This window comes from Vanessa tameamea, chromosome Z (assembly GCF_037043105.1).
Source record: "Vanessa tameamea isolate UH-Manoa-2023 chromosome Z, ilVanTame1 primary haplotype, whole genome shotgun sequence".
Classification (NCBI taxonomy): domain Eukaryota; kingdom Metazoa; phylum Arthropoda; class Insecta; order Lepidoptera; family Nymphalidae; genus Vanessa; species Vanessa tameamea.
The window spans coordinates 7,424,347-7,568,525 of record NC_087341.1 but is presented as its reverse complement, the minus strand read 5'-3'; the positions used below and the strand labels follow the sequence as shown (position 1 = coordinate 7,568,525).

General features: G+C 30.3%; 1 protein-coding gene across 2 annotated transcripts; it reads left to right on the top strand.

The window, feature by feature from the left end:
• The first annotated feature begins 39,363 nt into the window (after positions 1–39,363).
• On the top strand, positions 39,364–124,763 carry LOC113402200 (leucine-rich repeat transmembrane neuronal protein 2-like). Of its 2 annotated transcripts, none has more exons than XM_064220489.1 (2): positions 39,364–39,482; positions 122,500–124,763. In XM_064220489.1, exons 1-2 carry the CDS (start codon positions 39,457–39,459, stop codon positions 124,226–124,228), a joined length of 1,755 nt encoding a protein of 584 aa, XP_064076559.1. In that variant the 5' UTR covers positions 39,364–39,456; the 3' UTR covers positions 124,229–124,763. The 2 variants fall into 2 exon arrangements, with proteins under 2 accessions (XP_064076559.1, XP_026498175.1); XM_026642390.2 differs by lacking the exon at positions 39,364–39,482 and adding an exon at positions 102,574–102,663.
• The last annotated feature ends 19,416 nt before the right edge of the window (positions 124,764–144,179 follow it).

Below are 144,179 nucleotides of genomic sequence, written 5' to 3'. Positions count from 1 at the left end.
AGAGGTATTCCGTAAGAATAAATTAGAAACTCTTCGCAGAACACGAACGTGAAATGTCTGTATATGGTATGCGACATTGGCTATTATAATTATAAAATGTATAGGGTACACGTGTCAAAATGATATGTCACAAGTGGTTGTTAACATTTAACGAGTGAGATACGAACTTAATCCTACGGAATCGAACCGCTGAGCCAATAGTATGTGGGAATTTCAGCTCGATTGGTTGGTTGTAACTGATTTAAAATTCAGTTGCATGTCAGTGGTTTAGTTCACACACAAACGACATATGAACTAAAATAAAAGTTGGAGAAAAGGTTTTATTTAAACTATCGAAACATTTTCGAAGCTTGGTTTCCAGAATACTAAATATGTTAGTTTTGTTCGAAATATTTTCAACTTATTCAATGATTACAGTTTTCAATAAAAATGCGGTAATTCTTGCGTATCGTGATTTTCTGGTTAACTTATCTATTTTCCTGCTAAGTAAAGTCAGACGATAATATAGCTAATAATAAAACACAGATATGAAAAAAATTATTTGTTTTTAAAAATAAATCTCATATGAGACTTAGCTAACTAAGCTATTGATAAATAACAATAATATTAAAGAGGGTATTGAAAAAAAACTATAGAATTTAGCAGATACTTAAATATAGTAACACCCTAGGCTCGACACGCGACAGCGCGTCAAACGGTTGTCGAGATATTTACTTCTACAAATCGGTATGTTTATCTCTGACTAACTGACATGAAAATCAAAAATGTTACCCCTCTTGCCGCCTAGGTTCACATACAATTTACCTTATTTAGAAATTAACTAATCAACTTATCTTCTTTATGATAAAAGCAAGTTATCTACTGTTTTTATTTTGCAAGATCAACTTGATATCTTACCACAAATGTTGGTCTTGTCAAATCTTGAGCTTAAATTAATCCTTAAATTAGCCGTTTTATGTAAAGAATTCGATTGCTTAAATTCAAGAAAGTATATTTTTATAAAGCGGACAAGACGTAGCATGAGAATTAAATTTTTTTTTTATTTTATTTTATAATGTTGTATGTTCTTTTAAAAAAAATCAGGATTATCTACAGAACTTTGTACCCATTTAAATCTCAATTATTTTGTCGCCAAAGTTGACAACCACGAGTTTAATATTGAACTTGGCTCCCACTATCAAATTTATGTTTCCGATGAGATCATTATTAAATAGTTACTTAAACTTTACATTTTAATATATTAAAAAACTTTCGCACCTACCAGTTACAAATTGCCTACAAAGTTTATTAAAATAATCTGTCATATACCAAATCTATAATGGTGTTATCACATTATAGGAGACAAAAGAAGACACTATTTAAGGCCCGGTAAGCCTCGGTTCGAGTAAGCCTGTGTAATGAACCACAAGAGATATTAGCATCTAATTTCCCATGGTTTTTGGCGCATTAATAATAAGTGAAAATCAACGTTAAGGTTCCCTCAACATCGGTTGACGAACAATTGACGCTGGATTATTTCGTAAAAATATTCATAACCACGAAGAAATCAAACTATAATAATTGCGAAATATTATTAAAATTCGCTTTTCAAAAATGAATTATTTGTGGCATGAAATGAACAACGTATACATACCAACACATGTTCGAAAATATAATATAAAAAAAAATAGGAAAGGAATAGTTCGTTAATGTCCCACTACAAAGCAAAGAACCCTGCTCTTCTACGGAGAGGGCGTAGAGTTTATTCAATTTGTATGTGGTAGAATTTCATTCGAATCCATGCATGTGGTCTTTCCCAGTAGAGTCAACACCGGTCCCAGTTTAACATTAAATTGATTCTTGTCAAATCACTGAAATACAGTTAAAACTTTTTGTAGACGCCACCTTGATAACGTTTGCTTAAAGTGAAACAAATTAATAGGAATAAAACATTTTTAAAAACCAGTCTATTTAAATTTTCTAAAAAGTAAAACGTAAGCTTTAAAGTAAAAAAAGACAAATCGTTTTGTTACATTACACAATTATTTGATAAATACTTGTCAGTTCTACGCAAAGCAGAGCTAAATTTAGCTGATAATTGCAGAAATTAGACTAAAATCATAATATTAACTTTTAGTAATTTCAGACTTCGTATTTGTACGTATGTTTGTAGGTCAATACCTTTGAGCAGTTCTTACTTCAGAAGCTAACCCTGGGTGTTATGTGATGATGTAATACGTAAAAGGCAAAAATAATACTTAAAATGGGTTATAGCAATCGAATGCGTATTTCAAAACTCGTATCTGTGCTGTTAATTTTAAAGGAATTCGTTCATCAGGAGCCAAGCCTGAGTTTAGAGCAGTTCCTTTTTTAAGAGCCTTCCCTGAGAGCAGCAGCTTAGTCATTTCGAATTAAGAACAAGCTATCACAATTAAATGCGTATACAAATTTAATAAAAACAATTACCTTATGTTTTTATAAAGTTCAGCGAGAACTAAAATTATTATTATAAAATAAATAAGAAACACACGCATTTTTTATGCACACTTCATAGAGTATCTTGAGAAAGGAAACTTTAATTATACGTATATGTATTGTCTCTTCTGTATGTAAATTATTCCTTTGTCGGCAAAAGGGCGGGGCATCGATTCAGATGCAAATTGAGAATCGACCCCCGTTTCGTCATTCCTTCAGCGCCATACCCCTTAATTACCGACAACCGACGAGAGTCACTCACTGTCTAATTCACTCAATCTTTTTTACTGTTTCTTGCATCTTCACAAAGGAAAGGTTTTGTGCTTACTCTCGATGGATGAAAAATGTTCCGTGCTTTTTAATTGATGATTGAAAATGAGGTTTAAAAAATATAAATATACTTTATTCGAGTAGGCTTTTACAAACACTTTTGAGTAGTCATTTTATAAGATTTAATTAAAATGTAAAGCGCCACCTTTGCGGAATATACAATATTCGGCAAAAGAACTCAATAATTACTCTTTGTTTATGAAACATATACGAGTATATGTAATAAACATATATAAATTGAAGTGCATCCCGATAACAGAACCCTTTTACCATTGAAATAATTTTGAACAGATTATATGTTTTATGTTGGCTTTTTTTACTACTGTACTGGATAACTGTAATTTTAATGTTGTATATATTTAAAAGAAAATATATTTTTAAATCGTGAATTTAAAATAAAATAGTAACAAATATACTCCGTTCTTTTTCGTAGAACCTTATCAAGGATAACAAAATAAATTAAAAAAGAAACTAATTCAATAGACTAGTTATGCATATTTATTTTAAATCATCCAGTTTGTGATTCTAGTAAACATTCAATTTATAATTTAGAATTCCTTTAAAAAATCTTTTAAATTGTTATCTGTATTTTAAAAATGCAGATTGTTTGAAAACTGTTGAAAATATCAGAATGTGACAGATGGCCAGACGGACGAACATTAAGAATTTATAAGTCTTCTGAGCTCTACGGCACTTGACTATTCTGAATTAAGTATTCATAAATCTATGATACTTTTGAACTAAATTTGACTTGACTTGATTCTAAGTAGAGTGTTTTCAGATTATTGGCTCATTGCTCAATTGTCTGTCTGTAGCATACGATATATAAGCTCAGTTGCTATATTTAAATAATAAAATAATACAAATAATGGTATAGACTAAATGGTTAGACGGAATAGGATAAACAAATATAGATAGACTTATTGCAAATAAAAGATGAAACGCATTTTGTTATTATATGAGGTTGAAATAGGCTTAAACCTGGTTACTTTATTCAAAAACCGATTAATATGAATTTTCAAATTGACATTTACAGTTATTTCCTGAAATAGCATCCATTATCATCATACATTTTACTATTGATTATATGGTACATATAGTCTATATTATATTAAGTGGTGTTCTGATCCGTAAATAAAACCAGTGGTAACCCTTAAATTCAGCTCGTAGTTAATTTTACTTTCCGAACGCAAATCTAAATGTTTCTTAAAATAATTGCGCAATAAAGTGTTATATGAGGATCTTATGTGTACTTTAATAATAAATAATTACTAAGTATTATTCAGTACTTTAGTTTACAGGACTTTTTATTATTAGACATGTCATATTTTAAGTCTGTTTACCTGGTTGTTTTATTCAATTTAAGTAAGTTAGTTACAACATACAACACAGTAACATGTATAAGTATTTAGTACGTATTTTATATTGTTTTCACTTTTATTTTTAGTTCTACAATAAGTGAAATATATTTTAATAAGAATTATTAACATGAAGTCCTTAAATGTATATAAATATTAATTAAAAATATATTTGTGTGAATATTCATCCATTCTCTTCAATCGACCCTATATCTAAGATACCTATATTTTATCTTCATCTAATTATTAGTCCTCATCGTTCATTAACAAATCAAAACCCCGTATAAATGAATTCTGTTTGAAATTCATAACATCTTAGTTTGCGAGGATACGACCTTTACGATGTAATAATTTAATAATCGTGAAACCGTGACTAATGAAAGATAGATTCTTCTTAAAATTATTTTTAATATACTTTTTAAAATTCGAAAAAATATTAATTAAATCTTTGAAATTAAAACCTTTGGAATATTATATAAAAATAAAAACGCTTATTTCAGTAACTTAACAGTATGTAACACTGTATGCCTTTTTTTAAGAGTAGCAGGATTTCCCCTACATCAAAACAATCCTTCCACGCATATAACTCACTCGCCCTGGTTCCACAAGGTTGCAATTTATTAAAAATAAAACAATATATTATATAAATATGATTTATACCGTATAGCACCCAGAATTAATGTAGTTTTCTACCGGTATAATTTCCTTTAGATTTGAATCAATTGTTCCTTAGATTACTCTCTACACACAACCAAACAAATTTTATTTCTACTTAATATTAGTTTAAATTAAGCATGTAATGATCTGAATACATATAAAAAAAAACAACTTCTAAAAGACATACGATAAATAAATTAGTTTATACTTTGCGCAAGAGAAGATCATGTTTACACAACTTTTCTAGTCAGATACTCCTGTGTTTAGAAAACGTATTAAAAACCAAAACACAATTAGTCTTCGTTAGAGAGATTCTAAGCAGGACTAATTAAACTACTTTAGATCAGGTTAAATTATCATTCACTGAAGGCTCTAGAGCGCTATAATATATAATATTAAATCCGTAAGGCAAATTGAGTTTAAATTTATTTCAGGAAGTGTTGATATTTTTATCTTCTTATAATTAATATCTCATATATGGACGTATAACGTTTATAAGAAATTAAAACAAATATCTCATAATAATTGCGGCTTAAACGAACATTTACGTATCGAAATTATAAATATTTGACCCAAGTTAGGGCTTTGTGTAAGTGCAATACTGAGTCAGTTGCTTCATCACCAGTTTGGAGCACGGGCGCACTATAAATTTAAAATATCATGTTCCTTATATAATACCTTAAATTTATAGTGCGTAGGAGTGACATTGCGGGTTATCGAGCGGATGTTTCTTGCAGTGTCAGTGTCTATATCACCTTCTCATGTCCACTAAATATAAAGTTATTCATAATATTATTTATTAAGACCGATTCGAATGCCGTGACGTTCTACTATGCCTCTACGCCGCCGCTTTCAAGTCTGTTGTGTGCGTGTATGATTGTATAATTCGTTGCTATTAGAATAATAAGAATAATATATTTATTTTATAAAGGAACCTTTCTATTTATTTTGCTCAATTTTTATCCCTGTACCTTGATAATACGTTCATTCAATAAACACTCGATTTTCGTCCATCAATTTTAATTTCGTCAGCTATTTCGGTCTACCCCACACTTTTTTTTATGATATATGTAGACAGACGAGCAAATATGCCATCTGATATTAAGTGGTCACCACCGCCCATAAAAAAATGGCGATATAAGAAATATTAACCATTCCTTACATTGACAATGCGCCACCAACCTTGGACCTTACCTGACCTTACTAAGATATTATCTACCTTGTGCTGTAGTTACACTGGCACACTCACCCTTCTAACCGGAACACAATAATGGGCACTGCTGTTTAGCGGTAGAAAATCTGATGAGTCGGTGGTACCTGCCCAGACGGGCTAGTAAAATGCCCTACCACCAAGTAAATTGATTGCAAGAAAAATAAATAATCTATTATCTCATTACTCATATGAATATATTAGCTACTTTGTGTGGTCTCAACTGTATCAAGCGTTACTGTGCTACCTCTGTGATCCGTAGCGTATTGCTATAAATATGACCTTTCTCAATAAAATTGCTCCAATATCACGCACGAAGATAAACACCTAGATAGCCTAATTTATTGCTTAAATAAGAAAACAAACTTTTCCAACCAATCATTTATAATATTAGATTTGATTTAAATAACTTACAAAATGTATATTAAAAAGATAATGAAACTTGTACTATAAGATTTATTTCTTGTAAAAAACAATCTATTCCGTAATCAGAAAACGTGTACTACGTGAAATAAGGTTAATTAATTTATTTTTATAAGAACAGACGGAGCGTTTCTCTTTTCAGCAAAAATAATAAAAAAGAAACAATCGTTCCTTAATGGCGTAAGGAATGTCTTAGTGAGAGAACTCAAGGAGTACCGGCTCAAAATTATAAATGGCTTAAAGTCTGAGACTTCGGGTATTGTTTTAAGCGGCATTTGAATTTATAGAACTGCGCCAATAATCATCTTCGTGATTTTATAGATTTTCAGGGATTAAGGGAGATTCATATTTCATTTCAAATTGATATTTAAAATTGTCTTTGTATTCTATTTCGAAAAGTTCATGAACGTATTATATAATAAATAACAATAATGCGTTCATGAACTCTTATTAAAATTGTCATTGTATTGTGTTTTGAAAAGTACGTAATGGCGTATTGTGGTAAAGGTACGTTTTAACGCATTGGCGTTATTGCTCTCATAAATATTTCATAATATGTAATAGTTAAAGACCCGAGGTAGGTCGTCTCTGATCCAATCGTCAACCGCATTAAGAGTATGTTTTATGAAATATTATTTATAATTTAATAGTTTAAAAAAAAGTACATCACACCCATCATTTTGTTATATTATACAATTTAATATGATAAACAAATTAAATGGTAGATATTTTCAGTTATCAATGACTACAACATCCTAGTAATGCCAAATCTGAAAAAGTCTTGTCTGAGCTGTTGACCGTCGAGCAGTTCCTTGACAGACGCCATTCCATTTATGTTAGCTGTGTCAGTAGTTGTAGCACTTATGGGCTATCGTAAATGAATACGTATATATAATTTTGTGTATGTTTCTGTCGCCCGTTGAACAGATTCTCACCATTGGTATATTTCGTAATATTATTAAAGTTAATAAAAAACTTATGAGATCGTAAAATATATTTCATATTTGAATATTTGAATCTGTTGGTTCTGAATTCTGTCATCAATTTTCCACATCACCGAGCACAATATGAATTATAAACACATCAAATTAAGCACTCGGAAACTCAGTGGTGCTTATCCGGGCCTGGACCGGCAATCATCCGTTAAGATTCACGTGCTATCTTGGCTCCGACAACATCTTCTTATAGTTATAATCAATATTAAATGAAACGTATTTAAAAAGTTTCTTATATTGACAAATTTATAAATTAACTTTTCGGTAGTAAAAATGCTGTCGGAGAATAGATATAGTTTAGGTTTATATCTCCCACTGAATTTCTACTTTTTACTTTATTCTGTTTTTGTATGGAATAAATAAGTGAGCGTGCGCCCTTGCAATATTGTTATGCCGAGCAGTTAATGAACCTTGCTAATTAGAATAATACTTTGATGCTATCGTTTATAAAGTATTTACTTAGTTTGCAATTTTTCTTTAATTTTAAATGTTAGTTTTTGTTTTGAAACATTTATAATTTCGCTTTGGCCGGCTCGTAGACCGTGACGGCGAACGGCTTGACGGTTTTTTATGCCTACATGCCACCTCTACGCCAACGCTCTGAACTACCTCGTGTGTTCGTAGCCCATATATTATATACTTCGCTGTTATTATAATAACTTCTTATTATTATTTATATATTTTACTCCATATTATATTTATTGTTTATATAATTTCGGTGTTTCATACATCCACCACATGTTTTTACTTATCTATTTTAGTGCGAATTTTCGTAGACTGTATAATAAATATCTTAGTAGCAAGACATTTATGAGCTCTTACTAAAACGATTAGGTGACTGTGTAACTTTCGTCTTTAGGGTGCAAACATCACAGAAGGTCATAATCAAGTAAATTATTTGACATTAAGTTTATGACATCAAAATACCTTTGAAAAATATACTAATAAATAGGAAAATGTCCAAATGTTACCATAATGGTTGCGTTCGCCAAATGAAAGACTTCGTTTAATGATTAGAATACAACATTACAAATTTTTTATCTTGGCTTGATATTTTGTATCGAAGGTATCGCAGGTCAGACCAGTCGCGTAGTTCCAGACGATAGTGAGACTAATTAAATGAGTTAATTTGTTATTTCCCTGACATTTATGAACATTATTCCGTTATGAAATCAACGCACATTTATCTTGGCTTATAAATCTTTATGGGTTATTTTTAAATTTTTGGGCACTTCGTGTTATTTTTAATCAGTTTTTAATTTTAAGTGTAGAGTTTCGGTGTTGGTAACTGTCTACCGGTTACGTAATAGACACTATTATTTTTTCCTATATTATATATTGTTATTATTATTAAAATATCGAGTATTATAATTATAATATTAACTTAAATAATATTCAAGTTACATAGTACTTAAATTGAATAAACCTGACAAGAAGATCAAAACAATCATACATGAGAGGTCGAATAAGTATAAAAAAACATAAAATTAATATTAAATAAAAATCTAATTTTCTTTATTTTCTTCGAGTAGTATTTCTACAGGTTATGTGAATCATTTGGGGAAAATTTAGCGAAACCATCTAGGAATAGAAACCGATGAGACACTCGTGATAAATTCTACGGAGAATGTTCCTTAGCCCAATTGTTGCTTGGAAAGTAAACAAAAATTTCGTGGATCATATGATATGTCTACTAATCTTAGGCCGCAACAATTCTAATTTAAGTAAAAAACTAAACTCACTCACGTATTGAATAATTCGAAAACAAAATTGATGAAATCTGCTTAACATTTATAGTTATTTTATGTTTTTTTATAGATTTATTTTTTTACTGAACACAATTAGAACTTTGTAAATACATATTAATGAAGAAAATACATTAAAAAAGTTGGATTTTCTCGTCATGTTAACCATGATGGTATTGTCTGGCAGAATAGCTCAGAGTTCAGACGCAACAACGGGTTACACTAAAATAAAGTTTATTTGAATTATATCAAACTGATAGTAGCAAACAAAGTTTTAAATTGTGCTCTATTTTATACAGCCCTAGTCTTTAAATTTTATAAACATGTTATGGTCGTAAGGACACGTAATTATTTACAATAGTGTTAACCCTGTGGTCATAATTCTTCCAGTCCAATAATTCGAATATATTCATTTAAAAAATAATCCGCAATATGTTTGACTTAGAATGTTTCGGACATTTTTTTCTTGTTTTTTTTTTTTTTTGAAAACATTAAATTTATTCTAAAGCAACCAATATAGAAGGAAATAGTGCTAAACTATTCTGTCTTTGTTAATTTATACACACATTGAGATAAAAATACATTTACAGGGGATAATTTTGAATACGTTAATTGGGATATCATATAGGTAAATTTTTTAATTGAGCTACCTGGATTATTAAAAAGAAGAAAATTGTATATATTTAACAAGCCGGAATTTATTGGAGAATTCCGCTGTCGGTTATGAAATCCGATCATCAGATCTCTACTAAATTTAAATGAAACCTTTGAAAATAAAAATTTCGGAAAAAGACTTCAATCAAATAAAAATAAAAAAAGTTACGTTTAAATATTAAGGAGTTATGCCCGAAGATATATATGATGACGTTTATATGTATAAACATCTTTTTTGAAGTATTTGATGTGTGATGTGTGAATTTGTTTTTTATAGTAAAGATAGGCCAAGCCGACTTGCAAATTTGCTACCTGATGGTTGGCGGTCACCACCACATACCCCCATGGATATTGGCTATGTAAGAAATATTAACAATCATCAACCTTGGGGGCGAAGATACTCTCCCATGTGCCCGCAGTTACACTGGCTCACTCACTATTTACGCCGGAACACAAAAATACTAAGTATTGATGTTCGGGGGTAAAACCAGACGTGCACAGAGCCCACCAAAAACTACTAATTAAAAATTTAAAATGTTGTTCAAAATTATTAAGTAACAAGAAATTCCAGGATAAGATTCAAGCGAACGATATTGCGAGAAGAAGAAGCTTAAATGAAATATTTTTGATTCATAATATAGAAAATCAGGGATGCGGTATGCGGTCTAAAAACAATATTAGCATACGATATCAATATACAAAAACAGCGCTAATACCGATGGATAAAATATATTTTTTAGCTTCTTGGATTTTATTAATAGCGACCCTCGCGAAATCAGTTCCTTTTTTTTCTACGTCGGTTTTATAAAGGCTCAGACTGAATTGTCGATTTTTCATATTTTTTATCAGTTGTAATAAATGCGAAATTAAAGCTGTCTGTCTGTTTGTTACTTGATCACGACTGAGCCGCTGAAGCGAGCGTAATAAAATTTTGCATAGGGGAAAATTGGTACCTAGGGATATCGGCATGTATATTGAGATTAATGGGAAAATTTAATTTGACACTGATAGATCGGTGTAGTAATTGTAGTTTATAATTTGAAGAAAAACTGAATGTACATTACAAAAACTGTATTAAGACGTTTTAATCATGAAATGTCGAATTACCCGGCTTGAAAATTCATCTTAATGCTCCTTTGCGAGAAATTCGAAGCAGTAATTATGATTTCCTCGGTTTCTGCTTTAAAAATATACCTATCTATAAATATTTACAGCCTTACCTTAATATATTTTTGTCTGCGTTTTTCGAATATCAAATCGGTGTTGATAGAAAGAGACAAATCAGTATTTAACTAAACACCCGTCAAACAACTCTTATAAGTAAAGCAGTATCGCTTTTACAATATTAATAAATACTTGGTTGAATGAACCTGAAAATAGTTCTTTAATTATTTTTAGATATTTATTTATTTCAGTTGATATAAACTTGTAAATATATAATCCTGATGACCAAGAGCTTTATGAATTTATAATTATTATGAAATTTATTTAAAAGCTTTTTTAGTTTACCTATACAAATTAAAATGAATTTATTTTTCAACGTAAACATATTTATTATTCGACTTTAAACTAATAAATACGATATTTAATGATATTTCCAATAAATGTTTTATAACATTCGCATCGTATGAAATTATTGATATAATAATTTATTACTTGATATATAAAACTCTGACTTTGAAAATCAAAACAATTCAATTTTACAAAGGGCGTTATGATATGTTATTGAAGTATTGGTTTCCAATAACGAAGCTATAAGCGTGTATACGAAAATTGAAGTCACCCCGATCTAATATCTCAAGCGGCTCGTATTAAAGGGACTTTCAACTAGTCATCGAATTGAGTTGTTTGTGACCGTTGTTCGTGTATTGATTGTAGACCAATATCTTTGACTGATGAGTAATGTCCCCTTAACTTGCAATATAATCTGTGATTTGTACTCAGCCCGTGTTATGTTAAGCTAAGATCAAACAGCAAGCTGGAGTTTGATCTATCTAAAGGTTAAAATTAAAATAAAGTAACAAAACCGGTACATTTTTCACTGCTGGGCCTTTCTCCTTTTTTGAGAAGATCGGAGCTTACTCCACCATAAATATTCAGTGCAGGTTGGTGGATACACGTGGCAGATCTTCAACCGTTAAATGCAGGTTCCTTACGATATTTTTCTTCACCGTCAAGCACGAGATTTATATACATATATAAACATAAAATAATCACATGAAATCAGTGGTGCTTCGAATTTAGAATCATCGGTTAAGATATTTTAAACGCTGGATTCTTTAAAGAAATGTTAAACATGCCATTATTCAAAGTGATACGCAAACAATGACATGTCTTTTCCTTTCTGTTTGTATATCGGTGTTCGAATTCCACGTAAGCCATAATATTTGAATATGGAAGTAAATTATGTATTATATAAAACTCTATATTAATTTTTATATATTGATTTTATAAAATTATCGAAAATTCATACCATCTTTAATAGTAACTAAAGATATATAATAATATCATAGGGCTACCAAAACTGATACATAACAGATTGGTTCTAAACAATATTTAAAATACATATATACTCCCTCCACCAATATGCCTGCTTCGATAGAAATATTCGGAATAGTAACGTAGTAAATATGAAGTTGCCGGAGCAAGTTATTAAATATGATGTGCACGCACATAATAAATAATTGAATACAACTTTTATGGTGCATGGTTAAGTTTTCATAATGTTAATAACACCTCGGGATTATTAATAAATATTTTCTGTAAGCTACGGTCGTAATTACTAGAAGCCCGGTACGGTCCGCGTTGTTGGATAAATTTGGAGAATTTCGATCAAACTGTTTCGCATAGAGAGATCAGATACAATAAAATTATTACATTTTATATTTAAAAAATCAATAGTGGAAGGGGTAATCATACGTAGAATAGATGGCTACTGGTACTTTTTTACATCAGAACGAACTTATGCTAAAATTTTACACTTATCGTCCATAAAAATGTTTAATTTTAAAACTTTAACACTTAAATTATTGTATTAAATGTCTCACATAATAACAACGTCGATAAATATCTGTAAAGTACGATTATAGAAGCGGATGAATAACAAAAAGTATACCTACGCGAATCTTAGTGCTCAACGCGCGTCACATTGCACGCAATAGGCATATGTTTATGCGACAATGACAGAAAACTTATATTTTTAATACGCGACCGTTTTATATTCAAACATTTAAATGAATACGACAGACGGAGGTCGTTACTGATGACGTATTGGTCAGTGGTTCTTTCTGGAAAATTACCATAAATACTGCGCCTTTTAAAGTTACTAAGACACCTTATATCTTTCATATATGTTTAAGATTTTTCACTAAGATTTGTTGTGAATGCTTGCGTATGTCATTTCTTACGCAGGAATAAGTTTATATTATATATTACGTAATGGATCATAAGTACAAGTTAAGTTAAGGCTCAGCTAAACTCCGTCCGTAAGGCGAAGAATTTGTATATTAATCCCCAATACAACTACACTGCGGGCTTATGCATACACTGTATGTTGCTTGGAAATTTTCCATAGTATGGTATTTCATTTCAATTTTTGTCATATTCTAGGGTGCGCAATAATTTTCCAAAATAGTAAAATCTTGAACAGGGCTTTTTGTTTAAAAATACTTGAAGTCAACACAGTTCAACATTTATTTAAAACCAGCTGAACCAAATTAAATCAAACTTTACCTAAAGCACACAAACAGACATCCCCCATTTTACCCCCTCTAGGGGTGACTCAAAGTATCTTCATACCAAATTTCATTTAAATCAGTTCAGTCATTTAAACGTGAAGAGGTAAAAAATAGAGTTCCTTTCGCATATTCATATTGATTTTGAAATAAATATATGTCTTATTAAATTATAAAATCATAAAAATGAGTAAAAACATTAAAACGAATTAATATGTAAATACTGAAACGACAAATTTTTACAAATAACATTTTAAGTCAAAGCAGAAAAGTTTTTTTATTACAAGGGGGCTCAACAGTATTTTTTTAAATTTTTACCTTCAGGCGCTAAGGGGAGATTGCGCCCCCAAAACACCCTCTAGCGTTTGACACGAGTACTAGAGATTTACTTTTTTTACCGATGTCTGACTTTAAACCCTTTCTCGGGAGACTATTAAAAGAAGTCGTAAAACCCTAACTTAAAGGATCCACTCGAATAACCGTGTCTACTCGTATTTCTTCGTCTTCTTGAGAAAAATCAACAGGCACAGCGTAATAAAATTCAGGTATTTTTGTAGTAAATTAGTTTTTATTTTCATATTTTCAATGAAAGTAATATACGACGTCAATAGTGAATAATATTTTCAAAATGAAAGATATTTAAATGCAAAATTAAGATAAGAAGAAGGATTCGTTTTCATTGTTTATTACGTATTGATATTTTAAATCTACTCTAGCCTTCAGATTAAAAAAAAAAAACCATGAATTACTTGACGACCTCCGTGGTCGAGTCGTGTGTACACCGGTTTTCATGGGTACGTCACTCCGAGGTCCCGGGTTCGATTCCCGGCCGAGTCTATGTAGAAAAAAGTTCATTAGTATTCTATGTTGTCTTGGGTCTGGGTGTTTGTGGTATCGTCGTTACTTCTGATTTTCCATAACACAAGTGCTTTAGGTACTTACATTGGGATCAGAGTAATGTATGTGATGTTGTCCAATATTTATTTATTATTTATCAACTTTTATTATTTATTTATCAACTTTATATGTACAATATAAGGGGCCAAAAAAATATTGACAAATTATTTATTTTCATCGAACCTCTATTTTGCGACCAAAACGATGTATTTATTTTGGCCGAACTAGGAATGATGATTCAATCAGAAAGAATCTCCATTTAGTGAAGTATGACTCGTCTAAATTCAAATGTGATATATGTTAAATACGCAATATTTGATTTTTCGATTAAAACGGCATCTTAGTGCTTTATGGGTTTTCTTGTAATTTTATAACCGCTCTCGTTCGTATTACTATTTTTAGGAGAGTGTAAAAAACCTTTCGTTTTAATTAATACTAGTTACCGGTATCGACTTCGTGCTAGCGTCATGTTCGCGTAAGCGGCGGTACTGGCAGGGTTTTTAAAAAAAATATCTTGAAACTCCGAACACGATCGCATTGCCTAACCTACCAAGCCCAATTTAAACCATCCACATATTCACTGGAAGACAAAACAATTCATTCGATTTTGATGAATAGTTTTTCGGATATATTCAGGAGCATTTCAGTTATTTTGGTGAGTTCAGATATTATACAAGCATAGATGATAAAATATATAAAGAATATATGGATCGTAAATGGAAAAAAGAGTTAAGTATGTACTTACGTTACTTAAGTTACTCTTTACAAAAAACCATAAAATATTCTAAAATAAAAGTATCGTTATATAAATGATATAAATATACACAATTATTATTTTTATGTCAATTTCATGTGAAATAAATTATTCCTGTCCGTCCCATTTGAGTTCTTTTTACATCAAGGATAATTGATTAATGAAAAAGCATGTGTTTGTTTTTAAAAAGCATCCATTAAATTACTGTCAACATGATTTCAGTATAAGTTATAATGTTGTCATTTTTATATATTATTCTGTAATATAAAAAGAAAAGTTTGTTGATCTATCGTTTCTACCCAAAGGTGTCTTTCGGTTAATGAATATGATTCGAATTTTCATCTATCGAACTCCTTCGTTAAAAGTTCTCCGTCGAGGGAACGGTTTATACTCTCTCCGATGTTAGTTTCTTAATGATGTTTTTATTTATAACATAGCAAAAGTATATACGAAGTTCGAAAATTATCGTGTTTTTTTATTTATTTATTTTAAACGAAGTGGAATATTATTTATTATAATGTGCCATTGATGTATATCTAGTCTCGTACGATGTCAAAATAAAAGAAGAAATAAGACCCCAGGTGTTGCTACAAATGAATCCGTAAAATGAATTAAAACCAGTTACCTTGGATAATGATCACCACGTCCTTATTCAACGAACCGTTTCAGCTCTATTTAGTTCATAAATACATCACTAATTTCAATTACAAGTCAGGCATGCTTTTCTGTCGGAGGTTAATTAAAAATAGTCCCTTTATTAGGCTCATACAGATATTGCATTTTAACCCTCGCAGAAAATATATGAAATTCCGTACACCATTAGCGTGATCATGTTTGGCTCGGACATTGTCTGTTTAATCTTTTATGCTCTGAAGGTATAATAAGGTCTAGGTTTATACATCGCCGTAACCAAGGGGGATCAAATAATTCGGTCCACGTGTACAAATTTTAATCGTGATTGAATGTATAGTGGAAGGTATGTTTAAAAAGCCCTTTGACAAAGATTTAATTTAATATTACTTTACATATGTACAAAAATATTATGCTGAAGACGTAAAACGGCTGTCGAGGTAGGTTTGTTGGTTCTACTAAATTTACTAGTTGGTTATGCAGTTCCGTTTTTTCCTTTTTCTTTTGTGTTTCCGATAAAAAAGTGACAGTTGGAAAATTCGATATTTTAATTTATTCTTAAATAGTTGTTTATAAATTCTTAAAAATGGTTATTAAAGTTATTATATAGACTGTGGTCCGCTATTGTAAATTTACTACTGATGTTTGAATTAAGTTTTGCGAACGAAACCGAAACAAGTTTCGAACAAATTATTTCATGCATTCACTACTTATCTACATTCGGTCATTTATAACACAATTACATAAGTATCAATGAATGGCATACACCAGAGCATCAGTGAACAAGTTTAGCGAGTTCAATGCCGGTGTAGGGAATTATATGTTTATACACAAAAGTTTCATACCACAAAAGAGTTTTGCCATCTGTGTATCTTATAATGGATGCTTTTATAAAAAACCGGTTGTATTTAAAATCTTTATTGAGGTAGCCTTGTTTAAATTAAGCGTATGATATCTTTTCATAACCAGTAAAAATATATACGTAGATAGATGGAATATGTTTTTTTTTTAGCAAATTGCATACTATGAGCTTGACCAGCTGCTTACGTTTTGCAAATGAAGTTGAGACAATAATAAAATAAAAATTGGACCGTAGCGGCTGGACTTCACTTCCCCTCTACAATTTCGTAACGCAGTCGGGGGTTCTATAACGCAATTGTAACCTTTGATTGCTTTTGAAATTTCATTATTGGCGGCATGCTTCGCCGTACTCATTAATATTGAAAAATATAATTAAAACGTCATCGAACCTGTGTGGCAAGTAGTCTATAATGAATTATAAAACACATATTTGCTTACATATGTTAAAGTATCAACACAAACAGTTCTATTTTAATATTGTAAAAGAATTAAACACAGGATACAGATATGCAAGATATACAAGAGCTGGCCTTATCTGTGTGGTGGTGATTGGTGATCTCTTCTAGGCCAACCTTAAGATAGAGAATAGAAAATAAATTTTAGTAAAGTTAAAAAATAAAAACATGCGTTATTATTGTGACTAAATAATAATGTATTACGAAATATAATAATTTAACTTGAATAGCAGATAGTAATCATGTTATTTGTGGAATATATTTTATATGATAATATTGATTGAAATATTATAACAGAAAATAAATAAACCACCTGATTCCAACTGCGTTTGCGATAGTAAAATGCACAAGTTGGTAACAGCGGGTTCCTCACTGTTACAATCCGATGACGTTAATCAGGCACGACCGGGGAGAGGTTAGGCCGACTATCAACGCCGTTACGTGCATTTTACGTTTGTGCGAGGTACGGGTACAAGAGTGTTTAACTCTGCGAATTTAGTGACGCAAAATTCAATAAATATTATTGGCTCGACTCGATATTTGAATAGGGGCATGAATCCTTTTAAGCTTAAACCATCAACGTAAGCAAAAGTCGATAAATATTATTATATTACAAAAACGTCTAATAAATGAGACGTTTTTTATAATTACAATAATGACGTAACAAACTTGTAATTTATCTATTTATTTAATATATATAAATGTATTAAAAGTTATATCAATATTCGTAAATGATTTTATAACGTAGGTAGTTTTTAATACATACACAGTATTGTTATTTCCAATTCCACGCGCGTATCGTGGCTTTGCATCTGGTTCTACCTGTCACTCAATTGCAATGATGGCGCCGGAAACCTCGAACAGTTGTCGTGAAATATTAACTCCAGGGACATTATAATTATTGTTTTCGGAACGAAGATTTCGTAACCAACTATTCTGAATAGTATTCCAAAATAATTAATTATTATCTATACACTATTTTCATATTAGTTGCAACTATACATAAATTTTTATAAAAAAAATTTACTACTACTTAAAAAAAAAAACATGTCATGTCACCTTGTGACTACACTATTCACTACACGCGAACTAAATCTTACAATAACCCATAAATAAAAATAACTATATGCTTATTTTAGTCGCATTTTTACATCAAAATGTTTTTCTCCGTTATCCGCATTTACGACATCGTTTATCTAATCACATAAACAACAGTAATTGCTAATCGTTAGGCGAATCAACGAATGATTTATTTAAGGTAAACAAGTTCAACAGGACTTGTTTTATATAAATAATAAAAGGCGTGAGAGTGACATCTGTGAATGAACAACGCATTACGGTATTCAATAAAACCGAAGGGGTGAATTGCCTTTATAGATTTTAATCGAAGACAAAGCTTGCCATTTGTGGCAAGGCGTTCGTTAAATGTATCAATTGTAATTTGTATATAAAAGCAAACGTCTCGGCTGACTGATTCAATCAAGAAAGAAGTCATTTTGTAAAACATTGGTTTTGAGTCACTCGCCAGTCTTCAATAAAACGTTAGCGTAAATGCGATAATATTTTAGAAAAATAACATAAAATATTCGAATATACAAAAATGTGAACGAAACAAACTTAATCTGTGGCAACATTAACTGAAAGATTTTTAAATTATAGCCTCGCTTGTGTTATTAATCTTAATAGTTGTTTCAAAAAGTAACAACAGTTTTCTAAGCATTGCTTCAGATTAAAACAAGCATTACGTTTAAAGAATCATTTAAAATTTTAATGAATACTTGTTTTACTGTTTAATTTTTATTTCTTTTTTATTTATTAAACGCTTTTGTTCGTTTGTTTTTGTTTAAGAATGGTACAACAAAAACAGTTATTTGAAACCATTGTCTTGGCTGACTGAGTCCCCGAGAATTATTTTTTATCCTTCAACAGAGAAACGTAAAAGTTTCACAATGTTGATACATTGAATAGGAAATCTTTAAAAATAAAATGCTTTGTATCAATCTGTATCAAACCTCTTATTGTGAAACCGTGTTTTATTAAAAACAAACGTCCATTAGCCACTTTTGTTTACAAATGCTATTCTTTTGATATATTCTTTTACCACGAGATACAGAATTAGACATACATATATCCTCATCTGATATTTGATGATGACAAAGGTTATACCAATGTTAGATAAAACATTTTTTTTGTCGAATTTAGTAAAGCTCCATATTTGAGTGAAATACTAATATTCCTAATTACTCCTCCAATTAAGCTTAATGCTTGTGCTAGGAGTTAAATTATTTACATAATCTATTTTCATTTACAGTATTTAATATTATGTTCAATATTCGAATTTTAAATTATATATTATTGAAAAAGTAATTTGTAATAACTAAAAAAATATCATTTTTTCAGCTATGAGTAATTATGTATATAATTAATTAAAATAGTATAGTATTATATAATAATATATAACATTGATTAATGTATTCATTACAATTTTTGAAATATAATTTGGATAATTTCGAAAAGTTTATAAATACATCTTGATCTTGAAAAAATATAATTTATTATTAATTAGATATTTGCATTTATTTAAATTGTAATTTATGTCCGTAAGATCCATTTTTATAGATCTATACATACTGTTACTAACTATTACTAGTATTAAATCATTACCGAAGAAAAACATAACAACAAACAAACATAGATAAAACATTGAATTATACCTTTAAAGCAATCGATACTTATTTAACTCATTTATAACCGAGGGTACTGTTTTAATTATCTATTTTGTGTTTAAAGTACAAACGTTACCGACTACATATAATTAATGTATGAAAATACTATGTTTTTTTTTATCAAAATAAGTAATTTATATCGAACAATAGTGCCAATTAATATGTTGAAATATCGTATTATATTTCAGATAATTTATTTTAGGTTAATTATATTTGATGCAATTTCTTTGAATCTATGTATATATGTATAATTACATTATTGTGATTGAAATTGCACACGCGTAAAACTTGATTGAAATATTTTTAATAGCTGTCCCTAATTGAATCCGTTCGTACGCATCAGTAATACCTATTATGTAATGTAGGGTCCGGCAGAGTTCGCTCTAATCCTGCAATAATAACATCAAAGTATGTAGCGTTTCCCCCCAGGATACATAAGCTACATCACTATTATTAAGGTACAAAGCAGCGAAAACATGTCTGGACTGATTTGTCTGGATCACATAGGGTGCCTAGGGTGTTGCTAGGTTTCATACGAGGGAGATTCGAGAGGGTGCGGATATTAGGGTCGTAAATACGCAGTTTGGAAACGGTATAAAAGGCCGGACTGTTGTGGCATAACTCATTCCATCTTCAACACCCGTCGAGTTCATACCTTAGGGCCGTGGCGGCATTGAGGATGCAAAACAGTCTTTTTAATTCTGTTTTAAAATCCATACGAGCTGCCACGGCCCATTGCGTTGATCGTTAGGAAAGTTTTATTTCTGAACACAGCATTATAAAATAATTGACAATATGTCACAAAATTCAAATTCAGAATCTAACCCGACCATGAATACAAATAATAAACCGAAAAAGTCAGCACAAAAACCATCGGAGAAAAAAGCAGCGCTAAAACCATCGGATAAAAAACCACAAACTATCAACCTGCAAGTACTTCTGGCTGTAACGACATCCAAGGAATTAGAAGCAAAAACTGAAGCCCCGAAATGAAAAAAAAAAATGCTATAGAAGATGCACAGTTCGATGTTGAAAATATTCCAGGCAACCCGTTTCGTAAGGAAATTATACCCGTTTAATTGAAGGCAGAAGTAACATTGAAAATATCAGGTATATAATGTTTAATTTACTTTGATTTGTGAAACCTTACGATGAAATAGATTGAAATTCAGAGCCGCTCCGCGAATATTCTTATTCTGGATTATTTTTCTTATGAATTAATAAGTGTGTAAAATTAAATTTAGTAATAAGTTCATTGCGAACATCATTCGTATTTCTCGAAATTTTATTCATCCAATCATTTCCATAGAATTTATAAGGATACATATAATTTGATATATCATGTGTTTGTATTGCTTTAATTTCCTATCAAGTGTTTGAAATTGATATTTTTGTATGATTAATGAATGATTTATTGTTTGTTAAATTACCATTTAAATTCTGGCCAGTTTGTAAGATTTTCCGTGCTCTCTGCAGTGCTAAGCGTTTGTTTCATTTTTATAATTGTCTTCTGTTACATATACAAACTTTTCATTGTTCCACTTTATTATGGACGCATTCAGGGTATTTAATAGTTTAAGTTTAATTGGGCATGAACAATGATTTCAAAATCTTATTCAAAAATAAATTCTATAAATACTAAAAATAAAATTATCAGTATTACTTTTGAAATTTGAACTAAAATTGTGATTATCTTTCATCTTTCTTTATATTACAATAAGTTTCATATTAATCGCATTTAATCGCATATTATCATATTTAATCATTTAATTATAAGTAGAATATATACTTTAAACTGAAGATTTGTATTAAATGTTTGAATGTATCAATACTTTCACCACCATTCATAGACTTAAGAAATAATTATAAGACGGTATCCGTATAATATTGGACTTTAAGTATAATATGCCGGCATAATATACTTTCGAGGTCCCACGAGCCACACCGCACATACGCTACATAACCAATAGTTTTAATTATTTTAATATTAATGTGTGTTTAGTATTAAGGTTACATCCGTGGTTATTTGGCTTAGCACATAGTTACATGTATTTTTGGATTTGATATTTTTTCGACACAATTTATGTAACTCTTTTAATAAATGAAAAGAATGATATTAGGTTAAGGCCGAGTTTCTTGCCGGTTCTTCTCGGTGATATAAGCATTCCGAACCGGTGGTAGCGCTTGACATTTGCATAATTTTTATATGGAATAAATAAAATATAAGAACCACGGATTTTTGGCGTATTTAGATAATAAGAAAAATAAAAGTATATACTGAGTAATGAGTTTTTAATTTTTTCCTATTTTATAATTATATATATTTTTAAACACCAACAAAACACAGTTCACGCCTATGACTAGTTTAATACATGAAGATATTTATCAATACTTCATGAATAATTAGATAAAATAGGACAAATATATTAACACAAAAATTTCAGAGGGCCTTAAAGAAATTTGTGACAGAGCTATTTGTAAATATTTTTTATTGTTTAAAGATATCTGTGATTTTAACAATGATCACTGCATATCTTATTTCAAATAGGAAATCGTCCTAGAAAATTTTAAATAAATTATATGCTCTTATTTGGTGGCAATTATAATATTTACAATCACCAAAAAGTCTGGTGTAAAATTGGTAAGTTTGGTCCAGGACATCCTGTAATAAATAATTCAGGTGATAGTCAGTAGTGGTTCTACATAACCCTCCATCACCATCATCCGAGTTAGAAGATATTCAAGAGGATTTCCTAGCGATAAAAAATGTTATGATAAATAAAAGCTATTACATATGAGAAGTGTATGCAGTTAAGCTAATATTAACATTGTTAACAACAAGTAAAAAGTTGAAACGCGAGGTAAAATTAAGTATTTTTGAGAAAATTTGACATCTTAGTAAATGTTATCGATAAATGAATGAAAATACTAATAGATTAAATAAACCAATAACTTTGAACTTTGTTTCAAAAGATCCATGAAGGAGAAGGTGAATATTTTTTTTAACAATTGGACGATAGTTTATATAAATTTATACGATTGTGCGATTGCGGTACTCTATAGAATCAACTGTATAGAGTTTCGCCTTACTGGCGATTACTTTAACGATGCGTGAAAACATATAATTCCTACTAAAACAAATATTTATTTTCTTTAAAAATATCAATTTGTTTTTTATTAAGAAAAGATAAAACCGAGGATTAAGTTTTATTATATTAATTATATAGTTTGTGATGTTGAATTTTGTACCTCTAATTATCTCATCTCTTAGCCGGAGGACGTCCACTGCTGGAAATAGGCCTCCTCCAAAGATCGCCACAACGACCGGTCTTGTGCAACCCGCAACCAGCAGCTTCCCACTAATAATCAAATTTATTTAAATTATCCGATTACATAAGAGTTATTTAGCATTTAAATAAGTATATCAAATGAAAGTTTGAAAAAGCGTCTTAAAGACCGTGGAGAATGATTTCAATCGTAATAGAAATTTTATATTCGATTGTTTTACTTGATGACAACCGAAGTGCTAAAACATTGAAATAAAAAAAAAATTACGTTACACTATTTCGTATACAATCTTTCTAATCTGTTTCATTTAAAGAAAATCGTGTAAAAAAAATGCAAATAATTCTTTATTTAAAATTTAGAAAACCAAACTTTTTAATAGTGATTTTCATATGAACCCACGATTTTCTTTTAAGATCCACTACGTCTTGTTTAGGTCCATCTTATTTTAATGCCTAAATAAATAACTGACGATATTTTTGCACACCGCGACATATTCATCAGATTGTATGAAGGCATATGTTATTAAACGTGTACTTAAATTGATAACATTGAGCAAATTTATGAAAAATGTATTAAATCATTAAATTAATTTACAGGTTTGTATTATCATTATTGAGTACATACACCGATCGTTATATTTACGTAACCACTGTTAAATGTTTATATATTTGTGTCTTTAATTTAGATATTCGTTATTAAATCAATGTTTGAATGATTTTCATGGACGAAAAGAAAAATAAAAGGAATTTATTTCATTTTGATTCTTGTAATTTAACTTGTACTCTGTGTTAAATAAAAACATTGTTTAGAAAGTGTAAAAGCTATCAATCTTGTACGCGAAGGAAAAAGGCTAAAAACCTATATTACGTTCCTAATATCTTTCCTAGTGGCTTCCCCGGTCGTGGAATAATAGCGTTTTCATACTCAATTGGAAAATAATTTGAAAATAATCGTCAATACCTTTTGACATTTCCGCGTCTAGAGTAATTTAATATTCTCGAACTATACCTTAGCATGCTAGGTTACTCTATGATTTTTTAATAGGAATCGATCCAACTACATGGGGCGGAGTTTTAAATTTCTTATTAAGACCTTTTTACAAACTGGAAGTTTGGAAACTAAACATCGTCATTACTTGCATAAAAAATAAAGTATTTACACGTAAGATTACGTAAAATAGGCGTTTTAAATCATGGATCTGAGTTTTTATTCCTCATGAACTTTATTCCTTCTTTTTATCATATTAATTCAATATTGTGAAATTACTTCGAGACTTGATTACTTAATTTACTTAATTGACTTCCAGTAAATTAACGAGCTATCTAGAAAATGATGTTGAATGATACACAACTCTACATCAAAATTGTTTAGGTTTTCAATAACTTACAAAAAGACTACTTTGCGGTTAGTTTGCACATTAATTTAAATACACAAAAAACATCTACATTGATAACAACATTTGCTTCAAAACAGAAACGGGGATGATGGACATGGGACTAATAATTTAAAAGGGTCGGACGGCAGGGGGCCCTTATTAAACTTAGTGCATACATTTAGTCTTTATTGTAAGTCTATACAATGGTTATGCAGACTTATGCGAATTTAAATAAAAAGCTTTTATTATTAAATCGGGTCCCTCTGGGAATTGCAAATGACCATCTGCCAAATCTTCACATCGTATCAAATTTACGCACGTGTAACTTAAGCCAAATTATATTTATATATATACATACATACATTATATAAAATGAATACAAAGGGAGCCTGGCAGATGAAAGGTTTTCCCTCAAACAAGATTTCAATGTTCAATATGCTAGTACATAGCTCAAAATTGACCAGTGCCAAAGTACAAAAGCAGCCCTCTCAGTCGGTCGAATTACATTTTTGTTTGATTAGAAAATATATCGAATTATTCAATAACAATGGCGTGTATGTGAGTTTTATAAAATATATATATAATTTAGTTTGTTTGTATATAGCGGGAATCTCCGGAACTAATGATCCAATAATTATTATTTTTTTACAGGTATGTCATAATGTCATATCATTTTCTTTAGTAATAAATGCAATGCACTCGTGCGAAGCCGGGGAAGCTATTAATTAATATGTATATATAATTTTTAATTTCATAACCAATTAAGGATTGAATATTTAGAGACTGGCATAGTATATTAAGCCTAGACTAATAAAAATATTTATATTAAAGTAAATTTACAAATAAATTAAGAAAGTTATAATATACTATATATATATATATATATATATATATATATATATATATACATAAATATTCAATCCTTAATTGGCTATGAAATTAAAAATTTGCACAAGGATATGACTGAACGATATTTATCTGTTGTGATCGTTAATTATGAAAGGGGGAAATTCGTACTCGCTTTTTGCAAGTTCAAGGTTATTATCAACCCCTGTGTAGGGCTTATTGTACAAACATACAGTTACTAAATCCTTGAGTGCATTTCGAACCAGAATTAAGTTACACGAGAAAAATCAATTTAATTTTCAATGTGTGTGTTTTGTTTTGGTCAGTAAATGGTACTAGAGAGTTTGCAATAATTATAAATTTAGTTAACCTTAATTTTGTATTAAGATCAATTATAAGCAATAATATAATTGCTTTGTGGTAAATTGTGATGCATCTTAATTTAAAAATAAATACATTTTATCTAACAATAGAGAGAGAGGAAGAGCGATGTCTTGCAGATTTTTAAAATTCATTTATTAGTTGCCAGCAGTCCGCCCCGACTTTGTGCGGGAAAAACTCCTACAAACAACCTTAAAGATGAGATGTGACCATCTACGTCACGATAGGAGTAAATTTCAAGATAAAGATCTCGCAACGATTCAGTCGGGGGTATTTCGCTTTTATATTTATAAATTTATTGAATTAATAAATGAATTACGTTTATCGCAGATGATCTTGTGTGCAAAGTTCTTTTATTATATTCTATTCCAATGACATTTCGATATTTATTATTTTAAAACAATTTCTTGTTTCAAAACTAAAGCAGGATATTACTGTTTTTCTTAAACGATAAATCTGATATTAAAGTTTTCGATCCAAACCAGAATAATAGAAAAGTTGAAACTCTATAAATCTTTACACTCGCCTGAGAAATGAAAATGAAATTAGACTATAAGTATTTTTTTATACAAAGTATTGACTATCAACCATTTTCGTTATAATCATTTAATAACTCAATATTAGGATTTAATTAAACTACACAAGTATTGTGTATTCGGCATATCGGCATATCGGCATATCGGCATATCGGCATATCGGCATATCGGCATATTTTTAATTCACGCTAGGACAACTGGCTAATGGCAGTCGGTACCATACGATGTAGCAGATATCACCAATTCCTTACATCGCCAATAACAACCACTACAAGACTATGAAAGGTAAGTACCCTCGGTCTGTAATTGCACTGGGTCAATTATGCTTCAAACCGGAACACAATCATACTAAGTATTGCTGTTTAGTGATAAATAAATGATGAGTGGGTGGTATCTACCCAGACGACTTGTATACAGTAAAATCCTCCACTGATTAAAATAATATACTATAAAGCTGATATGACTAAATGTTTTCATAAACATGAATGAAAAAAAGAAGAACTAAACCAAATGAAATAAATATATTCTGCTGTTGTTGTTCTACTTTGTTTAATTTTCGAAAGCATTCGATATGATGAATTTTCGTTACATTAAACTATGCTGTTAAGTTTAAATAGCAATAGTATTTACCTATTCGCGTAGTTTAGACTATTTCGTATGGTGGCTATTTATTACAATAGCTCACGGAATAATCGCGAATACGAGTGTCTAATGAAAGTAAATCACGAACAGTATTTAACTAAGTGTCGTGAAACTCACAGTTCATTTAAATCTATAATATAACATGCGGAATAAATATAATGCGGTTTGAATACTAGAAAAAAAAACTTTATTTTGGTTGCGTTATCTTTTCTTATTAAAAAATAATGAACAGTATTACTTATTATGTTATAAACGAAAGCGTAACCTAAATGTACTTGTATCTTCTGTAATATTTAAGGGCACCATTACATTCTTATTATTGATTAAATATGTTATTATTATCGTGATAACTAATACAGGTTTGTGTCTTTGTAGTGCAAAACAACGATGTGTTCTTAGGTAAATGAATTAAAGCAGCAACCCTAGATTTTGTCAGATCCTCGAATATAGTTGCTCTTTTTATGACCATTTAACAGCAGCATTGATAAGAAAAGATAAAAAACTTTCATGTTAAAAAAACTAAGTCATGCAAGCATGCTATTTAAAGTAGGCAGATTGATTTTCGGTTCAAAGAACATTTTCCAGTTAGAGGGATAAAATAAAAAAAAGATATGTTTGAAAATGTTCCTTTAGGGGGCAGTTTCATAAGCATCGTGTAGTTCACGCTTGCACTAGCTGTGCAAACTTGCTCGGAGTATACAACTGAGTGCGCTTAGTTTATTGAAACACCGGCGGCATCGTTTTTTTTTAATGCAACAATATGTATTCGGTAGATATGGTTTTTAATATATTGTTAAGCTGTCACGTGTGATAGTAATCTCTAGCTAGTGAAGCAGATTTCATAGACGTGTTATATATTATTTTTACGCTTGAACTAACAGAGCTCGATCGCAACTCGTAACACAATTCAGTGGGCACTGTTTATTTAAGGTCTATGGACACATTGGTCTTTTTTCCACGATGAAAATCGGCTCGCGTGCAACATCCAATAAAATTCAACGGGTACCTGTCTATCTATCCGAAACATTGCTGTCAGCTAATTTCTTTTAAATTTCATCGCAGTAGTACGGAAGTTGGGTTTAAAAAACCGTTTCATTAGTAACACCGACGGAACGATAAGATTCGCCTTTGAGTATTATTATTTCTCTTTCTGCATTCGTTTTATTGAAGTGTATTTGCGCGTTAAATCGTTTTGTGAATTTGTATCTGCAAACATGTTCATTGTAACTGAAATGATAAAGTTAGTGTGCTTTGTTGGAACGAAAACGGTGGAAACGCAAAAACGATGAATACGTATGTTATCCATGTTTTTGCTACATCTAATATTTTTTATATTGTAACTAATATGTATCCTTAAAAGTCAAAATAAACATTAAACGCTATGTTTTATTAAAATAAGAAATAAATCACGCTGAAGTTACTATAAATTTAAATTTATTGCTTTATAAAGAATGATCTTTATAAAGTAATAAATTGTTACAGGTGACTGCCTCATTGGTTTAGTGGCTACATATATATCTATCTGAAGGTATCTAATGCGTAAATAATAAGACCATGGATGTCGCGGTCCACGGATCAAACCCCAGGTTGGATCTACAGAAGTTATTGGGTTTTGTATCGAAATTTTTGAATAAGAGCCACGGTGTCTGGAAGTCAGAAGTATGTATATTCCAGTGCCTCGACAATTACGCCATTGGTCTTGCGCCTGAACTATATATATAGAGAATAGATAATGAATCTGTGTTTATGCTAACTTGATCACTATGTGTTATTGTACTAATGTGTATATGTATTGTGTGGCTACTCTGCATTGAAATTTGCCGCTGTGGCCTTAATCAATCATCTATGATTCGTTATCAATAAGCCAGTCAGTGACAGGACATTAAGTCCTTGTAAAATTAATTACTATATATTTACAGTATTTAATATAAAGCCAAATATCACATTAACATAAAGTAACACTTTGTTAGGAGTGAAATAAGTGGTTTATTTGTCGAATGCAAAACATGATTAAAAAACAATAGCGACATCCCATTTTGCAGTAATTGATTTTGTCATCTATAGGACATAAAAAGTAAAAAAAAATAGAAGCTGTCCTGATATGAAACGTTCGTTTAAGTTGAATAAGTGGGTGATTAAAAGTCAGTTTTATGTTAGTTTGATGTTTTATTATTATTTCTGAAAGCGTGAATAATAAAAGTCAAAACTGCGAGTAATATCGAAAAATACTCGAAAGAAACTCGAGAGCGATTTAGACCAAAACTAAAATGGTATTATTAAGTTTGGAAAAATCTATTCAGTAGCTGGAAATAAAAACTGTTGCATTTAAGCAGATTTTAGTATTGTTCTAGGAGATAGTGTTGCTATTTGCTAACAACGATAAAATTTTAAGAAGAAATTACATACAAATGCGAAGATTTAACAAGCAGCTCATTTGTACAGAAACAAAAAATTAAAAAAAAAAAAAAATTAAAAAGGCTTAACATAAAATACAAAAAAGAGAAAATGTCAACTAATGGTGGAGTTCATATTTGTGTTCATTAATACAAAGACGTAAGTATATAGTTGCTTGCCGGTTTTCCTCGGTATAATCTGTCTTCTGAACTGGCTTTACTTACCATTTAATATAAAATGACAATGCTTATAAATGCTTACTTGTGTATAGAACATGTTGTTTTTGATAGTGTTGTCTATTCACTATTATAATACATTATAATACAACTTAAATATATACGAAATATTACTCTTAAAAAACCTAAAATTAGCTTCCATGATACGGAGTTTTAAACAAACCTTAACTAATTTAATTAACGAAACGCAATTTATGAAATATACTTAACTATCAAACGCTTAAAGTTGAAATCAAAATTTATAAAGATAAATACGAATGGAGACGTATACGGCTGACTTTAAATATAGAATATGCATATAAACTTATTTAAATATAAATTAAAATAAAGTAACGGAATAAAGGCTGGAAATTATTTTATAAGATTCCCCGATTGATTTTCGTGGGTAGATGGTTGCCCGGATTAACGGAATCGCATGTTCAAACCCGGTCGATCGCTACTTAATTTTTATGTGCTTAATTTTTTGGGGAAAGGAAAATATCGCGAGGAAACCTTCATGTTACCAAACCACATTTGAACATACTGGTGGAATAAACTTCAAACTTCTCCTCCTTCACTTCGCCCAGCACTGTGGGATCTATATGCAGATTAAACTTAAAAAATATAGATGTTTGCTATCACCTACTTTTTTTCTTAGGAGATATAAAATTAAGATTATTGTTTATTTACTTTGTTAAATATACTTTGATATTTGTTTATGATCATAAATTTATAATATTTCAAACGAAAGTAATACAATGAACGCTTCAAACAAAAACAAAAATCACACGAAAACAGTGTTACCGTTAACAAAAAAGTGTTAACTTCGAGTGTTCGTAAATAAATCACTACAATACAACTGGATATATTTCAACAATTTAATACGATGAGTGACCAATTTACCACAAACAAAAATAAAATTGATTTTATTAACAACTAACTCACATTGGCTTACTGATGCCACATTGAATTAATGCTTTCAAAAAGAACATATACAACTGTTTTTTTTTATATTATAGTGTGTGGACCGGCAAATGGGCCAACTAATGTCATGTGGTCACCACCGCCCATAGACATTAGCGCTGTTAGAAATATTAACCATCCACCAACTTTGGGAACTAGGATGTTATGTCCCTTGTGCCTCTAGTTACATTGGCTCACTCACCCTTCGAACCGGAACACAATAATACCAAGTATTGCCAAAAATATCTGATGAGTGGGTGGTACCTATCCAAACGGGCTTGCACAAAGTCCTACCACCAAGTTAAATTGTATAATTATAGTATTATAACACATTATAAGTTATTAAACAATAATTTTCGTGATCGATACGAAGCCTTAGAAACAAAACTAACAAGATCTTAAAGTAATAGTTCCAAGTAAACACGCGTTATTTATTTAAAATAACCATTATAGTGTAAGAAACTAAAGTAATAATCATTTAAAAGAATGACCGAGGAGTTTCATGTTTAGCCTTCAACGTTTATGCGACTTCCGAACTGCTATGGTGTCAATAAAATATTTTATGTTTGCGGATATCTTCCTCTATCCTTGCGAAGTTTATGGAATAAAAATATTATAGGAATTATTCAATATGGGAGTTGTACGCTCTACTTTCATTTTATGTGTTATTGTCAAATTATTGTTTGAAAATGCTAGTACGGTCATCTAGTTTATTATATAAAACGTATAAGTTGTCTAACGAGATATAGAGTATTCATTCGATTATAATGTTAAGTGTACAGTATTATCGTGTTTACTTTTGTGTTCATCTATGCATTCATCAGAATACATTTAAGCTATATGTAAACAATTGTTTATTACGAATAATTGCGAACATATTTTCCCTTCTTTGGTTATTCTATCTAAGGTAGATAATAATGTGAGCTTACAACGCGCAGATTTAAGTTATCGTAGGCGAGAATGCATGTTTTTCTTTATAGACTAAAGTAAAACCCGCTAAATGTTTCTAATGACTGAAATGTCTGGACTAATACTTATTTCTGTATAGGAAGAAGGTTTGTTTCTTATTATATAAAACGTGCGGATTAATAAATACAGAGGTATTACAACTGTGTCAGTCATATGCAGGTTTCGTCACCATGTTTTTCTTCGATGCCGACTACATAATATTTTAATATTTTTATCTTTTTTATCAATAGGTTATATGTTTTTGTATTATTTAGGTAACTGATAGATACGACTTGTAACCCAATCAATTAAGCTGTGATGAATTTAATGATGATCAAGTCTTTATCAATCATTTAAAAAAAAAACTATTGAAAACAAATCATTTATTTGAAACCAATATTTATGTTATGTAAATTGTAATCGGCAACGACTTCTATTAATTGTTATTATTTTTAAATTTGACATATTATTACAAATACTATTATATTTTTATTATTATTATTAGAACATACAGAAGTTTATTTCGTTTTCTTATTTTATAATATAGTAGGGTAGTAGTGAGCACTTCGGCATATTTTGTACCAAGAACAGATCATTTTGGAAGCGCTAAAAACTTGCTCGTCTCAACGTCGAGTAAATGTTTGCTTTTAAATCAGTATTTACTGATTTCAAAAGATTTCCTATAAATTATTTCACTCAACATATTTATAAATAGCTTCTAGTTATTGAGTTATATTCAATCATATAATTATAAAAATGTAATAGATACTTTTTGTTTTGACATCTTCATAGATAAATATAGAAAAAAAATTTTTTTTGTTTGAAATGGTAATTGTAGATCTTGGTGGAAAAACGAGAAAATAATTCGTTGTATTTTTGAAGCTGTGTCTTCACTTGTTAAACTTCGTGTAGAGTAACATCAGTCATCACACATTCATAATCATAAAGTTTACTGTCGTAAAAATATGTTCAGTCGTTTAAAACCTTTTGTTTATTTAAGTTTCATAGTAAATTATATTGACACAAATTATAATAATACTATTGAGCAATACGAAGACATGTATTAATAAAAAAAAGTCTAGTAATAAATCCCAGTGTTATTTAAAATATTCTCATAGGAACAAATAGAATACTTAATAGTCTGATAATGGACTTTTCTAGTAAGCGATTCGATTTCATGAGATACCTGTAACGGCTTTCAGATTTCTGACATTAATTATATCCCAGCGGTATTTCTTCTCATTATTTTTTCACGCTCCACTTGACTGTAACTAGGAGTGAGTATTGCTCTTTAAGTTTTCTTTAAATGGCGCTTTTAACGGGCTTTTAAATTACGTGTTTCTTTAAAAATAGAGCCGAGATGACTTGATGACCATGACTCGTTGCATAACACGCGAATCTTAAACTATGATTGCGGACTCAAAACCAGGTAAGCACTGCTGATTTTAATGTGATTTGTATTTATACATTGCGGAGGCAAAGGAAAGCATCGTGAAAACACCGTGTCGGATCTAAATCTTCGATGTGTGTATCCACTGACCAGCATTGAAGCAGCGTGGTGGAACAAGCTCCAAACCTTCTTGTCAAAAACAGTGGATGTCTTAGTTTAAATGTCTTAAGTAAGACTCACTTGAGTCAGCGTTTTATCAAGTATAATTTGTGAAAAATATGTACTGCCATTTCATTATGTGTGAGACATGTCAAAACAAAATCAATCATTGTAAGCTTTATAAGGAACCATTAGAGTAATAGTAGATTCCCTGCGCCAGTTAATAATATATCAGTGTTAACACTGAGATATTATTAACTTCTAAAAATATGCATATATAAGTAATTGGGATGAAAATAATTGAATGCTATCTGCGCTGATTCGATGACGGAGCAGGGATATCTACTGGATAAAAAAGCATAATAATATTCGTTCATTTACATTGATTCTCTACTGTGGTCAAATCTAAACGAGCTTAACATAGTTACGTGAATATATTACGCCAAATTATTAAAAAAATATCAAGGGAGATTAAGAAAGATTTACAGGAAGAGATAAATTTGCTACCAAGAATATGTTGTTGTGATGGTCATGTTACTATTGCTGACGTATAAATACGTTCGTTATAAACGATAACGCCACCATTATATAAGTATGGTTCAGGCTAACTCGAGTCTGTATCGGCATAAAGTTCATAAAACTATAGAAGATACGGTACATAAAAACTTACTTATTTACTTTCGGTACTTAATAAATTAAATTATATTCTAATTAATATCAAAATTTACTAAACAACATTTATTTTAGTGAAAAGTTAAATTTTTATGAGTTTTATTTGCTTTACTTAAGAAATAATTCATGATTTTAGTGATAAAAACTAACGTATACCTGTCCCCGGAACTCAAAGTATCCCCATACCAAATTTCGACTGAATCGGTTCAGCAATTTAAGCGTGACACCGAAATCGGAATCGAAATATATTTTATTCAAGTCAATCTTTACAAGCACGTTTTTTTTTTTTGCTTTGGTTGGCGGACGAGCATATGGGCCACCTGATGGTAAGTGGTCACCACCGCCCATAGACAAAGGCGCTGTAAGAAATATTAACCATTCCTTACATCACCTATGCGCCACCAACCTTGGGAACTAAGATGTTATGTCTCTTGTGCCTGTGATTACACTGGCTCACTCACCCTTCTAACCGGAACACAATAATACAGTGTACTGTTATTTGGCGGTAGAATATCTGATGAGTGGGTGGTACCTACCCAGGCGGGCTTGCACAAAGCCCTACCACCATGTTTGAATCGTAATATTACAGAACTATATTACAAGTAAAGTAATCATCGATTGAGAATGTACCGAGAAGAACTGACAAGAAACTCAGTAATCATTCTTTTCCAACAATTGATATATATATATATATATATATATTATTTCAGTTAAATACAATTATATATATTACATCCTGCCTGAAAGTTAACAAGTAATAGTTCCAAGCTTTTTATCATCTATATAATCTTGTATTTAATAATATGCTTTATTTATTAAAAATCTTTACTAAGATTCGTAAATTCTAATTATTGTGTAGTGATTAACCTATTCTAAGAAAAAATCGATATCTATGGAAAAAAGACTTTGAACTTAGATTCTGACGATTCGCCCGACAGCCAAGCCTCAGCAATTCCAATAGAAACAAGTATTCAGTTATTCAATAAACATGAAAATACATAGCAAACGAATACGTGAATATTTGATTATACTAGTAACTATGGTGTAAAAATACTATGCAATTCGGTGTTTATAAAGTTGTAGGACTTGTTTGTACAAAACTGCTTATTCGCTTATTTCAGTGCTCGGAAATTGGTAAATTCGAGTATTTCTCAAACGACGTATACAGCCTCCTTTTATTGAAGTATGTTCCTATTTCCTATACAGTTTTATGAGCTGAATTCAAGAAGCGAACCTTTAACATAAAAATAGTAAAACGAATAAACATGACGGAAATTTGTAAAATTTGTTTTAGATTCGTTTTATTTGTTGCTTCGTCGTGTTTAGCTGTCACAAGACATGTTCATACCTAAATTTCTTGTATAAGACATATAGAAGATTTAAAAGCGAAGAAAGATTAAAAATTCATTAAAATATTAAATATAAAACAAAAAAATACGTTTGTAATTTTGAGGATATGTATTAGAATAATAAATAAATCAATATGAATCAAAGTATATAAGAAAGTAAAACGTAAAATAGCACATATATGAAACAATCTACAAACCGAAAGTTTATAACGACCATTATCAAATGAATACTCTACTCAACTCTTGGCGATCGATTTGAAATTATTGTTTGGTATGTGGTCAGGTCATATCGATTGCCAAAGCCATTACAAAAGCCATCTATTAAGGCGCCATCACGACTTGTGCGACAAGCTACTTTATGTCGCGTTTTCTTGAAGGTGACGCTACAATTGACGCATCTATTCAACGAATCTTTAAATAATACAATTTATAATTATTCATCTAGTATTCACCAATCGAGCACAAATTATGGTGCAATGGTATGGTAAAGTTATTTCGCCACATGTCCACTAAACTGTTTAGAAGCTGAATGATGGAATATATATCCAATATATTTTCTATAAGAGGAGAGCTATATTTTACAAAGCAGTGGCAATTTACCTGGCTTTTACATGTAATCGAAAATGTATAAATTTAATCCAATACATGCACACGTATCTATAGATGAGGTATTCATGAACTATTATTACTATTACTAGTATTAAAATACGGTTTTAATTAGCATTATTATAATCTAGTTTTTATCGATTTTAATGTATTAAATGACTTATCTATTGCAAACGCAGGTAATAATAAGCTTTAGTATAAAATTACAATGTATATTTACGTTTTTGAGAAAGTTTGCAAAATGGTGTTTTATTAGAAATTATTTCTCTTAGCTGTCTGTACTAAAACGCTTGTTTCAGGTTACAGTACTCTGATTTCAGTCCAAATATTATTATAAGGAATATTAAAGCAACGAAAAAACCCATTTTTGTAAAATCTCTAGAAGAAAATGTTTATTGGCAGAAATATTGTTTAAATTTGTTCATTTCCAAAAACTTCCTTTCAATATACTATAAGATATGTATTGTATTAAAAGTTCAATATATTCAAAAACAAATGGACGGATTTAAAAGGAAAAAACTATTTTTTTCACATTCACACTTACATCCGAAAACATGTATGTATGTGAAACTCCGTAAATAATAACATTAATAATATAATAACAGCTATATTGTGTTCTGTATACTATTGACCTATGCAAGCTACATAGGTTTAAAGAAATACATTTTAGCAGCCTCTATTTAAGTAAGACGATGGGTTCCGTTCAGAACGGTTTCATTCAAAATGTCAAACATTTTAAGATAAGCTTATTTCTGTTTCGTCTGTTACTTTTGTGACTCTTATGGGCTGAAATTAGGTAGATTTGAAAAGCGGTGTAATAAAATAAAAACACTGTTTATAAAATCGAAAACATAAAACGTCTAGAATCTATTGTAATACTTACTGAATTCGGTCTTACTTACTGAGGTCCAGAAAAAACTTTATGAGAAGGTATTTACTCAATCCTTTCGCAAAGTTTCTCATTGGATCCGAATTCAAGTGATAGCTTTTCTGATTCCGGATTCTCTTAACTAATGAGATTTTCAATACCTTGCCACAAGGCGTTGACACGAAACGGATAAACGAGTTTTTGCGTTCAAGTTTTCTTGGAAAAAGACCAAGAACGCCCTGTTAGCACTCTCACAGGATTGTCAGGCTTTGAGGGATTTTTAAAGTAGTTTGTCTAAAGGTAATGAATGAGTTTAATATCTAGTGATTGCTACTACTTTTATGTTAATGGTCAAAATTTAAATATTCTTCCAAACTAATTTTGAATCTTTCTAGAATTCAAACTCTATAAAGACTTTTATATTTTTAAAAATATTTATAAAACCATTTGTTTATATAAATGTTTATACGTGTAAATTAAAAATCTCGATTTGATAAGTTATATCTCAACGTATACACTTCCTTTGAAGAAGTTTAGTCTTTATTTGTGTCTGATTAAGCTGTTAATTAACTGAAATTATATAATCATTAAATCATAATTTCTTTTAGTGTTTTTAATCCATTGTTAAAGTATAAAGTAGGAATAATTTTATGAAAATAAATTACATATTCATTATGTATTACTATTGAATGTTCCAAATTTATATGAGAAGTAAATAAAACTAATAGACTGTAAGACATTCATTTTCATGAACAATCCTCGTTTTTCAGATGCTGGTCATCTTGTAGCGCGCCACTGAGCCCGCCCGACGGTGTTTATTTTTACCTATATTTATCTCATATAATTTAATTTAACCATTTTAGTTTTAGTTTTAATATCAATTATAATATTCATTTGCAATTCGTAAGTTTCCTTAACCTTATTTCCACAAAACAGGCGGTTGCTCTAAAAATGTGTAGTAATAAAATAACCTTGACTATACCAGGCGAAGATATGAGGTTCTATGATTAAAGTTTTAATACCTCAACAATATAACTCCATCAGTCAGTTACAGGTTACAGGTACATTAATCGTCACCAAAACTTTATGATTTCGAATCGAAATTAAGACTATTTTAGTTACATACCATTTGAAAAGTCTGTATATATTTTAAAGATTCATACTTGACGTATTCGCTTATGAAATATTATTTAATAATAACTTTTATTTGTCATTGTTTATTCTAAGTTGCTTCTTCGTTTATCTCGGCACTTGAAACTTGGGTAATTGGAGTGCTTCTCAATTCTCGATCGACGTGATACAGCTTCTCTCTACCGACGGATAATTACATATATTTAGTATTCGAGTTGATTCATAGAAATAAATAATACGAGTATAAAATATTAAAGAATTTCTTGCATTGCTAATAGAAGTATTCTAAAATTAAACAAAAATATATCATTTACCTGTGCCTCTTATATACAAACGTAATAAATATTAAATATAACAACCTAGTCGATTAAATATTTAGTTCTATACATTTTAATTCGAAATCTAAATTATTTATTTAATTGTATTAATATAATGAAATTGTTATTTTACATAAATAGTTACAAGTTAAGCTACCATTGTTTTTAAATTTGGAATATCCTGAAGTACGGGAAAAGATATTAGTAATTCTATCACACTAATCAAAACACATTTCTTATTTACAATCATATTCATACTTGATTATAAAAATATAAACAAATATACTCTTATTATATCCTTAAAAAATAATGTTATTCGTAAGAGAATTAAGATTCCTTAATCTGAAAATTTATACCGAGATCGTAAATTATCGAAAGATTGTGAACGTGTGAACAATTAAACATATAAAACTTCAATTGCTTTGGGGTACTAGCAGTTTCTTTCCCGGCCTTTAAGAAAGGTGTACGCTCTTTTCTTGAAGGTGCCCAAGTCGTATCGGAAAATCCGCCGGCAAAGTGATTTCACAGAGGGGCGGTGCAAGGCAGAAATTTACTTAAAAACACGTTTTTTTGGATTTTCAGACATCTAAGTGGTGTGAATGAATCTTCGAATTTGAACGCGATGTCCGAAGGCAAAATTCATATCCGAATCTTTGATTCGTTATTATTTATAAAACTTATTTATTTCACTTCATAATATCTAGGTTTATTTTAAAGGTGTATTATATATAAACAATAATTCACAGAGTCGTAAGCCTCTTGAAAATATTTAAACGAGATGAGAGTGATTGATAAGAAAATAATTCAGCTGCATTATGAATCGAAGCGAGGTTATCGTATTATTTCACATAATAACTGAACTATAATTATATATAACTCTCACAAACATATTTTGGATGAAACGTAATATAAATATTAGTATGACGACATATACAATAAATTAAAAAAAAAAATCTTTAAGAGCTTAGGTAATATATTTTTTAAATTATTTTCCGTATTTGACGTACATATATATTATTTTAGGAAAAAATCTACTCAAAAATAGCCTTAAATATTTTTTATGTATAAGAAAATTAATAAAATGGGCATGAAGCGAATATTTAATATAACTAGGAAATGTATATCTTTGCATTAAAATCTATCAACACCAGCCTATAGATATAACAAGGCGAGTACGAAAGAGAACGATATTATTGCTAACATTTAAATATGAATTTAGTATCTATCGTTTAAGGTTCAAATTTATATTTGTTCAACATTCATTGCACACGCCGTTCATTTAGACCGCCCCTACTGCAAGCAGCCCTTTATGGCTGACTCGCCCTTACCTCCCCGAGGGAGAGGTGAGGGGATACAACCCTAGTTAAAGTGCGTCCGCTCACGGCTCGACTCGCAGTGTCGGTTGAGCCGTCCTCGAGCGAAGGTCCTACCGTGATTCGAGGGCAATGAGAACGGCAAAAGTTTATAGTGACTTTAATATTTAACAGCGCGAGATGTATACAGATTTTCATTGGATAAGGTAAGTTGTGTTATTACTTGGATTTTTTTTATTAATACAATTGTCAATTGCCGCAACGCGACTTCCAATTTTTGCGATATATTTTGTTTACAAAGCGATTGTTATTGCTGTGCTTTTTTATTTACATTACTCATTTAATGGGGCGGGCTAGTTTTTCTTGTAGAAAATTTTAACGATGAAAGCTGTTTGTAATTTCGCCATTTATTATTTGCGATATAATTAAATTGCTTAGTAAGTGACCGTATTGATAGTATATAAATTTGAAATATTAAATAGGATTTTACATATTTCACATATTTATAGCAATATGCCTATTTTCGTAATTAAAAATAAATAATAATTATGATGATATGAACAATGTGATTTAATTTTATTTTATAATATAACTATATTTATTTGCAAATAGTTTATACTAAATCATAACAAAAATCACTTTATTATTTTTCGATGATTTTGTTTTGAATACTAAAATATATAAATTATTGCGTACGGAATAATAATACGTGTTATATAAATACCATATAAAATTAAATTAAAATTTAGTGTAATAAATCGTACATTCTGAGTATCCTATGTTACATGTTCGTTAAAATTACACAGCACATTTCAGTCGTTAAACTTTAAAAAAAAAGTTCTCTTAATTCCTCGTCAAATTACCTTAATTACATAAAATAAGAACGAGGTCTATACAATTAAAAAAGAAAGACGACAAGAGATAGATTCAATTAATACTTTTTCGTTTGAATTTCGAACTTATAGTTCAAATGCTTTTAATCATATTTTTACTCATAATTATGCCAACGCTTGAATCAGAAGGATTATATTTTGTCGGTACACGTAATGCAAAAAATCGTTGGACTGTTATAAGCTACTCGGCATTACGATTATTATCAATCAAATAGGTTTATAACGTGGGTTACGTCTCATATTAAAATGTTGCGTTGCATAATTTAATAAGGAGGCTTATGGCAATTGTATATACAAAAAAAAATTCAATTTTTTTTTTTATTTCTATATTTCAATTTATAGGTAGAGGAGGGAATATTATAAACTTAAAAAAAACATAAAAATGAATACAATTCATAACTTACGTACACGGTTAAACCGTGTTTTATATAAGACAAGCTGAATCTGCGACAACACACAAAGCGTCACCACCGATTTACCCCCTTGAGGGGTTAATTAAAAAAGTAAACTATCTCCACACCAAATTTTATCTTAATCAGTTCAGCGGTATAATCGTGAAGAGGAAACAGACAGAGTTACAAACATACATGTATCTATTTTTATAGCATACTACTTGTCAACCGCGGCTTCGCTCGCGTTTTATGTGGTTGGTTGTTATGTGTTAGGCAAAAAGGTAACCTATAAAACTTAACTTGAAACTTGAACAGTTTGCTTCATACAAAAATTCAACAAATTCGGTTCATTAGTTTTCTAGTTAAAGAGCGACAGATAGACAGACAGACAGAGTTATTTTCACATTTATAATATTAGTAAGTAATTAGTATAGATTAACTCTATGGCAAATCACACCTCTTGTCGTATTGTTTATATAATAAAATAAATTTTTAATTATTTTTTATCTGAGGATTTATTTTCAATAAAATAACACATAAATTATAATGTGATAAAATAAATTCTATGCCTCTGACAATAGCATCTGCATTGTCTATGAAATTGTTCGAAAAAATACGGAGACTAACCTTTGTTTACTGTTAAAACAGGTATTTAATTGACAAGGGTTCAACCCTAACTCCGTTGTCGAAAGGGTCTCTTCGACCCTTCAGTCTAATGTTTTTTAGATCAGCTCTCTTAACTTGTATTCGAAATCACTGATTGAGACACATAAAAAAACAATAGATTTAAAATACTGAAAAATTTTAGGGTTCATCTATAGTGATTGTATTTTAACCGATAGTTATATGTCCCTTGAGACGTTTAGCTTAAAGCAATCGGTACCAGTAGCAGTAAGGATCAAAATTTATGATTTAATTTCAAACAACATAATGTAGAGGTCAAATTTGTTTGTTTTCATGTTCGGAACTAATGGTACAAGTCTATTTTTTACTGCTTGCAACATTAATCGTGATTAAATAATATTAATATCATGTAATTTTTTTTTTAATAAATATTTACCCCTGCAAAGCCGGGGCGGTCGCTAGTATCTGATGCGGTTGAGGAGGCAGCTTAGCCCAATACTGGGATTATTATTGGTTGTAGCATTTTAAAAAAAAAAATGTTCCAAAACGATGCAATAAATACTCTTATATATGTATATAACGTATATGTAGATATATATAAGAGTCTAAATGAATATATTTTCTAAGTTAATACTCAGGGTTTTACACCACGATAAATTGATTGAAGACAGAATACAATAGCGGATGAAAGTATACAATGGTCTCGAAGTTACTCGACATAAAAATAGGCTCTTTCTTTGAAATGAGACGTAAATTAACTATTAGTTTCGTTCTGGATGCTTTCATTCGAATTCGAAAATAAGGAAATAGAAATGATTTCATATTTCACTATGGATATTTAGACCAACTAAGACTATACTAGGGCTCCTTCAGCACCAAGCCCGGGGCCTTGAGCTTGAGCTCGTCTCGTTCTCACAGTATAGCTTATAACTGTGGACCACATTTAGGGAAGCGCACAGTAATTTTTACTCCCAATTAGTTAACAGAATTGTGTACATAAATGAATTGAAATACGTATTCTTAAAAGCATTAAAGCGGATTAAGGTGCAAAATGTACCAAGCAGAAAAGCATCTGCTCGAGCGTATGCTAATTACAGTAGCGGCGGCGTGTATAAACCAATGCCCATTGCCGTGTATTTGTGCGCTTTCATAAGCATCCACGTTCAGGTTCGATGCAAGCGAGCTTGCGTGAGCATACTTCGCACTGTGCTTCGCCAGACGTGCGCGGGCTTTTATATTTATATTAGATCGCTATAAATCCGTGTACTATATTGCGAATATCATTTAATTAAATGCTACGGGTGTCAAGGGCTTTTATTAATGATTATTAAAAATAAAATTCTATCAGTCGCAATCAGAGGTGTAAGAGCTAGTTAAATCAATACGTTTCCTCTCACATTCATTAAAGGTTTAGTCATTAGAATAGCTTAAGAGTAAGAGTAATGTAAATCCAATACTATTCAATGATTGAATTGCCTTTTACATTTGATAGCACATACGTGTTAGAGAAAAGAAGCTGAAAAAGCTGTTTCTTATTTAAATTGTTTTTCCTATTTTGGACTTAACAGTAAAGGAACTGATTCTCATTGAAATTACTCTAAACATTTTATTCTTTATAATATATCAACAGTTTTCATTTGTTGTTATACTCAACGCTATACCCTGGTCTACTTACATTTAAAAATACTTAAATTCTCTCCGAGATAATATGTTCATTAAAGGATTTACATTACGACCAATTTAATGAAGCTTTCATGCAGTACGTGGCGATTATATTATCAAAATTCACGATAGGCTACATAACTATCATAATTACAAATAATAAAGTAAAAAAAATCGAATCCTTTTTATTTTAAATTGTAGCCAAATTATTAGTTTTATTTTTTTATAATACGTATCATTTCTCTGTTGTATAATAACTTAAATTTTTTGCGATTTAGCCGTTCAATGTTTCTTGTAAATTTTAATTTAATTTTATATAAATAAATATACGTTATTTCGATTCAATACGTGTAAAATATGCAACAGCACGCTTAATATTTATTCTCTTAATTGAATTTGAAATGTGATTATGTCCCTATGTCAAAGTAGAGTTTCATTACGTTCGTTAAATATTGAACTTGGTTTAATTTAAATTTTGTTCGTGTAATATAATTTACCTTTGTTGTATGGAACAGATATATTCATTATGTTAGTATTTTTAAAATGTTTTACTAAAAATAAATCGTTCCCTAGTCTTTGTTAGTTGTTGTGATTTATTCTTTAAGTTAAAAAAGCTTTTAGTGTTACGACGATTTTCCTTAAGCGCTTGAAAAACTTAAGCTTTTCTCAAGACTGGTAGCATGCAATAGAATTTTTTTAGTTACCCGGAGGCTTATATTTACTGTTATATAATTACAACACACGTGTTTATATTTCGGTACTAGATTACGTAAGATAGTATGATATACGTATGTATATAATGGTTGGTTTCTCTCGGTTTACAGATACGGGAAATTCTATGAAAAGAAAATTAAATGAATATCGTTATTATTATCACCTTGTTGTTAAACAAGATTTTGCTACGTCTTATCGAAAACGGTATTTTTTCTACGCTACATTAAGCCCTTAGACAGAAATAAGTGTTTTTTTTTTACTTAAAGTTTCGATAGTCAAGCGAATTATTATTTTGATATCACAAGTATAATTATCGTAATATTTTTAAAAAGTTAAATTGTCCAAATTATTTAACTGTATAAAAATATTAAAAGTGAAACCACGCTGCTTATTATTTGCCCCTACATCCTGTACGTAATATTCAGTAAAGTTGAGTGTACGTGCCACCGTCCACTGTACACAAAGAGTAAAGCATATTGGAAGTGACACTCAGACGCTTCGCGACAGAATTTCACGTATACGAGTACATATATCAACCTCCGTTACTGAGTATCGCCACAGACTAAGATCGTAATGGTGACGTATTAGTTTAAACATATTATGTTATTCATTACATTTTTACGTCTCATAATAAATAATTTGAACTGTTTAACAAGTAATTGCGTATAAAATAATTTAATTTAACATTGCAAGTAGATAGCAGTTTTTTGCGGGCGTAAGCAATTAGATTTTCACAAAAAAATAAAAAAAACAACAATAAATTTTGGGGTCCCCTTGCTTAGAACTGAAACTCAAAAATTTTTTTTCAGCAAACCCTTATGTGTTGTATGTCTATGGATAGGTCTTCAAAAATGATATTGAGGTTTCTAACATAATTTTTTTCTAAACTGAATAGTTTGCTCTAGAGACACTTCCAATGTGGTAAAATGTGTCCCCCTGTAACTTCTAAAGTAAGAGATTGATAAAACAAAAAAAAAATGATATATATAACCATGCAAACTTCCAACCAAAATTGGTTTAAACGAGAGAGTTCTAGTAAGTAGTTTTGTTTTATACGTCAAAAATTGAAAACCGCAATTTACCTGCCATTCAATCAACTCAAATATAAAAACATATAATTTCATAAACATAAACCCTATGGCACCGTGAACCATTATTTTCTAATAATAAATCTGTAATAGGTGCCTAATTAAATAATTATAATTCGCGCGGGGCATGGCTTGATTGGTAGCGGGTGTGGAGCGCGGGGGGCAGCCTCAAATCAACTTCATTTAATAAAATTAAAAAAATATATTTATTGGTAATATTTCATAAAAAAAATATATTTCATTTATAAAAATTCTTGCTGCCACGGAACCCTTTATGGGCGAGTCCGACTCGAACGTGGCCGCCTTTTTTTTAAATGTTTTGATAAAATCCTTACAAGGAGAGTAACTTAAGTACTTTTTCGTAGTGAGTCTAGTTATATCCTTAGTTTATCGACGCGTTTTCTGCTTTGACAGTCTTTCAAGACATAAAAAATCTAAGAAAACACCCTTACTTACTTTACTTATGAAGTTGTCACACTCAACTTGTCAAGTTGTAATATGCTTATCACTTCTTGTCTTTAAAGTATCTTTGTAACTATTTTGTACGTTATTTGGATTTACGTAACTAGTTTTAATGTTGTCTTCGTAGTCTGTGGCGAGATACGCTTTTATACAAATTAAATAAACAAAGCTTTATCAGGGAATTCAATACTGAAAGAAGATGTTTTAAATTTAGGTCCAATATGAAAAAAATACAATTTGTGTAATAATAATACTAATCAAAATATCTTAAAATATTTTTAAAAATTTCTACAAGTTTTTATTTTTATAATATCATTTTTAAAAAACATAATATTTTATTAAATTAATTTTGGAAAGTCAAATAACACGTATTACTCCAATGTCACAAAACAAAATAATTAATAATAATAATAGATTTTTGACCACACCTGCTCTCCGGCCTGGCGATAATTTAAATGTATACGAAAGTTTCAATTCAAGAGCTCAGGATCTTCGACCGTTTAAAGAATGCCGCAACTAAACATAAAATTGCTGCTGCTCAGTACAGGATTGCAGCCAAAATGTACTTAAAATATAAATTAATGATCAAACCACTAACACAGGCGATTGGATCATTTCATTACCCCATAAATGCTATTACGTGATTCCTGAACTCTTGTGGTTAATCAAGCCCACTGTCCAATTAATATTAATTAAGTGCCATAAATTGTAATATCCTCTGATTTGTTTGATGTGCAACCACCACAAACTGGCTTAAAGCTTAGGTTTCTTGTTAATGACACGTTTTGCTATTACAATTGGCAATAGAATACTATACAAGTTAACATTTACAAAACAACGATGCAACGCATCTTATTACTTTAAAAAAAACGCAATTTCACAAGTCATTTCTATTTTAAAAACCACACTTTTTCTTTCGCAACCATTAAAAAAAAGAAAACTATGTTTTCTTTTTATAATCTTTTAAATTCGTATTAAGAACGAGGCAATTACGTGAATAGAAGACAAAAATCTCGACTAAAGTTCGTTCGTGGTGAGCTTTTACGTACTTAATATTATTTATTTAATAATTCAGAGCGTGCTCAGCCATTATATTATAAGGACCTTCGTTTTACGAAGGCACACTAAGGTTTTAATCTATTTGAAAATAGTATGTATTTCGGGCATAGCGTATTTTTTTAAATGAAAATATTCTTTTGACACCAGTCGAATATTGTTATAAAGGTTATGATGTTGAATGTTTGAACTTGATTGGGTCTGACTTTCATCTCTATGAAAGGATTATTTTTCGAGTCCGCATTCAAATTGCATCATACTTTGATATCGCATCGCAAATGCTCTTTTGGTCATTTTATTCTTATTGCAATTATTTTATTTATTCAATTTTTTATTTAAAGTATGAATATAAGCTATAATTGGTATCTATAGTACGAACTCTCGTAGAACCCGTAGTAGTGGGTTCAAACTCAGGTCGGTTCTTTCGAAAAAATCCTCAGTAGCATTTCGAAGTCTGGAAATTAGAAGTGTTAATAGTCTCGTGCCTCGAAAGCACGTAAAGCGTTGAATTTGCCATCCCCTTGGATTATGAGAGTATGGGAATAGAGGGTGGAATATATTATGGCCTGCGTAGTTGGCTAGTCTCCCTTGAGATTAGCCACCGGTGCCGAAAACGGACAGGATGACAACATCATCAGTACAAATTAGTGCTGAAATAGCCTACTATACACGCAGATTTTAATGGAAGATTGCGAATTAAAATTCGGGAAAAAATCCAATTTGTCGATCGGATAAGTCCTGATCGGATGAGAAACGAGATGGCCTAGAGGTTCGAACGCGTACATCTTAACCGATGATTGCGGGCAATAACCCAGGCAAGCACCACTGAATTTTCTTGTGCTTAATTTGTGTTTATGATTCACCACGTGCTCTGCGGTGAAAACATCGCGAGGAAAACTACATGTATCTAATTTCAACGAAATACTGCCACATGTGATTCCACCAACCCGCATTGGAGCAGAGAGTGGAATATGCTCCTAACTTTTTCTTAGTTTGTACAAGTAAGTCCTTAAGATAATTGGTGGAGAAGAGTTAAATAATTTAAGTATAGGTAGTATTATACTGTACCGGCCCTTCGAATTCATTTGGTGACAATTTATTGTTAAAAAAGTTGGAATGAGTTACCATTCAAAATTATTCAATTTATTAATATTACTTATGTACATAATTTATAAAAAAATGCGCCATCCAAAAGGTGGGCCTGTGGCATTCGACCCAAGATGCTGGCACCAGTACCACATTTTTAATCACAATATATGTATATTCCAATGTCAAAAACTAGTACTTTTATGTAATAAGGGATTGAGAGTGATTTAACTTAATCTATAAAAAAAACCGTTTTTTTTTGCATTAGGTACTAAATCAATGTTTATGTAAGTTTTATTATTCGTTTGATCAGTGTTCGCTGCGCTAGACGAGCTATTGAATATTAACTCGTTACAAATTCCTCGGATCTGAAGGGAGGCAGGCCTCATTTACAAATACGAGAATTGCGTTGTCCATTCACCGTAGCCGATATCCGGCGCCATAATACGACCTACGAGTCTAACATTGCTCTATAGAACAATCATTTCAGTTTAGTTATGTAACCTTAGGCAAAGTTAAGGTAGAGGAAAGAAACACAGATAGAAAGAGGTAGGAGATTACATAGGGTGTATATGTATATTAGATATAAATTATGTATAAAGTTAAATTAAACTCTCGCGAAATATACAGCATTAAAGTGCAAGATAGTATTGTTTAGTCAGTTCATCGCTCAAAGGCTGCTATACATGCAATTGTATACTTATTATTCTATTAAAGGGAATATATGGACGAGTGGCTAGAACACATGAATCTTTGCCAAATATTGCGGATTCATACCCGAGCGATAATGATTGAAAATGTTGTGTATATGTTTAATTTCTGTTAATAATTTATTTCATACTCGTAGGCGAAGGTGAACTTGCTTATGTATCGGATTATGGGGATATTTTTTTCAACCAGTCCGCATTGGAATAGCGCGCAACAAATTCCGAAACCACTTGTTAAGATGAGACCCAGCACTAGGTCACAAATAGCCTGTTACTTTTGTTAAATTTATTTTAGTCTATTTCGCTCCGTTTTGTCAATTAATAACGTAGTATTTTTATAAATCTATTATATAAAATATTTTATTTTATATAATAATTTTAAATTATAACGAAAAAGTAGTTTTAGTTGGTTTACTAAGTGGTATATTTTGTAGAAATACACTTTAGATAGAGCATATAAAAGGAACAAATACAAAATATGCACAGGAGATATGTGTCTAATATAGTATGCGTCCAGGTTCGTATGCATAATTCATAGCGCATGCATTTCATTGCTATGTTTATACTGTGGAAATAACTAAATGTATATTTATTTTATCAATTTCTAACAGTTTGTCTTTTGTTTTCGTATACAAACTAAAGCACATAATACAACTGTCTGTTAGTTTCTTATATTATAATCTAAACATACTGATGTTTTATTAAAGGAATGTAAGAATGTGTTTGGATTAAAAAAATACTAGCCTTACAGTAGTCGCATATGATGCATAAGATCTAACATCTTACATTGTTAATAAACAAAATTAACATTCTGCCCTCTCGAAAACTGAAGTACCATCTACTGGTCTACTCTAACATCGCGCGCGCTCATTGGTCAAATCAAATAACGCGCGCTCACTCGACTTCTTAGTACACACTTCCGTCCCTTTTCGCGATGTTACGATGTTGTACATCAATAAAATAACTCCTTTTGTCTTTTTTACAGAATGAGCGTTCGTTGCACACGCCTTTGGTGGTATCTTAACGCTTAACATAATTATCGCTACATATTTGATAGAGTAAAAAATAATAGTCTACTCACTAATTTACATGATGTCATCATCATCAGTCAATGGTCACTCTATGCTGGATTTATTGATCCCGAGTTGAGTCAAGGCTCCGGGAGCCTTTTTCATCTTTCGCGTTTAGTTAGGTCCTATTAATTTTATCAGGTTATGTCCCCGTGGAGTGCCGGGTTAGAATAGCACTCCCCCATCTTTTCCCGTGGGTGTCGTAAGAGGCGACTAAGGGACTAGTGTTATCGGGTTATGGGCAGCAGCATCTCCTCCGCCAAACAGCGTATTTCCCCATAAACTGCCCTCACCGATACTACTACAATTACGGAAATATGAATAATGAATATCCTACTTTTTTATAATACGCAGTGAAACTCTTCGAGAAGTAACCAATGCCTAAATGTTCCTCACTAAGAGGAGTAACTCGGCTCGATCCCAAACTGTATGTGTGTGCAGTGTATCTCGATCCCTTGAATGTATCATCATGCGAAGCCATTTCGGCTCTCACCCACTTCTAGACACGTTTACAGATGTGAATGTGGAAATTTCACAGCCAAGTGAATTCTGTTTATCAGAGAAGTATCAGACTTACCCCTACCAGGAACACCCGTACCAGAAGCATAGCAACACTGCTACGTCAGTCGCAGCTTCTATATTATAAAATCCCCTTTTATATAAATGTTTTACAAAATTGTCTTTTTCATACTAACTTATTGAAAGAATAATTGATTTTTCCCGATAAAAAATCTTAAGCATAATGCAAACTATTCTTGCAAATAACATAGTTTAATATCACTTAAAAAATAAACTGTAAAAGAAACAATGGCTCCGTCGTCAGTGTGATGGAAGATATTTTTCTTTTACAATAACAATGCGATTGGCTATTCACAGAAAAGACTCTTGTAATATTTTACATCGCATATTTGTGAGTAAAATATTTCAGGGCCTTCGCGTTTCAGTCAATCGATTGAATTTCAAATGCATGTTCAATGAATTTCAATAAATCTTTATTAGTGCTCTGGGCAGTCAATTGCTGTTTGAAATATGTATATAAAATAAAAACTAATTATGAAATAGACAAGCTATTTCAATGTTTTACTTATCTATAATTAACTATATTCTAATTTAGTATGATTTTCTCGAACATTATTTTCTATATAAAAGTTAGTTTTAATATAATTCGTAATAATTAATGTTATCTCATTGTTATTTCTATGATGTTTGCAAACAACCTGATGGTTCGGGTTCACCGCCGCCCATAGACAATGGTGTTGTAAGATATATTAACATTGCCAAAGTGTCATCGACCTTGGGAACTATGATGTTTTGTCTCTTGTTACACTGGCTCAACTACCTTCAAACCAGAACACAACAAAACTGAGTACTACTGTTTGGCGATAGAACAATTGATGAGTGAGTGGTACCCAGATGGGCTTGCACAAAACTCTATCAGCAAGTGAATATATGTATATTAAATATGTCGTATAATTAATTTTACTATTTACACGAAGAGTTAAATTACAATTAAATTATAATATGAAATCTTTATCAGTAAAATTTGAGAAATTTGTATAAAATGAGAGAAGGCAATAGTTAAGTATTAACGAATTGTGCTTCATGATTTCATTCGCTTTAAATTTCGATTGTATTCGTACATGCGTGTTACACACCGTTTTCAAGATTGGGTGACGTTTATGTCTATTGCTTCGCTCCTTGGGGTCACAGCCTGAAATTATTGCGGACTTTCTAAAGCAAACAGAATCATTCGAATATAATGATCGTTCCTGTGATTAACACGTTTAAATATATAAACTATCAATAAAATAGTTTTAGGTGTAGATTAGAATAAGTCAATCATGTACAAGATTTATGTTTTTTGGAATTACTAGTGGTTGGTGGTAGCCGCAGTTTTTCTTTTTGTTAATGCGATACTAAGTACTTATCTTTATGTTATAAAAACTAATACAATTATGAATGTCTTTATGTAATGTGATTATGATTACCTCATGGTTTAGCGCTATTACCGACTATATTTAAGTAGAGAACATATTATAAATACTACTAACTATATCCTTTGGGAGTCACATTTCGCATAGCGAGTAAAACTAAAATATATGCAATTCTCAGATTTTTTGGACTATATTTGCTCATACTGCTATCTAAATATAATTCTTTATAGAATTTGTGACGCCTAGTTGTGTACTTAACGTTTGTAATTATGTGCCCAGTATAAGTTGAAATAGATATTACAGTTTGAAAAAAAAAACTGTAATTAAATTCGTTTACACCAGGGAAAATAACGTTAGCGTTCTTCGTTGTACACTTAGCGTTTATTTTATTGATTCTGGCCAATTTTCCCGAAATAAAGGCAGATCAAACTATTTGTATTCAGACAATATAGATAAAACCAATTTTGTCACTGTGTCGCCAATCCCTGCTCTATTTTTGCTTATAATGCTTCGCTGGGGATATGAAGCGATCAGAATAAATAAACATACACTAAAAACATAATAATAAACGGGTAAACACTCGTGTCGATTCGATCACGCTCCGATTTTATTATTATCTGTACTTCGTTGCTATAATACACCATCGGATTAATTTTTAATTGATTTTAATAATAATGTTAAGGGTACCGCAAACATGTTTTTCAGTCATATCTGTTCTGAGTACGAGAGAAAAACTTCGTAATAAAATGAGAAAATATCGAAAATATCATTAAGATTATTTTCGGGTTCTGTATGTATTTTTGTAATAGACTAGTAAGACTGTGATTTTATAATAGCTTATATCAAGAGCGGCGAATTCAACGAAATATGAAAACCGTTTCACCATTGTCATTCTCGGATCAAAATATTGTCAATCAAAACATTTTGCAGTATTCAATAGACGTGCACTCCAGGAGTATTTACAGTTACTTAACTTGTCACTTACTCTCGAGTCTCTTGAACAAATTTTATGAATTAAATTCACGGGTCAAGGTAAGGCTTTTATTATAAACCATTAAACCGTTTGGATATCATCGTTTCAAGAGAATTAATAAGTTCAATACTTTCGAGACGAACGATAGAGTTATAATATAATCGAGTAGATTTCCAAATCGGGTCGTTGACTGTAAACCGATTAAATGTAAAAATGTTCAAGAATAATAAGCGTTCTTGCAAACGTAGTACCAACGCAAATAGAACAAATTACACAGTAACTTATATTCATTATAGACGATGTACGGACACGACAAGTTGCGAGCACGGAAACGTAAGGTAAGTTATGAATTAGTACTGAGTCGTCCGTGTCTTATAGCAATCGGTCCAGTCGCTTGCCAAGCGACGGGTGGTTACGTTCATACGAAGGGGGGTGTTCCATATATTTGCAATTCTCTCAGTTTTGACCGTCTGCTTAATATAGAGCAGGGTTGCCAGCTGCCCTATATCTTAAATCTTTAAATAAATCTCTGATTTTCAGATTGTGTCTGTTTAAATATTTATAATACATATATAATATTATACAGTCATAATTTTTTAGTAATTTATACCAAATTACTAACTTTTCAGTTTCATTTCAACTGGTATTGAATCTTATAAACATTGTGCAGTTATTTTATATAGTTATTAATATTAAGTGATCGAATTAGTTGATCTTCGAAAAGAGACAACCCTAGTTTGAAACAGTTGTGATATCATTTGAAATATTGAGCAATAAATAATTTACATTGGTTTTTGAGGTTAGAAAATCAGGTTACTTTGTATTCGTAAGATAAGTTGTGAATTAGTGCCGATATAACACATAGCTTACAAAGGATTTGGTTTTTATTGGTGGGCTCTTAATATTTTGCACACAATACGGTCGTAGTTGTGTTCACTAATACAGCTTGATAGAGCGCTCATGGCCGCAGATGGGATTTTAAAAATAAACAATTGTTTCATGACATGACTGGCTTGTAATTAGGCACGAAATTTAAATGATTATAAAAATAATAATCTCCGGTATTTATATCAAAGATTTTGTAACTTAATCATTTTATTTAATAATAAAGTTTTAGATCGTGATAAATTTTATTTACCCACCGAGGTATGTTTTTTCTATAATCGTGTTGTTTTGGCTCTAAAAGTTAAAATAAAATGAAATATAGAATTATATATATATATATATATATATATTATATATATCAGAAATTGGCAGACATTTATGAATCTTTATTATTTACGTTTGTAATGTTATTACATTTAATAGTTTCTCCATCTAGTAAGACAGTTGTTTCTCATTGTTGTAATTCATTTTGTTTTAATTTCAAGTAAAATATATTATTTAAAGTTTATCTACTTTAAAAGTTAATTCATACTAAAAATAGTATTCATGATTTACTTTTACTCATATATCTGACTTATTCATAATCTGACAGTCAATATAAAGTTATAATATATTTTAAGCAAAAAGTCGTGTTATCCATCATGACTTCATATAATATACGATTTAGTTGAAGTGCAGTGGTTGGCGTGCCAATATTGAAAATACGTTATTGAAAAAAAAAAATTGTACAGCCGTCCGATTCATTCAGTAAATACGGTAGCCCAAAGTTATGGCTTTATAGACTGGCTGTAGTGTAATATGTAAATGGATTATTACATATAAATACTTCGACTGTTGCGGTCACGATATTGTCTAAACTTACGTATTTATAAAAAAATTATGAAAACGACTGAACATTTTTAGGTACATGAAGCGCAAAACACCATTTAAATAGACTTAAAATTATCGTAATTGTAATGATTATTTAATCTAAAATTTTAACAAGTACATCTTAAAGCTGGGTAGTTACTCACTCATCAGTTATTATACCAAACATCAATATTCTGATTTGTTTTAAGCCTCATTGGGTCAGTGTGATTGCATGAACAAGGAAGATGATATTATCTTGGTTTTACTTAATAAATTATAATATTTGCACATCAGCTCAAAAAATATCGGAATAATGGTTCTTTTTTCAAATTAGGTGGATCATATCGAAAATAATCGCTCGTTGCCTTTCTCGAACGTATTGTTTATTTAAAAAATCACCCTGGGCGTGTATCCAGAGGGTTGCAGGTTCAAATCCTGCTGCGTCATTTATTTGTAATAGTTTTAAGTAATTGATAACTAACGACTTTATTTACATGTATATACCATTTCTTGTTTTACTCATGACAATTTTAGTTATTGGTGTTTTTATTAAGCAGGAATATTACATAGTTATAGAATTACGTTCAACTTTATGTTTTTTGAATTTCTAAATTTAGTTTTACAAATCGTACACATCATCATTTTTATTAATTTTGGTAGCTAAGCCAAAGCATTTGATTATATCATTCACATTTCATTTAGACTAGTTCATTAAATTAAGAAATTAACTGTTATTTCATAATAAAAGTACCATGTGATTGATAAAAAAAAAACCTAAAATATACCTAAAAATAAGTAAGCTATAAGCGCGTCTGAGAGACATGATTCAATTATATTTTATAAGTGCAACGTTTTGCATAGTAGCGGTGATGAGAAGCCCCTCTGATTCTCATCCGTGATGAGAACTGAGCAAGACTTTGAACGATTTTGAAAAAATAAGCTGAAGGTCCCATTAATATCGTATAATGCAATATGCTAATTTAATTTAAAAAATCTTGTGATATATATCTTAGGAGAAAAAAGCGAATAATTATGTAAACGGACGGTTTTCAATTATTTATTAGAAATAGTTTTAAGTAATTGTTAACTAACGACTTTAATTACATGTATGTATCATCTCTTGTTTTACTCATGACAATTTTAATTATTGGTGTTTTTATTAAGCAGGAATATTACATAGTTATAGAATTACGTTCAACTTTATGTTTTTTGAATTTCTAAATTTAGTTTTACAAATCGTACACATCATCATTTTTATTAATTTTGGTAGCTAAGCCAAAGCATTGATTGTATCATTCACATTTCATTTAGACTAGTTCATTAAATTAAGAAATTAACTGTTATTTCATAATAAAAGTACCATGTGATTGATAAAAAAAAAAACATAAAATATACCTAAAAATAAGTAAGCTATTAGCGCGTCTGAGAGACATGATTCAATTATATTTTATAAGTGCAACGTTTTGCATAGTAGCGGTGATGAGAAGCCCCTCTGATTCTCATCTGTGATGAGAACTGAGCAAGACTTTGAACGATTTTGAAAAAATAAGCTGAAGGTCCCATTAATATCGTATAATGCAATATGCTAATTTAAGTTAAAAAATCTTGTGATATATATCTTAGGAGAAAAAAGCGAATAATTACGTAAACGGACGGTTTTCAATTATTTATTAGAAATAGTTTTAAGTAATTGTTAACTAACGAATTTAATTACATGTATGTATCATCTCTTGTTTTACTTATGACAATTTTAATTATTGGTGTTTTTATTAAGCAGGAATATTACATAGTTATAGAATTACGTTCAACTTTATGTTTTTTGAATTTCTAAATTTAGTTTTACAAATCGTACACATCATCATTTTTATTAATTTTGGTAGCTAAGCCAAAGCATTTGATTATATCATTCACATTTCATTTAGACTAGTTCATTAAATTAAGAAATTAACTGTTATTTCATAATAAAAGTACCATGTGATTGATAAAAAAAAAAAACATAAAATATACCTAAAAATAAGTAAGCTATAAGCGCGTCTGAGAGACATGATTCAATTATATTTTATAAGTGCAACGTTTTGCATAGTAGCGGTGATAAGAAGCTCCTCTGATTCTCATCTGTGATGAGAACTGAGCAAGACTTTGAACGATTTTGAAAAAATAAGCTGAAGGTCCCATTAATATCGTATAATGCAATATGCTAATTTAAGTTAAAAAATCTTGTGATATATATCTTAGGAGAAAAAAGCGAATAATTACGTAAACGGACGGTTTTCAATTATTTATTAGAAATAGTTTTAAGTAATTGTTAACTAACGAATTTAATTACATGTATGTATCATCTCTTGTTTTACTTATGACAATTTTAATTATTGGTGTTTTTATTAAGCAGGAATATTACATAGTTATAGAATTACGTTCAACTTTATGTTTTTTGAATTTCTAAATTTAGTTTTACAAATCGTACACACCATCATTTTTATTAATTTTGGTAGCTAAGCCAAAGCATTTGATTATATCATTCACATTTCATTTAGAGTAGTTCATTAAATTAAGAAATTAACTGTTATTTCATAATAAAAGTACCATGTGATTGATAAAAAAAAAAACATAAAATATACCTAAAAATAAGTAAGCTATAAGCGCGTCTGAGAGACATGATTCAATTATATTTTATAAGTGCAACGTTTTGCATAGTAGCGGTGATAAGAAGCCCCTCTGATTCTCATCTGTGATGAGAACTGAGCAAGACTTTGAACGATTTTGAAAAAATAAGCTGAAGGTCCCATTAATATCGTATAATGCAATATGCTAATTTAAGTTAAAAAATCTTGTGATATATATCTTAGGAGAAAAAAGCGAATAATTACGTAAACGGACGGTTTTCAATTATTTATTAGAAATAGTTTTAAGTAATTGTTAACTAACGAATTTAATTACATGTATGTATCATCTCTTGTTTTACTTATGACAATTTTAATTATTGGTGTTTTTATTAAGCAGGAATATTACATAGTTATAGAATTACGTTCAACTTTATGTTTTTTGAATTTCTAAATTTAGTTTTACAAATCGTACACATCATCATTTTTATTAATTTTGGTAGCTAAGCCAAAGCATTGATTGTATCATTCACATTTCATTTAGACTAGTTCATTAAATTAAGAAATTAACTGTTATTTCATAATAAAAGTACCATGTGATTGATAAAAAAAAAAAACATAAAATATACCTAAAAATAAGTAAGCTATAAGCGCGTCTGAGAGACATGATTCAATTATATTTTATAAGTGCAACGTTTTGCATAGTAGCGGTGATGAGAAGCCCCTCTGATTCTCATCTGTGATGAGAACTGAGCAAGACTTTGAACGATTTTGAAAAAATAAGCTGAAGGTCCCATTAATATCGTATAATGCAATATGCTAATTTAAGTTAAAAAATCTTGTGATATATATCTTAGGAGAAAAAAGCGAATAATTACGTAAACGGACGGTTTTCAATTATTTATTAGAAATAGTTTTAAGTAATTGTTAACTAACGAATTTAATTACATGTATGTATCATCTCTTGTTTTACTTATGACAATTTTAATTATTGGTGTTTTTATTAAGCAGGAATATTACATAGTTATAGAATTACGTTCAACTTTATGTTTTTTGAATTTCTAAATTTAGTTTTACAAATCGTACACATCATCATTTTTATTAATTTTGGTAGCTAAGCCAAAGCATTTGATTATATCATTCACATTTCATTTAGACTAGTTCATTAAATTAAGAAATTAACTGTTATTTCATAATAAAAGTACCATGTGATTGATAAAAAAAAAAAACATAAAATATACCTAAAAATAAGTAAGCTATAAGCGCGTCTGAGAGACATGATTCAATTATATTTTATAAGTGCAACGTTTTGCATAGTAGCGGTGATAAGAAGCCCCTCTGATTCTCATCTGTGATGAGAACTGAGCAAGACTTTGAACGATTTTGAAAAAATAAGCTGAAGGTCCCATTAATATCGTATAATGCAATATGCTAATTTAAGTTAAAAAATCTTGTGATATATATCTTAGGAGAAAAAAGCGAATAATTACGTAAACGGACGGTTTTCAATTATTTATTAGAAATAGTTTTAAGTAATTGTTAACTAACGAATTTAATTACATGTATGTATCATCTCTTGTTTTACTTATGACAATTTTAATTATTGGTGTTTTTATTAAGCAGGAATATTACATAGTTATAGAATTACGTTCAACTTTATGTTTTTTGAATTTCTAAATTTAGTTTTACAAATCGTACACACCATCATTTTTATTAATTTTGGTAGCTAAGCCAAAGCATTTGATTATATCATTCACATTTCATTTAGAGTAGTTCATTAAATTAAGAAATTAACTGTTATTTCATAATAAAAGTACCATGTGATTGATAAAAAAAAAAACATAAAATATACCTAAAAATAAGTAAGCTATAAGCGCGTCTGAGAGACATGATTCAATTATATTTTATAAGTGCAACGTTTTGCATAGTAGCGGTGATAAGAAGCCCCTCTGATTCTCATCTGTGATGAGAACTGAGCAAGACTTTGAACGATTTTGAAAAAATAAGCTGAAGGTCCCATTAATATCGTATAATGCAATATGCTAATTTAAGTTAAAAAATCTTGTGATATATATCTTAGGAGAAAAAAGCGAATAATTACGTAAACGGACGGTTTTCAATTATTTATTAGAAATAGTTTTAAGTAATTGTTAACTAACGAATTTAATTACATGTATGTATCATCTCTTGTTTTACTTATGACAATTTTAATTATTGGTGTTTTTATTAAGCAGGAATATTACATAGTTATAGAATTACGTTCAACTTTATGTTTTTTGAATTTCTAAATTTAGTTTTACAAATCGTACACATCATCATTTTTATTAATTTTGGTAGCTAAGCCAAAGCATTGATTGTATCATTCACATTTCATTTAGACTAGTTCATTAAATTAAGAAATTAACTGTTATTTCATAATAAAAGTACCATGTGATTGATAAAAAAAAAAACATAAAATATACCTAAAAATAAGTAAGCTATAAGCGCGTCTGAGAGACATGATTCAATTATATTTTATAAGTGCAACGTTTTGCATAGTAGCGGTGATGAGAAGCCCCTCTGATTCTCATCTGTGATGAGAACTGAGCAAGACTTTGAACGATTTTGAAAAAATAAGCTGAAGGTCCCATTAATATCGTATAATGCAATATGCTAATTTAAGTTAAAAAATCTTGTGATATATATCTTAGGAGAAAAAAGCGAATAATTACGTAAACGGACGGTTTTCAATTATTTATTAGAAATAGTTTTAAGTAATTGTTAACTAACGAATTTAATTACATGTATGTATCATCTCTTGTTTTACTTATGACAATTTTAATTATTGGTGTTTTTATTAAGCAGGAATATTACATAGTTATAGAATTACGTTCAACTTTATGTTTTTTGAATTTCTAAATTTAGTTTTACAAATCGTACACATCATCATTTTTATTAATTTTGGTAGCTAAGCCAAAGCATTTGATTATATCATTCACATTTCATTTAGACTAGTTCATTAAATTAAGAAATTAACTGTTATTTCATAATAAAAGTACCATGTGATTGATAAAAAAAAAAAACATAAAATATACCTAAAAATAAGTAAGCTATAAGCGCGTCTGAGAGACATGATTCAATTATATTTTATAAGTGCAACGTTTTGCATAGTAGCGGTGATAAGAAGCCCCTCTGATTCTCATCTGTGATGAGAACTGAGCAAGACTTTGAACGATTTTGAAAAAATAAGCTGAAGGTCCCATTAATATCGTATAATGCAATATGCTAATTTAAGTTAAAAAATCTTGTGATATATATCTTAGGAGAAAAAAGCGAATAATTACGTAAACGGACGGTTTTCAATTATTTATTAGAAATAGTTTTAAGTAATTGTTAACTAACGAATTTAATTACATGTATGTATCATCTCTTGTTTTACTTATGACAATTTTAATTATTGGTGTTTTTATTAAGCAGGAATATTACATAGTTATAGAATTACGTTCAACTTTATGTTTTTTGAATTTCTAAATTTAGTTTTACAAATCGTACACACCATCATTTTTATTAATTTTGGTAGCTAAGCCAAAGCATTTGATTATATCATTCACATTTCATTTAGAGTAGTTCATTAAATTAAGAAATTAACTGTTATTTCATAATAAAAGTACCATGTGATTGATAAAAAAAAAAACATAAAATATACCTAAAAATAAGTAAGCTATAAGCGCGTCTGAGAGACATGATTCAATTATATTTTATAAGTGCAACGTTTTGCATAGTAGCGGTGATAAGAAGCCCCTCTGATTCTCATCTGTGATGAGAACTGAGCAAGACTTTGAACGATTTTGAAAAAATAAGCTGAAGGTCCCATTAATATCGTATAATGCAATATGCTAATTTAAGTTAAAAAATCTTGTGATATATATCTTAGGAGAAAAAAGCGAATAATTACGTAAACGGACGGTTTTCAATTATTTATTAGAAATAGTTTTAAGTAATTGTTAACTAACGAATTTAATTACATGTATGTATCATCTCTTGTTTTACTTATGACAATTTTAATTATTGGTGTTTTTATTAAGCAGGAATATTACATAGTTATAGAATTACGTTCAACTTTATGTTTTTTGAATTTCTAAATTTAGTTTTACAAATCGTACACATCATCATTTTTATTAATTTTGGTAGCTAAGCCAAAGCATTGATTGTATCATTCACATTTCATTTAGACTAGTTCATTAAATTAAGAAATTAACTGTTATTTCATAATAAAAGTACCATGTGATTGATAAAAAAAAAAAACATAAAATATACCTAAAAATAAGTAAGCTATAAGCGCGTCTGAGAGACATGATTCAATTATATTTTATAAGTGCAACGTTTTGCATAGTAGCGGTGATGAGAAGCCCCTCTGATTCTCATCTGTGATGAGAACTGAGCAAGACTTTGAACGATTTTGAAAAAATAAGCTGAAGGTCCCATTAATATCGTATAATGCAATATGCTAATTTAAGTTAAAAAATCTTGTGATATATATCTTAGGAGAAAAAAGCGAATAATTACGTAAACGGACGGTTTTCAATTATTTATTAGAAATAGTTTTAAGTAATTGTTAACTAACGAATTTAATTACATGTATGTATCATCTCTTGTTTTACTTATGACAATTTTAATTATTGGTGTTTTTATTAAGCAGGAATATTACATAGTTATAGAATTACGTTCAACTTTATGTTTTTTGAATTTCTAAATTTAGTTTTACAAATCGTACACATCATCATTTTTATTAATTTTGGTAGCTAAGCCAAAGCATTTGATTATATCATTCACATTTCATTTAGACTAGTTCATTAAATTAAGAAATTAACTGTTATTTCATAATAAAAGTACCATGTGATTGATAAAAAAAAAAACATAAAATATACCTAAAAATAAGTAAGCTATAAGCGCGTCTGAGAGACATGATTCAATTATATTTTATAAGTGCAACGTTTTGCATAGTAGCGGTGATAAGAAGCCCCTCTGATTCTCATCTGTGATGAGAACTGAGCAAGACTTTGAACGATTTTGAAAAAATAAGCTGAAGGTCCCATTAATATCGTATAATGCAATATGCTAATTTAAGTTAAAAAATCTTGTGATATATATCTTAGGAGAAAAAAGCGAATAATTACGTAAACGGACGGTTTTCAATTATTTATTAGAAATAGTTTTAAGTAATTGTTAACTAACGAATTTAATTACATGTATGTATCATCTCTTGTTTTACTTATGACAATTTTAATTATTGGTGTTTTTATTAAGCAGGAATATTACATAGTTACAGAATTACGTTCAACTTTATGTTTTTTGAATTTCTAAATTTAGTTTTACAAATCGTACACACCATCATTTTTATTAATTTTGGTAGCTAAGCCAAAGCATTTGATTATATCATTCACATTTCATTTAGAGTAGTTCATTAAATTAAGAAATTAACTGTTATTTCATAATAAAAGTACCATGTGATTGATAAAAAAAAAAAAAACATAAAATATACCTAAAAATAAGTAAGCTATAAGCGCGTCTGAGAGACATGATTCAATTATATTTTATAAGTGCAACGTTTTGCATAGTTAAAATATAATTTAAGGATACACAACATAACACTATAAGCCTATCTATATATATGTGCGTTTTATCTTTTAAACAAAAATCAATATAGTCTATATTTTATAAAAATGATAATTTCTTTAATTGCAATCTGCTAAGATTCCCTTAAGACTCAAATCGCACTACATTTAATCACGTTGTAGATATTTATACATCAATTACACATCAATACATATTTAAACATCAATACGACTAAATAATTAAAGTTATATGTTGTCACTTATAGTTATTTTAAAATTCGTTCAAGCATTCATTCATTGACACAGTCGATTCAGACCTAATAGATATAGCGTTCACATTATTATTTTTATCGGCGCATAGCTCAATTGGAAGAGTAACTCGGGCACGATCCCAAAGGGGTGCGTTTAAGTTATGCTGCGTTGCTATTTTCGATATGATTCCTAAATTTGAATAATATCTATATGTTTTAAAATATATACTTATTATGGTAGTCGTCAATTTATTATAATAAGTATTTATTCCTCAGGGAATACGGCTGCGCCATAATCATAAACCAACTCGTAAACTCATATAAAATAATTAAACGGATCTGCAATAAATACATACACACGACTACCGATATTGACATTTTAACTGGTAGTATAGTAAAGAGCAATTTCGTCTGGATATGTCGCACTCTTCAGCTATTCAACCTCTAAATAGCAGCATTGCTCTGTTGCTGTCAGCGGGTTTGACGGTCGAGTGAGCCTTACAATTGATCCGTTTGCCAGTCGGACAATTAATAACAAAAGCATATTTAATTTTTACTATTTAGTATTAGGTATTTGTTAACCACGATACTGATAAGGAAGTTTGTTAATTGTTTCGTTTATTTACGAACTTCGGGTCGCGTATGTGATTAGAGAACGCTTAGCAACCAATACGTATAAACATTGAATTGCAAGATTTCACCCGTACATATTTACATTGCAAGCTAAATAAAAAATATATTATAGCTTGTAAAAAAAGTATACTTTGGCTGTGTAAGTTAAATATTTGAAATAAATAACTACTGTGCTTCTTGCCGGTTCATCTCAGTAGAAGCTATATTCCGTAGCAAAGGTATCTTTTAATTTAATTTAATGAAAATCAAAGGTAAAATGATGATTCAAAAGTGCTTCTAAGAGTGTACTTGAACAAAAGCAAATTTTGATTTAATTTGATTGGTTTTAAATAAAGATTATTGTAAACCCTTGTTATATTTATATTAAAAAACAAAATTACTAGTGTGTAATTTTATATTTTTTACTTTCTTCTTTCAAATTAACTTTAACTCTTAGCATCTCCACACTCTTGCTTTTATAAGAACTGAAAAATAAAATCGCGAAACAACTTAAGTTGACACCTCGTCATTTCTGTCGTAATTATTTGTGGTATTTAATTATGAATCTAGGTAGTGTGTAGTGTTTTATTTACTTTGTTTCCTATTGAAGTTTCATTGAAATCAGTGAAATTATTTCACGAGGCACGACTATATGTTATTTATAAATATACGACAGCGTTTTCAATATCTATTTATAATAATCTTATTTGTACATCTTAGGTAATTCTCATAAACAACAATCGGATATATATTTTATTGTCACGTAAAAAACACACTCGGGACAATATCTTACTTCGTTCTTTTGGTAATAAATATTAATTTGCTCCTTTCCGAGTTTCGGCCACGGCGGCTAAACTTAAGGACTAGCCAACTACGATGAGGCCTTATTACAGTAATATATAAAGCGCAGCCATCATTTTATAAAGTGAAAATTATTAATAATAAATGAAACTTTATTTATTATTAACTAGTTCATTATTATTTAAATTACGCATTATATTAATATTCGGTTTGGTAAGCCAGTTTTCGTTCCCCAATAGCGTCGAGTAGGAATGGCTGACACTTTTGGATGTATACTTCAGCCATTGAAAATTATAAAAAAGTCTCAATGGTTTTAAATTGTATTATAGAGATGAATAACATTTATTGATTGTGTTTTTTTTTCAAATTAGGATCATATCAAAATTTCGATTGTCTCATTTCTCGAATGTTTTGCTAATTTAGCATAGCACCTGGGCGCGTTTCTCGAGAGTTGCAGGTTCAAATCCTGCTGCGTCGCTTATATCAAATATTTTTAATTTAATTTAAATTATTTTGCATACTATGAGATTTGTTGGCCCATAAGGATTTCGATTATTGATGTTTTTGCTAATCAAGAATATTAATTTCGCTATAATTTCCTTAAAGTATAATTTTTTTTTTTTTTCGCTTTGTGTCTTGTGTCTGTGTGTCTATTCCTACTTTTATTTAACTTCTCCTAAAGTGTGTGCCGGGCTTTCGTTTGAATATTTTAAATACCTAGATTTTTGAACATGTAATATACATTTAATTTTGTCTAATTGTTAGATTTATGATACTTAGTTTCTTATAAAGATAATAATATGTCAATCTGGGGCGAATCAAAAAATAAATTAAAAAGGAATGAATTTCGCTTCATTATAAGAATCACGCGGATGATACCTAAAACTTATTTAATTTGACACAAAAAATATTTATATCACCCTAAGCAGCTTGATTTAAAATGCGTGCTAGAGTAGAATTATAGTTGAATAGAGTCTGAGAGTCATGGTTTCGTTTATATAAGTTTAAGTATTTGATTTTTATGAGAGCAATGTTTTACAAAATTTAATTACTGATAGTGACGATGATGAGAACTGACTCTGATTACACACGTGATGAGAATTGAGCAGACTGAGTCACTTGTCAATCTTTATCAATACGCAATAATGTTGTGCCTTAAACACCACAGAATAAACTGAAACATGACTGCTATGACTGCTTTCATTGTAGTAGAAAAAATACTCGAAGTTATACTTGATGCCAATGGTTTATCTATTAAACGCGAATCCGCGTTATGTTATAGGACCAGCTCATCAATGTATACTTCATTTAATAGTTTTATGTCAGAAGTTCCGCTAGTTTTTGAGTTAGTGTTAATGATTCGACCTCAGTTAGCGATAAAGTAGCTCCATCCCCAACAGATTCGACGTCCCAATTGCAAAATCAGACGCATAGCTCAATTGGCAGAGCATCTTGGGCGCGATTCCAAAGGGGTGCACATTCGAGTTTTGCTGCGTCTTAATTTTCTATTTGACTCCTAAATTTGAAAAAATATTAATATTCACTTCATTATTTTTATTTATACTTTTAGTTTTATTTTAAAGTAATAAGTAGTAAGTAGTAAATTTGTTGTATTATAAAGTCATCGAATTTAGTAGTTTTGTGAAAAATGCAACACAATAATATATTAAGGTGGTGATTTACTATTTGCAAGCTCACTTGGCCCACACCACCCACTGATCAATTAAGCTACTTGCACACAGTATTGTTGTATTCTAGATGGAAGAGGGAGCCAATGTTGATACAGGCACAAGGGACATAGCACCTTACTTCTCAAGGTTATCGGCGCATTAGCGATGTATTATTGAATGGCTAATATTTCTTACAGTGGTGGTGGTTACCTGGGTTAATTGAAGGCAATTAGTTCTCACCACCGCCCATTTTCTCATTCGCCGATTTATTATTAAAAAAACCACAGTTATGTTGAACAACAAGCAAATTATTTGAATAGGATTATCAATTCAACCTTTAAGTAAAGCTTCATCATATCAAAAATTAAAATTTGCATAAACTTGAACGTATGTTATAGTAGCAGAGCACCCTGGGCGCGATTCTCAAGGGTTGTAGGTTCAAATCCTGCTGCGTCTTTTATTTATATCTTATTCACGCGCTCCACAATTCAGATGACAAAAATATATTTTTAAAACAGCTCGATTTAGTGTTTTCAATTCAATGTTTGTTAAAATACAAGATAGAGTAGCATGTCGGAGAGTCATTGTTTCGTTTTGTTTAAGTTTAATTATTTAATTTTGATAAGAGCATCGCTTTATGAAGTAACGATGATGATAAAAAAGTTCAATTCTGATTCACCGGTGTGAGGGAAAGAAGAGCTAACTGAGTTACTTTAGATGCCCAATCATTTTATCCTTTGAATTCTTATAAATAAAGAGAGACATGACTGCCAAGACAGCTATGGTAAAAAGTAGACTATTCATATCGTACGAGAGTCCTATAATACTTGCTTCGCTTCTGTTACTTTCGCTGTTTTCAATAAAATTAATGTTCTGTAAAGCGTAGTTAATTAACGTGTCGATGATGATAAAGCAGCCTTGCTGAGACCGTCTTTATTGATTGAGCAGTGATGACTGAACGAGTTATCTGAGATTCGCGTGGTTTCTACGTGGACGCAGAACACGTTTCGCATACGATGACCATTTGATTATCGATACCTTATTTTCAAGAAAAATTATAATAATTTCCAACTTGTTTTATTCATTATTAAATCCTTGTAGGAAGTAATGTACTAAATTGTATTGCGTTAAAGAATCTCTTTCATTCTCACGGTATTTTATCATGTAATATATTTTTAATGTTATCATTTACCATTCAACAGTTCGTTCAGTCATTCATAAGGTAGCTTCAGACGGATCAGATTTGATTATCCATACAAAAAAAAAATCGGACGCATAGCTCAACTGGCAGAGCATCTTGAGCGCGAACCTAAGGGGTGCACGTTCAAATTTTGCTGTGTTTGGTTATTTTTGATATGATTTTTTGATATGATTTTGCTTTTCATCTTAAAGTATTTCGTTTTATTTTAAAGTAATAAGTAGTAAGTAGTAAATTTGTTTTGTTATAAAGTGATCGAATTTAGTAGTTTTGAGAAAAATGCAACATAAAAATATATTTAGAGGACAGTCCTTGCGGAACGCCTAAATAGCGCTTACTATTTTCAAAATATCTTAAAACTGGAGCAACTACGATGAGGCCTTATTACAGTAATATATAAAGCGCAGCCATCATTTTATAAAGTGAAAATTATTAATAATAAATGAAACTTTATTTATTATTAACTAGTTCATTATTATTTAAATTACGCATTATATTAATATTCGGTTTGGTAAGCCAGTTTTCGTTCCCCAATAGCGTCGAGTAGGAATGGCTGACACTTTTGGATGTATACTTCAGCCATTGAAAATTATAAAAAAAGTCTCAATGGTTTTAAATTGTATTATAGAGATGAATAACATTTATTGATTGTGTTTTTTTTTCAAATTAGGATCATATCAAAATTTCGATTGTCTCATTTCTCGAATGTTTTGCTAATTTAGCATAGCACCTGGGCGCGTTTCTCGAGAGTTGCAGGTTCAAATCCTGCTGCGTCGCTTATATCAAATATTTTTAATTTAATTTAAATTATTTTGCATACTATGAGATTTGTTGGCCCATAAGGATTTCGATTATTGATGTTTTTGCTAATCAAGAATATTAATTTCGCTAGAATTTCCTTAAAGTATAATTTTTTTTTTTTTCGCTTTGTGTCTTGTGTCTGTGTGTCTATTCCTACTTTTATTTAACTTCTCCTAAAGTGTGTGCCGGGCTTTCGTTTGAATATTTTAAATACCTAGATTTTTGAACATGTAATATACATTTAATTTTGTCTAATTGTTAGATTTATGATACTTAGTTTCTTATAAAGATAATAATATGTCAATCTGGGGCGAATCAAAAAATAAATTAAAAAGGAATGAATTTCGCTTCATTATAAGAATCACGCGGATGATACCTAAAACTTATTTAATTTGACACAAAAATTATTTATATCACCCTAAGCAGCTTGATTTAAAATGCGTGCTAGAGTAGAATTATAGTTGAATAGAGTCTGAGAGTCATGGTTTCGTTTATATAAGTTTAAGTATTTGATTTTTATGAGAGCAATGTTTTACAAAATTTAATTACTGATAGTGACGATGATGAGAACTGACTCTGATTACACACGTGATGAGAATTGAGCAGACTGAGTCACTTGTCAATCTTTATCAATACGCAATAATGTTGTGCCTTAAACACCACAGAATAAACTGAAACATGACTGCTATGACTGCTTTCATTGTAGTAGAAAAAATACTCGAAGTTATACTTGATGCCAATGGTTTATCTATTAAACGCGAATCCGCGTTATGTTATAGGACCAGCTCATCAATGTATACTTCATTTAATAGTTTTATGTCAGAAGTTCCGCTAGTTTTTGAGTTAGTGTTAATGATTCGACCTCAGCTAGCGATAAAGTAGCTCCATCCCCAACAGATTCGACGTCCCAATTGCAAAATCAGACGCATAGCTCAATTGGCAGAGCATCTTGGGCGCGATTCCAAAGGGGTGCACATTCGAGTTTTGCTGCGTCTTAATTTTCTATTTGACTCCTAAATTTGAAAAAATATTAATATTCACTTCATTATTTTTATTTATACTTTTAGTTTTATTTTAAAGTAATAAGTAGTAAGTAGTAAATTTGTTTTATTATAAAGTCATCGAATTTAGTAGTTTTGTGAAAAATGCAACACAATAATATATTAAGGTGGTGATTTACTATTTGCAAGCTCACTTGGCCCACACCACCCACTGATCAATTAAGCTACTTGCACACAGTATTGTTGTATTCTAGATGGAAGAGGGAGCCAATGTTGATACAGGCACAAGGGACATAGCACCTTACTTCTCAAGGTTATCGGCTCATTAGCGATGTATTATTGAATGGCTAATATTTCTTACAGTGGTGGTGGTTACCTGGGTTAATTGAAGGCAATTAGTTCTCACCACCGCCCATTTTCTCATTCGCCGATCTATTATTAAAAAAACCACAGCTATGTTGAACAACAAGCAAATTATTTTAATAGGATTATCAATTCAACCTTTAAGTAAAGCTTCATCATATCAAAAATTAAAATTTGCATAAACTTGAACGTATGTTATAGTAGCAGAGCACCCTGGGCGCGATTCTCAAGGGTTGTAGGTTCAAATCCTGCTGCGTCTTTTATTTATATCTTATTCACGCGCTCCACAATTCAGATGACAAAAATATATTTTTAAAACAGCTCGATTTAGTGTTTTCAATTCAATGTTTGTTAAAATACAAGATAGAGTAGCATGTCGGAGAGTCATTGTTTCGTTTTGTTTAAGTTTAATTATTTAATTTTGATAAGAGCATCGCTTTATGAAGTAACGATGATGATAAAAAAGTTCAATTCTGATTCACCGGTGTGAGGGAAAGAAGAGCTAACTGAGTTACTTTAGATGCCCAATCATTTTATCCTTTGAATTCTTATAAATAAAGAGAGACATGACTGCCAAGACAGCTATGGTAAAAAGTAGACTATTCATATCGTACGAGAGTCCTATAATACTTGCTTCGCTTCTGTTACTTTCGCTGTTTTCAATAAAATTAATGTTCTGTAAAGCGTAGTTAATTAACGTGTCGATGATGATAAAGCAGCCTTGCTGAGACCGTCTTTATTGATTGAGCAGTGATGACTGAACGAGTTATCTGAGATTCGCGTGGTTTCTACGTGGACGCAGAACACGTTTCGCATACGATGACCATTTGATTATCGATTACCTTATTTTCAAGAAAAATTATAATAATTTCCAACTTGTTTTATTCATTATTAAATCCTTGTAGGAAGTAATGTACTAAATTGTATTGCGTTAAAGAATCTCTTTCATTCTCACGGTATTTTATCATGTAATATATTTTTAATGTTATCATTTACCATTCAACAGTTCGTTCAGTCATTCATAAGGTAGCTTCAGACGGATCAGATTTGATTATCCATACAAAAAAAAAATCGGACGCATAGCTCAACTGGCAGAGCATCTTGAGCGCGAACCTAAGGGGTGCACGTTCAAATTTTGCTGTGTTTGGTTATTTTTGATATGATTTTGCTTTTCATCTTAAAGTATTTCGTTTTATTTTAAAGTAATAAGTAGTAAGTAGTAAATTTGTTTTGTTATAAAGTGATCGAATTTAGTAGTTTTGAGAAAAATGCAACATAAAAATATATTTAGAGGACAGTCCTTGCGGAACGCCTAAATAGCGCTTACTATTTTCAAAATATCTTAAAACTGGAGCAACTACGATGAGGCCTTATTACAGTAATATATAAAGCGCAGCCATCATTTTATAAAGTGAAAATTATTAATAATAAATGAAACTTTATTTATTATTAACTAGTTCATTATTATTTAAATTACGCATTATATTAATATTCGGTTTGGTAAGCCAGTTTTCGTTCCCCAATAGCGTCGAGTAGGAATGGCTGACACTTTTGGATGTATACTTCAGCCATTGAAAATTATAAAAAAAGTCTCAATGGTTTTAAATTGTATTATAGAGATGAATAACATTTATTGATTGTGTTTTTTTTTCAAATTAGGATCATATCAAAATTTCGATTGTCTCATTTCTCGAATGTTTTGCTAATTTAGCATAGCACCTGGGCGCGTTTCTCGAGAGTTGCAGGTTCAAATCCTGCTGCGTCGCTTATATCAAATATTTTTAATTTAATTTAAATTATTTTGCATACTATGAGATTTGTTGGCCCATAAGGATTTCGATTATTGATGTTTTTGCTAATCAAGAATATTAATTTCGCTATAATTTCCTTAAAGTATAATTTTTTTTTTTTTTCGCTTTGTGTCTTGTGTCTGTGTGTCTATTCCTACTTTTATTTAACTTCTCCTAAAGTGTGTGCCGGGCTTTCGTTTGAATATTTTAAATACCTAGATTTTTGAACATGTAATATACATTTAATTTTGTCTAATTGTTAGATTTATGATACTTAGTTTCTTATAAAGATAATAATATGTCAATCTGGGGCGAATCAAAAAATAAATTAAAAAGGAATGAATTTCGCTTCATTATAAGAATCACGCGGATGATACCTAAAACTTATTTAATTTGACACAAAAATTATTTATATCACCCTAAGCAGCTTGATTTAAAATGCGTGCTAGAGTAGAATTATAGTTGAATAGAGTCTGAGAGTCATGGTTTCGTTTATATAAGTTTAAGTATTTGATTTTTATGAGAGCAATGTTTTACAAAATTTAATTACTGATAGTGACGATGATGAGAACTGACTCTGATTACACACGTGATGAGAATTGAGCAGACTGAGTCACTTGTCAATCTTTATCAATACGCAATAATGTTGTGCCTTAAACACCACAGAATAAACTGAAACATGACTGCTATGACTGCTTTCATTGTAGTAGAAAAAATACTCGAAGTTATACTTGATGCCAATGGTTTATCTATTAAACGCGAATCCGCGTTATGTTATAGGACCAGCTCATCAATGTATACTTCATTTAATAGTTTTATGTCAGAAGTTCCGCTAGTTTTTGAGTTAGTGTTAATGATTCGACCTCAACTAGCGATAAAGTAGCTCCATCCCCAACAGATTCGACGTCCCAATTGCAAAATCAGACGCATAGCTCAATTGGCAGAGCATCTTGGGCGCGATTCCAAAGGGGTGCACATTCGAGTTTTGCTGCGTCTTAATTTTCTATTTGACTCCTAAATTTGAAAAAATATTAATATTCACTTCATTATTTTTATTTATACTTTTAGTTTTATTTTAAAGTAATAAGTAGTAAGTAGTAAATTTGTTTTATTATAAAGTCATCGAATTTAGTAGTTTTGTGAAAAATGCAACACAATAATATATTAAGGTGGTGATTTACTATTTGCAAGCTCACTTGGCCCACACCACCCACTGATCAATTAAGCTACTTGCACACAGTATTGTTGTATTCTAGATGGAAGAGGGAGCCAATGTTGATACAGGCACAAGGGACATAGCACCTTACTTCTCAAGGTTATCGGCTCATTAGCGATGTATTATTGAATGGCTAATATTTCTTACAGTGGTGGTGGTTACCTGGGTTAATTGAAGGCAATTAGTTCTCACCACCGCCCATTTTCTCATTCGCCGATCTATTATTAAAAAAACCACAGCTATGTTGAACAACAAGCAAATTATTTTAATAGGATTATCAATTCAACCTTTAAGTAAAGCTTCATCATATCAAAAATTAAAATTTGCATAAACTTGAACGTATGTTATAGTAGCAGAGCACCCTGGGCGCGATTCTCAAGGGTTGTAGGTTCAAATCCTGCTGCGTCTTTTATTTATATCTTATTCACGCGCTCCACAATTCAGATGACAAAAATATATTTTTAAAACAGCTCGATTTAGTGTTTTCAATTCAATGTTTGTTAAAATACAAGATAGAGTAGCATGTCGGAGAGTCATTGTTTCGTTTTGTTTAAGTTTAATTATTTAATTTTGATAAGAGCATCGCTTTATGAAGTAACGATGATGATAAAAAAGTTCAATTCTGATTCACCGGTGTGAGGGAAAGAAGAGCTAACTGAGTTACTTTAGATGCCCAATCATTTTATCCTTTGAATTCTTATAAATAAAGAGAGACATGACTGCCAAGACAGCTATGGTAAAAAGTAGACTATTCATATCGTACGAGAGTCCTATAATACTTGCTTCGCTTCTGTTACTTTCGCTGTTTTCAATAAAATTAATGTTCTGTAAAGCGTAGTTAATTAACGTGTCGATGATGATAAAGCAGCCTTGCTGAGACCGTCTTTATTGATTGAGCAGTGATGACTGAACGAGTTATCTGAGATTCGCGTGGTTTCTACGTGGACGCAGAACACGTTTCGCATACGATGACCATTTGATTATCGATACCTTATTTTCAAGAAAAATTATAATAATTTCCAACTTGTTTTATTCATTATTAAATCCTTGTAGGAAGTAATGTACTAAATTGTATTGCGTTAAAGAATCTCTTTCATTCTCACGGTATTTTATCATGTAATATATTTTTAATGTTATCATTTACCATTCAACAGTTCGTTCAGTCATTCATGAGGTAGCTTCAGACGGATCAGATTTGATTATCCATACAAAAAAAAAATCGGACGCATAGCTCAACTGGCAGAGCATCTTGAGCGCGAACCTAAGGGGTGCACGTTCAAATTTTGCTGTGTTTGGTTATTTTTGATATGATTTTGCTTTTCATCTTAAAGTATTTCGTTTTATTTTAAAGTAATAAGTAGTAAGTAGTAAATTTGTTTTGTTATAAAGTGATCGAATTTAGTAGTTTTGAGAAAAATGCAACATAAAAATATATTTAGAGGACAGTCCTTGCGGAACGCCTAAATAGCGCTTACTATTTTCAAAATATCTTAAAACTGGAGCAACTACGATGAGGCCTTATTACAGTAATATATAAAGCGCAGCCATCATTTTATAAAGTGAAAATTATTAATAATAAATGAAACTTTATTTATTATTAACTAGTTCATTATTATTTAAATTACGCATTATATTAATATTCGGTTTGGTAAGCCAGTTTTCGTTCCCCAATAGCGTCGAGTAGGAATGGCTGACACTTTTGGATGTATACTTCAGCCATTGAAAATTATAAAAAAAGTCTCAATGGTTTTAAATTGTATTATAGAGATGAATAACATTTATTGATTGTGTTTTTTTTTCAAATTAGGATCATATCAAAATTTCGATTGTCTCATTTCTCGAATGTTTTGCTAATTTAGCATAGCACCTGGGCGCGTTTCTCGAGAGTTGCAGGTTCAAATCCTGCTGCGTCGCTTATATCAAATATTTTTAATTTAATTTAAATTATTTTGCATACTATGAGATTTGTTGGCCCATAAGGATTTCGATTATTGATGTTTTTGCTAATCAAGAATATTAATTTCGCTATAATTTCCTTAAAGTATAATTTTTTTTTTTTTTCGCTTTGTGTCTTGTGTCTGTGTGTCTATTCCTACTTTTATTTAACTTCTCCTAAAGTGTGTGCCGGGCTTTCGTTTGAATATTTTAAATACCTAGATTTTTGAACATGTAATATACATTTAATTTTGTCTAATTGTTAGATTTATGATACTTAGTTTCTTATAAAGATAATAATATGTCAATCTGGGGCGAATCAAAAAATAAATTAAAAAGGAATGAATTTCGCTTCATTATAAGAATCACGCGGATGATACCTAAAACTTATTTAATTTGACACAAAAATTATTTATATCACCCTAAGCAGCTTGATTTAAAATGCGTGCTAGAGTAGAATTATAGTTGAATAGAGTCTGAGAGTCATGGTTTCGTTTATATAAGTTTAAGTATTTGATTTTTATGAGAGCAATGTTTTACAAAATTTAATTACTGATAGTGACGATGATGAGAACTGACTCTGATTACACACGTGATGAGAATTGAGCAGACTGAGTCACTTGTCAATCTTTATCAATACGCAATAATGTTGTGCCTTAAACACCACAGAATAAACTGAAACATGACTGCTATGACTGCTTTCATTGTAGTAGAAAAAATACTCGAAGTTATACTTGATGCCAATGGTTTATCTATTAAACGCGAATCCGCGTTATGTTATAGGACCAGCTCATCAATGTATACTTCATTTAATAGTTTTATGTCAGAAGTTCCGCTAGTTTTTGAGTTAGTGTTAATGATTCGACCTCAGCTAGCGATAAAGTAGCTCCATCCCCAACAGATTCGACGTCCCAATTGCAAAATCAGACGCATAGCTCAATTGGCAGAGCATCTTGGGCGCGATTCCAAAGGGGTGCACATTCGAGTTTTGCTGCGTCTTAATTTTCTATTTGACTCCTAAATTTGAAAAAATATTAATATTCACTTCATTATTTTTATTTATACTTTTAGTTTTATTTTAAAGTAATAAGTAGTAAGTAGTAAATTTGTTTTATTATAAAGTCATCGAATTTAGTAGTTTTGTGAAAAATGCAACACAATAATATATTAAGGTGGTGATTTACTATTTGCAAGCTCACTTGGCCCACACCACCCACTGATCAATTAAGCTACTTGCACACAGTATTGTTGTATTCTAGATGGAAGAGGGAGCCAATGTTGATACAGGCACAAGGGACATAGCACCTTACTTCTCAAGGTTATCGGCGCATTAGCGATGTATTATTGAATGGCTAATATTTCTTACAGTGGTGGTGGTTACCTGGGTTAATTGAAGGCAATTAGTTCTCACCACCGCCCATTTTCTCATTCGCCGATCTATTATTAAAAAAACCACAGCTATGTTGAACAACAAGCAAATTATTTTAATAGGATTATCAATTCAACCTTTAAGTAAAGCTTCATCATATCAAAAATTAAAATTTGCATAAACTTGAACGTATGTTATAGTAGCAGAGCACCCTGGGCGCGATTCTCAAGGGTTGTAGGTTCAAATCCTGCTGCGTCTTTTATTTATATCTTATTCACGCGCTCCACAATTCAGATGACAAAAATATATTTTTAAAACAGCTCGATTTAGTGTTTTCAATTCAATGTTTGTTAAAATACAAGATAGAGTAGCATGTCGGAGAGTCATTGTTTCGTTTTGTTTAAGTTTAATTATTTAATTTTGATAAGAGCATCGCTTTATGAAGTAACGATGATGATAAAAAAGTTCAATTCTGATTCACCGGTGTGAGGGAAAGAAGAGCTAACTGAGTTACTTTAGATGCCCAATCATTTTATCCTTTGAATTCTTATAAATAAAGAGAGACATGACTGCCAAGACAGCTATGGTAAAAAGTAGACTATTCATATCGTACGAGAGTCCTATAATACTTGCTTCGCTTCTGTTACTTTCGCTGTTTTCAATAAAATTAATGTTCTGTAAAGCGTAGTTAATTAACGTGTCGATGATGATAAAGCAGCCTTGCTGAGACCGTCTTTATTGATTGAGCAGTGATGACTGAACGAGTTATCTGAGATTCGCGTGGTTTCTACGTGGACGCAGAACACGTTTCGAATACGATGAGCATTTGATTATCGATTACCTTATTTTCAAGAAAAATTATAATAATTTCCAACTTGTTTTATTCATTATTAAATCCTTGTAGGAAGTAATGTACTAAATTGTATTGCGTTAAAGAATCTCTTTCATTCTCACGGTATTTTATCATGTAATATATTTTTAATGTTATCATTTACCATTCAACAGTTCGTTCAGTCATTCATGAGGTAGCTTCAGACGGATCAGATTTGATTATCCATACAAAAAAAAAATCGGACGCATAGCTCAACTGGCAGAGCATCTTGAGCGCGAACCTAAGGGGTGCACGTTCAAATTTTGCTGTGTTTGGTTATTTTTGATATGATTTTGCTTTTCATCTTAAAGTATTTCGTTTTATTTTAAAGTAATAAGTAGTAAGTAGTAAATTTGTTTTGTTATAAAGTGATCGAATTTAGTAGTTTTGAGAAAAATGCAACATAAAAATATATTTAGAGGACAGTCCTTGCGGAACGCCTAAATAGCGCTTACTATTTTCAAAATATCTTAAAACTGGAGCAACTACGATGAGGCCTTATTACAGTAATATATAAAGCGCAGCCATCATTTTATAAAGTGAAAATTATTAATAATAAATGAAACTTTATTTATTATTAACTAGTTCATTATTATTTAAATTACGCATTATATTAATATTCGGTTTGGTAAGCCAGTTTTCGTTCCCCAATAGCGTCGAGTAGGAATGGCTGACACTTTTGGATGTATACTTCAGCCATTGAAAATTATAAAAAAAGTCTCAATGGTTTTAAATTGTATTATAGAGATGAATAACATTTATTGATTGTGTTTTTTTTTCAAATTAGGATCATATCAAAATTTCGATTGTCTCATTTCTCGAATGTTTTGCTAATTTAGCATAGCACCTGGGCGCGTTTCTCGAGAGTTGCAGGTTCAAATCCTGCTGCGTCGCTTATATCAAATATTTTTAATTTAATTTAAATTATTTTGCATACTATGAGATTTGTTGGCCCATAAGGATTTCGATTATTGATGTTTTTGCTAATCAAGAATATTAATTTCGCTATAATTTCCTTAAAGTATAATTTTTTTTTTTTTCGCTTTGTGTCTTGTGTCTGTGTGTCTATTCCTACTTTTATTTAACTTCTCCTAAAGTGTGTGCCGGGCTTTCGTTTGAATATTTTAAATACCTAGATTTTTGAACATGTAATATACATTTAATTTTGTCTAATTGTTAGATTTATGATACTTAGTTTCTTATAAAGATAATAATATGTCAATCTGGGGCGAATCAAAAAATAAATTAAAAAGGAATGAATTTCGCTTCATTATAAGAATCACGCGGATGATACCTAAAACTTATTTAATTTGACACAAAAATTATTTATATCACCCTAAGCAGCTTGATTTAAAATGCGTGCTAGAGTAGAATTATAGTTGAATAGAGTCTGAGAGTCATGGTTTCGTTTATATAAGTTTAAGTATTTGATTTTTATGAGAGCAATGTTTTACAAAATTTAATTACTGATAGTGACGATGATGAGAACTGACTCTGATTACACACGTGATGAGAATTGAGCAGACTGAGTCACTTGTCAATCTTTATCAATACGCAATAATGTTGTGCCTTAAACACCACAGAATAAACTGAAACATGACTGCTATGACTGCTTTCATTGTAGTAGAAAAAATACTCGAAGTTATACTTGATGCCAATGGTTTATCTATTAAACGCGAATCCGCGTTATGTTATAGGACCAGCTCATCAATGTATACTTCATTTAATAGTTTTATGTCAGAAGTTCCGCTAGTTTTTGAGTTAGTGTTAATGATTCGACCTCAGCTAGCGATAAAGTAGCTCCATCCCCAACAGATTCGACGTCCCAATTGCAAAATCAGACGCATAGCTCAATTGGCAGAGCATCTTGGGCGCGATTCCAAAGGGGTGCACATTCGAGTTTTGCTGCGTCTTAATTTTCTATTTGACTCCTAAATTTGAAAAAATATTAATATTCACTTCATTATTTTTATTTATACTTTTAGTTTTATTTTAAAGTAATAAGTAGTAAGTAGTAAATTTGTTTTATTATAAAGTCATCGAATTTAGTAGTTTTGTGAAAAATGCAACACAATAATATATTAAGGTGGTGATTTACTATTTGCAAGCTCACTTGGCCCACACCACCCACTGATCAATTAAGCTACTTGCACACAGTATTGTTGTATTCTAGATGGAAGAGGGAGCCAATGTTGATACAGGCACAAGGGACATAGCACCTTACTTCTCAAGGTTATCGGCGCATTAGCGATGTATTATTGAATGGCTAATATTTCTTACAGTGGTGGTGGTTACCTGGGTTAATTGAAGGCAATTAGTTCTCACCACCGCCCATTTTCTCATTCGCCGATCTATTATTAAAAAAACCACAGCTATGTTGAACAACAAGCAAATTATTTTAATAGGATTATCAATTCAACCTTTAAGTAAAGCTTCATCATATCAAAAATTAAAATTTGCATAAACTTGAACGTATGTTATAGTAGCAGAGCACCCTGGGCGCGATTCTCAAGGGTTGTAGGTTCAAATCCTGCTGCGTCTTTTATTTATATCTTATTCACGCGCTCCACAATTCAGATGACAAAAATATATTTTTAAAACAGCTCGATTTAGTGTTTTCAATTCAATGTTTGTTAAAATACAAGATAGAGTAGCATGTCGGAGAGTCATTGTTTCGTTTTGTTTAAGTTTAATTATTTAATTTTGATAAGAGCATCGCTTTATGAAGTAACGATGATGATAAAAAAGTTCAATTCTGATTCACCGGTGTGAGGGAAAGAAGAGCTAACTGAGTTACTTTAGATGCCCAATCATTTTATCCTTTGAATTCTTATAAATAAAGAGAGACATGACTGCCAAGACAGCTATGGTAAAAAGTAGACTATTCATATCGTACGAGAGTCCTATAATACTTGCTTCGCTTCTGTTACTTTCGCTGTTTTCAATAAAATTAATGTTCTGTAAAGCGTAGTTAATTAACGTGTCGATGATGATAAAGCAGCCTTGCTGAGACCGTCTTTATTGATTGAGCAGTGATGACTGAACGAGTTATCTGAGATTCGCGTGGTTTCTACGTGGACGCAGAACACGTTTCGAATACGATGAGCATTTGATTATCGATTACCTTATTTTCAAGAAAAATTATAATAATTTCCAACTTGTTTTATTCATTATTAAATCCTTGTAGGAAGTAATGTACTAAATTGTATTGCGTTAAAGAATCTCTTTCATTCTCACGGTATTTTATCATGTAATATATTTTTAATGTTATCATTTACCATTCAACAGTTCGTTCAGTCATTCATGAGGTAGCTTCAGACGGATCAGATTTGATTATCCATACAAAAAAAAAATCGGACGCATAGCTCAACTGGCAGAGCATCTTGAGCGCGAACCTAAGGGGTGCACGTTCAAGTTTTGCTGTGTTTGGTTATTTTTGATATGATTTTGCTTTTCATCTTAAAGTACAATATTCCATTATTTAATAATTATGTAGTAAAATATTCCAAATTAATAAATAATTTAAATTAAGCATGAATAACATTTTTTTTTATTATTATCCAGAAGAACATTCAATGACGCCTCTATGTATAAAACTTTTTGAAATCACTGCCATTACGAATTGGTTACTTTAAATAGCCCTCATTTGCACACGAAATCGGCTTAATTGTTTCGCTTAACTTTTACGTAACTATTACGAATGCGATTCCATCTGTATTTCGCATTTTTTAAATTATAAGACATATAGAGTTTCAGAAACAATCTATCAACAAATTTATTACAATTACATTTATGTTATTCTATTTTATTATGTGTATAAATACGAAAACAAATTTTTAAATTATATTTTAATCTAAAACATTCTTTAACTTCAATATAGACAGCATTTAAAAATGAAACTAATAATTTAATTATGTAATCATAAAAGTTACGTTAACTATAAAAATTTCAAAGGAAACGTTACTAGATAGGTGAAAGCAGATATTTGATATTGTTTACTAGCACACCATCACCACACGCATTGGAGCAGCTTAGTGGGATAAGCTATAGACTTTCTTTACCGATGCCCAGCAGTGGAACATGCACGTGCTGTTACTTTTTTACAATACAGTCGAACATTAATTTTTGATTCATAGAACAATATATTCATGGTATTGGTTTCAGGTGGATATTTAAAATGAGGCTTAAGTTAAGAGGTCAAAAGCTAACGTGTTTTTCTCAATAACTTTTTTAGTGTATAGTAATGTGCTACTCTTCTACCTTTTCAACGTTAAGTTTCAGTGAGGTGGCGTAGTTATTACGCCAATTAGAATCTTATTGAGTAAAGAAATAATAATTAACATTAATTTTAATATTTATTTATATTCCAGTGATAAGTTTATATTTTTTTTTAAATCTATATTCTGATTAAAAAAAATAGTTTAATTATGTATATGTTTTAAAAGAACACTGGTTTTAACTGCGTAACATAATATGTTACTTATTTAACTTTTATTTGTATTATTGGAAGGTACCTATGTGTGTGTTCTAAAATAAATTCCCACGCTTACAAACTACGCTCTTAAGATGTTGATTTACTATTTGCAAGCTCACTTGGCCCACACCACACACTGATCAATTAAGCTACTTGCACACAGTATTGTTGTATTCTAGATGGAAGAGGGAGCCAATGTTGATACAGGCACAAGGGACATAGCACCTTACTTCTCAAGGTTATCGGCTCATTAGCGATGTATTATTGAATGGCTAATATTTCTTACAGTGGTGGTGGTTACCTGGGTTAATTGAAGGCAATTAGTTCTCACCACCGCCCATTTTCTCATTCGCCGATCTATTATTAAAAAAACCACAGCTATGTTGAACAACAAGCAAATTATTTTAATAGGATTATCAATTCAACCTTTAAGTAAAGCTTCATCATATCAAAAATTAAAATTTGCATAAACTTGAACGTATGTTATAGTAGCAGAGCACCCTGGGCGCGATTCTCAAGGGTTGTAGGTTCAAATCCTGCTGCGTCTTTTATTTATATCTTATTCACGCGCTCCACAATTCAGATGACAAAAATATATTTTTAAAACAGCTCGATTTAGTGTTTTCAAGTCAATGTTTGTTAAAATACAAGATAGAGTAGCATGTCGGAGAGTCATTGTTTCGTTTTGTTTAAGTTTAATTATTTAATTTTGATAAGAGCATCGCTTTATGAAGTAACGATGATGATAAAAAAGTTCAATTCTGATCCACCGGTGTGAGGGAAAGAAGAGCTAACTGAGTTACTTTAGATGCCCAATCATTTTATCCTTTGAATTCTTATAAATAAAGAGAGACATGACTGCCAAGACAGCTATGGTAAAAAGTAGACTATTCATATCGTACGAGAGTCCTATAATACTTGCTTCGCTTCTGTTACTTTCGCTGTTTTCAATAAAATTAATGTTCTGTAAAGCGTAGTTAATTAACGTGTCGATGATGATAAAGCAGCCTTGCTGAGACCGTCTTTATTGATTGAGCAGTGATGACTGAACGAGTTATCTGAGATTCGCGTGGTTTCTACGTGGACGCAGAACACGTTTCGCATACGATGACCATTTGATTATCGATACCTTATTTTCAAGAAAAATTATAATAATTTCCAACTTGTTTTATTCATTATTAAATCCTTGTAGGAAGTAATGTACTAAATTGTATTGCGTTAAAGAATCTCTTTCATTCTCACGGTATTTTATCATGTAATATATTTTTAATGTTATCATTTACCATTCAACAGTTCGTTCAGTCATTCATAAGGTAGCTTCAGACGGATCAGATTTGATTATCCATACAAAAAAAAAATCGGACGCATAGCTCAACTGGCAGAGCATCTTGAGCGCGAACCTAAGGGGTGCACGTTCAAATTTTGCTGTGTTTGGTTATTTTTGATATGATTTTGTTTTTCATCTTAAAGTATTTAGTTTTATTTTAAAGTAATAAGTAGTAAGTAGTAAATTTGTTTTGTTATAAAGTGATCGAATTTAGTAGTTTTGAGAAAAATGCAACATAAAAATATATTTAGAGGACAGTCCTTGCGGAACGCCTAAATAGCGCTTACTATTTTCAAAATATCTTAAAACTGGAGCAACTACGATGAGGCCTTATTACAGTAATATATAAAGCGCAGCCATCATTTTATAAAGTGAAAATTATTAATAATAAATGAAACTTTATTTATTATTAACTAGTTCATTATTATTTAAATTACGCATTATATTAATATTCGGTTTGGTAAGCCAGTTTTCGTTCCCCAATAGCGTCGAGTAGGAATGGCTGACACTTTTGGATGTATACTTCAGCCATTGAAAATTATAAAAAAAGTCTCAATGGTTTTAAATTGTATTTTAGAGATGAATAACATTTATTGATTGTGTTTTTTTTTCAAATTAGGATCATATCAAAATTTCGATTGTCTCATTTCTCGAATGTTTTGCTAATTTAGCATAGCACCTGGGCGCGTTTCTCGAGAGTTGCAGGTTCAAATCCTGCTGCGTCGCTTATATCAAATATTTTTAATTTAATTTAAATTATTTTGCATACTATGAGATTTGTTGGCCCATAAGGATTTCGATTATTGATGTTTTTGCTAATCACGAATATTAATTTCGCTATAATTTCCTTAAAGTATAATTTTTTTTTTTTTTCGCTTTGTGTCTTGTGTCTGTGTGTCTATTCCTACTTTTATTTAACTTCTCCTAAAGTGTGTGCCGGGCTTTCGTTTGAATATTTTAAATACCTAGATTTTTGAACATGTAATATACATTTAATTTTGTCTAATTGTTAGATTTATGATACTTAGTTTCTTATAAAGATAATAATATGTCAATCTGGGGCGAATCAAAAAATAAATTAAAAAGGAATGAATTTCGCTTCATTATAAGAATCACGCGGATGATACCTAAAACTTATTTAATTTGACACAAAAATTATTTATATCACCCTAAGCAGCTTGATTTAAAATGCGTGCTAGAGTAGAATTATAGTTGAATAGAGTCTGAGAGTCATGGTTTCGTTTATATAAGTTTAAGTATTTGATTTTTATGAGAGCAATGTTTTACAAAATTCAATTACTGATAGTGACGATGATGAGAACTGACTCTGATTACACACGTGATGAGAATTGAGCAGACTGAGTCACTTGTCAATCTTTATCAATACGCAATAATGTTGTGCCTTAAACACCACAGAATAAACTGAAACATGACTGCTATGACTGCTTTCATTGTAGTAGAAAAAATACTCGAAGTTATACTTGATGCCAATGGTTTATCTATTAAACGCGAATCCGCGTTATGTTATAGGACCAGCTCATCAATGTATACTTCATTTAATAGTTTTATGTCAGAAGTTCCGCTAGTTTTTGAGTTAGTGTTAATGATTCGACCTCAGTTAGCGATAAAGTAGCTCCATCCCCAACAGATTCGACGTCCCAATTGCAAAATCAGACGCATAGCTCAATTGGCAGAGCATCTTGGGCGCGATTCCAAAGGGGTGCACATTCGAGTTTTGCTGCGTCTTAATTTTCTATTTGACTCCTAAATTTGAAAAAATATTAATATTCACTTCATTATTTTTATTTATACTTTTAGTTTTATTTTAAAGTAATAAGTAGTAAGTAGTAAATTTGTTTTATTATAAAGTCATCGAATTTAGTAGTTTTGTGAAAAATGCAACACAATAATATATTAAGGTGGTGATTTACTATTTGCAAGCTCACTTGGCCCACACCACCCACTGATCAATTAAGCTACTTGCACACAGTATTGTTGTATTCTAGATGGAAGAGGGAGCCAATGTTGATACAGGCACAAGGGACATAGCACCTTACTTCTCAAGGTTATCGGCGCATTAGCGATGTATTATTGAATGGCTAATATTTCTTACAGTGGTGGTGGTTACCTGGGTTAATTGAAGGCAATTAGTTCTCACCACCGCCCATTTTCTCATTCGCCGATTTATTATTAAAAAAACCACAGCTATGTTGAACAACAAGCAAATTATTTTAATAGGATTATCAATTCAACCTTTAAGTAAAGCTTCATCATATCAAAAATTAAAATTTGCATAAACTTGAACGTATGTTATAGTAGCAGAGCACCCTGGGCGCGATTCTCAAGGGTTGTAGGTTCAAATCCTGCTGCGTCTTTTATTTATATCTTATTCACGCGCTCCACAATTCAGATGACAAAAATATATTTTTAAAACAGCTCGATTTAGTGTTTTCAATTCAATGTTTGTTAAAATACAAGATAGAGTAGCATGTCGGAGAGTCATTGTTTCGTTTTGTTTAAGTTTAATTATTTAATTTTGATAAGAGCATCGCTTTATGAAGTAACGATGATGATAAAAAAGTTCAATTCTGATTCACCGGTGTGAGGGAAAGAAGAGCTAACTGAGTTACTTTAGATGCCCAATCATTTTATCCTTTGAATTCTTATAAATAAAGAGAGACATGACTGCCAAGACAGCTATGGTAAAAAGTAGACTATTCATATCGTACGAGAGTCCTATAATACTTGCTTCGCTTCTGTTACTTTCGCTGTTTTCAATAAAATTAATGTTCTGTAAAGCGTAGTTAATTAACGTGTCGATGATGATAAAGCAGCCTTGCTGAGACCGTCTTTATTGATTGAGCAGTGATGACTGAACGAGTTATCTGAGATTCGCGTGGTTTCTACGTGGATGCAGAACACGTTTCGAATACGATGACCATTTGATTATCGATTACCTTATTTTCAAGAAAAATTATAATAATTTCCAACTTGTTTTATTCATTATTAAATCCTTGTAGGAAGTAATGTACTAAATTGTATTGCGTTAAAGAATCTCTTTCATTCTCACGGTATTTTATCATGTAATATATTTTTAATGTTATCATTTACCATTCAACAGTTCGTTCAGTCATTCATAAGGTAGCTTCAGATGAATCAGATTTGATTATCCAAAAAAAAAAAAAAATCGGACGCATAGCTCAACTGGCAGAGCATCTTGAGCGCGAACCTAAGGGGTGCACGTTCAAATTTTGCTGTGTTTGGTTATTTTTGATATGATTTTGCTTTTCATCTTAAAGTACAATATTCCATTATTTAATAATTATGTAGTAAAATATTCCAAATTAATAAATAATTTAAATTAAGCATGAATAACATTTTTTTTTTATTATTATCCAGAAGAACATTCAATGACGCCTCTATGTATAAAACTTTTTGAAATCACTGCCATTACGAATTGGTTACTTTAAATAGCCCTCATTTGCACACGAAATCGGCTTAATTGTTTCGCTTAACTTTTACGTAACTATTACGAATGCGATTCCATCTGTATTTCGCATTTTTTAAATTATAAGACATATAGAGTTTCAGAAACAATCTATCAACAAATTTATTACAATTACATTTATGTTATTCTATTTTATTATGCGTATAAATACGAAAACAAATTTTTAAATTTTATTTTAATCTAAAACATTCTTTAACTTCAATATAGACAGCATTTAAAAATGAAACTAATAATTTAATTATGTAATCATAAAAGTTACGTTAACTATAAAAATTTCAAAGGAAACGTTACTAGATAGGTGAAAGCAGATATTTGATATTGTTTACTAGCACACCATCACCACACGCATTGGAGCAGCTTAGTGGGATAAGCTATAGACTTTCTTTACCGATGCCCAGCAGTGGAACATGCACGTGCTGTTAGTTTTTTACAATACAGTCAAACATTATTTTTTGATTCATAGAACAATATATTCATGGTATTGGTTTCAGGTGGATATTTAAAATGAGGCTTAAGTCAAGAGGTCAAAAGCTAACGTGTTTTTCTCAATAACTTTTTTAGTGTATAGTAATGTGCTACTCTTCTACCTTTTCAACGTTAAGTTTCAGTGAGGTGGTGTAGTTATTACGCCAATTAGAATCTTATTGAGTAAAGAAATAATAATTAACATTAATTTTAATATTTATTTATATTCCAGTGATAAGTTTCAATTTTTTTTTAAATCTATATTCTGATTAAAAAAAAATAGTTTAATTATGTATATGTTTTAAAAGAACACTGGTTTTAACTGCGTAACATAATATGTTACTTATTTAACTTGACGTTTCCACATAGTTGCATATCGTGGTCACGAGGTGGTGACTGCGTTTGTATTATATAATTATATCTAATGTACTTTACTCGATATACAACAATAAAATCATGAAGAGATAAAGTAATCATTTAAACCAAGTTCTTGTTTTATTTCAAAATTAAATTCTGGTGACACAATTGCCTTAATTTAAAGCGAATGGAATTGCAATACGTAAAAATTATATAATTATATTTTATACATAAACCTTCCTCAAAGCGTGCTTCATTGGCTGATATACCTATATTGGTAATCTTAGTTTCTTCAATTAGGGAAACACAAAGATATGTTCTTGATATTAAAATGTAGTATATATATATATATATATATAGCATTTACTATTTTTCAAGGCGTATGTGTGTATCTAGTAATTTATACATTATTTCAATAGGTTGATGAATAATGTGTAATATACAATATAATATTCGGGAATTATTAGAATTTTCTGAATTTCAGCTTATTTGAAGCCGTATCGAGTTACATTTACTTCAATATTAATAAATATTATTGATCATATAGCATAAATATAAAAAAAAACCAAAGCTATTAAGAGATGATTAATTTAATTGATAGAACGAATCTATTTCATATAAATAAATGTTGCCATAAAGGAAGGTAAGAAATGAGAATCTACTCGGTATTTGAATAAAATAGGAATGCAAATGCGTTTTAATACCATTAGACGCCGCAAGTTATCTTGTATCCCTAAGCAAGTAATAAATTTATAATACAGTCGGCACCAAAATGCTTAAAATCTTGTTATGAACACAGTTATATAATTGAAGATTTTTTTAATTTTAGACAAAAATTATACAGTGCTTTATTTTTAAGACTATTTCGACTTTAAGTTATTGTTTGTAGGTATGTAATTAGCGTTACTGATTAAAGACAATGAAATTGTTATGAATTAATAACCTTTTTGTTATATTTTTAAGCAGACAAAGTTCGATGAAATACGTGGATTTTAGCCGGAGATTGCGGATACAAATCTGGTTAGATTCTGTCAGTAGTTACAGATCTGGTTAGATCACAAGTTAAATGTTTTTAACTGCATCATCTACCCGGTAAAGGACAATTTAGTGAGGAAACACAAGAGAATGATCTAATGTCCACCAACAATAATTAGAATATCGTGATAAAATACACCACAGCTAAACAGTGGGAGATTTACTGGATTATTATTCACTTATATTTTTCATATTTACGACGAACATTATAATGGCAAATAAATTGTAGCAGCTGAGCTCGCAAACAGTATAGTTATTTTAAAGGAAAGTGTACGAGAGGTTTAAATTATTTACACATTTTAAAATTTTAGCGAAAAATCCCTGTGCAGCACTTTTATGTTTCTCTACCTTATATTTCCTCATTTAGGGTTGTAAGGTGTCGATAATTAAAAAAAATATAACAAATCTTCAAATACAGTACTTTTTGTAATGATATTAGAGAATAATAGAATTACGTCTAATTATAGACTCAATACGAATTTTTCGAAAATTAATAACTGTTTACGATCCTTTGACATAGCTGATGACTATAATATAAATTAGTGATGTATAGAAACAATTATCGTTTCACCCCTAACTCTAATTTAGAAAAGATATTATATTCGCAAAGGGCAGTGTACATGAAACAAGAGAATATAGCATATTGCATTGTGTGGTCCGGCACAATTACACAATGTTATACTAACACCCAACCGTTGGAAAACTCGTATGCAAAGTGTTACCTCATTATTACATTAACGCTTGACTTATTTGCTGTTTGTGGCCGTGTTTATATTAATTAGCGATTTGTAGAATTGCCGGCAGCTTTGTATTAATTTTTATGCAATTTAAATTATCAAAGTGTTTAAGTAAAATAAGTTGAGTTGAATACTGTTATTTTGTTAAATTGTGTGAACAATTATTTAGACCAGTGAAATTATAATAAATTTCGTATAAATTAAATTTTATTTCTTTTATGTATTTTTCTATACCAGACAGACACGTGGCTGTACTTATCCCATTAAATTCTATTGCCACACTATATACCGATATTAAAATATTTAATAATTTCAATGGTATTGAGCAGCGGTAGGGCTCGGTGCAGGACTGCAGTGGGTACCACTCATTACTCACTGCAATTCTACCGCTAAATAGCAATAATTGTATTGATATGGATATGGAAATATTTGTACAATTCTGGAGTATATTGATGCATGACTTTTGATAAAATGTAAAACATTAATTAATACTATTGTATATCTGTTAAGTGCCTGCTTGCTTGCCACCACGCAAAAACTACGAAACTGAAACAATTTGTTTAAGCGCTTAAATCTAGATTTATCAGTACGATGTCTTCATCGTTCATCGTTGAAGATGGGATGAGTAATTGATGGATAAAATCTAAACCATCATAAACTAAAATATTAAATAAGATAAATCAATAAAAAAACTAAAAGGTATTATAAATAAATAGTTTCTAAGACTATTTCTATCAAGAGTACACTTTATGATATTCGCTATCTTGATAAGAGAGGTAGCTAGTTTTCTTGGCAGTGCGCCTCGAGGTGATCTTTGCAAAGAATCTTAAATAATTGCAAAGGAATAAGTTTATTTAAGAGAACTATATAAATGAAAAGTTATATGAAATGATGTTTTATAACTTGTTGTAGGGCTCAGTGTGGATGTCACCAAATCACCATCTATTCCAGCACTAAACACCAATATATGAATTAGCTATGTTTCGGTTTGAAGAATAAGTAAGCCAGTATATTATAGTAGTTATGCTGGCTTACTTAACTTTCAAACTAATTCAAAGCACCGCACAGCTTATTAGTGGATAGTACGACACTCGGGGAGACGTCCCACATACAAATATAGTGGGTGAATTACATAAAAATATATGAAATAACTAAATAAAAATACTTAAAGTAAAACCAGTGTTGTTTTTTTATTTTAATCAATGTATAATATATAATCAATAAAAATATGTATGTGTTATATAGAAAAAAGAAAAAATCTGCTCGCATATCTTTCAGATTACGGTTTCCTGAAGGCCGTATTGTTGACAAGGGATGTCTTTGTGTCGGAGATCAAATACTACACGATGCATATTTTTTTTTCGAATTAGATAGAATCGGCTCGCGTCCATATTTTAACGAAGGCTTACTTTCATCCTAGTTTAGTACTATGATATTAAACTATATTCTTAAATGTTATTTAAAATTAGTTCGTCGCAGGCAACAAATTTTGTCTGCGTCTCGACAGATTATATACAAATACTTTTAGCTCTTATTAGTTCGACATTTTATTTTTTCTGTAAAGTTAGATATCAATAATGTATTATATTATCTTGAATCAAAATACTAAATATAAAATTTCACCAATGAATTCGGTAATATAAGGGATTATCTTACATAACGAATGGACTTCCAACAAATCATTGTCGAATACGTCATAACAGGAAGTTACTCAAAATGTCATTATCAGCTTCAGTGTTTCAGTTCAGTTAGCTCAGACTTGTAGATGTCAACTGTGTGGTTCCGACATATTAGAATAGAATCACCCCATCTTTCACGTGTCGTAAGCGGCGACTAAGGGAAATATCCCCTCCATCAATGGACCACGTAACCGTTGTCGACCGTAGGGTGTTGAAACCAAATCGCCTTCAAATCAGTAGCTGATACTCGCCTACTGCTTGATGGCCAATGGTTGTCAAATATTATAAGTAGCTTATATACTCGAATACCCTAAATAATAGATACAAGGACAACTGAATACAAAAGACTAACTGTAAAACTGTCTTCCCTTTGACCGAATACAGTTATTGTTAAGTAATATTAAGTATAGTATATAAGAAATCAATATGTCTCTAACATAACAATATGTATCAATTAACGCTTTACATTTGTTAATGTTTAACACAAATGTAATGTTATTTTTATATTACGTTTTAATAAATAAAGTAGTAGAAAGTAGCTCTTCGCGCGAATTGATAATTAAAACAGCATAAATGTTAATTACTTTTTTATTCATACACATAATATAATTTTCATAACCAGAATATTTTATTGATATAATATATCCTGTAAATTTACTCCGCAACTATCAAAGATCATCTTTATTTTCTATTACAGTGTTACGTAATAATATTTTTCTACGAAACTAAAAATTACAAGCAGATGAAATCTTATCGCGTTCAACTGAAACTCATCTTTTCGGTAGGAAACTATCGAAACAAAGTTTCGTTCGTAAAATTTATCCATCTTATTATAAATTTATGCAACATATATTTTTTTTTGCAATCATTAATATTGCACTAATAATTAACAACTAATAAAATAATCTTATACTAAATATTAATAACCATATAAGTCATAATGGTCTCTTATTCCCAATAATAAACTACGGTTTTAATATAATATTTAAACAAAGAAAATAGATACACAACTTTTTAAAATCTTTAGAGACGTACAACAATAAAAGTTCAGCCGCTAAAAATCGAAACCCTTCAACATTAAATATTTTTTCTAATAATAAACTTAGTAGTGTACAATACAAGGTTATTAATTCAAACAGGTCGACTCGCATCTATTTTTATTGATGCAAGTCAAGTGCAATTGAACATACCATCGATTGGATAATATCGTAAGCGTATTGAAAATTATGAGAGCAAATCATGCTTGGAATATGAACGTTATGCGTATTGTTTTAAGAATAAATGTTTGTTAAAGTAGAATCAATATCAATATACTACGCATCGGGGCATGGCCTTTGATGTTCTTGATATAATTTAAATGTAGAATCAATGTCTTAAGAGGGCACTGTCAAGGTGCAATTGAATTCTTTGTACCCTACAAATAACGATAAAAAGGTTAGTAGTTATGTTAAAGAGGTACTGATATAAAGAAGGCCTACTTGCCTCTGTATCAAATAGCCTGCGTGTTGCGGTGAGACTGTGGTCGTACAATACGTTATTACAGACAAATGTATCATGAAATTGGAATTAAAAAATATATATTTATGCCCTTACTACACCGCGCGATGTCACTTGCTTTTAATTTGGATTTTACAATGTCTGTTTCTTCGAGATATCGATTCGTAACTTAATTTCATTTTAACAGGTTTCTACCAGTGATGGTTTGATCAACTCTAGGTGGATATCATCCACTCTTTAGTAAATCCATGCAATTTAGCAAAAGTTGTTGCTTTGTGTTTCAGTTTAATAGAGTGTATATGTTATTAAAGGCACACTTGCCATTCAAATCGGCTTCTAGTATCACCCATTATCATGAACAATAAATAACCGTTTATTGAATATAGACTTTCAGCTATAGAGCGAAGTAATATAGTTAAATAATTTGTACCTCCTCGAAGAATCTGGGCATATCATAAAAAAGACGTTTAAATTTGGATTGGTAGGTCCTAAAAAAGAACGCGCTCAAACTCTGCATTTATAATATTAATGAAAACATAACTTAATATGTCATTTAATTCAACTCGTCTGGATAAGTTGTTTTAACGTATTTGGTTTCTGTGTTTTTAAATTAACGCGCTTTGCCTCAGCGCTTTTAAATTGTTTGTTAACCAACATTTTAAAAGCTTATAAATTTAATTGTCTTAACATTGTTTTTTTTAACATTCACTTTATTATTTAACTATCGTAGTCATTTGAATGTAACGTATTATTGGAAAAGCAATTTATCTCGGTTCGAGAAAATTAATGAAATAAAGCCCCATCGAGAGCCCATTTCACGTTCAAAGGCTTTTTTGCTACCTTAATGTAAAGAAATAACATTCAACAAAAAGCAAATGTCAGCTTTTGTTTATACATGTGATAAAGTAAATCGTTATAAAGAGTAGTCGAAATTTGTAATATGAAGGTTGCATTTGATATAGTTGATATCTGAATATCTGTTCTATTTCATTGGGTTTTTCACTCGGTTTCATTTAATTATAGTTTATGGGATAACTACATTAATTCATTCATTCATTCATTACATGACATTTAGATACATTCGAATTTTTGACATGAAATGTAACTTCACAGGATTTATAGAGTAGAGTTTTATATGTAATTAAATTTAAGCTGTCCCTTAAGGAATGTCTTATACCGGAACCACTGAAGTAGCATTTACTTTAAAAAATTCAGGACTGGTCTCTTTGCATTTAGCTTGTATTATCAGTACGGGTGATGGAATAATTGCACTTTAGTCCTTGTACTGTTTTATAATTATGGCTTCGGCTACTTTAACATTGGCATTCAGCAGCTTTAAGCACTGTAAACAATCTCTCCAATCTTCCTGCGGAGGGCTCAGATGAGAACGGTCGGAGCTCACGGTCGATGGCGGGTGAGGGGCCACTCGACCTCCCCCCTCTTTTTTATATTCAATTTAATGATTGAATGTATAGAGTCGGGTGGAGCAACAGCCTTCAGCTACACCTAAGGTGCTGATAAATGTAAAGTAAAATTGGTATTTAATTAAAAAATATTTGATGTATATTACTATGTATAAAACCTTTTTAGACACGTAACAAATAACACAACCAAGCACAACTAATTTCGATATACATAATAACATGATTAGTTTCTATTCCACTCCTCGTATAGTCAACTTATTATTTCTGATGCTGTACGGATTAAAAGGATAAGATTACTGAACGATAGGGTTATTAAAAAAAATGTGGGATTTTCTTTGTTGTTGTTTCGTAGTTCATCATCATCATCATTATTATCATCATCAATGAATTGCATACTGCTGAAGAATTAAGATTAAATCTTAGTTCATTCAAAAATATAATTATATTTCCATTATTTATCAACTCCGAAAGTTTTAGTATATTAAGATTTAAATATTTATAACAACATTGTCATGACCCATGTCAATTTAGTAGTGTTTAATGAAATAACATTAAATGGTATTGAATATGGAAAATTATAAATACGTAAAAACCTTATACTGATAAACAATAATATATTATTAAATAATAATAATGTTCACCCATTGGTCGAAAACAATATGAGTTTGTACATTTCGAATATGTTCTTATTCACGTTTTTCTCTTCTTCTGCTAAATTACTTATTGGAAAAATATTTTGACAAACACAAGAAATGGCACTGAACTGTTTATTATATAAAATTATTAATAGGCAAATACAAAAGTATTTGCCTATTTCTTAATGGCAATAAATCACTGCCCTTCTTCGTAAAAAATATTATTCGGCAAGTGTGAAACTGAAGGTTTGCTTAAAAGGTTTAAGTAAAATTTCAACAGCAACATTAAATGTAACCGTCCACTAAATGAGCCTTTGACCATTGCAGTAGAAACGTCTCTTTACAAGAAAGGTACGGTTTTGCGAGGTTTTCCTCAACTGCACGCCGTACCATAAGTTTATAATTGAGCTTCTAAGTTTATTAAAAACTTGACATAACTGGTCTGGATTTTACCTCGATTTGACGTTAAATTCCTCCTTTTTGCAACTGATTTATTGCAACAGGATGTGTGTTCATCAAACTATTACTGGTTATTTTAATTAATCATACAATTCTTATACTATGTTTTTAGATAGTCAAAAATAGAATCAGATCGGAAAAACAGAGAAAGAAAAAAGGGATCGGCTTAGACAGTGATAGAGTAATATTAAGGCCGGCAACGCACCTGCAAGCTAACTGGCGTACAGAAAGATTGACTGAAACTGACTAAAGATAGGTAAAAAGTTAGGAAATTATATTATAAGGAAAAAGGACAGAATTACTAAAAAGATAAGACGATGTGCTGTAAAATAAAGGCAGGATTAGGTTTGGAATCATCATAGAATAAAATTACAAGAACAGGATTAATCAGTACAGGACCATCAATAAAGTTAAGAAGACTTCGTTGTGACAAAGAAGTTAGAAGACTTGAGCTATTCTGTTTGTTGTTTAGTCATTTTCTGATTTTCATATTGTTCCAATCACGAAATGAGTATCAGATATTTGGCTGAAGAACAAACATGTTGCTACTGGTCTACAATAATCACAAAAAAAAAATACATTGCCGTAGTCAAACAACCCAGGAATCACCAGGGCTAATAAATGAAGATGAGTTCAGCTCCTGTTCGTTATCACCAATTTAGTCACATTTTATCTAGATCGCCAAAACTGTACTACAATTTTTAACAGATGATATGATTCTGCATCTATTTTACACGTCATTCTTAGGTTTGAAAGTAATGACAACAGTGATGAGAATAGTTTCAATCGAGGGTTTACTTCAACTAATAATTCCATCCAAAATATCATTGAAGAATTTATTTTTTACAAAAGCACTTGTAGTATCTTCAAGTGAGAAAGACACAATTTAAAATACCAGAAGATATGAAACTCCTTTTAACTATATAATGAATGTTACTGTGATGATGTTATTACATCTGACTTAGAAAATTAATTACATGTTATTCGAAATTTAAATTCATGTTATTTTATATAACTAAATAATTTAAAAGTAAAATTAAAGAAAAAGGAAATTTTTAATTAATTTTGAATTGAAAATATTTTTTATTAAATAAATAACAGTATAGTTTTTTTCACTTTTTATTTTCCTACACGATTGACTTACATTTATATTTAAGATTTATAGATATTTAAGATTTTTATTATGAACATAATTTTATATTAGACCATACTACTGCAAACCTTAGCGTGAATTCGAATTTTGCAAAAAAAAAAAAAACAATCGAATTGATATAAGAAAGATTAGTTAGTATTTTATATAATTATTATGACTAATTAAAAATAATGATTGGAATGAAAATGCAAGTCACAAGTTTGCAACATTTCATTTAATTTTGCGATTGTTCATAATTAAACCACGTTCGGATCATAACACTTACTTCCTTCTCTCTGAGACAAGAAAACAGATTCTGTTCACTCGGTCGACACCGATTAGCGGTTGAGCTCCACTCATGTCAGCCACATTTACACCTTTCGTTTACAATTAAACGAGTGTCCGTGTATTATTTCTACTTTTGTTTATTGGTAATATGTGCTTATGGTATATTATATATTTAGTAACAAATTTCATTGATATTTTTTTAAATTAAGTATATATTTTTTTTATTTATTTTGCATTCAAAATAATTTGTGTATGGATGATATTTTTTGCCATTCAACATAGAGTGATTTCATATAGTGAAACTGTATCAATATGTACCTATATATTATTTTAAAACGCCAAAAGAAACAGCAAATGTAACAATACATTATTTGTATGTTTGTTCTACTTACTGATGGTAGAGGTTCTTAAAGACCCGTCTGGGTTGATACCTCCCACTCATCCATTATTCAACCACTGAACAATACTTCGTATTAGTACGTTCTGGTTTGAATTGTGAGTGAGCTATTATTATCATTATCGCAAGACGTTTAAAAACCAAAAACATATGTCCTGTAGTCGAAAGTACGTCTTGTAGTAAAGTCGTGGTGCCCGAAGAAATAAATTATACCAGGAAATAGTTTTGATAGTGGCTTTCTAATCATCAATAACGTGACTATACGTGAATCTATTCATAAAAAATAATTTATCGCAACTTGATTTTGAAGATCGAATCGATAATTTTCACAATCTTATGTTACATATTGCCTTTTTAAGGCGCATTGTGTATCCCCGAGATTATAACCGTGCGTAATCCATTGAACAAACTCCAAGATCTCGAAGAAAACAACACAAATGTGTTCCTTTTATGAACGCGAGGCTCGACCCTCGCCTTTTATTTTGGCAAATGTATTTTTATTTATTTGAAAGGAACTATTGATCAGGCACTGATGTCTCACGATTTTCTATTTTTCGATTTCTATTAGGCCTGAATAAGTGTAATTTGTATTCAAGTAAAAGGTTTTAGCTTAGTTTCAGCGTGATCAATTGGTTTAATAATGAAAATTTGCGCACTATCATACAATGCGAATTCAATTTAAAAGCAAATAGCAGTCACATTGCCTCGGTTAAAAAATTTAAGCGAGTTGCATATTACGAAAAGTGACAGGTCTATTGTATGTATGTGTGTTTGCATTTAAGCTTACGACTTTTCTAAGCTGAGCTGTACATGTGTCATCCACTAGATTAATTTCAATATTTTTTGCGACATTGTGTTCCGTTTATTGGAAACTGAAATAATTAATAACTCGTAAGTTTTATTTTAATGTATGTGATTCATATATGATTCTAGATAATGATGTACATCGATCGACATCATTCGATACGGTAAAAATTTGTAAATTTTATTTTTATTCGAATAATTATATACTTGAAAATTAAAATATCAAAGTTATAAAATAAAATCAAAATAATAATACTTTATGTTTATTATTGTACATGAAAACATCAAATCTATACTTGTGAAAATGGAATTACAAAAAAGCTTATATCCCGCTGAGTTTCTTTTGCGGGTTCTTTTCAGGTCCGAGGTGTTAATTTCTGAACCGGTGGTATATTTTTGACTATCAAAAAGCAAGTGTAATCGCTTCCATATTAAATAAAGATTTTGACTTTGACTATCTTAGATGCTCTCGTTAGAGATGTTCTATCAACCGATCTATACATATAAGTCTGAGTCAGCAAAACTCGTGAAGTTTATATTCAATCTTAAGCGAATTATTGAAGCGTTTTATTGGTTATCGATTTAGTAAACTATTAGACATTCAATCTTTGGTGCCAGTTACTATCATCGAAACCGCTTACTCAACAAAGTCTTTCAATTTAAGGAGTTTAAACTCGACTCAATTTTACTAACTAGGCTCACAGTATCAAGTTCAATTTATTCCTCTATCTCAATCAGATTAATTATCGCTATCAGAGTTCAAAAATGCTTATAATGTTCATTATATAATTTTATTATTATAACGGATATATTTTCATTTTGAAGAAAGTAATGACAATGAAATTGTGATGAATTTGTATCTTTATTTGCTCATCAAATACATATCCTGCCCGTCTTACCTATATACTTAAAGGAAATAAGTAACAAGATATGTGCAGTATATTTCCTTGTCATATTTCATCGATTGTCGACCATAAAGAAAATCAATACTCAATACTCAACTTCAATACAAAACAAACAGCCAAAGATAAAAAAGTTTTTAAGAACTTTAACATAAAGTTTCAATACGCATCATCTAAAAAATTAATAGGTTTCATATGACGGAAATTACTGAACATGTTCTTATAAAAACCGATTAATAATTACATCAACATATCTTTCCGAATAATGTGAATTTTTTGTAATATATTTTAAAAATTACAATGAGTTTTCGTTAGAAATCAAGAATTTAGATATCGCTTAAAATCGAATTAATAACTTTCGTTCTTTGATCCGTCACAGTTTCAATGTTGACGATTAATATTATTAACTATCCAAATTAGCTTACTCATTTTAAACACTATGATTTTTTTTGTTCATTCTAAACTTAGAGTAAACTAATTTTTCTGGCTGTTAGTAGACTATTTTTTTATCATGTCATGATGTGTTTTAATCAGAATACCAATTAACTTTATATTTTTACTATTTCACGTGTTTTATATATGTTGCATGTACCAAACTTCTTTAACACAATGGTATAAATATGTATAGTTTATATCAAAGATTTTTTTTGAGGAAGTCTATAATCTCCCTAATTTATTGAGCAAGAGAGCAAAGATGGCCTAGTGCTTAGAACACGTGAATATTACCTGATAATTGCAAGGTTCAATCCTTGTCAAGCATCACTAAATTATCATGTGCTTAATTCGTATTTTTATTTAATCTCGTGCTCTGCGGTGAAGGAAAACATCTTGAGGAAACTTACATTTGTCTAATTTCAAGGAAATTTTGCTACATTTGTATCCATCAAAGCGAAAACATAAGCTGATCTCGCTAAATGTAGGTTAGTTATTAATAAATAGACAGCTCGTTAAGGGTATTACATTGATATTAATCAAATCAGCGACTCTTTAACTTATGCAATTGAAAAAAGATATAATTATATATATAAATCTTCTGTATGTGTGTACTGAGCTCCTCCAACGATTGAACCAATTTCAAGGTATTTTTTGTGTGTATTTGCGATAGGGTGGATAGAGCTTAGATTGGACCTTGTAAGTGACGTAGTGATCGGTTAGTCAGGACGGACAGCTACAAACAAAATAACTGTATAGTTTATTAAAAAAAATTTAATGAAAATGCTACAGTTGTATGATTAAAATATTATGGCGTATTATTAGTAAATAATAATATTTACAGCTTTATAATTAATATTTTTTACTTTATTTATTTAATAAAATCAAAAGGAATTCAATGGAACAATCATCAAATTAGTGGACCGGCATAAACTTGGATCCTTCATAATCCTCGCTCTTAATCTTCCCTTCCTGAACCTAATCCCGTACCATTATAAGGAATAATAATAATTATTATTAAACCGTTTGCCTCTTACATATGTATTGATCATGTTTATGTGTAATCAAACATAAACATTTGTTACAAATTTTTAACATTAAGAAACACAGTTCTCAATAAACTCTGGCTTATACCAGAAATAAGAAAAAAATTTCAGCCTGCAGGTGACGGCCTATAACTACCCATTATTTTTTAAAAATCTCCTTCGAACTTAGCAGTCACTTTTGTCCCAGATAATTAACATAAATAGTTATATATTTCTTTTACAAACGGCAAGTAGGTTTTCTAATTAAATAATAACTATTCAAATTTATATTGTAATGTAAAATTAAAGTTGAACGTGATTGAGTTTGATGTAATTTTATAAAGTATTGAGGTATTTTCGTTAAACGGATGTACCGTTTTTCATTAAATGCAGTTCGTTAATGTGTAATCCAATATTAGCCACGACTCAAGTGATGGAAATAAGAGCTATCAGGAAAGTAATTTGTCAAAATCGATCATTCTGCTAACAAGTGAACTCACTTATGTTCGACATATAGAATGTATAATTTCTTAGTAACTTGTACTCTCATGAATTGTAAAAAGTGTTTTATAATTCTTAATATAATAAATAAACAATATTTTTATTAATATACAACTACGTTTAAAAAAACAGAGGTATAAAATAATAACTCTAAGAATAATGTAAAAACAAACTTATAACAAATAAAAAATCTAATATAATATATAACATATTTCTAAACCTGTCATAACTTGCTCGTAAATTTGTAACGAAATCCAGTTCCTTGTAAATGACCATAAAAAATGGTCTTAACAAACGATCGTTTAAATGGCAGGCAATTTTACCGACAGTACGTAAAATTATTGATCCTTTTAGATCTTATCCTAAGCGGCCTTGTTCTGTGATCATGTTTGAATTAAAATCAATTTGTTTGCATAAGGAGTTTTTATATAACTTGATTGAAATAATTAAATAAAGCGTTGTGTCTTAATACATTACTTGTATTATTATTTAAAACAGCAATGTTTAGTATTGTTGCATTATACTTTGAAGGGGGTGTGAGCCAGGGTACATAATAAACAATAGCACGTACAAAGGATATAACATCTCAGTTTCCAAGGTTGGAGGCGCTTAGTAGTAAGAAATGTTTAAAATTGTTTAAAATCAATGTTAATGGACCTTAATGGACATTGGTGTAGACGGTACATGAATTTTATAAAAAAAGTTTATAATTCATTATAAAAACTTAATTCATTATAAATAAGACATTATAAATAAATTAAGTTATAACGAACGTTATTGAGTGAAAGTACTCGAATGATACGAGTTGTTCAATAACAAAATTACCCGTGAACAAATATATTATAAATTCAACGCTGACCGGCTTAATTTCTGTTGGCTTCATCATGTCAACGGATTTCGCGCAACCATTAGCATTGCTGGACGCATAGTTACCATTAAATCATCCATTATTTCGCACGGTGCATTAATTTGCATACATTGTTTTCTGCCATAATGGTTAACATTGGCGATTTGCGAGCGATGAGTTAAATCTATAAGGTGTTTGCAGCCAGTGCCGATAATTTCCTACCAAATTATAAAGAGTGATGCGTGCCCGCACTTACTTGCCAGTTTGGAAATACATAAATTTAATCGTAATAAAATCTGTGAAATTTATTGAAAAATATACTAAACGTTTTCTTTTTAACAGTATTTAATCAAAAATAATAATTTCAGTTAACGACATAAAATACCCAACAAAAATTATATAATTTTTCATCAAAATGTTTATATATATTTTTTAAATTTTCACGTAAAAACTTTTTCCATTATAAAAATGCATTAATCGTTAAAACTTTCAGGATATTCGTTCATATCGCCCCTACTGTTCAAGTTTCATTATCTAAGAATCCAATTTAACTTTTACAAAACTTGTTTTCCACAAAGATGATGTGCAAACTGCGGGTTGCTGTTTCTTTACGTTTATTTAAATTTCATAATTTAGTCAATTTAAGGTATTCGTTATGCGATCAGAAAAGGCCGTGTGCTTAAACGGCCTATTAATCATATAAACCTAAATGCCCGCAGCAAACTTCACCTTGTTATTTAACTTGAGAGTCCTTTGTAATTGAAATCACGCGCCCATTGAGACTTCACAAGCAAGCTTTACAAAATAAAGCCATTGTTCGGCTCGCGGCTACTTGTAAAAAAAATATACAAACATTTTAAATATCACCTAAGAAAGCCAAGAACACAGATTCAACATATACAAATATACAACACTGATCAGTAAGTCCTACAATTGTATACGTATCAGTCTCTATTGATTTTTATTCGCATTAAGTATCTTATTCCCCTAAGAACGAATGTCCTTGTTGCCTTTTTGACGTGAGTAACTGTCAAAGGAATTCAAAGGATAAATACGTCTATGAAGCAATTAGAGATTGTGAATTTGAACTCATAACAACCAACTCAGAACTGTTATAACGACGTATTATTACTTGATTATTATCTACGTACTTTTGCGGCAATATACATATGTATGTTGGTAGTGAATTACGGAATACACCATTCATTTCAAAGCATTGTTCGTTACATTATGATGTTTGTATTCAATATTTGAAAATCGGTATAATTGGATCAGCGTAATTTCCTAAAAAGATACGATTGATGATGTCGGCTCATATAATAAGTTTTTTTTTTCTCTTCAGTATCAACATCAACGTCAATACTAAGAAGAATGTATCTACACTTGTGCCCTTTTAGTTATATATCCTTTCAGTAATGGTACATAATAACGCTCAAGCTAATTTGTTCATCACCAATAAAAATAATATTAAAGGTGATTAAAATGAGGATGAGGATTAAAATGAAATGTCCAGAATCTTTCCTAGTTAGTAATAAAACGTAATAAAGCGTTAATCTACGCATCACGATAAACGGTGAATGTCATGGACGTAGTAATCGCTTGTGAATCTTTTGAATATCATGGCGACAGTACTGCACGGATGTAGACGTTTAACCATCACTGCATTATGATCCTTATTGTAATAGCCTTAAGCACTTGAATTGTATAAGTATATCAATGTATGAACCCATTGTACAAATACTCAGAGGGATTCCATATTATAGACAGCTGCGTAGAATGCTAGTGTAGGGTCGGGTTGGAAGGACCCCAAAATGGGGTCTGTAATATAATGGTGACGAGATTTGCGACCTATTTAAAATGAGCTACACTTTGATCGTGGTTTCGTTCGGGGTTCGTATAATTTATATTATATTATCAACATTATTTAGCGAATTATTGATTTTATTAAGACCGATTTTGCGATCGTCAGTTAACTTTTATGTGCAATATTAATTTGACGATTTGACTATTTTTGTGTTATAAAAATGTTTAAACGACAATGTCTTTAATAAGGTAATAAATAATTAGTTATTCATAAAATTTATCAAAGTAAAATTAACCTGAGACTGTTTTAATTAAATTCGCCTAATTATATTAATATTACAATTATTAAAATTAAACATTTGTTTGTCAATAATGTACAAACAGTTATATACTGTATGTTAAGAAAGGAAAATTGCTCATGTACTCGTAAAGATTTTTTTATACAATTGTAATAAAGTTCTATCTAACTTGGTATTCTAAAATATATAAGTATTCATTCAAACGATAAATATGATACGTTCAAATCCTGAACGTTAAGTTTTTAAAATACATTTAAGTAAATAATTACCTATTTTAATATATTTTTTCGCCGAATAAATTACGGAGTTTCACTTTTCAAACATTAGAGCGACACGTTTTTCAGTTATATCTTGCCTTTATTTAGCACAGTAAGTCAACCATGTGTTAGCAGTCTAGACTTTCCCGTTTAAAAGGCACCCATACTCGGCTAGACCACAGTTTCGTGCCAAGTTTTCGTATTTGAAAATTAGCTTGTAGATTTTTTTGTTGGTTACATATTTGAATTTAATATTATAATTCACATACGGTAGAGTAAATTCACGTATTCATAATTATATATATTAAAATAAATCCGTTCCCCCGATTGTAGTATTCTTGAGTGTTTATAGAATTTTTGTTTCCTAATTTTAAATGTCAAATATTTGAAGATTATTTTAAAATAATTATATATGTTTACGTTAAATTTATTTTTTTAAATTGTTATTTTATTGTCAAATCTGCTTTTCGGTATTGGGGATCGCTGAATACAGTTTTGTGTTTAACATAATGCGCGCGCGCAGACCGTACACTATGACACCCCGTAGTTTGTTAATTAGTCGCCGTTACAACGTCGAAGCGAGCGGATATAGTGTTGTGTAGCAATGTGTAGTGTAGGATACATATCGTTTTGTAGGTAAGTTAGAAAGATTTTTTATGTGTTTAAAAATATCACTAAGTTATTCTTGTAAATATAGAACAAGCTACTTTTAATTTCTTGTCTGATATACAGGAACAAGATTTTGATTTGATAGTAAAAAATTAGGATTCTTCTTTGAATCTTAATCAACTACAAAAAAAACACACTTAGAAATATCCCATTTGCAAATTCTATATAGATTTCAAACCACTTTTAATTCATAATTACCGGTCACTTAAGATTGGAAATAATTAATTCAGTTATGCTTAAATCAAATGATTATATTTTATATTCAGGGTAAAAGCGACGGACATCCCAAGAGCTATTAATATCGACAACTTTACCGACCACATTTGTATTCACAAGAAAAATCACCGCATTCTTCGATCAAACCGAACCGGCAATCCTTGCTAGCTTTACGTGTATAGTTCGCAACGTTACGTTACGTTAGCGCAAAATAAAATATTAGATTCACGTTTTATTTTCCGTCAGTGCCAAATATAGAATCACCTCATATCGTATATTTTTCATATAAATTTATTAAAGAGTTAAATACCGGATTTTTTACCCATTTATTACAAAAAACTGAAAAATTACAATAAAAACATATTTGTAAAGCGTTCACTAAGAAAATAGTTGCTCAAAAATATATGCTTTAAAAAATATATAGAATATCGTTAGACAAAACAAATTAGCGTACCTAAGGTCATTGACTTATATGTTTATTAATTTACCGAAAATCCAAAATTTCAGTTTATACACTCGCGTTGCTTGGAGTGCCGTCTCAGTGCGCAATCTAATTTTTAAGCTTTTTCTATTTAGTCAATATTCTCTTTACAACTTATTCTGAGTATAGTTATATTGATTATGATATTTTACGTATTCCCCTCGCCAAAACAGCGTCGCAGCTACGGACTAAGAAACAAGTACATGTTTTAAGTATGGTTGACACGTGACAGATGTTTTTAGCGGATAGATAATGAAGTAAGCGCCAAGAGCTTTTGAACGTTATAAAAATAAAACGAAAGGATTTCACAATAAATAATTATTAATTAAAATAATTATTAATTTTTATCTCATCTCATTAAGGCACGCGTAAAAGGGTTTTCCACTGAGAACAAGAAAAGAGTCTGTTCGTGTTGAGTTAACTTATATAGTAAATGTAATGAAAACAAAAAGTAAGATGAAGTAAAGTTAGATACATTTTCTTTCAATGTCTTAAAAGTGCGAACAAATTTAATGTAACTTATATAACAAATATTTCAAGAGCCACACTTGGTTTCATTAAAATGGTTATTGTAGCTCCAAGGACATATTATATCTGTACCTACGTGTACCTTTGGTGTATCTCATATACATTTTGTGTTTTTTTATTTTATTTTAGTGTACCTACATGTTTTTGTTACCAGACAGCATCATAATTTAAGTTTGAGGACCGTATGCAATATAAATGTCTGTCAATATAAGTCAAGAAATTGACATTGCTTATCTCGAGTTTGGAAGTTACCGGCGCTTACACTTCTATGCTGCGAAAAAGACGTATAGCCACTAGTTTTACGCCACAATTATTATCTCCGGTTTTGTCAGATTGCAATTCCATTAGTTTAGGAGAATGAGGGAACAGTGTGCACTCGATCCCTCCCAATTTACGTTTCTTGATCTCATATTTTCTTCTTATGAATAACAACATTTAAGGAATGCATGTAGAAGCAAAGTCTTAAAATTAAACTCCAATTATAATATAAAGTTAATAATGAACAACAGCCACAAATAGTGTTAAAGATGCACTTACTAAACTTTTGTATAAAAAAATACCATAAAAAAGTTAATGAGTCTGTCATAAAATAGACCGAGGGTTCGGAGCAATTACATTTCTACGAACTACTGAAACTGACGGACAGTTCGGTGTAGCGCGACGTAGTTTTGACACGAAAATTTTATCGGGAACAAGTCGCTGACTTGATCAACCTGTATGAAGCTTTTTATTTTTATTGCACTTTCAAAATCCAATTAAAATGCAAAGTGAGTGACTGTACCAAAAATAACCAATAAAAGTAATCTTGTTGTGACATGACCGCTGCGAAAATTGTAACGAAAAACGCTGACTCCACGTTTGTGCAATTACGTCAAATATATTTTTATATTTATAATATATCTCAGTTTATATAAAGATGAAATAATAAATGTAATAATAAATTGGCCAATTAGTCTACCAAGTACAAATCCTATTTAGAAATGCTTTAGTTAGACCGGCTTAGCACTACAGTATGGGTTATCGTATTACACAAACTCATCCCTTAGCTGGTTCTTACGACACATATAAAACCAACGCTCTGGGGTACGTAATATGCCTTAAGCAGATTTAATGTAACAATTGGGTTCTATCCATAGTAACATTATGTCCTAAAAGAAGAATAAAAAAAAAATGAATTTCTAGAAGGGTCATGTAAAATAAAGATGAAACGAAGGCAAACGCCTACAAATGTGTTCCAGAGATAAATAATAATGATAGAGCTTCCTCAATTTAACCCGCGGTCATTTTTTATATTATTCTCATTATCCCTACGGAATAAAAGCCTTATTTTATATGAACACATAAAATGTAAGTCCATTCTTGAAATTTGAACTAAAATTTAACGTCTTGCTGAAACTTAGTTCTTGATATGTATACTGTATAACTTAATGACAGTTTATCTAGTTACTTGTATAATGCTACAGAAAATAACATAATACAAGCAACTAGAAAATTAAAATCTATCAACGAATAAAATCCGTTTTGATGTGTGAGTGAGCCAGTCTAATTACAGGAATTATGGACATAACATCTCTGTTCTTAATGTTCGAGGCACAATTACGATGAAAAAAATTGTTAAAATTACTTGCGGCGCCAATTTCAATGAGCAGTGGTGACCACTTACCATCAGATGGTCGTATGGATACCTATGAATTATAATAAAATAATTCTGACATATAATTAGGACATAATTTACATAATTTTTTATTACAGACACTTAGTTTTATATGTATTGTTGTTATCATTTTTTTTTTTTTTTTTTTCTTTTATTTTCCTACTCTCAGTCTGTTTAATGTTATATGTGAGAACTGTTATTGGCCTAATAGTTATTAAGTATTAGTTATATTTGTTTATCAACGGCTGTACGTTCTCGAATTAAATAAATAAATAGATTTTGGCATAAGTACTTTTTATTTTTATATTTTAAGTACTTATCAATTATATTTGCGTATAAAAGTAATAATGTAATTATACACTTGACAATTTACCTTTACTTACCTTTAATACTTGTAAAGAAAAGTAGTTTTCTATTTAACGGAGCACCGAGCGCAATGAATTTAATGATAGAACCATTCCGTTCTTTTCAGATTAATTTATCTTGTTTTTTTTTCCACTTCTTCAGTGTCGTTGAAAGTGACGTTAATTTAAAAAAATATATTTAACAACCCAATAATCTAACTCAAGAAGTTTCGTATTAGTTTAAGGCTTAACCATTTTTTAATAAAATGTATCGTAAATAGATTAATAAGAGATAGAGAAAAAAAATTGGGAGAGAGAGGGATAGATATATGGAATAGTTTCACGTTTAATAAAGATCTAGTGACGGTGTTAGAATGAATAAATAAAGGAGTTTCTTATGTAAATGCAATTTTGAATGTAGTTTCTACATTGGTCATTTCATTTGCATAATACTTTGTTTTGGTGAATATTTTTTTATAAATAGAAAGAGGGTATAAAACTGTTTGTAAAAGAAATTAATACAACTTCATTCAAAACACGTTTAATCAGCACAAAACAATCAGCTTTGTTTTACAGTTCTTGTAATGCGATGCGAATGTGTTAGTCTGCTTAATATACGATTAAGTTATTAAAGGTTGGTTTAAATTATCAACTCTATTGGGTATCTGGGTATATCTGGGTATGACGTCATGAGCGAGTGCGAGAAGTACTTTTAAATCGACAAATGGTTGTTCATGAAATTCCGTAGGACGACAACTCATATCCTGTAGCAACGTGTATGATATTTTATCTCCGGAAATGAAAGATTTTACGGAGATAGTCCAAAAACTATAAATGTTTAAAATTTTCGGCACATTATTTTATTGTATTTATTTTCTCAAAATATTTACTAATAAATCATTTCTAATATTATAGGATTGGTGTTAGTTTAGTTATTATGAATGCAATAATGGTTCCAACTTTTTGCAAAAAGATATTTCAAGTTCTGAAAACTGCTATACATTTAAGCCCGGAAAATACAAAGCTAAAATCTAGCTTATTATGAAAATTTAAAAATCCAACCTATCAAATCAATTCATAATTATCGATCCTATAAAAAGAAAACATGAAGACAATAATACGATAATATTTGTTATTCCTACAATTTCTACTAAACAAAGTCCCAACAACACATTTGATTATGATGTCACGTAACTACAAAAGCATGTAAAGTTGCTTATCTCGTGAGAATAAAGTGCACGCCACTATCGACCTTATAATCAGAAAAAATAATTGTCATTTTCTCATGAAATTATTGAGGGAATAAAGGTTTGTGTTTCGATCACCATAAATTGTTTTCAAAGCCACCGCGTCGCCACCTTAGTAGATAAAGGAAGTATATTCCCAAGACGCGACTTTTTACCGTCCATTGATAGTAGGGTCAGTGACACTGATATCTCAAACTGAATAACAATGCTGTCTGGATTTAAACCGACTTTATTCGAGGGATAATATAAAACTCCATTTCATCTTGAGCGGTAAAATCAGGTTAAATAAGAAAGATGGTGATGAAAATATAAAAAAAAGCAAATATCTTTTGTCACAATTTTATTTAGAGCTTTGTGAATTTGATTCGATTCATTGAATTTTTTTTTTGTTTTTTCATAAATATTTTTCAAGTAATAATATAATTTCGATCCTTATACTAAATTTTCCTTTAATTAACATTAATTGGATTTAAATTACGACTTTTGAATATCCCTCGGGAAGATTCTGAACTCTCACTAAGTATACATTTGATATATTATAATAATATTTCATTTGCAGAATTGCGGAGTTGAAATGATTTATGTATTACGAGACTCCCATTTTGTATTTCTTTCAGAGGCTTCAGACTTGGAGAATATTTTATGTAAAATTTTGTAAGTGAAGTTAAATATTTGTCTCGCAATAAACGTTTGAATAAATAGGCATTTACTGCTTCTCTCATTCAACTGTTTAAGACTTGGAACAGGTGGTAGCTTAGACAGGTATTTAAGCTGTATTATGTTTATACTTTTTATTTAATATGTGTATGGTAAATTAATAGCCAGGATAACATATAAAATCATCCTGTATTCATCATCCATAGATATTGGCGGTGAAAAAAAAAGCGTAATTATTCCATACTTCGCCGTTGCATCTCTTCATTTCGAGCTAAGCTTTTATGTCAAATGTCTAATATAATTAATTTCTTAATAATTTAATAGTAAACGTAATATCGTAAATGAAACAAAAATAAGAATTGAAATCATCTCACATAATAGAGCTTGTACATACAATTCTTTTGAATCCTAAAACTAGTAAAACTTTGGTTAATCAACTCATCCATAATTTCTACACGTAGTAACTTTAAGTATGAGGAAAGGCCCGCTTTATTTGGCACGTGACCGGCTAATTACTTATACGATGTGCTAAAGTTGTCGGCCAAGTTCGTGTCAACTAAAGTCAGTCATTTACGACGCCGACTGCTGCTGAATGTCGGCCAATTTCTGCGCCTATATCAAATGAATGTTTTAATGCTGTGTAAATAGTTGTTTTATACTCATTGCTTTGAGATCGGTTCACGTAATGTTTGATTACGCGAGCCGTTGACATTTATAGTTTTTATTTTATAGTTTTCGTTAAAAGCTCGATTTGACGTATATTTAAATAAAACGTGCAAATGTCTAGAATAAGTTACGATAAAGTATCATTATCATTGTAAAATGTTTAACGTGCGCTTCGTAGTTTTAATGCTATTGGCTAAAGTTATCCAAGCCGGGCTTGTAAAATGCAAGAGCGCGCATTAACACAGCAATAGGGACGTCGCAGTATTGCACGCTACGCCCGCTAATCCCGGTGGATTTGCTAGGAATCCGTGTTTGCAGAACCATTGCATTGGATACATTAAGACACGAAACTCGCTTCAACGGATAATAATTAATTTGTACATTTGTTATATTCGAATAAAATATTTATATAATTTCTGTTTCAACGTGATAAGCGACGTTGTAAAATATTGCTATAGAAATCCGCTTTTATAATATCAGAAAATATAAATTTTTGAATAATATTTTTATATATAAATAAACAATAATGAATAATAATAATGATGGGCTGTCCGTTAAAAGGGAAGTCTACATAGATTAAATTGTACATAGAAATTCGTAATAGAACGTAAGTGAGCACTAAGAAACGATTTTTCAATATTCATCTTCTCATCTCGTTTAATGGGGGATGAAAAGACTAAAAGATACATGTTATAGGGTTGTAAAGTATATTTGGAAGTACAGCATGTTTGATGTTAAAATACTGAAGACAATTTATGCTTTAAAGACAGTTTTACTTCATTTTGTTGATGGTTTGATATCCAATCGTTAAATTAACATTTAAAAAAGTTATTTAATAAATATTAAATAGAACAATACGAGATAATCTCTCTAAAATATACAGAAATAGATATCACATCTTTATCTTCTTAAATAAACTATTAAATTCTTATTATATATTATATCATTTATGATAAAACTAGAACAGTATATTCAGCTCCTTTAAATAATTAATGCAAACACCCATCAACGTAGTTTGCATTTTACTATGCAAGTTAAACGTTAATTAAGCGCTTACAAAGTGATACAAAAGGAGTTCCTTTTATCCACTTTAGTGTTCGAGGACATGCCCATCAAATTACAGTTATACGACCGACATTAAGGTATCTCATTGAGAATTCGGGTGAGCGAAGAATCGGTGCTTTATGAATATAGGCCTAGCGTACTGCAGCGGGTCCCGCCTGCATTATTCATGCATCGATCTATCTAATAAATATTCATACTAATATTCGTGACGGAAAAATAATAATAAAAGGTACTTGGATGTTTAAGAGGCGAGCTTAAATCGAATTGGTGCTCTTTTATGTAAGCGAATACTGATTGGAGGATTTTAAATAACGAACACTCCACATATCAAATTGCGCATAATTTCTGTTTTTAATATTATTATTATTTCACCATACTCATACAAAAACCTTTGTTCAACGTTGTGGCTAGTAAAATTAAATGATAATTATACTATTGTTTTGTATTTCGATGGTTTTAAAGTTAATCTCTCTTTGTTGATCTACCTCTATTGCTACGTTAAATATACAGACACTGATCGGTGATTATAAAAAAAATATATATTAATTGAAAATTTGCAAAATTTCTAGGTAAGCTGTTACCCTTTCCTAAAAACTCTTAGAAGAACGATAGTCGCTTGAGATTTTCCGGTGCCTTGAACAAAAATGTGATTTGTCTGGATAGGAAGTTGTCGCGATCAACGGAAGGGATTCGGGGTAACGGGTATCCGATGCCGGCATTACTCGAAAACTTGCCACTCGTGTGTACTCGGAATACTTTTCTGAGTGGTCAAAGTTAATAGAACCGCAACCGTCTAAAAGTATACGTTGAAAAAAGGATAAGTACATTAATTTTGCTTGTGATGGTTTTATGAATGTTTTTCTATTTAAACTCAGCCTACATACGTATAAAACTCTAGAACGTGTTTGCAGTATAAATAGTTTTAGCAGATGAGCCTTTTAAAACTTACCTATTTCTGCTGGTTTTAGCTATTTCTAAAGTGAAAACGAAAACATAATCGAAAAGAATGATTATTTTAGTCTAGAGCTTTATCTTTGAGAAACTAATCAGTTTTATTGAGATTACGATCAAAAGAATTTCATTGATTCCGAAGTACGATTTCATAAAATTAACAAGATTAGATATATATGTATTACTATATAAAAGCAATTTCCGGACTGACAGTATCAAAGATCAGCTTAATATAAGATATATATACATATATAATTGGAAGAAATTTTCATTTTGTGAAGGCATATTAAGAAAGTATGTCGCGTATTTTTTATCAGGTTTAGTTTAGGGGTATCCTTGAGCAAATTGATATGTTCTAAGTATTATGTGAAGCAATAGGAAAGATAAATATTTGACTTCATTTTTTGGCTTACAAACGTGTTGCGAGCAAAGCTTTGAAAGCTATAGTTTGTTTAATAATTTTTGCATTAATATATTTACTATTATGCACTATATACGAACATTAGTTTTTTGAGAACAATATTAAAAAATATAGGTCAATGTTTTTTCTTTTGTTGAGGAAAGCTTTATTTTTATTTAAGTTTCAAAGAAATATAGAGGATTATGTTTCACAAATTCACTTTACTCAAACTTCTGTATAATAGTAGTATAGAACTTTCAAGAATTAATTTAATATTCATATCTTATATCTACTTGCTATAAGAATTGAAGTTTGTTGTTGAGCCCTATAACATTATTTTTTTATGTTTACAAGTCTTATCTGTATAAAAATTATTGCATGAAATCGATATGCAAATTTCATTTCCTTCTTAAATATTCTTAAAATACCGCTGATAATATATCCTTAGGTGCTAGGTTCGAACATCAGGTTCTATCAATAAAAACATTATTATTGAAGATGTCTTCCTCAAATTTTCTATAAGATTGTTTGTGCTTAAATTGTTTACCTTATAGACTAGATTTTTCTATCGATTACCAGTTACTATTTGCTTAAATTATATTAATTTGTACATATCTACGTTCCCATTATAAATTAAAAAATTGCAAAATTAAAAAAAAACCTTTTACACAACAAAAACAATAAGCATAGCAAATTTAAAAGACTGTTAAGAAGTTACTTGTACTAGGCGAACCAATAATAAACGTTGACCGTTGAAGCACTATTTCAGCACGTCAATTAATAGTTGCACCTTGCGCAATGTCAATTGAATTCCAATTTGTACGTTGTAAACGTACCGCCTGAAATGTTACTTGAAAAAGAGTTTCTTTCAATTATGACAGCTTTTGACAAACAAACGCCACAGCGAATAGAAAGAGCCCAATCAAGTAAATCCAGCTGCGTCAGAATTAAAGACAAATGCATTTGTTTAGGCAATATTTATTTATGGGTTTATCTGTGAATTCTGTGGACACGGAAACGTGTATTCTAACCCAATTGCAGGATTAAGTATGGACAAGTACTATCGAGTTATCATGGGATCAATTTGTGTTTATGTTGAAACGCGTCGCTGCCCTTGGTCAGTAAAGTAATATACTGCAAGGAAACTATGCAGTCATGGAATATGCTCGAAATATTCTCCTAACGTATAGTATAGGTCTAAGACGTTTGCGTAGCACTGAGACGTCTCATCGGATATAGATAAATAAGTATATTGTTCAATTCATGGTTTATTAAAAATGTGATCAATGCGATAATCAAAATCACACAAAAAGCAATCATTCCAAAAGAACGTTACAACAATAATCATTTAACGCACGTGAAAGTTCTCGTTTATTCAAGAGATTTTTACAAATTTCGAAACCTTTGACAGGTTTTTTTTTGTTTAATTTATTTGTAAACTGACGACGTCTGATCGCACTATTTACATTTGTTTTTTTTTTAAATACAGCGGCTCTCTACGTGTACAGTAACTTTTTTCTGCTCCCTAAAGTTTTTTTTTTTGAAAACATAACAATTTAATAAATTACAATCAAGAATCTTCTTTATTTTTCTGTACATCTACGGCTGGAGCTCCTCAAAATGAGACTATGACCGATTTTTTATGTGCAGCGATCGTCCCATAATCACTGGGACAAAAATCGGCTTACGCTATTAATATATAAGAAGAAGATTACAATAGTTATCATGATATTATTTTAACATCAAAAGGACAAACGTCAAAAAAAGAATGGAAGGATACCCCTATTAAAATACAGAATCTACGTAAGACTGATTTCAACATTTCGTGACTGAGATAATATGATGTGAGTTCTTTCATAAAAACATTGTTATTAATCTTGGTATCTGAGTCTGAATTAAATAATGACGTGAAGGAAAATTGCCGGGAACTTGGATTTATGTTCTTTAAACAGGTTTCAAGTAAATAGGTTATATATACAGTTTGATTTAAAAAAAAATATTTGTAATAGCAGGCTCTATAATGATTGCTCGGTGCTATTTCACTGAACAATCCAATTAACCCGGAGATAATGAGTTTGTATGAAACCGATCTTAATTGTTTTTATAGTCTTCAGTTTAATAGTGAGCGTACTGCAAAAAATAAACCATAATTTTATCACATTTACTCGAAATATAATGGTTTACTATTTTAGCAAACTAGAAATATTCCGTTCACATTGCATAAAACATAGAGCTAAATTGACTTCGGTCTACACAGGTATTTACACTTGAAGTTACGTAGCTAAAGTACGAGATCCGTTTCCGTACGCGCTTTTGTTACGTTATACATACGTATGTATAAACCTGTTTGCGTTTACAGGAGGGTTCCATGTTTTATTTCACAATTAGTGTCATAATATTACAGTACGAACGGTAATAAGTATAATTGTAATTTATATTATTCATATTAAAGTGTTGATAGCTTAGTCCAATGGACTAGTGAATCTTCGTCGGCGGTTGAAACTGAGAACCACTTAGTGAGTTTGTAATGCTTGGCAGTGATGGAAAAGTGAGAAATCCGGAAGTGTCGGATAAAGTTCTGTTAATCTACACCTCTCAATAATTCTCTATATTATATTCTATAAATATAAATATTATAAAAAAAGTCGCTTTCTGCCTCCGCCTAAAACTCCGCTTACTTTCTTCTAAACTCAATGCATTTAGATACAGTTTTAATTAATAAAACGTTATTATTGTATATTTGTAATAATGTTTTGATCAACTTTGGCCGTAACAATATTTCTCAATAAAATTACGAATCAACCCAATTAATTATACATATTCCTCATTTATGACATTCTTATATAAACTACTAAATACACTTGTTTAAAGATATACTCTCTGGGTCTAAGTGAAATATTCAGGGGGAAGTATAAGATTTATTTTAAAAGTGTATTGTAATAATCATTAGGATAACACAGCGCTTTAGCGCTTCACTGCGATAAAGAGACAACGTTAAGTCCCCACTTATCGGTGTAAGGAAAAGAAAAGTCACAGTGAAATAAGCGTTTTGCTGAGTATAGTGTACGTTTAATTGACATCGTTTAGACGACGGAAAAATTAATGAACCGTTAAGATATATAAATAACGATACAATTTGATTATAATATAATATTTGGGCGCATTGCTTTATTTTATGTGATTGCTAAAAACATTTTTTGATAAAAATATTTTTATTTACAAAAGAACTTCATTTTATCTCATATTGTATCCAATTATTAATAATTGTATTTACTTGGTGGTAGTGCTCTGTGCAAGCCCGTCTGGGTAGGAACCACCCACTCATCAAATATTCAACCGCCAAACAGCAGTTGGTGGTTGAATATATGATTGATATATATGTTCTGTTTCGGATTGAAGGACGAGTGAGCCAGTGTCTACAGGCACAAGGGACATAAAAACTTAGTTCCCAGGTTGGTGGCGCATTGGTGATTTAAGGGATGATTAAAATTTCTTACGGCACCAAAGTCTTTGGCGGGTGATGACAACTTACCATCAAACTAAACAAACATCAAACATCTAACTATTTAAATTAACTAACTATTGAATAAGTATAACATCAGAGTATTTAATGAAACTTAATTAATCAATAAGTCTCGTAAAAATATTCAAACATTCGTTCAATTGAATTGGATGAATGAATGTGTGAATATTTTTCCAAATGAGTTGAACTTTAAAACAGTTGGCTTTTGCGTAGATGTTTCTCCCATAGTCTCATCAACGGACAGTACGTGGCGTGGAATGAATTAATTAATATTACATTATTATTTCCGATAATAGCGTACAATAAATATAACAACCAATGCAAAGCACGCTGAGTATACAAATAAAAGATAACATCATAGAAATCTTCGTCAAGTTTTGAAATATCCAGTTAAAAAGGGACAGTTAGAATTTGAAAATTCAATTTACTGCAGCACTCTAAAATTGCATCCAGTAAAATCTGTCTAGGTAAATAATTACTACTAGCGAAAAATCAACCGGCTTGCAATTATTCGTATTGTTGTGTTCCGTCGTTTGGGGTTCCAAAGGGAGAATCACTGCTGTATAATTACATTCAGAGTTATAAATGTTTTAGAATAAACACGAATGATAGTTATTTGTATACAGCCTTTTAAAAATCGTTTTGTTTTAATAGACATGTGTACCCGTGGTTTTTATAACGTTGGATTTTAAAAATGCTCGTCTCGGTACCTCCCGCTCATCAGTCATTCCGTGTTCCAACTCGATAGGTAAGTGAGTCAGTTTTGTTAGAGACACCAGACATAACATCTTAAATCTTAATTCACCGGTATGATGGTGTAAGAATTATTTAATATTTCTTATTGACAAAATATATAAGTAAAGAGATTTGTATATCTTCAAACATTCTGATCGTAGTTAGATGTAAATAGGTGCGATATTCGCGCGTTATGGTGTGTGTGAAATATAATCGTATTCATAGCGATTTCAAATCACCACCCCGCGCGTCAGAATACCTGCGAATGGGGTGAATATTAGTATCCCTTCGTTTTGTTGAAATTGATTCGGACTCGACGGGCCGTGAATATTCTACCAACCCTCGCAGTGACATTGTATATCGACGGATGTGTGCTACCGCTATTTTTTTAATCTTATTCAATGACGAATTCGATGTTTTCGTATCTACTTTTTTTTTCTGTAGATACTAAATTAATGGCTTTTTTCTCTCTACATTACTTCGCCTCCTTGGCATTTTGGGCTCTCTTTTTAATATATGATTTGTATTTTTATGGCTTCATTTAATTGGAAGTTAAAAATTCATAAATAGAAAAAAAAAGTATAAAAATTGTAGATATTACGTGTTTCGTAATGTGATATTTTTCGTTTATAACTCGAACTCGCGGCAACGTGCAGATGAGGAGAGCGGTCACCGCAATTTTATCGATCGATATTTCCAAAGTCAGGGTCAGGAATGTCGTGCGCTGACATTTTGACACGGAACGTAGAATTTACGCTTTTTATACTGCTTTGTGTCTGCAAATAAATTAATACACCCTATTTTTATACTTGAAAGTTGAAACACGTTTTGGTAGAAGAATACGTGGTGATTGGTTGGAGACATGTTATGTGTTTTGTGGAAAAGATGAAATGGAACCAACCAGGGGTGAAACTTCCTCGTTTCAAATAATATTTCTGATTAATTATTATTTAAAAATGCTCTATATAGTTGTTACTCGTTATCTAAAATAATAAGTTACAATAATGTTTCACTATCATAAAATGTTCTTATTCAAAAATAAAATAAAATATAAAAAGTAGATTTTTACATATTTTATTGAAAATAAATAATAATAGCCAGTTGCTTGATAATCTCGAGGAAAATGTCGTATATATTTTGAGGTGATCTTGTTGTTATTGGAATATATTATATTTTAACGTTAAAGCGATTTTCCTGAGGTTGAAGAGCGGAGTTTTCAAGTGCTCATTATCCTTGACAGGATTTCAGCGAAAAAGACTTTTGTCTATGAGAACAAGTTATTATCGAAATATGCTATAATATTATAATAAATTTCAAAAGTAATAAATAGATACAAATCCACAACACGACTTTAGAAGATTTATTTACTTTTAAACTTCGGACCAGTTCTGAATAGAGGTTTTATTAGAGATTTATTGATTATATGAGAGCCGAGATGTCCGAGTGGTTAGAACGCGTGCATCTTAACCGATGATTTCGGGTTCAAGCCCAGGCAAGCACCACTGGATTTTCATGTGCTTTTTCATTTCATTTTCATCTCGTTCTCGGCGGTGAAGAAAACATCGTGAGGAAACCTGCATGTGTCTAATTTCAATGAAATTCTGCCACATGTGTATTCCACCAACCCGCATTGGAGCATAATATTGAGTACTAGCAATGAATTACTATAAGTCGATCAAAATTTGTAAAACAAATTGCGATTTAACTAACCAAAAACTTATATCTTTATTATAATATGGATCTTAATTGATTTATTGAAAAAAATGTACAATAATACAATTAAATTCGTAATTTGTTTATTTTTTTAATGTATTTAAAATTACAATAAATTACAGATTTTAAGAAAAGAAGAAATTTTCACCTTTTAATAGCGAGAAAACTCACAAAATCCGTATTAAACCGTCGTCGCAAGCTGACAGCCTAAATAATTACTCAACTTTTTATTGGAGTTTGGACATCATTTCACGTACCGCAACACTTTTTACGTGCAATAAAAAGTTTTTCGTAGGACGGACGTTTATTTCATCGTACATACATATATTCATCCGCAAACTTATATTAAAATATTGAATCGGTGAATGAATATCATTTTTTTTTATCTTTTAGCTTATTTTTTATTTAAGAGGTTATTTTTTACATTGTATGTGTTTTATATTACCCACAATACACCATCCACAAAGCAGTTATTCAACCATTAAACAGCAACACTGGGCGTAGCGATATTTCAGGAGTCACAGGACACAAAAGGCACAAGGCACATAACTTTTTCGATACAATTATGTGCAACTTAATGACGATTTAAAAAGTAATTTCTTACAAGCCCATTATGGTTAATAGACACGAATTACCACTATAGCCTCTAAAATTAAACTTAAAAAAAAAGTTTTATGTAATAAAGGCATTGCGACCGTACAATATTTATCGAAGAACATGAGCTGCAATTTAGATGTCCTTCTTAAATAAAATGATACCAAAAATGTTTCAATTGGACATGTGAAACAGCTTTATATATTGTGCTGTCTTTTCGTGTTCCACTCGCATTTTATTTAAAAGGACCGATCCATAGCATCATCATCTTTTGTAAAAGTAGTATAATATTATTTCCGTTGTCTTGCAATTCAACGCCGTATAAAATATGTTTTAAAACATTTCATACGTTGAAAGATATTCTTGTTATATTATTGTCTCGTGCTGGTTTGGAGTTGAAAGTTTATTTATAGGATGGTCACGTTTTCTTTGTAAATATGTATTCGTAGATTCCTAAGTAAATCTGCAGCTGAAGCGAAATAATCCTAGACAACATTGCGAGGGTCTGGGTTGTGATTGTATTTATCGTAATTGTTAAATAATATTAAAATAATTTTCAAAGCGCTCCGCACTTTTATTCAATTAACACACGTGAAATATCATGAAATAATGAACTATGAAATAGAATTAAAATTGATCCAGGATAATTGATATACATTACAATAGATATAATATAATATAAAACAAATAAAAAAAGTAACTAAGTAAGTCAATCTGAAAACCCTCAGGTTAATTGAAAGTAAAAAAAAAATAATTATCAAAATATTGTTACAACGCACCTTTGAGCAGATCAGCTATATAAATGAATTAATTTCATTATTTTGATCAGATTATTACAATTATTTAGATAATAATGTATAAATCTAAAAGGTTAAATGTGTATACGAGGAAATAATTCCTCGATAAACATTTTTCCAATCAATCATTTCATTGCTAATGTTAAGAATCGCCATAATTGATGATAAAAGCCATGATAGGTATGGGATAAATGGAAAATCATATCCGAAACATGGGATTGTTTATTAAGATTTATTTGTAATTTATTATTGCATTGACCTCACTAGGATAACATATATATCTTGTTTATAGTGTGGGCGTCTGCACAACACAAAAACGGAATAATTTATTAACAGCGGGAATCGAACACGTGGCCATTAGCAGAGCAATAAGTTCCAGTAATCATTGACCTAAGGAATCATATACAGCCTATTCCAATCGATGAAGGAATGGATATAAACAAACCTTATATTTACTTATTCCATGCGATTTTGTTAATAGCTCAACTATATTGTGCACATCTAACAGTTCTTGATTAATATACATATGTATATTTAACTGAAGTACTTATCTCTACTTTAATATTGCTTCCAATTAATTTTTTCCGGAAATCCATAATGAATATCATAGATTACTTAAGCGCTCGACCAATTATATCGCCTCATTTAAATGTCAAATGATAAATTTACTTATTTGGCTTTTGGATTCTTGTGGTAGGAATAGACTAATAAAAGGCTCCTTGATCGAATTTGGTCACAGCGGTCAATGTCAAGAACAAGGCAACATATGCAACATTTTAGGGGAAATATTAGAGTGCACAGTGTATAATGTACAATGTTTTTCATAATCAAATGGTACGGCAATCTGTCATAACAACAGTGTTTCAGAGAGTATAAGACACGCTTGTATCTTAGCTAATAATTGCAGTTCCCAGCTAGATAAGCCCTACTGAATTTTCATGCGCTTAATTTGTGTTTATAATTGTTTCCATGCTCGGCGGTCATGTAAAATATCTAAACCTTCTCCTCAGAGAAAGAGGAGGCCCAGTGCGACATTTACAAAAATGGCTAATTCATTATTTGATACTAATATTTAGAAGTTTTTCAGAAAACATGTTTTTTTGACCCGACCTGGGCTTTTTAGTATGTACAGTCCTATTATCATATATTATAATCTAATTCATCCAACAAAGCAGTTACTAAAACGATGTATTATTATTTAATTTCTCGACAATTTGTCATTAATAAGTCGCATTTGCGATAGAACTAAGAAACAGTTGACTGACGTCGTCAGGAACAATTTGAGAACATCTAAAAGGGTTTATAAACCGTGAAATTTCTCAACTAGTAGCCAGAGGAAACGATGGCAATATATCCTTTTAATCTGTCTTGAAGCGGAGTTATATTGAAAAAAATCACTACCCACGCTGCCGCTGGGAAAACATTTTTTATATCAACCAATACAATCCCGCTGTGGAATAAACTTTGTCTGAAATACGAGCGTGTGAGAGTTTTTTTGAACCGTTTTGGATATTTCTTCTCTAGTATAGTTCTCGCGGAACATATTACTTAATTTATAATAAGTAATGTTTACGACTTTAATCCGCTTTACTTATACGCTATATTTATATGAATAAAGATTTTAGATAGAATTTAATTTTGCCACATACAAATAATATGTTTGAAAAATTTCTTATTTTCATACTAATATCTCAATCATTATTTTTAACTTCTACTCAAGATAAATGAACGCAGAGAAAAATGCTTTGATAAGGGCGTCCTTCGTGTCAGATTAAGCGAATCCATTTGTTTATTTTTGTAATTGTTGACGTTTAACCAAAATATCAAAGTTGTAGTTGAAAATTGGAACCAAAACAATTGAAAGTATAGAGTTCTGGTTATGATGGCGCTACTCGTAACATTTTATGAGATAGTCTTATGTTCTGCGGGTATATAGTGGCGTGTCCCGAGTGTTCCGTGTTTATTGTACACAATAAGCAACGACAACATTGCCTTTGTAAAATTTGTGTCCGTACTTTATACAGTTAAATTAAATATTATAATTTAATTACAATATTTCGGACATACAAGATCTTTAAGATCTTATCGAACTCCTTAACTTAATTTTTAATTCAAACTTTTACCTCAAATAAAATTCGGAAATCTTAATAATATTAGTTTAATGATCAATTAAGAAATATTATTTAATATAACATGTCAAAATATTTGAAATACTATTCAATTAAACATATAAATTAATGTATTGTAATGATTTGGTTAGCGAATGTAATAAATGATATTGCTTCGGGTCCAACTCAATTATATATAACATATAGAAATATAACACCGTTTATACAATTTACCGTTTTGCCTGTTATAGTATGCAAATAATGTTGTAAGTGTTTATTCAAATTTAATAATAGCTAGGATTGTAATATTTCGTCTATATAACGCACTGTTCTTAAATATAATTTGAATTTCTGGAACAGTTTAATTTTTTCGTTTGTCTATTCTATTAGAATAAAAATATAGTAAATTATACATATATTTGTATGTATATATAGCGAAATACCATTCATCACGAGATCTTTGAAACTATAGTTAGACGCTCACAAAGACGAGGAAGAGGATTTTTGAAAATTTCAACTTCAAATTTAACTTTGTATGATTTTTACCAGTAAGAAGTCAGGAAGGGCAGCTAAGGTATAATATGTATAATTGTTATATTGCCAGTGGTCAGCTTGTTCGTTTTTTTTTACAAATTTATATATATATCATCAGTTTCGTATATCTTTCTATAACAAAATATGAGTACTAAATTAAATCAATAATAAAATCCGTAAATAAATTATTTTAAAGTCGATTACAAAATGACTTAAGGCAATATAGACGTCCGTAAATTAGATGTTTTCATAAGGCGTTATAAATGAAATTATAAAAATATCCTTCCGCGAAATGAATAATCTCGTGTACCCTCCGTCAAAAGCCTTTTGTTATGTGAGTTATTTTTCAGAGAGTTTGAATTCGGTAGACAAAGCGAGTAGCATATTTCAGAACCTAATCTCGTTTTAGTTCGCGAAGGCTTAGGCAACTTTTTTTTCTGTTGAACGCGTTAATTCCACTTGATAAATGACATTCGGACCAACAGTTTTTAGCAGCAATTACATTCCTTTGATACTTAATAGGGTAATCTGTTCAATAAAATTTAATGTTCAGATTAATTTCAGTACTTGTTACGAAGAAGTTGAAGTTTTATTGAACAAAAAAAGAATAACAATTATCGAAGGTTTTATAAATATTTTAACAAAAATTTTATTAATATAATAGAAAGAAATTATTCAGAGAATTGCATAATTAAACTTTTGAACTGATATTAACTTACAATTGTAATAGTAGTGGTTACTTAGAAACAAAAAGAAATATAAATTCTGGACAAAACAATCATAGACAAAAAGTGTTTTTTTTTGTCTATTTCTCTTGTGTGTGTGTTGTTTTTGTCTTGTGTTATTTTTGTCAGAAGACCTCAAAAACAATTTTCTGTTGTTCCCTTGTTCCATTATTAATATTTTTTAAATACAAAATTTTGTTACATACTACATTTAAAAAAATGTTATACATACAAATTTAGATAAGACTACTCTTCAGCCAGCTAGTCAGGTTAACAACTTACAAACAACAATAGATTTCGATCAAACACAGAACCTTTAGTGAGTCTGTGAGGCCAAGTTTATTAAAGTAGGGTAGAATGAAAACTGAGTAAAACTTGCTACGTCTATTTTACATTAACCTTAAATTTTCAAGTTCAATCAAGTTTTATGAAGAGCATAGAATTGAAAACTAACTATTTAGAGATGCAAATCATACTACATCTAGGACTCTTTAAATATTGATATTATTTAATTTTAATTTATTATATATATAACGTAAATGAATCAAAAATATTATAAACGATTTCTTTTAATAGCTACTCTGTAATGAGCCGTCAAAAGCTTCAAACATAAAGTGTTAATCAGAATAATTAAACAAACTTGATTTAAATCCACTTCTGTTAATAAATTAAACATCAAAAGTAAAATGGCTAAATATTAACAATTTTTTTAGTATACTAATTAATTAGCGACCAACACTTAATTTATCTTATTTTAATATGAAGCATAAAAAGTTTTTGAAAATTATCTGTATAAAAATAAGAAAAGCTACGCTTTGACTTTGAATTAAGCAGTTTTAATATTAACATTTTTTTATTGTTTCAGGAATACCAGAAAAATTGTGCTGAAAGTATGGATATGTGCATATATTATGCTGATGATGACTTGCGATGGAGCCGACATCTCCTGCCCAAGCGAATGCACCTGCCTTACTACTTTCAGCCAAGAGGAAGAGAATTCACTGCGTGTAGAATGTATGAGAGGTGACATGAAATCAATCCCCGTCGACTTCTTAGACCACAAAGCCGAAATCGTAATTATCTCCGCTCCTCTAGGACGACCGAATTATCTTACAATTGGACCGATTTTCACCCAACCGACGCCTTTTGTCAATCTACGTGAACTTCACATTGTAAATTCAAATGTACCTTCCATTGGACAGTACTCTTTTTGGGGCCTACAAAATTTGAGACTTGTAAATCTTACACATAATAATCTTACTAGTATCGGGGCTGACAATTTCCGTGGCCTCATAAACCTCACAGAGCTGCATCTCGACTTCAATAATATTGAACAAATGCCAAGTGAGACATTTCGACATTTGACCGCTTTGAAGATTCTTAACCTGGCGCACAATCAAATTTCTGCTTTAGTACCGAGATTATTTCGCATGTTAGCAAAACTCTTTTTTTTGGATTTAAGTTATAACCCCTTGACCGATTTGAATCCAGAAGTTTTCAAGGATATACAACATTTACGAATTTTTAAATGCCGTCGTTGCTTATTGCGAAGAGTAAACACACAAATTTATCATTTGGTACCGCATTTGGACGAACTAGACTTAGGTGAAAATCAATTTAAATATTTGACATCTGATGAGTTTATAAGTCTAAAAAAACTAAAAAAGCTTAAATTAGATGGTAATCAGCTTTCAGTGATTGTCGACAATATGTTTGGGAGGAATCGGGAATTACGAACGCTTTCATTGGCACGCAACCGTCTCGCCCTGCTGGCGCCCGCTGCACTCACTAATTTAACATCTCTAGTGCATCTGGATATAAGCCACAACAAAATTGATAGGTTCCACTTGCAAACCTTTGCTCCTGTTGTTGACTCTTTGAAAACCATAAACTTCAGTGGAAATAACTTACCACTTAACGAAATCGCTATTGTGCTACAAATATTACCAGAAATACATGACGTCGGATTAGCAAATTTATCATTAATCGATATACCACTGAATTTTTTCACATACAATGAACATTTAATAGCATTGGATATATCGTGGAATAAAATATCTACTTTTCCTTATAAACTTCTCACAAAGACAAAATTTTTGCAACGACTTGACATATCAAGGAACAGGCTTCATACCCTAAACGAACAAGACCTACAGAGATTAGAGGCTATCGCAAACGTTGATTTATCGAGGAATCACTGGCGATGCGACCAATGTTCAGCGGATATTATGTTGGTGTATATGACAACGACTGTTCTTAATGTGACGATTCGCCAATTGAAATGTCATTCACCATTACGACTACATGGCGTATATTTTGGAGATCTAACACTCGATGGATTAGAACTTTGTTCGACGACACATGAAGCTCAAATGAGTGTAATTGCTGGATTAATGTTACTGTGCGTAGCGATACTCGCAGCAGTTACAACAGCACTCTGTTGTTCTCGACGCCGTGCAGCACAATATTACACAAACGAGGAGAAGCGACGAGGACATGAGCATGAACATCCTGAAGAGCTTCTAGGGCGGACGGATTTGGGTAGTGTTGCAACAATCCATGCGCCAGTGCATTTGGTAACCAAGGGTAGCTAACATCGCGCTCCCACTCCGCCGGTGCCCAGGCGCGCTCGCCGAGTGCCTACCCCCTCAATACAACCAGACTCTGCTGCACTCCAATCCGCTCCACTTCGGTACCTTTCTACGAATTTGTCGCGCATACCAAAGGACATTATATGATACGAAGATGATTTAGTGTAAAAAATATGGACTTCAATGATTATTATTAATAATAACATTATGATTAGAATAAATTATAACGTATTGTTTGAAAATTATTTAGGCTTAGACTTCTAAATTACTGAGAAATATTTTTCTACACTTAGAATTTTATATATTATGTATAATATTATATATATAATCACCTGAAACAAAAGTACAGGACACTTGTATTAATGAGCGTAGTCGTTCAGGATTTACGAATTTCGGTAGATTTGCTTCGTAATAAATTTAATAATATACCATTTGTTTAAAAATAATATATTATTTCAAACAAACACAAACGAGCCGACTATTAGCAGCAATGTCACTACTATTATTCTACCGCTAAAAATGACAAAAAAAAATAAAAAAAAAACATAATAATTATTATTTAAAAAAGTCACTACTTTATTTTAAAATAATAATATATCTCGTCTGTGAATGCACACAAATAACAATTAATGTATAATTATTTCGCGAACTAGAAGGATAGAACCTGACTGTCTAAATAAAATTATATTTACGCGTCTAAAATGCAACGTATAAACAGAGTCTCGGGATTGACTAGTTTCAAATTAATTACTATGTAAATTCGAAAGTCAAAATTATACCTTATTTACATAATATAAGAAAAGAAACACCATTATAAATGATTTTACAGAGAACTGACAGAGCATTATTATATACTTTTCTTGCATACCATGTAGATTACAGACTTGCACGGGATTGTGTCCTTTTCGAATTTCGACTATTTGAGAAGATGTAAATATATAGATGTATTTATTTACCCGGGCGCGCCCTTCCACCTTAAACTATCATTATATCGGCCTTCATTAATACGAGTGACTTTCACGCTTATAAGATGTCTTAGTGTGAGTGAGACGACTAAGAGTACAGACAGGAAAAAAAATACAAATTAAAATTTATTTGTCAATTTTATTTCATTAAAAATTAATTAATTTAGCGGTGTGCGGGGTTCAGATGCGCGCCTACGTGAGTGACTACGTCGAAGTAGAATTATCTCTCCTTTAATTACTTACTCTATTTATCTAGAATTTTATGAACAACCTCACATTTACGATATATATGTTCTATCAAATCAAGTTATTTTCATCAATTTGCATGAAATGGATAAAATCTACATGGGTGCTTGATTTATTAGGGTAAGTTTGATTAAATAAAAATATTTGTACCAACGTTTTCTAGCTATTCTTAATAATTGATGAATTAAAACAATTAAACTAACGAGACGAGCTTCGGATAACTGTTTCAGTATAGAAAACATTTTAACGAATATCATTCTTATTTAAAATATAGGCCTAGATGATAAATAAACAAACTAAAATCAATGTATTTAATCCGTATCGTTTTGAATCGATTTGACTAGCTCGGTCACAATTTCATTGTTTTTAAAAATATATTTGCGAAAATATATTCTTATTACGGACATAATTGTCTTGAGACTCGAGTTTATTCTTCATGTAAATATATTGGGATATTAAATCGAATCGGTGAAAACATTGATATATATTTCGATAAATTTTAAAATATAATTGAAAAAAATATCGAGACATTGTAAATATATAGGTGTAGGCTTTACGTATACAGAGTATATTTAATTAAATATATGAGCCAAGCGCTAGCAACATTTTAAACTATATGCTTCATTTAATAAATAATTTATATTCAAAACAGTTGAATCTTATTTAAAACTTATTCGCAAATTTTTTGCACGCCTTTATTTTCCGCCAATTTTTTTTTGGGTATTGCAGTAACAATGAAATAACTATTTTAATTTTTTCAGTATATTACTTAGAATCAAATAAATGTTTTAAAAACGTTGCTGAAATTTGGCTTTTATAGGATAAGTAAGCTAAAACTATAAATATAGTAAAGTGAATAAATACCTTTTTTGCTCACTTATGAATTAAGAATAAATCATACTTTGTGTTGGCGCGTCGCATGCGCTTGTTAGATTTAAGAGGCAAAGTGCCAATATTAAAGAACTATCAGTAATTTGATTACTTCTAATACTTATACATGTAAATACATTAATTATGAAATACTATTTGACATTACACACTTTTCGAAATATTTATAGGATAGGAGAATAAGGTTTTTAAGTTTTCATAGAATGTTTTGTAAATTAAAATTTGAATTGAATACTTATTATTAATTTTAATCTGTTGATAAGTTATTTTTTTTAAATTTATATGATTAGTTTGATTTTTATAAATAAATAGAAAACAGATCGAATTCGCAGTGCTGGCAATGAAACATGGTAATTGTCTTATAGATTTACAGAAATAGGAGAGGTACGGACTTTTAACTCTGTTGATTGGTAATTCGTGATGTTGAAATCAACACGAGTATAACATCAAACATACATTCGAGTACAACATTCGAATAAACGTACATACATAATATGTAAGTATTTTATTGATGTTTGAGTAATGTATTATAGTTATACGAAACTTATAAGTAAGTACGCCAAAAGGCGTTTAGGTTAGGTTAGATTTAACAATAAAAGATATCTCGCGCTGTTTATTTCAATGTTTAATATGTTTTTGTCTAGATTATCAGTTTTATCGCCGTGCTTATTCCTAAGTCTTAAGAATCAACTGCCACTTGAAATTACCAGCTTAAATTTTAATTTTCGATTGTTTTCACATTCTTAAGATAATTTTGCTTTTTTTTTTTACTGTAGCTGAATAATTTAATACGTGTATGTTGTTTTTTGTGGCATTACAATGACATTATGTGCAGGATTTTTAAATTTTGATTTATTTTTTTAGCTGCTAGTCTCATAGTGATCTTTGAGAAAAAAACAATCGATGAGTCAGACAGCAAAAAGATGGGGAGGGACCACCAAGGGATCATTTCATTCGAAAAACTATATTTACAACCTAATTTAACAATAATTTTAGTTTTTACACATATTCATAAGACTTTACATTATTTTTGTTACAAACAAGATTAAAGAGATCAAAATTAACTTATCCATTAAAATATTTATAAGAAATCACGAATAGAGTTTTGTTTGAAAGACGACCTTGTTGCTGTTTGATTGACGAAATGACGTAGTAGTAGTTTGTAGTAAACATACACCGCGTGCCTTTGCGTGATTACATTGCTCGCACTGGGGAAAAGTTCCGTTTCGAAATATATATCGAATCATTTCCAGTTTCATAATAATAGATAACAAATTATATCTTTTAATTTAAGGCGTAGATATATGTAAAGTGGACTTTTTTAACTACATTAAAATACATTGAACCGGTACCGAAAATACTTTAAAAATATTTGTGTTAAATGATTTAGATTATTTATAGCATATAAGATTTTAAATTAACATTGTTATTTTTATTACTAACAGTATTTAAAACAGGATATTTACCATGTTTTTTATTTTTATTTGGTGGAGCTCGATATTTCGACATTATCTACGAATGTCTTGTTCACGAGACTGACGTTTGCGGGTAGATGTTGACATCTGACGAGATGTCGACATCCCGTTTTTAATACTGTTATTTATAGCATTTCCTCTTCTTATCATATTTTTAAACATTTGGAAATAATAGCAAAATTCTCGAACTGATTCCCGTTTCACTCTGAAGCTATTGACCCAAAGTTTTTTTTATTGATATCAATATATTAAATGATACAATAAAAAGGGAACTATCGGCTTATTTTTGGAATATATTTTTTATGTATAGTTACGAGTAAATTGCGATGCAACCCCAGCTAATAAGCCAGTGCGGGACGAAAAGTTGTGCTGAACAAAACTGTGACACTTTTCTCCACAAACACACGGCAACCGGGGGTGAGAGATCTCCGCGCTATACATATTTATGGAAACGGCCAATTGTTCCAGGTCCACAACGTATATCCACCTCTTAAATCTTTCAGTCAACTTTTATTCATTTTAACTTTTATTGATATTTATTAAAAGATTAGTGTGTACTGTCAAACAATATGTTAATATTAGTTGAAGTAGATTTTATAAAAAAAAAAAAAAGTAAAAAAAATATATTTCTATAATCGTTATACATACATATAAGAATTGATAAAGTTTAACTAGGTATTAGTTTATTTTCTTTCGAGATGTAGTTATTATATTTGTGTAAAATATAAGTTATGCATTTATTAAATTTAATACAATTATAATTTGCCTGTACATTATTAATCTCGCAGTAGCTGTAGTTGATAATAATTATAATTAAAGCATGTAATATTTAGCTATACTTTATAAATAATTAATACTAAGCCTCATTTATCGTTATCCTCATAAATATAATAATTTAACTTTAAACATTTGAGATTAATGATTTTTGTACATATAATTTACTTTTTGAAATCTGATAGTCTCAAGCTTTGTGTTGTTGAACCGCTATTTTAAAATTCACGAATTGCTAAACGCTGTTCAAACTTCGAAACAAAATTAGACACTACACTGACAGTCATATTAAATTTTGATTCGTAGCTCGGCCAGAAGCTAACCGTTACTCAACAAATTAAGCGATCAATTAATAAAATTTAATTGATCGTGTCATTTCTTCAGTGACTGACTGACATTATTTTCGAAGAGATTCATATTAAAATGATATGATACTTAATACTAATGATTGCATTTTAGAATTAGAACGAGCGACCCCAATATTTAAATTTTGACGAGAAATAAAAAAGTAAAATTATTTACTTTCATACAATCTTATTAAAGGTAATCTTGTCAGTGTCAGAACTTTTTTATCTAGTATAGGTCAGTATAGTAGTTCGAGGATTTTTAATATTAGTTTACGGTTAATTTTGTACAAAATATTTAAAGTCTCGTATCGAAATGTGATATTAGTATGAGGTTATTTAATAACTCTCTAAGAATTATAGTTTAAGAATACGATTTTTAAATTTTTAGTGTAGATTTTGATTATTAATTTTCAAGTAAAAAAGGAACAGTTTTACCATTAAAAAAATAATAAGCCATTGGCATGTTATATTACAACTCGAAGTTACAAGTAAATTTTTAAAAGAAAATTCCATCCTTTAGTATGATTATTAAAAATGTTTATTTTCGAATTACTTATAATATTTACAATTCGCGCCTTGTATAGACTGACAGTCGCAACGTTTTATCGTGAGACTTTTCTCCGTGTGGTTTTCGGAATAAGAATAGAACCAACGCTTTCCCCAGGCGTGTCGTAAAAGGCGACTAAGGGACTCATTAATTTGACATCCAACTCTTTTTTATCCCATTGTATTTTGTCTATATTTGATAAATTATTATTTAGTTTTATCAATCTGGCTATCGAAAATAAAAATCAGAAAATTTGTATCTCTATGTTTAAATATTAATTTTAAATTAAATGTTACTTTCTACAAGTTGGGTGTTGATGAGATTATAATATGAATTATTATAAAGTATCTTCACAGTTTTTGTTTGTTAAATTTGTTGTTAAAAATATTTTGAATAGTATATTTTCACGATTACTGGAAATTATTTCGTTATAGATTGTGACTGTCAGTTTTTAATTTAGATTCTTACGAAAACATATCAATCTTACGCCACAACACTACTTTTCACTCAAAAGTATCTTCAAATAGTACATTTTCCGGATAATTTGATCTAGTGTAACATTCCCAAAGCTGTTCCTAAAAATTTTTGGATTGCTTTCAAAATATTTAAATATATATTCACTCGCGATATTTTATTGAATTATTGTTTTTTCCGTGTGTTTTTTCAAGCGTGTCGTGGAAAACGATTTACACGACTTACGTACTTAGGAAATTAATTTACTATCTTCAAGTTCTTCATTATCCATTTGTATTTTGTCTATATTTGTTATATTATATTTAATTTTTATCAATCAGATCATCGTAACTAACAAACAGCAGAAGTAGTATACCTGTATATAAAATAATAATTTTAAATTGTATGTTAGTTTTTCATAAAATAATTTAGTTTTTGTTGAGATTATAATATTAATTATTAAGTATTTTCAAGAAATCTATTTTCCGAAAAATTTCAACTCAAACTTAATTATTACTGATACAGTGCCATCCCTATCTAAAATTATCTATACAGAATAATTCGGATTACTTACATAATATTTGACTAAGTTCAAAGCTTATATATATAGACTGTCGGTCGTGTAGTATTGTATAATTTGACGGTTTGATTAAGATATTTCTCCGTGTAGTTTTCGTAGTAAGAATTGCTTCAGTGCATTTCCCAGGCATATCGTATAAGGCAACTTATATTAATTTACCATCTTGAAATTATATTTTATATTATGTGTTAGATTACATTCAGTTATCAAAATGGTCCAAGTCCTTAACAATCATCGAATTATAATGTCTATATAAAAATATATATATATTTAATTGTTTGTAAAATTTGTCATAAAAAATGATGATATTATACTGTTAATTATAAAGTTTCTTCACACTTTTAAAGTTCGTCTTAAGTACATTTTCATATTTTATATTTTTGGCACGATTATTACTCACCCAAATATATTTTTTTAGTTAGACTTTCAGAAAATTTTGACATAAAGATTCATCAGTAATTACGATTTGTGCAACATCTGAGTTACATTTTATCAGTGATATTTTTATGAATAGCTCTTTTGGAATTAGTTCTATTCTTTTTAAATTTAAGTTGTGATTAATAGCGACTGTCAGTTTTTTAATTTTAATACTATAATCTCAATCATCTCAATCTAACGCCACGATGATACTTTATGATTAGAAGTATTTCGGACTAAACTATCTTTTAATAAAATATTTTCCGGGAAATTGCAATTACAGCTTCAAGTTAGAAGCATTTTATCAATACTAAATATTTCAGATTAGTAACAAAACATTTAATTGAGTTGTATAGGCTGTCAGTCGTAACGTATTGCGTTCGGAGTAAAAATGAAACCATCGCTTTATTTCCAGGCGTGTCGTAAAAAGCGACTAAGTGACGTAACATTCATTTACCATCTTGTATTATAATTTAAAGCTTATATGATTTTGTAAATAATTTTCTAGTGACGTTTAGTTACCAAGTGAGCACGTGGACAAGGGATATGTTGATAATGGTAAAGCGTTATTCTAAACTCGTTTTGATGCTGTCATGATGATTATCATGTTTTAAAGATAATTATAGTAAATACTCGTGAGGCTAAAATTCATCACTATTGATTTAAAAAAGAAATCTATAATATATTTTTGCTTCCTCAATGTTAATTTTAATTATCATTATTTAAATTAAATTCAAATTAGTTTTCATTTCGAGTTATTTCTACATTAATGACAGATTTGTATTTTTGAAAAATATGTCTAATTTGTACACAATTTAATTATATTTTCAATAGAGCAACATTGCTTAGGGAAGCAATATTTTGTTTTTCCAATAGCGTTACAAGAAACATGCAACAAAGCGATTAGGTTTTTTCTTTCATTACACTCCCGCCGTAGTGTTTTCGTTTCTGTTGTCTGTACAGTAAATATACATTCTGTGTTAGATTTTTCCCATCCTATTTTTTAGTCTCACGAGTGTCAAGATTTATTTGTACATAATATTACAACAATTAATTATAACTGTTAATAAAATAACATAAAATTAATACAAAAAAAAAAAAAATGCTTTTTCAGCTACTGCGATTGCTTTATTTTTTTTTTTATTCGTTTCACTTATTTAAGTACATACATACTCTTCATATCTAAACGTTTTCCTTAAAGCTAGATATAGATATAACTTAACTTTGTACGTTATTCGTTCGTGCATTCTATTTATTTGTATCAGTTTTTTGAAAGCATACAATTTAATCAACTATAATATATGCAATATAACCATAGAATATACGATATCGTAATTACCGTTAAGCAAATTATAAATATAAAAAAAAAAAAAACACTGTAAGATGAACACCAAACAAGTAGATTATAAATAAAACTATATACCAATAGATTATACAAAGATATTAATTAAATTATAAATTCGAAATTTTGACTGAAAACCGAATGCTGTACAATATGAATGAAATGAGTTTTGAGGCAAAAAATCGAAAATCGGTTTTATTAATAGGTTATTATTAAATTAATTTTGATGAATGTGTCGTCGTGTCGTCGTGCTGAATCGTACACGACTTGCAGGATTTCATATACAAAAAAGAAAACTAAATCATAGTCGCCAATTCATTTATAAATTACATTTGAAAATAAAAACCGTTAACGATTTAATACCGAAATTCGTCATGTTTTATAATTTTACATTTCATTACATTCGCCGTTAGTTTGACACAAAAATAAAAAACTTAAACGTTTTGTCAGTAAATTTAAATATTTCAATTAAACACTCTCGTCCTTGAACTATTTGTTTCAGTTTCTCAGTCTTCAATTTATAAGTCGGATAGTTTTTCTTGAATTTGGGTGATCAGTAGTGACTTAGTAATAATGTATGTATGTAGATTTAAGCAAATATACATTGAAGATTTATTAGTGGTCCATCGTTGGATTGATACACAGTACCGGCTATGGAATGAGAGCGTTTGTTTTTAAATCAATGTCGCACCTGGTCCACATTGGATGGGTCCACTTCACATTTTTAATTACAATAGTATCGTTTTTGTTATACTCACTCGACAAAATTTAAAATATTTTTTGAAAAAATACCTATTAGTTTGAACCATACGTAAACAGTAACGTAACCGATTTAACGATGGGCTCCTAATTAATCTGCAATGTGTAATCTCTGTATATCAAGTGTGGACGGCAACCAATACAAGTGTCTTAACATATAAACATATAATATTATATGATTTGTTAATATTAATTAAATTTATTGCAATTTATAAATATGTATTTATAAAACATATTGAATAGTTCTTTATAAATAACAGCAGTATCGGCATTGATCATACATGTTCCTCAGCGGATAGTTAGATAGTTCAACGCGTATTTTTCGTTTCCTGCCGCTTGTCGATTTGACATTTACACAATGAAGATTTCAGCATCTTTAACTAATCACTCCACAATATAAACATTTATCTGTAAAGCCGGTTATGCATCACCGACAGTTAAGTGTGTGATAACATTTTCTTGATTATCAATTACTCAAAATATATTTTACTATGTGTTTTTACTTTAAGACATAAATAGTTTCGTTTTGTCTTGAATATTATTTGTATTATATTCCGATATTTCTTTGAAACATTCTGGCAGCCACGGCGAAGTATTGGTGAATTAGTACATAATAATATTAAATAATAATCTTAGGCTTCTATGTAAGTTTTCTTTGAGTACTTTTTCTTCTTAACATATATAATAGTACTTATAAACTTTCTTTCTAATAGTTCAATAAGAAGTAATTAGATTTAACTATAAGTATATTTATAATTTCACGTCACGATTTTGACGTACAGAACTTTTAATTATCATTCAGAAGATGAGCTCTAACATTCATACCATCAATTAAAATTACGATAACAATTATTGTATCGTACAAACATTTAGTTCGATATTATCAGTAAGAGTATTTATATTTATTTGTTTATCGAAATGCTATATTTAATTTACAGTTCTTGTATTTTTGTCGAGTTTGTAAAATTTACCTAATTAATAATTACACCGATATATATTACTGATTTTATATTTTATTTAGTATTTGTATTGTGTAACGCTACGTTTGGATTAGTGTGTTTTGTGGGATAAGTAACAGTTCTATTATATAATTCTTTATCATTTTAGTAATTATGTGATAGTACTACATATCCCGACATAGTATAATATATTGTAATGATATAGCAGCGTTGTATTCGCTGTGTATTTATAGTTAAACATTTATACAAGTCGTGTAAATGTTTAATTTTATAATTAGGTTAAGTCATGTAATCATAGAGTAAGTTTGTTTTTTCTTCAAAAAGATTGTGAACCTCTGTTTCACATTCGATTTATTTCGGTTCAACAAATGCACCTAAGGAAAGTACACATTGAATGTATAAAAAATTACGTTTTGCCGTTTCGTGTAATCACTATGGTAATAGTTATTCGATGTCAGTAATGCGTGGCAGTAACTTTACTTCCGACCCCAAAATTTCTAAATACTAACCATAAAAATTCCCACAGAACCGGATTGCGTTTTTAAAATATAATTTGCTTTATTTATTCACGTGTATGCTTCTTACGCTATATCTAATACATCCAATGATATTGAAGATATCCTTTGTAAACATTTCTTCCTAGTATTCAATGTAATTGTATTGAATTTCAAATATGGATGTTGTTTGCTAAATGTTGTATCTAGTAGTCGTAGGGGGATAGTGGACGGATAGAACGGGAAGGGGATATGGTGGTATGGAATTTAAAAGATGTTTTTGATATCAAAATTCATTGGTTCGGTTGGGAGGTAAAAATTAAGGTTCGACTGAATTTAATATGAAATAGACGCAGGATTTATATTTGTAGTGATATGTAATTGAGTGTTAGAGATAATTGTGTGATTTGTGGTTAAGCCAAGCGATAAATAAATCGAAAAATCGAAAAAGCAAACTAAATAATCTTTACATTTGTACACGAATAAATATAGAAGAAAATTTACGTACATCTTTCATCTATGTCATTATTCTTATACATACAAAAGGCAACTTTATCGTTGAAACAGCGATCTCTTTGTGGTAACTTTAAGGTAGAGGAAAGAAACAAAAGAAAGAAAGAAAGGATGGGGGAGGACTTTAAAATTAATTAATATGCAAATTCACACACATATATAAATTTATATATATATCATTCATTTTATGTCTCAAATTATATTAAATTATTCCGAAACATACAGAACTAGGGATTAAGATAGAGTTATTTTAATAAGGTTATAAATGAAGTAAAAGTAAGGAAGGATTTCTAAAAGTAAATTATCATCAGAACAAAGAGTTCGAGCATGAGTGGAAGTTAAAAATTTAAACCTATTTTCTTAAATGAAGGATGAAAAAGTAGAGAGATAAGAAGATGGAGAATATGAGAATTTCTGCTTAAGCGAATTGGGAACCGCTTGAGGTTTTTACGAAAGTCTGAGATGTGATCATATTTACGAAGATCAAATATGATTGCAAAGACTTTGAAGACGCTCAACCTTGTTTAGTTGCTCTTTTTACTAGTCAACATAACAAGTGTCAGCATATTCGAGAATTCTTAAGAAGCGCTCTATCTGTATCTGTGCTAGCGAACTTTTGTTAGGAATGAGAAATACTTATGTTATTTATTTGCGATTGCCATGGTAAATGCTGATAAAAAAATGACCTATAAATATTTACAATTTTTACTAAAAAGTATTTAAAGAATATCAAAGTAAACAGTTGGTAAATCACAATATGGAGTGCTTGAAATTAATTTAGGACTCCAAATGTTTAAGACTTTACTTCTTGTCAAGTTCTTGGATAAACCATTAATCCAAAACATTTTGATCATTACACAGTTTTTACTAAATTTTCATATACTAAATTAATAGTTCCAGATAAATTCGCAATTTTATTTTTTGAGTAATATATTTGTATCAATGAAGCTGCTTAGAAAAAAAATTGAATACTTTCTAATTTATGACATATTATTTTGAACGATTTAAATTACATTTTTTTTTATTAGCAGCCTGTAAATTTCCCACTGCTGGGCTAAAGGCCTCCTCTCCCTTTGAGGAGTAGGTTTGGAGCATATTCCACCACGCTGCTCCAATGCGGGTTGGCGGAATACACATGTGGCAGAATTTCGTTGAAATTAGACACATGCAGGTTTCCTCACGATGTTTTCCTTCACCGCCGAGCACGAGATGAATTATAAACACAAATTAAGCACATGAAAATTCAGTGGTGCCTGCCTGGGTTTGAACCCGAAATCATCGGTTAAGATGCACGCGTTCTAACCACTGGGCCATCTCGGCTCATTAAATTACAATTAAATATAAATTCAAACTTTATTCTTCATTTTTTAAATCTAATGATTATTGATTTATTTTTTTTAACGGCATTTACTTACGACATTGCATATTAAAATTTAATTTAAAAAAAGAACTCAGTACTTGATGCTGGTATGTTCTTAATTATTTAGGCTTTGTGGCTCCTTTAGGGCTCCTCTCACTAAATATCTGTCAGTCGACAGTTACTCAAGCAAACCTCAATACTTCTTGTTGATGTATTTCGTTTCGAGGGTAAGTCAGTACTTATTACTGTTGTACTTACAAACATACTGGCTTGTTCACGCCATACAAGTCATTGGTACAATTTTTAACAGAATTTATATGATATTTTATACATCCATTTTAATTTTAGAAAATCCTTACTCTTGAAGTTATGATATAAATATATTTTATTGCGGTTGGTCTTTGTTGTCAGTTATTCTATAGCCATACATCAACACTTTGTATTGTTATTTGCGCGATGCCGGTGTTGGTCACTCACATATACTGGATACAAAATTTTCTCTTAGGTTCCCAAGGTTAGCGGATCATTGAATATGTTAGGTATAGTTACTACATTTTACGTTGTCTTTTTGTCGAGTTTGTTCATGGCATTGATTAGGTAGCCAATTTGCTCATCTGCCTTCCTGTTCTAAATTTAAAAATTCTATTGAGCAATTTTGCCTATCATTTTATTAATTCAATATCTTTGATTTTGATAATTACCGTTTGATACTAAATACAAATCAATATTTTATCACCAATACATTGAAAATACTAATATTATTTCCGTATTTTCACTACAAAATTGATAATTGTTTTTAAAGATTGCTTCTGATATTTAAAGTTGCTAATATATCCGGATCACTATTAACCACAGATCACCAATTATGCGTAAAGGTGCGTACACACTAGGAAATTAAATCGTTTACACAACTGCGGATGAAATTAAAAAGACGCGAAAAATCAAATTTGATGTGTCATTCAAAAGCTCCTGCGTGTGTACGTAACATTACATAGCCACATATTTACTATCAATTAATGTATTTAATGTTGCTATATGTCGTGTTTTCAGGCCAAGCCCTTCTTATTTTCAAGTCGTAAAAGACTATAACTCCGTCTCAAATGTAACCGGGTTAACGTTTCGATATAAATAAATTAAATATTGAAAGAATTTATTTCTTTGACGCAAAGAAAATTAAATCGATCCATTATTATTTTCTTGTTTTATATACGATTGAAGGGCATTTTTTAATATTTTGTATGGTTCGCACTTAAAAAAACATTATCGAAATGTTAACTCGACCGCAACACTATAACTAGATATATTCTACACTACTTCAAAGTTTGATAAACTATTTATACAGGGTGGGTCAACTACGATGAACGACGAGATATTTAATGCTATCTTATTGAATTGGAAATTTCGATCAGCGGATACAATAGAAATTGTGAGGTCGTAAATCAAGGCCTTTTAACTTCAAGCGATTCTTACCATTGAAAAAGTACTTGAGCGAAATTTATAATGAATAAAATAGTTATAGAATAGCGTAATATATATTTGTGAGGGCTGTTCGTCCAAATAATGTCCAGTTTGTCCTTACATTTGATCAATTGACGGCCTATGAAAACTTTGGTATTGAAGTCATTCGTTGTTGGCCCATTTTATGCAGAGCCAGCTAAAGTTAATACTATCATATTCATGTCATAGACAGGTTAATTATGGAAAGCTGGTGCTGGCTTGCATACAAAATTATCTTAATATTTCGCCCTTTTTGGTACGCGAGAGCCGGAACTACTTCAATAAAAAATACATTGTATGCCACGAAATTTACTACAGATAACATATTTAGGTACGAACACAGCTAGTTCTGTTTTGAAAATCTGTTTACATTATAAATTAGTTTTGTTTCGATTTTGTCCGAAAACATCTGTATAGAAATAAGCTAGCTTGTATTTCATTTATCTTTAAATCCATTGTTAGAGGTGAACATAAATTACATAAATAAGTAGTTTTATATGTAGAAAATTTTTTTTCTGTATTTTTTTTATATGTATTTTATGAATTTGAAATATTTTTACTATGTTAAAAAGTTTTGGAAAAGAATATTAGAATTATTGTCGTGGTTCCGATTCTCATGTATCATTTATATTGTGTTTCGGATCTAATCCTATGAATAAATATAACTGCTATTTGGATTTTTTTTTATTATTTCCTAATCCTAACTAAGTCATAACCCAGATTAATATTTTTAAATTAAAAAAGACGACATTTTATTAAAAAAAATTATAGCAAGTTGAATGAATTTAAATATTTGCGCCTTAGCTAAAATAAAAGCAAACGTTACAACCGACCATATTGCCTAAAGATTATAATTACATTTCATTTCGTTTGTTCTATCTGAATAACTTAGCTATCGACTTAAATAAATACAGAATGTTCACTAGTAGAAGGAGATTTAATTTTTTAAAGATAAAATAGTTTAGGGGATTAAAGAAGGTAAAAAGAAATTTACAAAAAAATGGTTTTAGGAAACTTTTATACATTTATAAATACCATATGGTACCTTTAAAGTAATATATACATACACATATCGTTCATATTATATTGTGACCGGCAGATGCTAATAGCTTCTTCCATGCTGCTCAAATGCGCTTAGGTAGAAACACATATGACAAATTTTCATCCAACACATGCAGGTTTTCTCATGTTGTTTCACTTCGCCAACGTGCACGAGATTAGTCATAAACAAATTAACTCTTAAATTGTCAGGAAAAATGATTCCATAATTGTTATGTTTTTTTTTTATTGAAAATAGAGTTTTGGGTTAATTAAATGATCCTGAAAAACCTGAATTCCACAGTATACATAGCCAAATGCACAGAAAAATAATGAACTAGTATTCTCTATGCCGAAACATACTTTACCAAATACAACATGTAACAAAAATAAGTTTATATAAAAATAATAGAAGTATGTGTTTGCCGTGTTCAAAACGCATAGAATGTCCAAAAAGGTGAGGCAATACAATCACAGTATACATATATATAGATCTTATATGATACTCTAGTTGGCACTTCCTATCTACCTTTGCAACACAAACAGACTTGGCATTTCATTCATATAATACTCATTAGAACAAAGTTTATATCTACCTCGAGTGGTCATTGACTAGGGAATGCAATCCCGATCTCGCGGGATCCCAATCTCGTGATCTATGCTTGCAGAGGATTTGAATTTAAGTGCTACTGCTATACAAACTAATACATACTAATACTTCAAGAGGAATTAGAAGAAACTCTGCGAGCGTCTAAAAGTCCTTTTACTCGTTTATCCACAAGCTTAGATAAATTAGAGTCAGTAATAAAAATATAAATGGATTTATTTGAGTGTGGACGAACAAGAGGGAGATTTTTGCCGGTTGCATATAATTGCTTAGTCACGCTGTTGCCAATCAGTGTTGAGTCGAAGAGGGCATTCTAAACAGCTGGGTACATGCGGGCTCTCTTGATACACTTTGTTAAGAAGTTACTTTCAAAATCACCCGTAAATACTATTTAATCTCCTTGAGCTATATCTACTTTTGTTTTGATCGTGTTCATGTTAGTAAAACTGTTAATTATTTGGTTAGTAATTTTAAAACATAAAATAAAAATATAAAGTTTTCTTTCAAATAATATTTTGTTTTAATAAACCTTAATGTCACAAACAAGCAAATTTCTATTTATTGTCAATACCTCATAATTATACTTCTAACTGAAAAGTCTTTAGAAGCATAGACTGTTTGTGAGTTTTGGAGTAAACTTTGTACAAACGCCACATGTGGTTGTTATATACGCCCAAAATCTGTACAAAGATGCTGATGTACGAATGCTTAGTTTTAAATGGACTTAGCAGTAATGGACGCAAGAAGATATATTTACTTCGTCGAATATACCATATATTACATAGGCGTTGGTTTGCTCTACTATATCTATAAAAATATCTGGCGAAAAGGACCCAAGGAAGTAATCTAGTGCTGTTAGTCTTGTACATCTAATGTAGCCCTTCATTGAAAATAATCTTTTATCATAAACTTTGGTATTTTCAAAACCCGCCTTGCAACACAAAGCATTGGGTGTTGTGATTTTATATTTCTTGGTAACTGTAGAATGCACGAGGTAGTCATGTTAGTGCAAGTTGCCATTACAGTATGAGTCATAATACTGCTTTTTGATAGTGTAAGGGGTGCAAGCATTAATGGAAATGTTGGAGTAGTATGTGTAGCTGTTAATAATGGTATGCCACTCATCACCGGTATTTAATTGTAAAGACATGTATAGATGTTTTCAAAACCTGACGGTATCGCTGAGACTTGGATCTTCTTTATCGTTGAAAATGTTAAAACTGTCCACGGAATTTTCTTTTGACGGAGAAAAAAAAGTTGAAGACGGAGCAGAAAGCGGGGTGCATCACAAGATTGAAAATTTTGCTACAAACGAAGAACATAAAAGCTGATAAATTTAAAATTAAATCTAAAAAGCAACCTCAACCTGACAATGTATACTACGGCATACAATCAAAATTGTAGATCTTTCATTACGATGTTGGCATCGTATATCAATATACCATGTTAATGACCAAAATAAAACCACAGTATTATGACAAAACTTTGCAATTATTATTATAAGCATTCCATTACATCATCAAGCATAAAATATGACATTTTATTCGTCTTGAAGAGTGTAATAATAATAAAAATATTCATACACATAAATATAAATATATATAACAATATATATAAATATATATAATATATATATAACAATATAAAAACAGACAAATATAAATATATGTAACCAACATATGTTGCATTTTTTTAATCAAAAGACCTAAGTAATGTATGACCGGCCATTAAAAATTAATTGATGTACGTAGTGGTGTTTAATTATTAGAATAATGTACATGTATGGTTTGATTCTGAATCTGTCATGATAAAAAAATGGCTCAACAAAGATTATTGATATGCTGAACTATATTTTAGTGTCACACAATTTATTTTTAGAATCATTTTACACTCATTTAAATAGTTTTTATTTTGACTTCAATAAAAACACGTTTTCACAGAAAATAAAATCGCAATACAGAACTATCATTATGACAATGATCAGAACTAACGCATGATTCGAGAAACATAACGACGAACGAACTTATAATGTCCTTTGAGGCTCTTTTTTACACTCTTTATTTTAATATTAAAAGCGTACGTACATTATATTTTCTTAAAATTGCTATTTTATAATGAACTCTCACACAAAATAATTTTACATTTGAAGTACATACATAAAAATGTTCCAAACTTGAACACTATTTTCTTGGCGAACGGGAAGCAAAGAATCCTCTCGGGTTTACGTTAAAGCCTATTTCTCGGACTGAATTTTCATTTTCCCTTAAAATTGTTCTACTATGATGATTTATTTATGTATAATAATAGCTTGGATATACAAATCCCTCTTTCTTTATAAAGACTTAAATGTTATTTCTACAGTTGATTCAGAATATTTGGTTGAATATTATTGTAACAATGAAACAGACTAAATAATCTCTCTTATTATGTCTGGTTATTATTTTGTCAAATATTATTATTTAAATTTCATAATAATCTTGGCTGGTTGTTTGTTATGGTATATAGTAACGCAGTAAAGAAGTATAACTGATTTTGATTCTTAATGGTTTCAGAACGAACATAGGTTATATGGTTTTGTTAATATGTTGCATATTTTTGAGACGATTGAGTAAAATAATAGATACGCAAAACCTTTTTATGACATATACAAAGACGTCGACAAAAAAATGACGAAAACGTTCCTTTTACATATAGATAATTTTAATTAAGTATATTTATTATTAAGCACTGAGAAAAATAAATATTACGAAGCATTTAGCCTTATTAAAATAGATTACATATATTGTAAAACGTTTTTTGTAGATAAATGTGGGTTTACTATTTAATATTCATATATAACAATATAATTTAAAAGGCGAATATAATATATAATAGATTGCTGAACGCTTAAATCTTATTAATTTATAAAATATATAATAATTTTTTTGTTGTAAAACTATAATAAATCATAACCAAACGAAATTCGTATATGTAAGTTTATTCTAAACAGGGACATTTTCGTCTGACATTCAGAAATATTTTAGTTCTTCGCAGGACTATCAAACTTGCATATGCTGCAGAAGTCCTATAAATTTATTCTAGAATTTACAAACATATTTTCGGATGAGTTCTCTTGAACGAAAGTATAAAGCTGCAATAAAGCAAATTAAAATTTTGTCAAAAAGTTACTTTATTAATAGTAAATTTACGACAACTACAAAAAATTATGAATTTCATTTTACAAGGGTAATTATAATGTACGATTAAAGGTACCGATGTTTGATATATAGAATCTACCGAGAAGAGCCGGTAAGAAATTCAGTAGTATATATTTTTCATCAATTAGAGAAGTGGTAATTATCTATATTAAAATTACAAATTCGAAAGTAACTCTGTTACCTCTTCACACTTACACCACTGAATCGATTTAGAATGTATGGAGATGCTTTGAGTCCCCGGGATGGACAAAGGTTACTATTTTTAATTCTCCTGTCGAAGGCGTAAAATTTAAATATATTCGGTTATTTATGAATATTTACAGATTTCATTGGTCACAGAATAAACAGTAAGTTGTGATCTTTTAATTTTAATTCTTGATCAGATTCAGAAATTCAGTAAAACTTGTACCAATTGGAATACGAGATCGAGTGTAACATATTATGTTCCGTCTACTGTGCCATCTCTGCTGTTTCGTCTATGGAAATGAATAAAAGATCAAACACGGAACGCTTGCTTTGACACGAACATGTAATAAATGAAAATCACTAAAACAATATACTTCAAGTATTCGATTTTGAATGTACACGTAAGAAAATGGTAACTCTATTGTCAGCTATTGCAGGATCGTATTGAATTTAAAATTTTTCAGCGAAGCGAAGATTCATGGCATTATAATATCATATATAAACTCGGAGCTAAACTTGCGATGACAGAGCAGAATGTTTCAATAACAACTGTTTATTTAGATAATATTATTTAGATAATATCAAGTATGTTTCTGAAACATTATTATAATTATGGGTGACGACCGAAGCTTAAGAAAATAATGGATATAGATTTTTTTTTTTTATGTCATATTTTATGATAACAGTACAAAGGGTTCACATGTAGGAAGTATAAGGATTCTAAAATTAGTTACAACTATTAATTATATAAAAAAAAAAAAAATTGAAAAAAAAACTAATATGAAATTTACTGTACGCAAAAAGGCATTTAAAACCGTGTGTGATTAGTAAAAGATATTATAAGTTCTGCTGAAGTATATTTCAACAAAGCGATCTTATCTTCCCAGTGGATTAGTGGACAATTATGTGTAATTTTAAATGTGATATCGATGTCGTCTAGACCGGTTTTGGGCACTGCGGGACCAATCTCTAGGGAACCATTTACGCAGGACATACTACAGTGAACAAGTGTGTGCGTAAACACAGGTATACTCTCTATTCCCTCACTCTTATCATTCGATGACGGCAAATCCGCCACGACCGCAAAGAGATTAGGCGCAGGACCATCGGCTTGGCGTGCTTTTCGAGGTACGGGACTGTACACACTATCAATTTCTGTTTTTTTTTTTAAAGAGTCCATATCACTTTATGCTATGGAAAAAAAAATGCTAGATATTTTCTATACCCAGAAGAAAAAAACCGTTGTTAAAGCTTCGACAGTTCTATGGTTTGCCAGTACAAAAATTGGACAAAAACTGAGTGTCCTATTTATC

Excerpts from the sequence above, each read along its gene's own strand:
- LOC113402200 (XM_026642390.2), top strand. The coding sequence starts at position 102,632 with ATGTGTAGTGTAGGATACATATCGTTTTGTAG. Across the intron at positions 102,664-122,499 it reads GGATACATATCGTTTTGTAG|GAATACCAGAAAAATTGTGC; the intron begins GTAAGTTAGAAA and ends TTATTGTTTCAG.